The sequence below is a fragment of the Oncorhynchus masou genome, chromosome 6 (genome assembly GCF_036934945.1).
Source record: "Oncorhynchus masou masou isolate Uvic2021 chromosome 6, UVic_Omas_1.1, whole genome shotgun sequence".
Taxonomy (NCBI): domain Eukaryota; kingdom Metazoa; phylum Chordata; class Actinopteri; order Salmoniformes; family Salmonidae; genus Oncorhynchus; species Oncorhynchus masou.
In genome coordinates, this window is record NC_088217.1 from 27,824,156 (window position 1) to 27,968,334 (window position 144,179).

The 144,179-nt window shown below is 42.5% G+C and overlaps 5 protein-coding genes across 12 annotated transcripts; 1 reads left to right on the plus strand and 4 right to left on the minus strand.

The window, feature by feature from the left end:
- Positions 1-10,923: 10,923 nt before the first annotated feature.
- LOC135541804 (E3 ubiquitin-protein ligase NRDP1-like) lies at positions 10,924-33,166 on the minus strand. Of its 4 annotated transcripts, none has more exons than XM_064968201.1 (8): positions 33,068-33,166; positions 32,516-32,646; positions 30,153-30,375; positions 16,839-16,954; positions 12,727-12,998; positions 12,271-12,406; positions 12,003-12,106; positions 10,924-11,466 (listed from the first exon to the last, which is right to left on the minus strand). In XM_064968201.1, exons 3-8 carry the CDS (start codon positions 30,241-30,243, stop codon positions 11,112-11,114), a joined length of 1,074 nt encoding a protein of 357 aa, XP_064824273.1. In that variant the 5' UTR covers positions 30,244-30,375; positions 32,516-32,646; positions 33,068-33,166; the 3' UTR covers positions 10,924-11,111. The 4 variants fall into 4 exon arrangements, with proteins under 4 accessions (XP_064824273.1, XP_064824272.1, XP_064824271.1 ...); XM_064968200.1 differs by having other exon boundaries at positions 33,025-33,166; XM_064968199.1 differs by having other exon boundaries at positions 32,914-33,166.
- Positions 33,167-33,353: 187 nt separating this feature from the next.
- Positions 33,354-38,734, plus strand: LOC135541807 (SOSS complex subunit B1-like). Of its 2 annotated transcripts, none has more exons than XM_064968203.1 (7): positions 33,354-33,514; positions 33,752-33,897; positions 34,272-34,410; positions 34,617-34,688; positions 34,788-34,872; positions 34,994-35,036; positions 35,361-38,734. In XM_064968203.1, exons 2-7 carry the CDS (start codon positions 33,813-33,815, stop codon positions 35,522-35,524), a joined length of 588 nt encoding a protein of 195 aa, XP_064824275.1. In that variant the 5' UTR covers positions 33,354-33,514; positions 33,752-33,812; the 3' UTR covers positions 35,525-38,734. The 2 variants fall into 2 exon arrangements, with proteins under 2 accessions (XP_064824275.1, XP_064824276.1); XM_064968204.1 differs by having other exon boundaries at positions 33,752-33,891.
- A 9,755-nt stretch (positions 38,735-48,489) lies between these two features.
- On the minus strand, positions 48,490-90,631 carry LOC135541808 (serine/threonine-protein phosphatase 6 regulatory ankyrin repeat subunit C-like). Of its 3 annotated transcripts, none has more exons than XM_064968206.1 (28): positions 90,446-90,631; positions 89,320-89,403; positions 87,217-87,295; positions 86,877-86,947; positions 86,467-86,667; positions 86,163-86,250; positions 83,483-83,625; positions 83,084-83,296; positions 70,020-70,098; positions 69,612-69,726; positions 67,208-67,290; positions 66,855-66,972; positions 66,681-66,749; positions 66,410-66,550; positions 66,268-66,327; positions 65,737-65,848; positions 65,143-65,214; positions 64,614-64,815; positions 64,355-64,442; positions 64,071-64,188; positions 63,617-63,836; positions 63,388-63,475; positions 60,555-60,638; positions 60,272-60,417; positions 59,951-60,033; positions 55,641-55,723; positions 55,319-55,410; positions 48,490-50,969 (listed from the first exon to the last, which is right to left on the minus strand). In XM_064968206.1, the coding sequence occupies exons 1-28, from the start codon at positions 90,470-90,472 to the stop codon at positions 50,728-50,730; spliced, it is 3,201 nt and encodes a 1,066-aa protein (XP_064824278.1). In that variant the 5' UTR covers positions 90,473-90,631; the 3' UTR covers positions 48,490-50,727. The 3 variants fall into 3 exon arrangements, with proteins under 3 accessions (XP_064824278.1, XP_064824280.1, XP_064824279.1); XM_064968208.1 differs by having other exon boundaries at positions 50,814-50,969; positions 55,302-55,410; XM_064968207.1 differs by having other exon boundaries at positions 50,814-50,969; positions 55,263-55,410.
- Positions 90,632-105,975: 15,344 nt separating this feature from the next.
- LOC135541809 (citrate synthase, mitochondrial) lies at positions 105,976-123,294 on the minus strand. Of its 2 annotated transcripts, XM_064968209.1 has the most exons (12): positions 123,199-123,294; positions 123,085-123,115; positions 121,503-121,550; positions 121,240-121,347; positions 121,052-121,117; positions 117,731-117,862; positions 117,227-117,415; positions 116,757-116,956; positions 116,444-116,573; positions 108,338-108,439; positions 107,910-108,119; positions 105,976-107,574 (listed from the first exon to the last, which is right to left on the minus strand). In XM_064968209.1, the coding sequence occupies exons 1-12, from the start codon at positions 123,285-123,287 to the stop codon at positions 107,401-107,403; spliced, it is 1,479 nt and encodes a 492-aa protein (XP_064824281.1). In that variant the 5' UTR covers positions 123,288-123,294; the 3' UTR covers positions 105,976-107,400. The 2 variants fall into 2 exon arrangements, with proteins under 2 accessions (XP_064824281.1, XP_064824282.1); XM_064968210.1 differs by lacking the exon at positions 123,085-123,115 and having other exon boundaries at positions 123,199-123,250.
- Positions 123,295-123,823: 529 nt separating this feature from the next.
- On the minus strand, positions 123,824-127,872 carry LOC135541810 (protein canopy homolog 2-like). The gene is made up of 6 exons (XM_064968211.1): positions 127,763-127,872; positions 127,356-127,461; positions 127,091-127,206; positions 125,149-125,346; positions 124,764-124,860; positions 123,824-124,581 (listed from the first exon to the last, which is right to left on the minus strand). The coding sequence occupies exons 2-6, from the start codon at positions 127,459-127,461 to the stop codon at positions 124,538-124,540; spliced, it is 561 nt and encodes a 186-aa protein (XP_064824283.1). The 5' UTR covers positions 127,763-127,872; the 3' UTR covers positions 123,824-124,537.
- Between the last annotated feature and the right edge of the window lie 16,307 nt (positions 127,873-144,179).

Here is a 144,179-nt window from a genome sequence, read left to right on the forward strand (position 1 = left end):
CTGCCTGGCGCCCGAACAAAATCTTTATAGTTACCCCTCTCTAATAAATACCGCTACAAGTGCATTCTACACAAGTGTATACTGCTTTATGTAAACATTAGCTGTATCCATAATGAAAGTAGAGATAGGCAGGTAGCCTAGTGGTTAAGAGCGTTGGGCCAGTAACTGAACATTTTGCTGTTTGAAATCCCTGAGCAGACTAGGTAAAAAAAATTGATATACCCTTGAGGAAGGCACTTAACCCTAATTGCTCCTGTAAGTCACTCTGGATAAGAGTGTTGGCTAAATTACTAAAATGCTTTGTAATATACCCGTCAGGTGACATGTGTTGATTTAATACCCAGTGAGTATTCCCATAAGGATAATTGAAGGTATGCAAGTGGATGTTTAACCGGTCTGAGATCTGTCATGTCACAACCCAGGTTGTCTGCCGCACACATCATCTGGGCGATGATTTGATCCACTTCCTGATTGAGTAAAAACACATTATCATGGAGGTGCGGTCTCTCCTTCACTGCAGCCGAGGTGAGTAAAACATTTAAACGTGTTAACCCTCGCAAGTCTGCAGGCCCAGACGGCATCCCCAGCCGCGCCCTCAGAGCATGCGCAGACCAGCTGGCTGGTGTGTTTTACGGACATATTCAATCAATCCCTATACCAGTCTGCTGTTCCCACATGCTTCAAGAGGGCCACCATTGTTCATGTTCCCAAGAAAGCTAAGGTAACTGAGCTAAACGACTACCGCCCCGTAGCACTCACTTCCGTCATCATGAAGTGCTTTGAGAGACTAGTCAAGGACCATATCACCTCCACCCTACCTGACACCCTAGACCCACTCCAATTTGCTTACCGCCCAAATAGGTTCACAGACAACGCAATCTCAACCACACTGCACACTGCCCTAACCCATCTGGACAAGAGGAATACCTATGTGAGAATGCTGTTCATCGACTACAGCTCGGCATTTAACACCATAGTACCCTCCAAGCTCGTCATCAAGCTCGAGACCCTGGGTCTCGACCCCCCCTGTGCAACTGGGTACTGGACTTCCTGACGGGCCGCCCCCAGGTGGTGAGGGTAGGTAACAACATCTCCACCCCGCTGATCCTCAACACTGGGGCCCCACAAGGGTGCGCTCTGAGCCCTCTCCTGTACTCCCTGTTCACCCACGACTGCGTGGCAACGCACGCCTCCAACTCAATCATCAAGTTTGCGGATGACACAACAGTGGTAGGCTTGATTACCAACAACGACGAGACGGCCTACAGGGAGGAGGTGAGGGCCCTCGGAGTGTGGTGTCAGGACAATAACCTCACACTCAACGTCAACAAAACTAAGGAGATGATTGTGGACTTCAGGAAACAGCAGAGGGAACACCCCTCTATCCACATCGATGGAACAGTAGTAGAGAGGGTAGTAAGTTTTAAGTTCCTCGGCATACACATCACAGACAAACTGAATTGGTCCACTCACACAGACAGCATCGTGAAGAAGGCGCAGCAGCGCCTCTTCAACCTCAGGAGGCTGAAAAAATGTGGCTTGTCACCAGAAGCACTCACAAACCTCTACAGATGCACAATCAAGAGCATCCTGGCGGGCTGTATCACTGCCTGGTACGGCAACTGCTCCGCCCACAACCGTAAGGCTCTCCAGAGGGTAGTGAGGTCTGCACAACGTATCACCGGGGGCAAACTACCTGCCCTCCAGGACACCTACACCACCCGATGTTACAGGAAGGCCACAAAGATCATCAAGGACAACACCCACCCGAGCCACTGCCTGTTCACCCCGCTATCATCCAGAAGGCGAGGTCAGTACAGGTGCATCAAAGCTGGGACCGAGAGACTGAAAAACAGCTTCTATCTCAAGGCCATCAGACTGTTAAACAGCAACCACTAACATTGAGTGGCAGCTGCCAACACACTGACTCAACTCCAGCCACTTCAATAATGGGAATTGATGGGAAAGGATGTAAAATATATCACTAGCCACTTTAAACAATGCTACCTAATATAATGTTTACATACCCTACATTATTCATCTCAAATGTATATGTAAATACTGTACTCTATATCATCTACTGCATCTTTATGTAATACATGTATCACTAGCCACTTTAACTATGCCACTTTGTTTACATACTCATCTCATATGTATATACTATACTCGATACCATCCACTGTATCTTGCCTATGCTGCTCTGCACCATCACTCATTCATATCTTTATGTACATATTCTAATAAGAAATTAGTTTTGGAATTGTTAGTTAGATTACTTGTTGGTTATTACTGCATTGTCGGAACTGGAAGCACAAGCATTTCGCTACACTCGCATTAACATCTGCTAACCATGTGTATGTGAAAAATAACATTTGATTTGAGGTGTGTATTCTTTCACAACTCCTACTGTTCACTGTACAGTGTACACAACATCCCTCTAATTTGATGTGAGAGTAGAATGTATTCATAATAAACTGCTAAAAAAAATAAAGGCAACACTTAAACAACACAATGTAACTCCAAGTCAATCACACTTCTGTGAAATCAAACTGTCGACTTAGGAAGCAACACTGATTGACAAATTTCACATGCTGTTGTGCAAATGGAATAAGCAACAGGTGGAAATTATAGGCAAGTAGCAAGACACCCCCAATAATGGAGTGGTTCTGCAGGTGGTGAGCACAGACCACTTCTCAGTTCCTATGCTTTCTGGCTGATGTTTTGGTCACTTTTGAATGCTGGCGGTGCTTTCACTCTAGTGGTAGCATAAGACGGAGTATACAAACCACACAAGTGGCTCAGGTAGTGCAGCTCATCCAGGATGACACATCAATGCGAGCTGTGGCAAGAAGGTTTGCTGTGTCTGTCAGCGTAGTGTCCAGAGCATGGAGGCACTACCAGGAGACAGGCCACTACATCAGGAGACGTGGAGGAGGCCGTAGAAGGGCAACAACCCAGCAGCAGGACCGCTACCTCCGCCTTTGTGCAAGGAGGATCAGGAGGAGCACTGCCAGAGCCCTGCAAAATGACCTCAGGCAGGCCACAATGTGCGTGTGCCTGCTCAAATGGTCAGAAACAGACTCCATGAGGGTGGTATGAGGGCCCGATGTCCACAGGTGGGGGTTGTGCTTACAGCCCAACACCGTGCAGGACGTTTGGCATTTGCCAGAGAACACCAAGATTGGCAAATTCGCCACCGGTGCCCTGTGCTCTTCACAGATGAAAGCAGGTTCACACTGAGCACGTGACAGATGTGACAGTCTGGAGACGCCATGGAGAACGTTCTGCTGCCTGCAACATCCTCCAGCATGACCGGTTTGGTGGTGGGTCAGTCATGGTGTGGGGTGGCATTTCTTTGGGGGGCCGCACAGCCCTCCATGTGCTCGCTAGAGGTAGCCTGACTGCCATTAGGTACCGAGATGAGATCCTCAGACCCCTTGTGAGACCATATGCTGGTGCGGTTGGCCCTGGGTTCCTCCTAATGCAAGACAATGCTAGACCTCATGTGGCTGGAGTGTGTCAGCAGTTCCTGCAAGAGGAAGGCATTGATGCTATGGACTGGCCCGCCCGTGCCCCAGACCTGAATCCAATTGAGCACTTCTAGGACATCATATCTCGCTCCATCCACCAACGCCACGTTGCACCACAGATTGTCCAGGAGTTGGCGGATGCTTTAGTCCAGGTCTGGGAGGAGATCCCTCAGGAGACCATCCGCCACCTCATCAGGAGCATGCCCAGGCATTGTAGGCAGGTCATACAGGCATGTGGAGGCCACACACACTACTGAGCCTCATTTTGACTTGTTTAAAGGACATTACATCAAAGTTGGACCAGCCTGTAGTGTGGTTTTCCACTTTAAGTTTGAGTGTGACTCCAAATCCAGACCTCCATGGGTTGATAAATTTGATTTCCATTGATAATTTTTGTGATTTTGTTGTCAGCACATTCAACTATGTAAAGAAAAGTATTTAATAAAAATATTTTATTAATTCAGATCTAGGATGTGTTATTTTAGTGTTCCCTTTATTTTTTTGAGCAGTGTACATCATATAGAAAGTACATTTCAGTCAAGTTGAAGTCATTTACTGAGCTTTCCAGGAGTCCGTTGCCATCTGTCGTAAAGTTTGAAAGTAACTGAAAGCACAATGTTATGAAATGAGTAAATCGATAACAAATCCTTTGTTTCCACTCTCTGCTCCCTGTCTCTCGTCACTAGTGAATTGAAAGCAGCTAAAATATAAACTTATCAGGGAATACAAACTATCACACAGAATTACATTGGTGAAAAGACAGTAGGCTACTCAGTACTCATGTTCCAGTTTGTCTGGCGTCTCTTCCTCCTCCATCACAGAGAAGTAACATGACATCTTTGAGGTAGACTTGACCTGAAAGACAAAGCCAGGAGTTTATTCAGATGTTTAGCAATTGGAATTTGATCCACTTCCTGCCCATATCAATTAAGGAGCCATTTACAATACGCATCAAAGTATAACATATTGTTGGGCTATCGTAAACTCATGAATGTTCACATCAATGCTGTCACTTTTTAAGAGCAATTGATGGGCATTGAGGGTATACGTAAGATACAGTGCCTAGTGAAGGCAGGCAGGGGTCAATAATCCAGAGTAGTGGGGCAAAGACACAGGACGGCAGGCAGGCTCAGGGTCAATTCAGGCAGAGGTCGGTAATTCAGAGGTGGGGCAAAGGTGCAGGCAGGGTCAGGGGCAGGCAGTGGTCAGGCGGGCGGGGACAGGACAGGCAAGGGTCAAAAAGGGGGAGAGGGGTGGGCCTGGAAACAGTAGACAAAGGGCTGTGAGACATAGGTTTAACTCGGGACACATGAAAGGTGGGGTGTATACAAAGGGTATGGGGAAACAGAAGATGAACAGCAGAGGGACTAATCGTTTTGAGATGGGAAACGGGCCAAAAAAAACAGGGGGAGAGATTGCGGGATTCCACCCGGAGGGGCAGATCCCGGGTGGATAGCCATACCTTCTGCCCGAGACGATGCCGGAGTCTGATGGCGATCCGCTTGTCGTTGATACCTGGAGGTGGTCTTGAGGAGGGCCGACCTGGCTCTCCTCCGGGTACGACGACAGTGGTGGACAAACATCTGGGCAGAAGGTACGCCGACCTCTACCTCCTGCTCGGCTGTTTGTGGTTGGTCCATACGATGAATGCATGTTCTGCCCCTTCCAGCCAGTGTCTCCATTCCTCCAAAGCTATCTTCACTGCGAGAAGCTCACGATTTCCCACATCGTAGTTTATCTGCATGATGTTGAGGCGATGGGAGAAGGCGCAGGGATGTGGCTTCAGGTCCAGGGCAGAACGCTGTGACAGGACCTTCCCCACTCCTACATTCGACACATCGGCCTCCATCATGAACTGATGGGAAGAGTCAGCATGAACCAGGATGGGAGCAGTGGTGAAGCGGTGTTTGAGGTCCCGGAACACCCGGTCAGCAGCCTTGGGAGAAGTGAGTGTTGACGGGGGAAGCCAGTGTGCTGTAACCCCGGATGAAGCGGCAATAGAAGTTGGCGAACCCCAGGAAAAGTTGCAGCTGCACCCTGGACGAAAGGCTGGGGCCAATCCACCACCGCTCTCACCTTCCCGGGATCCCTCTGGACACTCCCAGCGGAGATGATGTACCCCAGAAAGGGGATGGTGGAGCGATGGAACTCACACTTCTCTGCCATAACAAACAGCTGGTTCTCCAGGAGGCGTTGAAGAACCTGTTGGACGTGGGGCATGTTCTTGGGGGGAGCCGGAGAAGACGAGGATGTAATCGATGTAGATGAAGATGAACCGGTTAAATATGTCGCGGGGAACATAATTTACCAGAGTCTGGAACACAGCAGGGGTGTTGGTGAAGCCAAATGGCATGCCCAAATACTCGTAATGGCTGCTGGCCATGTTGAAGGCGGTCTTCCACTCATCCCCCACCCGTATTCGCACAGTTCTTCACCGTTATGTCATTGAGTCCCCGGTAGTCGATGCACGGGTACAGGGTCTTGTCCTTCTTCTTCACAAATAAGAACCCTGTGCCGGCGGGAAAGGACAAAGGACATATAAATCCTACAGTACAGTTGTCACCGGGGCGGAGTGGAGCTAGGGAGAAGGTCAATCCAGCAGTCATATGGTCGGTGCGGCGGAAGCGAACTGGGCCGGGCGTTGTTGAACACCTCCCAAAGGTCCTGATACTCCGCGGGAATAGTGGAGAGGTCTGGGGAACCTTCTGAGCGAGCCCCCAGGATGATGTCCAGGGGCAGGTTGCGCTGACTTCAGACACTGAGCGTGGCAAAACAGACTCCAGCCCATGATGGCACCAGTTGATGAGGGGATTGTGTCACTGAAGCAAGGAGAATCCCAATACCAAAAGTTGTGCTATAAATTCAGACAACCCAAAGATTCCTAGATGCCCTTGGCCTACCCAAGCACGTAATAGTACAAAAATAAGTTAACCACCTAACTGAGAAACTCAATTTAACCTTGCGTAATACCCTAGATGCTGTTGCACCCCTAAAACAAAAAAACATTTGTCATAAGAAACTAGCTCCCTGGTATACAGAAAATACACGAGCTCTGAAGCACTCTTCTAGAAAATTGGAACGGAAATGGTGCTACACCAAACTGGAAGTCTTCCGACTAGCTTGGAAAGACGGTACCGTGCAGTATCGACGAGCCCTTACTGCTGCTCGATCATTATATTTTTCCAACTTAATTGAGGAAAATAAGAACAATCCAAAATGTAATTGTTGATACTGCCGCAAAGCAGCATTCCCCAAGAGAGGATGGCTTTCACTTCAGTGATAAATTCATGAACTTCTTTGAGGAAAAGATCATGATCATTAGAAAGCAAATTATACTTCTTTAAATCTGCGTACTCCTCCAAAGCTCAGTTGTACTGAGTCTGCACAACTCTGCCAGGACCTAAGATCAAGGGAGACAAGTGTTTTAGTACTATATCTCTTGACACATTGATGAAAATAATCATGGACTCTAAACCTTCAAGCTGCATACTGGACCCTATTCCAACTAAACTACTGAAAGAGCTGCTTCCTGTGCTTGGCCCTCCTATGTTGAACATAATAAACGTATCCACCAGATGTGTACCAAACTCACTAAAAGTGGCAGTAACATAGCCTCAGTTGACAAAGCCAAACCTTGACCCAGAAAATATAAAAACCTCTCGGCCTATATCGAATCTCCCATTCCTCTCAATAATTTTAGAAAAAGCTGTTGCACAACAACTCGCAGCCTTCCTGAAGATGCACAATGCATACGAAACGCTTCAGTCTGGTTTTAGACCCCATCATAGCACTGAGACTGCACTTGTGAAGGTGGTAAATTACCTTTTAATGGCGTCAGACCGAGGCTCTGCATCGTTCTTCGTGCTCCTAGACCTTAGTGCTGCTTTTGACACCACCGATCACTACATTCTTTTGGAGAGATTGGAAACCCAAGTAATGTCCGTGTACTGACAACTACTGATCACAACTACTGGCCAAAATGACTGACCACAACGACTAACCACAACCACTGACCACAAACAAAAACTACAAAACTACTGACCACAGCTACAGACCAGAATATCTGACCACAATCACAATTTCTGATCAAAACTACTGACCATAACCACAAATACTGACCACATAACTACTGACCACAACCACAAAACTTCTGACCACAGCTACTGGCAACATCCACACAACTTCTGACTACAACCACACAACTTCTGACCAAAACCTCAACTACTGAACACAACCACAGAACTACTGCCCACAACCATACAACAGCTGACCACAATTACTGATCACAACCATACAACTTCTGATCACAATCACACAAGGTGGCTTATGGTTGAGAAATTAACAATCAATTCTCTGGCAACAGCTCTGGTGGACATTCTTGCAGTCAGAATGCCAATTACATGCTCCCTCAAAACTTGAGACATCTGAGGCATTGTATTGTGTAATGAAACTGCACAATTTAGAGAGTGGTCCTTTATAGTCCCCAAGCACAAGGTGCACCTGTGTCATAATCATGCTGTTTAATCAGCTTCTTGATTAAACAGGTTAGAAAGGATACAATGTAGCTTCTCAGGGCACAGCAGGTAGAATATTTCCTCATCAATACATGAACAAGTTGAGACATGGTTTAGGCCATTACAATGTAATGTTTTTCATTGGGGAAGATTTCCCCTTGTACTTGGAAATAAAGTGTGTTTTTGTTATAAAACAAATTAAACACAATACAACAATCCAAACCACCAGGAATTCTTATCTGCTTTTAATGAAAACATATCTCACAAAATAAAACTATGGATAGATACTGAAATGGAAGTGCATCAGTATGTGAATATTGATATATGATGAACTATTTACAACAAATGTGTAATTCTAACCCAGTTGTGTGTATTATTATCAAGTCAGTATGGCATCATCACAGTAACACACTAGTTCACATGAATAAGCAAAAAAGGTAAAGACAGGTGCAGCCCAAAACCAATGTAAAATATCAGGGGTACTTTCAGTTGAATTAAACGTTTGCTACAGTGTGTGACGGTTTGTCCTGAACGACACAGATCCGAAAACCTTCTACTTTCTTGAGCCAACTTTGATGTACGTTTGCTCTGATTGGTAGGGTGTGACTTTATTATTTTATTTAACTAGGCAAGTCAGTTAAGAACAAATTCTTATTTTCAATGACGGCCTAGGAACAGTGGGTTAACTGCCTTGTTTAGGGGCAGAATGACAGATTTGTACCTTGTCAGCTCGGGAATTCGATCTTGCAACCATTCGGTTACTAGTCCAACGCTCTAACCACTAGGCTCCCCTGCCACCCCATGAAGCAATGAGTGACGTATTTAAAAAGGGCAGAGGCCATGCTGACTGAGTTCCCCAACCCAATCGCTTCCCGTTTTTTCAACTGGTCGTTGAAAAAAACAGCACCGTTTCCATTTAATTGAATGTTACCCACCACTTCCCCCCATATTGAATGCAGCCCAGTTCCTGAGTACAGGGGTGTATTAGTCCACACCATCAAACTGTAGCAAAACATTTTGCAACAAACACCAGCATTTCTTACTGGATAACTTCAGGTTCGTCCCTTCCGTTTTGTTCCTAGTGAATACATCCTAGATTTCAGTTTAACATCAAAATAAATATTTGTCCTGTCTCTCACTGCCTTCCACATTTCTGAAAAGTAAAATGGAGGGTCTAGCCACTAATCCTTCATCAATTATTTGGAAGTTTCAACATTCTGACCTTTTTGTTTCAAGTACAGTATTGTAAATCATCCATCCTCTAGGAAAGACACAACAGAACCCTTCTATTCAAACTGAAGCTGCACAGATGCAAGTCACAACACTATAAAGAATAAAAGCAAGAATCTGAAACGCAGGTCTTGGAGTACTGTGTTTGTACCTCTGCTCTAGACAAGCTACTTAGTGATCTTATCTCACTAACCCATTGCGTCAAATCACTTCACTAGCCCTTGATTTAGGGATCCAAAAGAAGAGTTCAATATCTGTCTTAACCAATGAAGGAAATGGTTTGAGATTTATACTTGGTGCGACACAACCTTTCAGGAAGTGAGTTTGAATCCTATACATGGAAGTATATCAAGGCACATAACTGACAGAGCAAAGAGAGACAGCCATATAGAGAGAGGAAGCAGATTAAGACTAGGTTCCAGTTTCAACGCAGATCTTAAGAAGATTGTAGAGGGCAGTCTAGATATTGGTTAGCTTCAACCGCTTCCTCCGAGTTCAATACAAGTGTACTCATGTTTGTGTCCATTTTTATTCAGTCACCCCAGGAATTTAATTTAGACTAATGTAAATAATCAGCAGAGGTAAAGTGTGTGAACTTGTTCATTATTTGGTGGATGGAAGTAAAACCAAATAGTTTTGTTCTCAAACTCACAAGTTACACAATCAAATTAAAAAATGCCACAAAAGGCTATCACTATACAGAAAATCTAAACCAGAATAGTCCAAACTGTTAGGAGTAAAAGCTTTGCTAATTGTGGTGATGGATTCAGGGTCACAAATCACCTAACCTCATCTGGTAAAAATATTACAAATCAGCAAAGCCACAGGGAAGTAGTTCATGTATGACTGAACACAATATTAGGATAAGATACATGATATACAGTGATGTGTTAGTGACATGCTATTTGACAACGATTAAAATAAACAAAACCTAAATAATAAAAACAAAAAAGACTTTTGGCTGATGTTATTTTGTACATAAATGCTTTGGTAGCCTAAGTCTTTATTTTCATACAAATTGGACCCACTTCAAACCAACTACATAAATATCATTAAAAAAAAACAGTTCAAACACAGGACTCTAACTCAGATAAATCATATACAACAATAACATCAAAAAACACACAAGGTGTGAAACTCAAACCAAAAGAAAGTTCCAAGTCTTCACTGTCCATCTTCTACTCCTACCAGAAGTGACATTCCTGATTAGCTCCGCATCCCGAGGATGAACAAGGGCATTCCTGATTAGCTCCGCATCGCGAGGATGAACATGGGCATTCCTGATTAGCTCCGCATCCCGAGGATGAACATGGGCATTCCTGATTAGCTCCGCATCGCGAGGATGAACATGGGCATTCCTGATTAGCTCCGCATCCCGAGGATGAACATGGGCATTCCTGATTAGCTCTGCATCCCGAGGATGAACATGGGCATTCCTGATTAGCTCCGCATCCCGAGGATGAACAAGGGCATTCCTGATTAGCTCCGCATCGCGAGGATGAACAAGGTCTGTTGTCGACAAAGGGGAAGGTGATACCATATTAAATGTGATACTGTAATGATGGAAAATGTAAATGGGTCCTTCCCCCCAAAATGTGATAAAACACACTGCATTTACATTCAGCACCGTACCCCCCCCCCATTGGCTCTTCCCCTCCTCTTACTATCTTATAGGCACCCTATTCCCTTTATAGTGCACTACTTTTGAACAGGGCCCATAAGGAACAGGGTACCATTTGGGATGCAACCGTAGTGTTACAGCATCCCCTGCTCCCTCCTCTACTCAGTTCAGGTCAGTCAGAAGTCTCCCCTCTGCTCTCCACCACCCTCAGCCGGGTCATAGTATCTCCTCCACCCCGTGGGCGAAGATCATGACCAGGCCTGGCTCCAGGATCATGTCCTCACCCATATGCTGGTTCTCACAGGCCATCACCACCACTGCTTGTTTCCCGGGGACACGCTTGGCCACGTAATTCTCATAGTAGCGCCGGTTCATCTGCCGCGTCTCCAGCGTGGCCAGGCCGGCGGGCCAGTTCCTCTCATGGGCGTTCTCGATCAGGTCGTTGACGATGGAAGGCGGGCAGCCACTGTCAATGAGTGAGCGCTTGATGACCGCCTGGAGGACAGCGTCCGGTGTCGAGATCATGCCGCCCCAGCGGGTGACGCGCGCTGGCTGGAGGGAGTTCACCCACCTAGGAGGGGAAGTTGAGGAGAGGATGAGAGGTGGGACTGGGATATTATGATGGCTATTTCAATCATGTAATAACAACTAGATGTGTCCTAATACATAGTTATTATAATCATATAGAAATGGGACGATAAACCGGAAGTGATCAACACCGACCATACAGAACACTTATCACAGGCCTTTTGCTGATATTGTTCATTACAATAAGTATCCTATACTTGATAAATGTGAAGTTTGAAATGAAATAAGTTGATGGATACCACAACCATCAAACTAATAGCTAGAAATAATTTAAAGGGAAGAAAAACTAAAACTGGTGCACATTAATGTTATAAACTTATTGTTCCATTTATCGTTATCGCATCAATTCAAACAAATTATTACGATAAGGATTTGTCTATATCGCCCAGCTCTATAATTATCACTTTAATTATGCCTAAAAAAGGTGGAAAATGATGCAGCGTAGTAAGTTAAACTGTCTGATTGTAAAGTGTTCTGTGCAATTGAGTATTGCACCACAGTGCTTAATAATCCACTCACTCCAGGATCTCATTGTACTCAATGGTCTCTTCGAGGTTCTGCAGGTTGGGGTTGGCACTGCGGATGGCTCTCATGTATGCCTTCAACAGCTGGATGTCCCGTTTCTGGAGGCAGGGAGGAGACATCACACTGGGCTTGCAGACCACGCTGCCGCAACATCACACAAACACTCGGATGTACAAGCACTGACACACACACGCGTGAAAACACACATACACAAATACACCCTGACGCACACACACGTATAACTGCAGACACACACGCAGACCTGCTCTGCTAGCTGGTGCTTGTGTTCAGCAGCAGTCTTGTCCAGGTCGGTGACCTTGCCCTGCTGTTGCTGCACCACGCTGCGCAGGTGTTTGATGCAGTTGTGGCTGGACACCTCGTCTTTAGGCATCTCCAGTCTGAAGGGACGTAGGGAGGACATAACAGCTGCTCAGCCGACTCACCTACAGCCCCAGTAAACTACAACCTTTAGTCAATACCCTACCCCCACAGCCCTGTTGACCCACTAACCCAGAGCTACTGTCGTAGCACCACTCGCCTACAGCAGACTTTCCCAATCCGATTCTTGCGCCACTCTTGGGGTTGTGCTCATACTCCCTCATATAGATGAAGTTTACAGTTAAACAGCTTTGCCTACATAATATATATAAAGGATTAGCAAAACATGCTCTAAAATAGAGCCTTGAGAAACCCCTTTGTTGGAGCCAACCCCACTCACCCGCAGCCCTGCTCGCACTGGAAGGGCCTTTTGGGGTTGTGCTGGCAGTCCCTGAGGTGCGACTGCAGCTGGTCAAGGCGCAGCACGGCGGTGCAACCGAAGCCAGCGTTGTCGCAGTTGATCTGCAGCTTGGACAGCATGTTGCGCATGATGCGGGGCACGGGGCGCAGGTGGGCCAGCGTCACCACGCTGCGGTCCACGGGGCATATCTGCTGCTGGGAGAACCACTGGGTGATGCAGGCATTGCAGAAGGCGTGCTCGCAGTGAGGGGCCTAAGGATGGAAGGAGTGTCACACACGTAGGAAGAAAGGGACAGCAAACAAAGACCCACTCCGGTGAAAAAGCACTGTGTTGTTAAAAATAGATTTTCAGTTGATAAAATAAAATGTATAATATGACAATTTTTCTGTTAAAACATGTTGTAACGACGTTCTTCTTTTGTTGAAAGAGAGTCGGACCGAAATGCAGCGTGTAAGTTACTCATGTTTAATAGTGAAACAAACAAAACAACTATACATGAAATAACAAAATAAATACAAAACAACGGAACGTGAAACCTATTACAGCCTGACTGGTGAAACTAACACAGAGACAGGAACAATCACCCACGAAATGTAAAGCGAAACCCAGGCTACCTAAATACGGTTCCCAATCAGAGACAACGAGAATCACCTGACTCCGATTGAGAACCGCCTCAGGCAGCCAAACCTATTAAACACACACACCCCTAATCAGCTACAATCCCAAATACTACAAACCCCAATACGAAACTACAATACATAATAAACCCATGTCACACCCTGGACTGACTAACTAATAAACTAAAACACAAAATACTAAGACCAAGGCGTGACACATGTTTTGACAGAGAGAGACATTCCGATTAAAATGTCAAATTATTGGAATGACTAGAGGCAGGGTTGGGCGATATTGCCGAAAAATCATCTCAATTTTTTCAAACTTATGGGCGATTCACGGAATACACTGGGTGTACAAAAAAAATAACCTGTCCTTTCCATGACATAGCTTTCACCTTGATTCACCTGGTCAGTCTATGATCCCTTATTGATTTCACTTAAAAATCCACCAATCAGTGTAGTTGAAGGAGAGGAGACGTAAAAGATGGATTTTTAAGCCTTGAGACAATTGAGAAAGAAATTACAACACAAAAGATTTAAGTGCCATTGAAAGGGGTATAGTAATAGGTGCCAGGCGCTCCGGTTTGAGTGTGTCAAGAACTGCAACACCGCTAGGTTTTTCACGCTCAACAGTTTTCCGTGTGGACTAAGAATGGTCTACCACCCAAAGGACACCCCGCCAACTTTACACAACTGTGGGAAGCTTTGGAGTCAACATGGGCCAGCATTCCTGGGGAATGCTTGACACCTTGTAGAGTCCACGGCCGATGAATTGTGACTTTTCTGTGGGCAAAAAGGGGTGCAATTCAATATTAGGAAGATGTTCCTAATGTCTTGTACACTCAGAGCAAGCTTTGTTGTACAATTAAAAGGTAAAATACACTGCATTTAAAACAGTCAACAATAATGAATGAAGGCAGGGCGTGTGAAATAATTTCTAGACTAAATGTAAGCCTTCCACAACTGTAAGACCTACTAATAATTACATTATTTTATCAGAATAATTAAGAAGAAAAAATGAAAAGAAGCTTTTTTGCAATAATCACTGATTTGAAAATATCTTTTTGTTACAAATTTAACCAGAACCATGAATTATGCGCATTCACCAATAATGACTAACTTCTTGTAGCGGGCATTATAGAAAATTAAAACAGGTCTCATAAACAATCTCAAGCCCACATGCTAGTGAGTTGCCAGGTAATCTTTATGTTAAGTCTAGCCAACCTGGATCTATTTGCTAGCTAACAAGGTAGGACAGTTCAATTGTTATGAATGCAACCTTCTGTCTGTCTCTAACTGTTTAAACAGTATGCTAGCCTCTTCACTTTGTTCAGATGCTGAAATCAAGTGGCCGACCTTATTTCTCAGAATGAGAACGAGTTAATGGTAGTGGTACAGCAATGCACGCGCAACAAACTAAGTGTTCATTGATACTCCTGTTATAAACATAAAAAGGATATCTTTAGAAATGTTCACTTCTTTCTTACAGTTAAATAATGTCTCCATATGTTTCGGTGTCCATTCTGTTAGACCAAATCTCAAATAGCGAGCTGAAACTGCTGGTCACAGAGGAAGAAGCGATCGCTCCTCTTTGTTATTGTTGTAAGTGGCAGAGGGAGGGGCTTGTTGTGTTTGGGAGGGGCGTGTGTGTGTGTGTGTGTGTGTGTGTGTGTGTGTGTGTGTGTGTGTAAGTAAATGGGAAGGTGCACACAGCACAGAAAGAGTGGAGGAGACGAGACCAAAAAGAAAACATGAGAACAAACTGACATTTTCATAAATAAAAACACAATTCTTGCAATACAGGCCTTTGGAATACTGTGCAAAACCATACATTTGAATGAATATATTGCCCAGCCCTAACCAGAGGCAGAGAGCATGAAGTATAGCAGTTCTGCTGTGGGTGAAGTGCTCATCAACGCAGGGGTGACGGTACTGATGACATCAGTGCATGATGCTAAACTAGCGACGTGCCGACTAGTTTCTGCTAGATACAATTGCCATTCCCATTGCAGTTCCTGGGTGTGTCAGGAAGAAAGCTACTGGTAGCAATGAATCCCCAAGATCCTGAACCTTCTTGCCCTCTGTTCCTCATGCAGTCCCTGGGTAAGTTGCAAATGGCATCCTATTCCCTATACAGTGCACAAGTTTTGACCGAGGCCCTGGTCAAAAGTAGTGCATTATAGGGAATAGGGTGCCATTACAGACACAGTCCTAGTTCTGGTTCTTCCCATCTCAGTGGGGTTCTGTGCTGCAAAGCTGCTGATTCACACTGGGGCCCCAGAGGGAGTATAAATTATCATCACACAGCTGAGTGCAGATGCTAGGCAAACTGAATTCCAATTCTTCCCTCTCTCTCTCAGTATACTATGTCCACATAGTACTGTCCACATTCCTGTACCAGCATTCTGCACAAAGTCCAAGGACAGCTCTGAATGCATAGGCTACATTGACTGGAAGTGACGCTGAACAGTCACACTAGCTCCTTGCTGAATTAACCTACCAACACATTTGCCCACAGACACAGATGCAATCACTCACTCCTAAAAACAGTGCAAAACAAAGAACACTAATAACACCAATTGACCAATCCCTAGGCTGGAAAAAGTGTTTTGTACTATAAAAAGCACAATCCAGCAACCATTTGCTCCAAGGGCAGACATGTAGGAAAACAATGCCATCCTCTTCAAGTGTGTCTATTTAAAGCTACTCACCTCATGGTTGGTCTCGATTTGGGAGATCGTTATGTTAGCAACCCTATGCTTTATTTACATTAACAGGACAAAGCATCGCCACTCACTTCTTCTATCCTGATTACCTACACCATCTTTACACACCATTACAAACATAAGGCTCTTCTCATTCATCTAGAACAAGAATGGACAAACCTTCCTTCAGAGCTTATCTCTCCATATTTCCTTCTTCCCTCTATCTTCTGTCCTCTCCCATTGCTGTCACTGCATCCCTCTAAAAGTTGATTATCCTGTAAGCTCTCCTCCCTCTGCCCATACCCTTCCTGGCCAAGACGCGATTTAGCCCATTCTCAGATGTCTGTTATGTCTGTTATTGCTCCCACCCCCCCCATACAAGCATTGGATCTTCATCAATGGAGCGTCATCATATATAATTAAATTACAAGTCTAGTGATATAATGTATATAGAAATGCAAGAACAGCTTATCACGAGCACTTCGGACAAGATGATAACCATCTTTTTAGCATCACAAAATAAATGGCCTGCGCACGGCCAACAGGATTGAAATGTCCTTTTTCTCCTTTCTCTACGACAAATCGAACAGCATGTGTGTGGTCAACGTGTTGAGAAGAACTGGATCCTATTTGACTGAAATGGAACTGAAGTCACAACACGCTGACAATTCCTTATTTGTCAGTGACTGAGGCAGCACTGATTTTTAAAAACATTGAAATGCACTGCTTCTCCAATGGCTGAAATGGTACAGATGTGCATGTCACTGACCTGCACGGGCTCCTCCAGGACTCCACTGCAGATGGGGCACAGCAGGTCCTCATCCACTTCCCCCTGGAACCGGGTAACGTCGTAGCCCATGGCACATCTCCAGATCCAACTACAACCTGCAACACCGGTGAGGAAATGGTAAGCCTACAGAGTACAAACCAACATGCCAACCTACATGCCAACCCACGTGCAGGATTATAAAACGACATGTAACACCCTCAAAGAAAAAAGTATAGAATTCAATTTGCCAGAACATATCTTCCCTACCGTTACCCTTGTTTACATGAAGCTGCACTGGGGTCGAAACGCAATAAAGGTTACATTAAGACACTGTGGAGCCGGCGTGAGATATTGATTGGAAAACGTACGTCGGTGCAGGGATGGGATATGCCACTGTTGTTATCCAAATTGTACCTTTATCCACACTGCTCCATCGAGAAGGTGTCTTTATGTACCCATGATTGCCTTCCGACTTCAGTGCAGCTCAGTGTAAACAAGCGTAACAGTAGGGTCGATATCTTATTGCTTAGTTCTCAATCATGTTCAAAATAAACAACCTGTATATACAGTGCATTGACTTATTCCACATTTTGCTGTTACAGCCTGAATTCAAAATAGATTAAATAGGCTTTTGTTTCCTGGTGTTATTGTGATGGTAGAGTGTGCAAAACAAATACCCACTGGATTGATGAAAATAGTCATGATATCATTCTGCCAGGTATGCATAGTCTACTTAGTAGTTAACATTTAATTGAGGAAGTCTCCATCTACCAGACAACCGTTTTCATTAGCATCATCCTTAACGACTACACAATGTGGTAGACGTGCATCACACACACAGACAGGGGTATTCTTGTTGCCTCTTCAGAAAGTTGCAGGAAATAAGAAATCACTGATGCATTCTGTTGATGTCTTATGATACATTTGGACAGATTAAATCATTTTCAATAAATGTAGTTTATTAATATCAATACATTGTTGAATATTGTTGAATTCCGTTTTAATGCCTGGATTCCGTGAGGGCCCTAATTATCATATTTACACCAGAATTAGGCTCTCCACTACCTATTGTTCCTGCTGTGATGATTCACAATCGTCATCTAATGTTTTCATAATTTATCTGCAGATAATCGACCCCCAAATCCTAGGCCTACCAGTAGCCTATACAAATTAGGAAGCCAAATGAACAGCTCTCACCAATGCGATTCGGTAGGCTACACTGACTGACAAGAGATTGCCGCAGCGCGTTCCTAGGAAACGATGCAGTTTGTTTTTTTACGTGTTATTTCTTACATTGGTACCCCAGGTAATCTTAGGTTTCATTACATACAGTCGGGAAGAACTACTGAATATAAGAGCAACGTCAACACACCATCAGTACGACAAGGAATATGACTTTCCCGAAGCGGATCCTGTGTTCTGCCTTTCACCCAGGACAACAGAATGGATCCCAGCCTGCGACCCAAAACAAAGACGTCGTAAAAGAGGGAAACGAAGCGGTCTTCTGGTCAGGCTCCGGAGACGGGCACGTCGCACACCACTCCCTAGCATACTTCTCGCCAATGTCCAGTCTCTTGACAACAAGGTTGATGAAATCCGAGCAAGGGTAGCATTCCAGAGGGACATCAGAGACTGTAACGTTCTTCGCTTCACGGAAACATGGCTCACTCGAGAGATGCTAACGGAATCGGTGCAGCCAGCTGGTTTCTTCACGCATCGCGCCGACAGAAACAAACATATTTCTGGTAAGAAGAGGGGTGGGGGCGTATCAAGTCCTTCTGTTCACCTGATTTAGAATTCCTCACAATCAAATGTCGACCGCATTATCTACCAAGGGAATACTCTTCGATGATAATCACAGCTGTATATGTTCCCCCCAAGCAGACACATCGATGGCTCTGAAAAACTTCATTTGACTCTTTGCAAACTGGAACCCACATATCCTGAGGCTGCATTCATTGAAGCTGGGGATTTTAACTTCTTGGATATAGGGGGCGCCATTTTAATTTTTGGATGAAAAACATTCCCGTTTTAAACAAGATATTTTGTCATGAAAAGATGCTTGACTATGCATATAATTGACAGCTTTGGAAAGAAAACACTGACGTTTCCAAAACTGCAAAGATATTGTCTGTGAGTGCCACAGAACTGATGTTACAGGCGAAACCCAGATAAAAATTCAATCAGGAAGTGCCGCATTTTTTGAAACCGCCTCATGCCAATGACTCCTTTTATGGCTGTGAAGGAGCTAGGAGTCAGCTTACATTTTCCACGTTTTCCCCAAGGTGTCTGCAGCATTGTGATGTCGTTTTAGGCATTTCCATTGGAGGATGGCTGTAAGAGACCATATAGGGCGAGTGGACGCATGGTGCATGGTGTCTTCCTGTTCCGGTTGGAGCGAGCGGTCGCATCTACACTTCGGTCCGCAGGTAGTATAACTTTTCATTACATTTCGTTATAGTACAACGGTTTGATTTGTCTAATCTTAGCAATTTCTTCTTAGCCAGCTACATAGCCGTCTTTGTATCAACGACAATTGCATAATTATCGTATTTCGTCGTCCTAACGTATCTGCCCAGCAGCTAGCCAAGCAGCTAGCTAACATCCACTGTCCACTAGCACTGTAGAAACTATTACACTCAACTGAACGACTCGATTAGCGTAGTGTCAGCTAGCTACATAGTTGTCTTCGCTGTCTTCGTATCCAAGATAATTGTGCAGTTTAGAGTGTGTAGACTTAGAGTGATTATCTTAATTTACCGAGGTTAGCTAGCCAGCTATTTGTCGTCCTTAACGTAGGAAATGCTGCTAGCTAGCTAGCCAACAGCTAGCCAACCTCTACCGAATTGAACTCCAACTACCCGGTCAACATTCCGCGTCGCTCCACAGGTAGTATCACATTTTCATTTCACTTCATTACAGTACAACGGTTTGATTTGTTTGATCGTAGCTAGCCAGCTACATAGCCGTCTTTGTATCTAAGACAATTGTGTAGTCTAGAGCGATTTTCTAGGTTAGCTGGCCAGCTATTGTCGTTCTTCTAACGTAGCTAGCCAGCTAGCCCCTGAATAGCAGCACTGTAGTAACTATTACAGTACAACGGTTTGTTTTGTTTGATCGTAGCTAGCTAGCTACATAGCCGTCTTTTTTGTATCTAAGACAATTGTGTAGCCTAGAGCGATTTTCTAGGTTAGCTAGCCAGCTATTGTCGTTCTTTTAAAGTAACGTAACGCAATTAACCTGCTAGCTAGCCAGCTAGCCCCCGAATAGCAGCACTGTAGAAACTATTACACTCGACGGAACGACTTGATTAGTGTAGTGTCAACATCGCAGCCACTACCAGCTAGCCTACTCCAGCAGTACTGTATCATTTCAATCATTTTAGTCAATAAGATTCTTGCTACGTAAGCTTAACTTTCTGAACATTCGAGACGTGTAGTCCACTTGTCATTCCAATCTCCTTTGCATTAGCGTAGCCTCTTCTGTACCCTGTTAACTATGTGTCTATCCATCCCTGTTCTCTCCTCTCTGCACAGACCATACAAACGCTCCACACCATGGCCGCGGCCACCCTAATCTGGTGGTCCCAGCGCGCACGACCCACGTGGAGTTCCTGGTCTCCGGTAGCCTCTGGAACTGCCGATCTGCGGCCAACAAGGCAGAGTTCATCTCAGCCTATGCCTCCCTCCAGTCCCTCGACTTCCTGGCACTGACGGAAACATGGATCACCACAGATAACACTGCTACTCCTACTGCTCTCTCTTCGTCCGCCCACGTGTTCTCGCACACCCCGAGAGCTTCTGGTCAGCGGGGTGGTGGCACCGGGATCCTCATCTCTCCCAAGTGGTCATTCTCTCTCCCCCCTTACCCATCTATCTATCTCCTCCTATGAATTCCATGCTGTCACAGTTACCAGCCCTTTCAAGCTTAACATCCTTATCATTTATCGCCCTCCAGGTTCCCTCGGAGAGTTCATCAATGAGCTTGATGCCTTGATAAGCTCCTTTCCTGAGGACGGCTCACCTCTCACAGTCCTGGGCGAATTTTACCTCCCCACGTCTACCTTTGACTCATTCCTCTCTGCCTCCTTCTTTCCACTCCTCTCCTCTTTTGACCTCACCCTCTCACCTTCCCCCCCTACTCACAAGGCAGGCAATACGCTCGACCTCATCTTTACTAGATGCTGTTCTTCCACTAACCTCACTGCAACTCCCCTCCAAGTCTCCGACCACTACCTTGTATCCTTTTCCCTCTCGCTCTCATCCAACACTTCCCACACTGCCCCTACTCGGATGGTATCGCGCCGTCCCAACCTTCGCTCTCTCTCCCCCGCTACTCTTTCCTCTTCCATCCTATCATCTCTTCCCTCTGCTCATACCTTCTCCAACCTTTCTCCTGATTCTGCCTCCTCAACCCTCCTCTCTTCCCTTTCTGCATCCTTTGACTCTCTATGTCCCCTATCCTCCAGGCCGGCTCGGTCCTCCCCTCCCGCTCCGTGGCTCGATGACTCATTGCGAGCTCACAGAACAGAGCTCTGGGCAGCCGAGCGGAAATGGAGGAAAACTCGCCTCCCTGCGGACCTGGCATCCTTTCACTCCCTCCTCTCTACATTTTCCTCCTCTGTCTCTGCTGCTAAAGCCACTTTCTACCACTCTAAATTCCAAGCATCTGCCTCTAACCCTAGGAAGCTCTTTGCCTCCTCCCCCTCCCCCCCCCCTCCTCCCTCTCTGCAGATGACTTCGTCAACCATTTTGAAAAGAAGGTCGACGACATCCGATCCTCGTTTGCTAAGTCAAACGACACCGCTGGTTCTGCTCACACTGCCCTACCCTGTGCTCTGACCTCTTTCTCCCCTCTCTCTCCAGATGAAATCTCGCTTCTTGTGACGGCCGGCCGCCCAACAACCTGCCCGCTCGACCCTATCCCCTCCTCTCTTCTCCAGACCATTTCCGGGGACCTTCTCCCTTACCTCACCTCGCTCATCAACTCATCCCTGACCGCTGGCTACGTCCCTTCCGTCTTCAAGAGAGCGAGAGTTGCACCCCTTCTGAAAAAACCTACACTCGATCCCTCCGATGTCAACAACTACAGACCAGTATCCCTTCTTTCTTTTCTCTCCAAAACTCTTGAACGTGCCGTCCTTGGCCAGCTCTCCCGCTATCTCTCTCAGAATGACCTTCTTGATCCAAATCAGTCAGGTTTCAAGACTAGTCATTCAACTGAGACTGCTCTTCTCTGCATCACGGAGGCGCTCCGCACTGCTAAAGCTAACTCTCTCTCCTCTGCTCTCATCCTTCTAGACCTATCGGCTGCCTTCGATACTGTGAACCATCAGATCCTCCTCTCCACCCTCTCCGAGTTGGGCATCTCCGGCGCGGCGGTGGCGTGGCGAGAATCTGTCTCCTCGCCACGCGCTCTCACCACTGGTGTCCCCCAGGGCTCTGTTCTAGGCCCTCTCCTATTCTCGCTATACACCAAGTCACTTGGCTCTGTCATAACCTCACATGGTCTCTCCTATCATTGCTATGCAGACGACACACAATTAATCTTCTCCTTTCCCCCTTCTGATGACCAGGTGGCGAATCGCATCTCTGCATGTCTGGCAGACATATCAGTGTGGATGACGGATCACCACCTCAAGCTGAACCTCGGCAAGACGGAGCTGCTCTTCCTCCCGGGGAAGGACTGCCCGTTCCATGATCTCGCCATCACGGTTGACAACTCCATTGTGTCCTCCTCCCAGAGCGCTAAGAACCTTGGCGTGATCCTGGACAAAACACCCTGTCGTTCTCAACCAACATCATGGCGGTGGCCCGTTCCTGTAGGTTCATGCTCTACAACATCCGCAGAGTACGACCCTGCCTCACACAGGAAGCGGCGCAGGTCCTAATCCAGGCACTTGTCATCTCCCGTCTGGATTACTGCAACTCGCTGTTGGCTGGGCTCCCTGCCTGTGCCATTAAACCCCTACAACTCATCCAGAACGCCGCAGCCCGTCTGGTGTTCAACCTTCCCAAGTTCTCTCACGTCACCCCGCTCCTCCGCTCTCTCCACTGGCTTCCAGTTGAAGCTCGCATCCGCTACAAGACCATGGTGCTTGCCTACGGAGCTGTGAGGGGAACGGCACCGCAGTACCTCCAGGCTCTGATCAGGCCCTACACCCAAGCAAGGGCACTGCGTTCATCCACCTCTGGCCTGCTCGCCTCCCTACCATTGAGGAAGTACAGTTCCCGCTCAGCCCAGTCAAAACTGTTCGCTGCTCTGGCCCCCCAATGGTGGAACAAACTCCCTCACGACGCCAGGACAGCGGAGTCAATCACCACCTTCCGGAGACACCTGAAACCCCACCTCTTCAAGGAATACCTAGGATAGGATAAGTAATCCTTCTCACCCCCCCCCTTAATGATTTAGATGCACTATTGTAAAGTGGCTGTTCCACTGGATGTCAGAAGGTGAATTCACCAATTTGTAAGTCGCTCTGGATAAGAGCGTCTGCTAAATGACTTAAATGTAAATGTATGTAAATGTGTCTCCCGCAGAAAACCTTGCGTAAAAATACTGAGGTAGCCATTTTTCCAATCGTTTCTTATGAGAAATCAACAGCCTCCACGGATATTTTATCGAATACATGTTAAAAACACCTTGAGGATGGATCCTAAACAACATTTGCCGTGTTTCTGTCGATAATATGGAGCAAATTTTGAAAAAAGTTCAACGATAACGCCAAAGTATTTTCGGTCGATTTCTCAGCCAAGCAGGGTGAACAGACATTACGTTTTTCGCCTACAGAAATATTATTTTGGAAAAAAGGAACATTTGCTATCTAACTGGGAGTCTCCTGAGTGAAAGCATCTGAAGTTCTTCAAAGTTAAATGATTTAATTTGGTTGCTTTTCTTATTTTTGTGAAAATGTTGCCTGCTGCCAGCACAGCCTAGCAAAGCATTATGCCATGCTAATCTTACACAAATGCTTGTCTAGCGTTGGCTGTAACGCATATTTTGAAAATCTGAGATGACAGTGTTGTTAACAAAAAAGGCTAAGCTTGCGTTTCAATATATTTATTTCATTTCATTTGCGATTTTCATGAATAGGAAACGTTGCGTTATGGTAATGCACTTGAGGCTATGATTACGCTCCCGGGTACGGGATTGCTCGTCGCTAGAGGTTAACTAGGCTAATCTGAAAACAAGATTCCCTAAATTATATCAGCATATAGATTGCGCAACCAGGGCTGGTAAAAATTTGGATCATTGCTATTCTAACTTCCGCAACGCATATAAGGCCCTCCCCCGCCCTCCTTTCGGAAAAGCTGACCACGACTCCATTTTGTTGCTTCTTTCCTTATAGACAGAGACTAAAACAATAAGCTCCCGCACTAAGGTCTGTTCTACGCTGGTCCGACCAATCTGATTCCACGCTCCATGACTGCTTCCATCACGTGGACTGGGATGTTCCACACTGCGTCCAACAACAACATTGACGAATACGCTGATTCGGTGAGCGAGTTCATTAGAAAGTGTATTGAAGATGTCGTTCCCATAGCAACAATTAAAACATTTCCAAATCAGAAACCGTGGATTGATGGCAGCATTCGCATGAAACTGAAAGTGCGAATCACTGCTTTTAACCAGGGCAAGGTGACCGGAAACATGACCGAATACAGTGTAGCTATTCCCTCCGCAAGGCAATCAAACAAGCTAAGCGTCAGTATAGAGACAAAGTAGAGTCACAATTCAACAGCTCAGACAAGAGGTATGTGGCAGGGTCTACAGTCAATCACGGATTACAAAAAGAAAACCAGCCCCGTCACGGACCAGGATGTTTTGCTCCCAGGTAGACTAAATAACCTTTTTGCCAGCTTTGAGAACAATACAGTGCCACTGACACGGCCCGCTACCAAAACATGCGGACTCACCTTCACTGCAGGCGATGTGAGTAAAACATTTAAACGTGTTAACCCTCGCAAGGCTGCAGGCCCAGACGGCATCCCCAGCCGCGTCCTCAGAGCATGCGCTGACCAGCTGGCTGGTGTGTTTACGGACATATTCAATCAATCCTTATCCCAGTCTGCTGTTCCCACATGCTTCAAGAGGGCCACCATTGTCCCTGTTCCCAAGAAAGCTAAGGTAATTGAGCTAAACGACTACTGTCCCGAAGCCCTCACTTCCGTCATCATGAAGTGCTTTGAGAGTCAAGGACCATATCACCTCCACCCTACCTGACTGACACCCTAGACCCACCGCAATTTGCTTACCGCCCAAATAGGTCCACAGACGATGCAATCTCAACCACACTGAACACTGCCATAACCCATCTGGACAAGATGAATACCTATGTGAGAATGCTGTTCATCGACAACAACTCAGCATTTAACCTGTTGAAACTCTGGGGGCGCTATATCATTTTTGGATAAAAAGACGTGCCCGTTTTAAGCGCAATATTTTGTCACAAAAAGATGCTCGACTATGCATATAATTGGTAGCTGTGGAAAGAAAACACTCTGACGTTTCCAGAACTGCAAAGATATTTTCTGTGCGTGCCCTAGAACGTGAGCTACAGGCAAAACCAAGAGACCACATTTACCAGGTGTCCGCCCGGTGTCCTGCGCCGAAATTGGTGCGCAAAAGTCAGCTGCAAGTATTTTTCCACAGAATTCAGAGAAGAATGCAGGCTTCCACGAACGATATATCAATGAAGAGATATGTGAAAAAACACCTTGAGGATTGATTCCAAACAACGTTTGCCATGTTTCGGTCGATATTATGGAGTTAATTCGGAAAAAGTTTGACGTTGTAGGTGACTGAATTTTCGGTTTGTTTCGGTAGCCAAATGTGATGTACAAAACGGAGCGATTTCTCCTACACAAAAGCGCGTTCAGGAAAAACTGCTCATTTGGTATGTAACTGAGAGTCTCCTCATTGAAAACATCCAAAGCTCTTCAAAGGTAAATGATTTTATTTATTTGGTTATCTGGTTTTTGTGAAAATGTTGCGTGCTAAATGCTACTCAAAATGCTAAGCTAGCTTAGCATACTCTTACACAAATTAGTGAATTGCTATGGTTCAAAAGCATATTTTGAAAATCTGAGATGACAGTGTTGTTAAGAAAAGGCTAAGCTTGAGAGTAGGCGCATTATTTTCATTTTATTTGCGATTTTCAGAAATCATTAACGTTGCGTTATGCTAATGAGCCTGAGGCTTTAGTCACGATCCCGGATCCGGGATGGGGAGTTTCAAGAAATTAACACCATAGTACCCTCCAAACTCGTCATCAAGCTCGAGACCCTGGGTCTCGATCCCGCCCTGTGCAACTGGGTACTGGACTTCCTGACGGGCCGCCCCCAGGTGGTGAGGGTAGGTAACAACATCTCCACCCCGCTGATCCTCAACACTGGGGCCCCACAAGGGTGCGTTCTCAGCCCTCTCCTGTACTCCCTGTTCACCCACGACTGCATGGCCATGCACGCCTCCAACTCAATCATCAAGTTTGCGGACGACACTACAGTGTTAGGCTTGATTACCAACAACGACGAGACTGCCTACAGGGAGGAGGGGAGGGCCCTCGGAGTGTGGTGTCAGGAAAATAACCTCATACTCAACGTCAACAAAACTAAGGAGATGATTGTGGACTTCAGGAAACAGCAGAGGGAGTACCCCCCTATCCACATCGATGGGACAGTAGTGGAGAGGGTAGTGAGTTAAGTTCCTCGGCGTACACATCACAGACAAACTGAATTGGTCCACTCACACAGTCAGCGTTGTGAAGAAGGTGCAGCAGCGCCTCTTCAACCTCAGGAGGCTGAAGAAATTCAGCTTGTCACCAAAAGCACTCCCAAACTTTTACAGATGCACAATCGAGAGCATCCTGTCGGGCTGTATCACCGCCTGGTACTGCAACTGCTCCGCCCACAACCGCAAGGCTCTCCAGAGGGTAGTGAGGTCTGCACAACGCATCACCGGGGGCAAACTACCTGCCCTACAGGACACCTACACCCCCTGATGTCACAGGAAGGCCACAAAGATCATCAAGGACAACAACCTTGATTTAATAATGGGAATTGATGTAAAATACACTGCTCAAAATAAAGGGAACACTTAAACAACACACTGCCTGTTCACCCCGCTATCACCTAGAAGGCGAGGTCAGTACAGCTGCATCAAAGCAGGGACCGAGAGACTGAAAAACAGTTTCTTTCTCAAGGCCATCAGACTGTTAAACAGCCACCACTAACATTGAGTGGCTGCTGCCAACACACTGACTCAACTTCAGCCACTTTAATAATGGGAATTGATGTAAAATACACTGCTCAAAATAAAAGGAACACTTAAACAACACAATGTAACTCCAAGTCAATCACACTTCTGTGAAATCAAACTGTCCACTAGGGAGCAACACTGATTGACAATAAATTTCACATGCTGTTGTGCAAATGGAATAGACAACAGGTGGAAATTATAGGCAATTAGCAAGACACCCCAAATAAAGGAGTGGTTCTGCAGGTGGTGACCACAGACCACTTCTCAGTTCCTATGCTTCCTAGCTGATGTTTTGGTCACTTTTGAATGCTGGCGGTGCTTTCACTCTAGTGGTAGCATAAGACGGAGTCTACAACCCACACGTGGCTCAGGTAGTGCAGCTCATCCAGGATGGCACATCAATGCAAGCTGTGGCAAGAAGGTTTGCTGTGTCTGTCAGTGTAGTGTCTAGAGCATGGAGGCGCTACCAGGAGACAGGCCAGTACATCAGGAGACGTGGAGGAGGACAACAACCCAGCAGCAGGACCGCTACCTTCGCCTTTGTGCGAGGAGCAGGAAGAGCACTGCCAGAGCCCTGCAAAATGACCTCCAGCAGGTCACAAATGTGTATGTGTCTGCTCAAACGGTCAGAAACAGACTCCATGAGGGTGGTATGAGGGCCCGACATCCACAGGTGGGGGTTGTGCTTACAGCCCAACACCGTGCAGGACGTTTGGCATTTGCCAGAGAACAGATTGGCAAATTCGCCACTGGCGCCCTGTGCTCTTCACAAATGAAAGCAGGTTCACACGGAGCACATGTAACAGACGAGTCTGGAGACGCAGTGGAGAACATTCTGCTGCCTGCAACATCCTCCAGCTTGACCGGTTTGGCGGTGAGTCAGTCATGGTGTGGGGTGGCATTTCTTTGGGGGGCTGCACAGCCCTCCATGTGCTCGCTAGAGGTAGCCTGACTGCCATTAAGTACCGAGATGAGATCCTCAGACCCCTTGTGAGACCATATGCTGGTGCGGTTGGCCCTGGGTTCCTCCTAATGCAAGACAATGCTAGACCTCATGTGGCTGGAGTGTGTCAGCAGTTCCTGCAAGAGGAAGGCATTGATGCTATGGACTGGCCCGCCCGTTCCCCAGACCTGAATCCAATTGAGCACATCTGGGACATCATGTCTCGCTCCATCCACCAACGCCACACCACAGACTGTCAAGGAGTTGGCGGATGCTTTAGTACAGGTCTGGGAGGAGATCCCTCAGGAGACCATCCGCCACCTCATCAGGAGCATGCCCAGGCGTTGTAGGGAGGTCATACAGGCACGTGGAGGCCACACACACTACTGAGCCTCATTTTGACTTGCTTTAAGGACATTACATCAAAAGTTGGATAAGCCTGTAGTGTTGTTTTCCACTTTAATTTTGAGTGTGACTCCAAATCCAGACCTCCATGGGTTGATAAATTTTATTTCCATTGATAATTTGTGTGTGATTTTGTTGTCAGCACATTCACTATGTAAAGAAAAAAGTATTTAATAAGAATTTTTCATTCATTCAGATCTAAGATGTGTTATTTTAGTGTTCTCTTTTTTTGAGCAGTGTATATCACTAGCCACTTTAAACAATGCTACTTAATATAATGTTTACATACATATGAGATGAATAATGTAGGATATATGTATATACTGTACTCTATATAATCTACTGCATCATTATGTAATACATGTATGGATGTATGGACTGGACTCTTTTCTCTCTATATATCAATGATGTTGCTCTTGCTGCAGGCGATTCCCTGATCCACCTCTACGCAGACGACACCATTCTATATACTTCCGGCCCGTCCTTGGACACTGTGCTATCTAACCTCCAAACAAGCTTCAATGCCATACAAAACTCCTTCCGTGGCCTCCAACTGCTCTTAAAACGCTAGTAAAACCAAATGCATGCTTTTCAACCGTTCGCTGCCTGCACCCGCACACCTGACTAGTATCACCACCCTGGAGGGTTCTGACCTTGAATATGTGGACATCCATAAGTAACTAGGTGTCTGGCTAGACTGTACACTCTCCTTCCAGACTCATATCAAATATATCCAATCGAAAATCAAATCTAGAGTCGGCTTTCTATTCCGCAACAAAGCCTCCTTCACTCACGCCGCCAAACTTACCCTAGTAAAACTGACTATCCTACCGATCCTCGACTTCGGCGACGTCATCTACAAAATAGCTTCCAACACTCCACTCAGCAAACTGGATGCAGTTTATCACAGTGCCATCCGTTTTGTCACTAAAGAACCTTATACCACCCACCACTGCGACTTGTATGCTCTTGTCGGCTGGCCCTCGCTACATATTCGTCGCCAGACCCACTGGTTCCAGGTCATCTACAAGTCCATGCTAGGTAAAGCTCCGCCTTATCTCAGCTCACTGGTCACGATGGCAACACCCACCCGTAGCACGCGCTCCAGCAGGTGTATCTCACTGATCATCCCTAAAGCCAACACCTCATTTGGCCGCCTTTCATTACAGTTCTCTGCTGCCTGTGACTGGAACGAATTGCAAAAATCGCTGAAGTTGGAGACTTATCTCCCTCACCAACTTCGAACATCTGCTATCTGAGCAGCTAACCGATCGCTGCAGCTGTACATAGTCCATCGGTAAATAGCCCACCCAATTTTACCTACCTCATCCCCATACTGTTTTTATTTATTTGCTCTTTTGCACACCAATATCTCTACCTGTACATGACCATCTGATCATTTATCACTCCAGTGTTTATCTGCAAAATTGTAATTATTTGCCTACCTCCGCATGCCTTTTGCACACAATATACATAGACTTTTTTTTCTACTGTGTTATTGACTTGTTTATTGTTTACTCCATGTGTAACTCTGTTGTCTGTTCACACTGCTATGCTTTATCTTGGCCAGGTCGCAGTTGCAAATGAGAACTTGTTCTCAACTAGCCTACCTGGTTAAATAAAGGTGAAATAAAAAAATGTGTTGTGGTCCCAGCTCTCTTCAGGTCATTGACCAGGTCCTGCCGTGTAGTTCTGGGCTGATCCCTCACCTTCCTCATGATCATTGATGCCCCACGAGGTGAGATCTTGCATGGTGCCCCAGACAGAGGGTGATTGACCGTCATCTTGAACTTCTTCCATTTTCTAATACTTGCACCAATAGTTGTTGCCTTCTCACCAAGCTGCTTGCCTATTGTCCTGTAGCCCGTCCCAGCCTTGTGCAGGTCTACAATTTTATCCCTGATGTCCTTACACCCTCTCTGATCTTGGCCACTGTGGAGAGTTTGGAGACTGTTTGATTGAATGTGTGGACAGGTGTCTTTTATACAGATAACAAGTTCAAACAGGTGCAGTTAATACAGGTAATGAGTGGAGAACAGGAGTGGTCCTTAAAGAAAAACTAACTAGGTCTGTGAGAGCCCGAATTCTTACTGGTTGGTCGGTGATCAAATACTTATGTCATGCAATAAAATGCAAATTAATTATTTAAAAATCATAGGTGATTTTCTGGATTTTTGTTTTAGATTCCATCTCTCACAGTTGAAGTGTACCTAATAAAAAAGACAGACCTCTGCATGCTTTGTAAGTAGGAAAACCTGCATAATCGGCAATGTGTCAAATACTTGTTCTCCCCACTGTATATACTTGACTCGATACCATCTACTGCATCTTGCCTATGCCGTTCTGTACCATCACTCGTTCATATATCTTTATGTACATATTCTTTACCCCTTTCCACTTGTGTGTATAAGGTAGTAGTTTTGGAATTGTTAGGTTAGATTACTCGTTGGTTATTACTGCATTGTCGGAACTAGAAGCACAAGCATTTCGCTACACTCGCATTAACATCTGCTAACCATGTGTATGTGACAAATAAATTTGATTTGAGAGTCAGTGACTAACGTAATGTCTGGCAAGACCGACAGACTAGGAAAGGAAATCTTGGAAATCCTTTGGTTTAGATATCATGGACATACAGTATAACCAGGTTGCATGATTTAGGAATGGCAAAGGGATTAGGGCAAATTCTTATTTTCAATGACGGCCTAGGAACAGTGGGTTAACTGCCTGTTCAGGGGCAGAACGACAGATTTTGTACCTTGTCAGCTCGGGGATTTGAACTTGCAACCTTTCGGTTACTAGTCCAATGCTCTAACCACTAGGCTACACTGCCGCCGCATTAAGCTCCTGATGTTGCCAGTAAAAGGCTACACCAACGGTCGGCAATCTATTCCATTTGGAGTGCCAGGTTGCCGTACCATTTTTACCGATCTGTGTGCCAGTTATGAGTTTTATATCCACATTCTCATGGAACAGTTTAATTTATAATAAAGTCTTCATCTCAAAAATCAATGTCATGTGGTTAATCAACATTCTATCTAAATTAAAATTATACAAACCTAAAAGGAACTTCTATCGCCATTGTTAATATGTAAAAATAGCTTACATTAAGCCAACAAATAAAAACACTGCAGCTCTCAGGTAGAAAATAGCCTGATAATTAAAAAATATATATATAAATCACATTGGCTACACATGGCCTGTCTGCAAGGAACTTGAAACATCATATCAACTATTAACTCTGTCTGGCCTGAAACTCTAGCTAACAAACTTGCAACATTGTATAAAATATTCTGGGCCCTCAGAGTTTCCTGCCTCAGTGAGCTCCTGACAGACAGACACATTCCTTCTTGGACACTGCTCGGCGATGCAAATGACGACTTCCAAATCAGAAAAGTCTATCGATTACAGATATAGGCTTGGATGTGGGAAAAGTTCCACTAGGATCTAGAAACTCTGGGCTAGACACTGAGATGAGAAGTTTTTCAGAATTGAAAGCAAAGGGCTTGTCATTAATAAACAGAATCTACTGCACACCATTTCTCTGATGCCATCTCAAAATATAATCACCACTGTTTATGAAGAGTCAAGACTAACTATAAAGACACTTACCCACTATAGTCCAAGTGGGTTTTATTTTTGACTAAGACTAGCAGTAGTATGAACATTTATGGTGTGGATACTTCTTGGGTATCAGTGCACTTTGAAATAACTACCTGGATCTATCAAATGGTACTCCAATGAGTTGGAGCATGGATTAAATCAACAAGTAAAAGCAAAAACATTCTCAATGAATATGGACAATACAACTAAAACACCGACTTTATAGTAATCAATGATCAAAAGGTCAAATTACAGGGTATTTATGGTCACAACTAGGAATCAGCCATTATTGACAGTAACCCTGGAGCAATCAGGATTAAGTAGCTTGCTCAAGGGCAGATCAACAGATTTTACACCTAGACTGCTCGGGGATTTGAACTAGGAATCTTTCAATTATGGGCCCACGCTCTAAACGCTAGGCTACCAGCCACCCCCAGTACCTGTACATGTGTGTTCAATGTCCACTTACCGGTGTCTTTTCTTCCTTGGGCCAGAATCCACAGCCCTCCTACTCATTGAAATTAAGGACCACTGGGGCAGAATTATGGGAAGGAGAGGAGCAACCTGGGGCCTAGGTAATGATGTCCTGGGAAAATTAGTCTGGGGAAAAATAGTAACGTTATGCAACGTTGTTGGGATGAATAAAGTTACTGTCCCGTTAATTTACTTTATAACCAGTTTACGATATGACTGACGTTAGCGCTGTTTGCTACTCAAATACGTAACTCATCATTACTGTTCCAAATGGAATACCGTAACGTTAGCTATGTGGCTAGCTGCAAACAGATGAAAGATACATATTGGATACTAATTAGAAAATCTGACGAGCCAGTGTGCACGCAAGTTAGCCACAGCTGACTAACTTACGTGAACAAACGTTAGCTTGCTAATGTACAGCTTAGCTGGCTGGAACAAGGTGGAATCACACAGGAAAACAGAGCGCAAAGCTAGTGATTTCGTCGAATTGAGAAACGTTACCTCTTGATATAACAATCAATGGTTAAATGGTATTTTAAATTACGTTTGCGTCAGTATTTGGGTTAGCATGCCAGCACGATATCCATTTTTTTCTTGATTCCCGTGACCACATTTCCACGTCCAGCCCTCACTCCTGCAGCTAAGCAACCAAATTGTCAAATCGTTGATTGACAGTTGACTCCACCTATCTTCGGTACGTTCAATGTCCCTTCTCAGATAAAGGGCCTATCATATGATTATCTCTAAAGCACATCCTATATAGTCCATTTCCATTGGACACAATTTTGATTGACATTAAATTTGACCAACAATGCAGCAGGGGACAAGTCTTCACTACTGTAGTGAAATACTGATGCTCACGAAAAACAACTAGCAAGCCAGCCCTTTTACAAACAGGAAAACAATACTTATATTTAAACTGACTTGTCCCATGGCTTAAACTCCCTTATATCGGACAACGCAGCTGTGAACGACAATACACACCGTTGAGGTAAAGTTAATGTCATTTGTAGCTAACAACCTGGCACCCAGTTAGCTAGCTATAACTAACGTTAGCTAGATTGCTGCCATAATGCTCATAGGTCATGGTAGTGAGTGGCGTTACTGCAGCTTGGTAAGCTAACCACACCAGTTGCCAGATTGGTCCTTCAAACTACTTTACAAGTCACTAGTCAACCTGGGTTGCATACTTTCTAATCGTGTATTCATACTCACGTCAACATTTCAGTGCTGCTTTGGTCTAAAGTTGACTTAGCTACAGTTGTGGATGCATGACGAGAATCTGAAAGATGACGACTGAGACCCACGTCAAGGACATCAAGCCAGGACTCAAGAATCTCAACGTTATCTTCATCGTACTGGAAACCGGTGAGGGTGGGCTGTTTCAATTACTAACTAACTCATAACAGTATTATTAGGAATCAAATGTTAATGATCTTGTAATACACAGGGCTGGGAAAAAAAGTATTGTAAATTCTTACACACAATATAAATGGTTCAACAGTGAGTAACATCCTTCTTGTATGCCACTATATACTCTAATGAGAACTGTTCATGTTGGTTTATTTGAATCATGCCAAGGCATCGATTAACTTACCTGTGTTGAACCTTCCCTCTTTTTTTCCACAAGTGGATGTTTACGCTCCTCACAATGAGATGACACTTTCCTTGTACAACTAGCTTGGTCCCGTCTTTGTAAAAAAATCAAAAGCCACGGATTTATTTGTCCCTCATAACCCCTCACACAGGACGAGTGACAAAAACAAAGGATGGGCATGAGGTGCGGACCTGTAAGGTGGCCGACAAGACAGGCAGCATCAGCATCTCTGTTTGGGATGAGGTGGGGGGACTGATCCAAACTGGTGACATAATCAGACTCACTAAGGGGTGAGTTATTGAGTCACATCCCAGTCAACATCTCCACTGCATGGACAAAGCTCCAAACCTACTGCTGAGTATAAAATTAATACAGAAATAAGACCACCCTGTCATCATGTCAGCTTTACCTAACCGCATGAAGTTATTCAGATGAATGTGCCATACGTTATTAGTAGTCTGCAATCTTGTATTGAAATTGCTGCCTTTTTCTCCAGATATGCGTCTGTGTTCAAAGGTTGCCTGACTCTGTACACAGGCAGAGGTGGAGAGCTGTTGAAGATTGGAGAGTAAGTCCTGTAGTTGCAGCCATGTAACTGTTGCTGAGAGATGCATGTAATGTCATAAGTTACTGGTCTAAACTAATGCCCACTTAATGTTTTGTTCAGGTTCTGCATGGTGTACTCCGAGGTACCAAATTTCAGTGAGCCTAACCCCGAGTATTCGAACATGGACCAGATGAAAAACAAGACGGTAAGGGGTGTTCTGAACTTAAGGATGTCTTACTACAGGATCCTTTACAGAAGGATAGGGGGGAAATATTGTTAAGTACCTTTTTCTTGTACTGTTTGTGAACAGATTATTTCATTCCCAGGTACTCAGTGACCAAGGAAACATACTGAACAATAATTCAGCTGGTAAGTCCACTATCAGAGACCAACAAAAGTAGTGACATTAAATGGAAGCGTTTTGGCAACTACTTTTGTTCGTGTTTCTCAACAAAAGTAATTTTGACCTCTGCGGCTTAAAGGTGCTATATGCAACAATTCCACCTGCATGTCTGTAGCAGTAAACTAACTTGCTGCTTGAAGCTGTAAAGTTGCTTATTTTACCTGTGAGTGGCTGGTTCAGCCACCTTCAGTGTATAAGCAGAAGTCTTCATTTTAATTGTAAAACACTAACAACTTTTCCTTTTATCACTTTATGAACATTCATTTGTACCTTACAATTTCTTATTCTAGGAAATGACACTACCAATGGGAACGGTGTGAATTCACAAGGTTCCGGGAGCTCAATTACCCCTCCGCAGGGAGGGCGGGCTGGCAGTGGTGTCGGCAGCAGGGCAAACAATCCAGGAGGGACCACTGTCAATGGAAAGGAGACCAGACGTTCTACCAAAAGATGATTAGAGAAGAGAGAAGCAAAGTCCATCACGTGCCAGAAATTTCAAATGAGAGACTCTACCACTGAAGACTCATGTTTCTTTTACAAACTGTGTAATCAGTCTTTATATATTTGTATTATTTAGTTTTGTTGAAATTACCATGACCATTTTATTTACTTGTCTTTGTAAAGTGGGTTAAAAATTAGTATCTTAATTAGGTTTGTTTAAGGAACACGGTTCACAAAAGCTGCAACAAGTTTCCCTTACTTTTTTTTTTTTTTTTTACAATTAAGGTGTTTAATGGGAAGTCATGCGTTTTTCAAAGGAAGTCAGGCAGGGATGTTACCATCCCTTTGTTTAAAATGTGATACTTTTTTTTAAACAATGTTTTTCTTTAATTTTCTGCACTCAATGTTAAAAGTTTTCCCATGAGATGTCTAAAATATAAAATGACTCTTAGTTAATGTGCTGTGTAGGCTCTGTGTTCAAAAAGTAACCTAAGGCTGACAGATGGGTGTGTAGTTGGATTTTGGCAATCAGCAACAAGCATATACAGTTGAAGTCGGAAGTTTAAATTACACTTATGTTGGAGTCATTAAAACATGATTTTCCACAATTTTCTTGTTAACAAACTATAGTCTTGGCAAGTTGGTTAGGACATCTACTTTGTGCATGACAAGTACTTTTCCCAACAATTGTTTACAGATTTCACTTATACTTCACTGTATCACAATTCCAGTAGGTCAGAAGTTTATACACTAAGTTGACTATGCCTTTTAACAGCTCCAGAAAATGAGGTCATGGCTTTAGAAACTTCTGATGGGCTAATTGACATCATTTGAGTCAATTGGAGGTGTACCTGTGGATGTATTTCAAGGCCTACCTTCAAACTCAGTGCCTCTTTGCTTGACATCAAAAGAAATCAGCCAAGATTTCAGAAAAAAAACTGTAGACCTCCAAGTCTGGTTCATCCTTGGGAGTAATTACCAAACGCCTGAAGGTAACATGTTCATCTGTACAAACAATAGTATGCAAAAATAAACACCATGAGACGACGCAGCCGTCGTACCGTCTCCTAGAGATGAACGTACTTTGGTGCGAAAAGTGCAAATCAATCTCAGAACAGCAGCAAAGGACCTTGAAGATGCTGGAGGAAACCGGTACAAAAGTATCTATATCCACAGTGAAATGAGTCATATATCAACATAGGAAGAAAGGAAGAAGCCATTGCTCCAAAACCACCATAAAAAAATTCAGATTACGGTTTGCCACTGCACATCGGAACAAAGATCATACTTTTTGGAGAAATGTCCTCTGGTCTGATGACATTTACATTTAAGTCATTTAGCAGACGCTCTTATCCAGAGCGACTTACAAGTTAATTTTTTTTACCTTTATTTAACCAGGCAAGTCAGTTAAGAACACATTCTTATTCTTCAATGACGGCCTGGGAACAGTGGGTTAACTGCCTGTTCAGGGGCAGAACGACAGATTTGTACCTTGTCGGCTCGGGGGTTTGAACTCACAACCTTCCGGTTACTAGTCCAACGCTCTAACCACTAGGCTACCCTGCCGCCCCAAAAATAGAACTGTTTGGCCATAATGACCATCGTTATGTTTGGTGGAAAAAGAGGCTTGCAAGCCGAAGAACACCTTCCCAACCGTGAAGCACGGTGGTGGCAGCATCATGTTGTAGGGGTGCTTTGCTGCAGGAGGGACTGGTGCACTTCACAAAATAGATGGCTTCATGAGGAAAGGAAAATGATGTGGATATATTGAAGCAACATCTCAAGACATCAGTCAGGAAGTTCAAGCTTGGTCGCAAATGGGTCTTCCAAATGGACAATGACCCCAGCATACATCCAAAGTTGTGGCAAAATGGCTTAAGGATGACAAAGTCAAGGTATTGGAGTGGCCATCACAAAGCCCTGACTTCAAGCCTATAGAAAATTTGTGGGCAGAACTGCAAAAGCGTGTGCAAGCAAGGAGGCCTACAAACCTGACTCAGTTACACCAGCTCTGTCAGAAGGAATGGGCCAAAATTCACCCAACTTATTGTGGGAAGCATGCGGAAGGCTATCCAAAACGTTTGACCCAAGTAAAACAATTTAAAAGGCAACCAACTACTAACCCACTGGGAATGTGATGAAAGAAAATAAAGCTGAAAAAAAATCACTACTATTATTCTGACATTTCACATTAAAATAAAGTGGTGATCCTAATTGACCTAAGACAGGGAATTTTTACTAGGATTAAATGTCAGGAATTGAGTTTAAATGTATTTGTCTAAGGTGTATGTAAACTTCCGACTTCAGCTGTATAAAAGTGAACAAAAAACAAAGTAGATATTAAGCAATAGCACTTTATTTAAACAACCAATCCTAAGCCACAACACTGAATGACAAGACTCATAGGCTGCGGCATACATTGTATAAAATTGATAAGGTTTCAATGCCTTGGTTTGTTAAGTTTCTCCTGTAATGTCAAAGGTCAATGCAGATTACGTTGTTTGATTCACTCAAATCATTATGCATGTAAAATTTTTGTAACAAATAACCATTCACTAGCACACTTAATGATATACCAAGGCAAAGTGCTTTCAAGGATTGCATTATCATGACAGTTGGATATTTGTTCAGGAGTGGGAGGGAGGGGGGGTTGTATGTATGTAAACTTCTCTGAACCCCTAATGCTGCATCGCACATTCCTCTGCTTCAGTCAAAATCTCAAAGGTCTAGGGGGAGGGGGTAGTATGACAAATGATTCATTTATTTTATTTTGAATGCTTAAGGCTGGATACGATAACATTTACCTTCACACGTAAACACCACATTCATAATCAGACTTCAGTAAGAGCCTTAGTTATTTGTTGCTTTTGTAATGAAGTTAGATAAACACACATTCTCCCAATCTCTCGTAGTTTCACACTGTTACAACTGTAAACTTGATGTTTAGACATATGGCTCAACTTACAAACGTACAGTAAAAACCTGGATGATTACTGGTGGTTAAAGGATACTTTCAGGGGGTTAAATAAAAGCAATCATAAAGTACCTTGTTGCGACAAGTATCTGAAGAATAGCAAACATGTACCACAGACGAGGTTCACGTGTATGCTACAACAGACCTTAGAGATTTCATTCGGATCATAATACAGTTTGGCTTCACATTCCAGTGGCTGTTGTGATATATTATTTTTCCTTTCATTTTACATGCTCACACACACACACACACACACACAAAAAAAAATCACATTTGATTTGTCTTTTAGATAAAAAGTGATTAATATGCGTTCATATTTTTGAGACACAAGTATAGGTGGTTGAGCTAAGAAGACAAAGATGAGTTGTGCATCAAGGAGGTAGGCAAAACATGATCATAGCAATTACATTAGTAGCAAAAGTAATCTTTACTTTCAGAATAGAATGGACTTTGTATCTTGCCAATGAAATTCCATTTTGGATGAGAGACCGTTTTTCCCCATTTCAATTCCTTAATTGTAATTGATATATTTTCTGAGGTAATATGATTTTAATATCGCACAATGTCATGCTAGTAAAACCTATATAAGATTTTTTGTTGTTGTTGCTGTAAGCAACTGAAGGCTCTAGAAAATACACAATACTGAATGCAGGCATGCTCAAACTCCCCACCAGGCAGCAGTAGCCGTAACCTACTTCAAAACAGAGCCTAAGGTGCAAGAGAAAAGAGTGAAAAGTTGATAAAAGGCCTGAAAAAGCATTTTATGCATTTTCACTTGCTCACATTGCACCACCTGAATTTATAATTAGGCCTAAATGAAGCACAATAAACACTTTCATGATCACCTACAGTTCACACTGAAGTCACACGAGAGGTTAACATGCTGTCCCAAACATTGGCTTGGCATATCCTATCCATTCTAAGGACCACAACCAGATATGCATTTTTTTTAACCACTTGTCCCTGACATGAAATTCTTGACCAATTCATAACTTTAACCCGCAACTTCCGAGATGGTGAAAAGAATTGCAGCGAAACAAGGAGCCAATGAAATTCTAGCAGAAGCAATATGGACAGGACACTGCTAGCCAATCAAAGCACATAATAATTCAAGGTCATAGCCCGTAGACATGGCCTGTTATATTTTGCCTGGCTGGTCTATGGAGTAAACAAATCCCTGCATCATACAAAGCAATGTCCAATGCCTGAATCAAAACAAGATGCCTCTGCACTCCTGAATAAGAGCTTAATATATCCAGAACCAAAATAAAAAAGGAGGGCTGTTAAGGCAAAGGACACGGCCAACCACCAACCACCAACTTCAAGCTTTCAATTACACTAGAGTTTTACATTTTATTCAAAGGGTCAGTTAATGCATATTAGGCTACCACACATACTACGTAGGATACTGTACCAGAAACCAGTAGGCCTAACTTTACATATTATAATCTTCAAATATGCTCAAATTAAAATAATAAAATTTATGGACTCAAACCAAAAACTATTACAGACCATAGCACCAGAATCTTACAAACATCACTTGTGTTTCAAAGGGAATGTACTTCGTGTTACCAATTAGAAACAAAATAACAATATTCTTTACGGTATTTGTAAACCAGGAAAGTGTGTAAAGTAGTACAATAGCCATCAACGAAGACACACTTTTTCCTTCGCCCTTTTGCTGATTGCAGTTCATATTGCCATCTGACACTCACATTCTTGACATCATACTTACTAATGAAGGCATGACATCTCACTGCCCAAATCATCACACAAACACAGAACTCTATGCCTACTCACTGTACTATAAAAGTAATCACAACATCCTTAAGTTCTATGGCATAGCAATCCATTGTCTTTCTTGTCCACAAAATACAATCTTCTACCACCACCTCAACCGAACCCAGTGCCTTGATGTTACCTTGAAGATTACATATATTATACTTAGAAGATATCGCAATACAGAGAACAATTTATATAAAACACAAACATATATGCCCAAATAAAGGGATTGCATACAAACTAGCTATTAAAATGTTTAAGCTACAACTTTTAAGTATTGATTATCTTAAGTGTGTTCTTTTTTGCCTTCAAATACTTGAAATACAGTTAGAAGGGGTTGTACAGACACCAACTAAAACTACATCCCGATCAAATCAACGTATACCCTGCTAAAATGGTACTAAAATGTCAAATTTTAAATCTCTCAGCTTTATAATAATTCACCATGTTGATTTCAATACCATTTAGTTGAGTAAGTAAATCAACAATCTCTACACACCATTGTCTGCAGTGCATTTTTAGTGATGTGCTTGAAACATCCAAAAAAGTGCACTTGCCAATATTGCTTTTGTTATGAATTGACACTAAAACTTCTGTATTATCACTACAGTGATCCAAAACTATTTCACTGTGTGGTTTTTCAGGTCCCTTAAGAAAGGCTTTTCATTGAAAAATATGGCAAGCCAAGCAAGACTAAGGCAAGAATCAAACAAGGGCTAAATAAACTAGTCAAGTTGTACATCCAGGTGTTTGGATTTATGACAAAAGCACGAGTGTTTCTTTGGATTTGTGCTTTGAAAAATGTATCCAGCCAATAAACAATTTCTCCAGGATTCAAACCACAGTGGACCACATGGATGATGAGAATGGGAAGCACTATAGCATAGCATCATGTTTTGTATTATGAATGAACAATGGCTCACTGACTTCACCCCGTCTGTGATTGTGAGTAGTTGTGCGACCTCAACTTTTATCAACAATAAGGCTTTCAGTTGGCATGAATGGAAGACCAATTTCGTGATGCATAAAATATAAAAATATCAGACTTCACTATTTGCTCAATTGTTTTCTAATGACACAGTTTAGTATACCTGTTTGTATCAGGACAAAGTGTCAGTCAGGATTGTATTGACAGTAATAGAGGATGAGTTTCCGTTTACAAGTTATTCTTTAACCATCTTCAATTTTCTACAAGATCAAAATAGATTCCAACCCCATACTTTTGAGCAGCCATGTGACATACAGTATAACAATGCACACAACTCTCATAAATAAGGTACTTTATGATGGATCTAAAACCAGTTCCGTTCTGAGACATCTCTTTTTGCCTACTAAGGTATTTCTTTAATGGAAATATCATGATTTAATATCCTTATTCACCTATTTGCATTGTCCATCCTATGAGTAGTTGTCAAGAAGCAGTCAAGTCATGAAGGAACCAAATCAAAGAGAAAAAAGTTAAATGTTTTCATGTTGCATAATATGTATCAGATAACATTTACTCTCCAATGAGGTTCAATACATTAACAAAATGCACTGGCTTGGATAAAAATCATTGCGAGATATAACATCTTGAGGTAAGCTGTTCGATGTCTGATTATGGCTAATCAAGTAATACATGAAGTCACACAATAAAAAGTGTCGACATTACTCTCCACTAAGACAAAAACATTGCATCCCTTTAAAGAGTAACGTGACTCTTAGATAGTATGTTTGGATTGAGAGGTCAACTCAGTAACTGCCCTCAAAGAGGAAGAGAAAACGGACAAAATAAAAGCAATTGGTGTGTCGACATTTTGTCCCTGAAGTTTTTCAAAGCAGCCAACTACTGGGTTGAATAAAGTGAATCCAAGGATCAGTATGCTTTGTTTTGATCATAGGTATATGTTGCTAAGCCTTAACTACAGACGCACAACAGAGACAAACGTATTCAACCAGTTCCCTCTAGTTAATTCAGGACCAAACAAACTTTGGACAGTACAACAGGCCACACCACCTATGAGGACTATAATGCAGAAAAGAGCACTAGCTACATGCGTGCCAACAAAAAAATTACAGTCTCTGTAAAAAGAAAAGGCCAGAAGTCTGGAGTCAATATATAATTGTTAAATTCTATAACCAGTTTATTGTGTTTGTTTTTATTTATTTTCTCCATGACCTAAAGTATATGTGCCGCGATATACAGGGGCATGGGCAATCCCACATGAAAATGGAACAAATGTCAATTGTTTCTCAATAATAATAATAATGTTAGACACGTGCCAAATACTGCAAAATTACACTTCTTACTGCTACATTTCAAGACCTTGTTTTTAAAGTGGGACCAACAGTTTTGTTCCATTTTAACAAGCATTTGGAAGTTATGATTGAATAAGCATGGAAATCTTTTCCGCCGAGTGTAGTTGTACAACAATGACAAATTAACAATGAAAGCATAAACATAATATACAATTAAAGAATCTGAACATCTCAAATAAATATGTTGTGTACATAGACATAGGACAGACATGCAGCAGTTAGAATCATGGAAGAACTTAAAGGGATACTTCGGAATTTGAGGCCCTTTATCTACTTCTCCAGTCAGATGAACTCGTGGATACCATTTTTATGTGTCTGCGTAGTTTGAAGGAAGTTGCTAACTAACGTTAGCGCAATGACTGGAAATCTATGGGTCTCATTGGGCCTCATTGCCAAAACCCCGAAGTATCCCTTTAATATTGAGCTTCACTCATGGAACTATACTTAAATACATAATTCCATCCATATCAAGAGGTGTTTGTTTTGGTGATCAAATGTAAATTTATGCCGGACTATAACATGAGATTCATTACTTTTAACTTCTTGTTAAATCCACTTAAATATAACTTACCGCATCTTACATGTTAATTTATTCATTTTTTTGTGAATTGAAGCCATTTTGAAGAATTCTTTGATAACAGTACACCGATGGCAAATAAAGATCTAATTCAGCAGTTTAATTATGCTTGGATGAGAGAAAATGTTTGTGTACTCTTGATTCGAAATAATACTTTAAATGGAAATAAAAGAAAAACACAATGGTAACTGCCTAGCTATTGCCTTCATCCAATGAGTTTTCAAGTAATGAAGGACACCTATGTCCTCGAGGTACAGTCATTGGCAGACATCCCAGAGGAATACGCTATGGACAGCATCACCATGGGGATCACTGGCATAACCAAAAGAAACCAACAGCCTCTTTGTTTCTAACTTTATCCCTTCCACACCTAATTTAGGAGGTTATTTAAAATCAGCATGACATAAGTGTTTGTTCTCAGATGAATGCTTTCTCACTTGAAGGACAATAGTGTCAAAAGTAATAAAGTTATTCTCCAATTTCAACATGACCCTACTTAGTCTTTCTTTCCACTCACATATCTGATGGCAACATTTTACAAGTTGCCCAAAATCAATAAGTACCCTGAATTTTTCTCAAAAGAAAAATGGAAGGAAACAAAGATGTTGAATATGCTTCCTTTCAATAGTTATTCCCCCAACTTAACATGTAACTCAGTTTACAGTATTCTGACTCAACTACTTTTGTGCAATTTTACCGTCTTCTACCCTACTAGCCACCCTGCCATATTGTGTTTTCGATCACGCTCCCAAATAAAATTGACTTGATTAGTCTTGCATCATGCAAATTACAATTACCTAATGCTATGCATTTCACTCCTCCCCTTTGCCCAAAGCTCCCATACCACTTATTCCTACAATCTGAAGCATTTTGAGAAAGTTATCAATTTTTGCAATTTCAGCCATTGTAAGGTATTATTGTCATTTGTCAAAGTTGACCTTTACTTTTTTTAATCTCCATAGACACTTCCTTTTTACATAGGCAGACAAACAGGGATTTCTACGGCACTTGTGGGTCTAGGTAACAGCATGGGGTGTTTTTAAGGACAACTGTTTTGATATGGTATTGATGCAAGACAAAAAGGGACACATTCCCAAATGCAAATCAGGAAAAAAAATGGAGTAACAAAACAACGATTCATAATTTGAGAGGTATTGTAAGGCAATCTTGATATAAAAAATGGCGAGTACATGATTAACAGGAGGGATAGCTCCTGTGCCAACTGTTGACAAAATAAAACTTGAGGAAATAAAATAATCCCGTGATTACAAGAGTCACATTGATTATATTGGAGTGAGGTTTGTACTGATAGACATAAGGCAGTGCCTTCAGAAAGCAAAAAAATAATAATCACATTTTGTCCTGAATACAAAGTGCTATGTTTGGGGCAAATCTAACACAACACATTACTGAATTCCACTCTCCATATTTCCAAGCATAGTGGTGGCTGCATCATGTTATGGGTATGGTTGTAAGCCAGCAGCATACCACCCTGCATCTCACTGCTGGCTTGCTTCTGAAGCTAAGCAGGGTTGGTCCTGGTAGAGATACCAGATGCTGCTGGAAATGGTGTTGGAAGGCCAGTAGGAGGCACCCTTTCCTCTGATCTAAATAAAATATCCCAATGCCCCAGGGCAGTGATTGGGGACATTGCGCTGTGTAGGGTGCCGTATTTCGGATGGGACGTGACTCTCTGTTGTCACTAAAGATCCCATGGCACTTATCGTAAGAGTAGGGGTATTAATCCTGGTGTCCTGGCTAAATTCCCAATCTGGCCTTCATACCATCATGGCCCTCTAATCAGCCACAGCTTATAATTGGCTCATTCCTCTCCCCTGTAACTATTCCCCAGGTCATTGCTGTAAATGAGAATGTGTTCTCAGTCAACTTACCTAATAAAATATGGGTTTTAAAAAAAGGACTGGAGAGTTTCAGGATAAACACAATATATGGATTGGAGTAAAGCACAGACAAAATCCTAGAGCAAAGCCTGGTTTCATCTGCTTTCCACCAGACACTGGGAGATTAATTCACTTTTCAGCAGGACAATTACTTAAAACACAAGGCCAAATCCACACTGGAGTTGTTTTCCAGGAATACAGTGAGTGTTCCTGAGTGTTACAGTTGACTTGATTCGGCTTGAAAATCTATGGCAAGACGTGAAAATTGTTGTCTAGCAATGATCAACAACCAATTTGAAAGAGCTTTAAGAGGTTTAGAAAATATTAAATGGGCAAATTTTGCACAATCGAGGTGTGCAAAGCTCTTCGAGACTCACAGCTGTAATCGCTGCCAAAGGTGCTTCAAACAAAGTATTGAGTCAGGTATGTGAATACTTAAGCAAATTAGGTATTTCCGCATTTTATTTTCAATACATTTGCAAAAATGTCAATAAAAATGTTTTTACTTTGTCATTATGGGGCATTGTGTGTAGATTGGTGAGAAAAAGTAATATTTAATACAGCCGGAATTCAAAATGTAACACCAAAATGTGGAATAAGTCAAGGGTATAAATACTTTCTGAAGGCACTGTATGCACCACATTGTTGGGGAATAGACTAACCCATCCACTGAATGCAATAATACCCTTCAATGGCTCAAGATAAAACACAATCCTTCTGCATCGATGCACGAGGAGAAGGCAGAGGTAAAGATGTTGCTTTAGTTCATTTTTCATTATTGTCCCCATCATTTCTATTACCTTTTTCTTAGTTAAACAGTGCAGCAAAAATGTCAGTTATTCAACAACCAAAACCCCTGCTTTAATTTAGACATACATAAAAAAAATCAGCAATTGACTAATATGGCTCAGTGGAGACGTCTGCAAATGTACGTAATATCTTACATTTCTGCACTTAATCAAACATGTTCTTGAGTTTCATCCCCTGTTTTTTTGGGTTTTTTTGAAAGGCAGTGCAAGTATACTTTCCGTTTGAAATTTATTTTGGGCTGCGTACGTGTGCACACCAAGGGGTGACCCTCAACTCTTCACTGCTCCCTTATGCTGATCCCAAAGAGAACCATGACCCTCCAATTAAACAGTGTCTCTCATACAAGCACCCACACATCACACATGATCGTGAAGATCAGTCACCAGTTCATCTACTCTTATCTCTCCATTGAAGGTATTGTCTTCCCTAAATATAAGTTAATATCTACATAGGTAACCTATGTAAACACACATACATATAGAGATATTAAATATACAAAAGTGCTTATTCTTGAAATAAGTGCTTTGGGTCAGGACTGAGTGAAAATAGAGTTGTTTGTTGTTGCATTACTGAAAATCGAAAAATGCTTTCCATTGTTCTATTGCACTAGAAAGCACAATACTAGGGTAATCCTTGTCCACAGTGTAAACGGAATGGTTAAATAGGGAGAGGGAGGAAATAAAAACATAAAAAAGGGTCTTGGCGGTATATCATGAATGTAATCCTTTTTAGGCTTCTAAACCTCCACAAACTCGACTTATGCTTTCTTGACTTATGCTTTCTTGAACCCCTAATTGAACAATTAGGGGTTCAGTCCCACATGAAACTTGTTCCAAAAGGGGATTTTTGTTTTCAATGTCGTATTTAACCAGCCTAACAAAACCATAGGCTAAACCAAATCCATGGTCAATGAAATGTCACACAATATAAGATAAACAATGGATGGGACCTAGTTGTGAGAAGTTCATATTTAAACCAACCCAAAAGAATCTAACATAGCAAGTCACCCTTGAACATAATAAGAACATTATTTAATGGCTTACTATTTGATGTGATCTCACGTCATTGAACTAAACCTTCTCTGACATCATATAAAAAGGCTTATGTAAAATGCCACAAAAAGTTCAGGTAGCTTAATACAATCATTTTTTTTCAGCATATTAGTATAAATGTGAGGAACAACGACGACACTGGTTTTGGCATTTGCTATTCCTACATGTAAGGGACAGACTTGGTCATCTTGTGTAAGGGACAGACTTGGTCATCTTGTGTAAGGGACAGACTTGGTCATCTTGTGTAAGGGACAGACTTGGTCATCTTGTGTAAGGGACAGACTTGGTCATCTTGTGTAAGGGACAGACTTGGTCATCTTGTGTAAGGGACATCTTGACTTGGTCATCTTGTGTAAGGGACAGACTTGGTCATCTTGTGTAAGGGACAGACTTGGTCATCTTGTGTAAGGGACAGACTTGGTCATCTTGTGTAAGGGACAGACTTGGTCATCTTGTGTAAGGGACAGACTTGGTCATCTTGTGTAAGGGACAGACTTGGTCATCTTGTGTAAGGGACAGACTTGGTCATCTTGTGTAAGGGACAGACTTGGTCATCTTGTGTAAGGGACAGACTTGGTCATCTTGTGTAAGGGACAGACTTGGTCATCTTGTGTAAGGGACAGACTTGGTCATCTTGTGTAAGGGACAGACTTGGTCATCTTGTGTAAGGGACAGACTTGGTCATCTTGTGTAAGGGACAGACTTGGTCATCTTGTGTAAGGGACAGACTTGGTCATCTTGTGTAAGGGACAGACTTGGTCATCTTGTGTAAGGGACAGACTTGGTCATCTTGTGTAAGGGACATCTTGACAGACTTGGTCATCTTGTGTAAGGGACAGACTTGGTCATCTTGTGTAAGGGACAGACTTGGTCATCTTGTGTAAGGGACAGACTTGGTCATCTTGTGTAAGGGACAGACTTGGTCATCTTGTGTAAGGGACAGACTTGGTCATCTTGTGTAAGGGACAGACTTGGTCATCTTGTGTAACAGGGACAGACAGACTTGGTCATCTTGTGTAAGGGACAGACTTGGTCATCTTGTGTAAGGGACAGACTTGGTCATCTTGTGTAAGGGACAGACTTGGTCATCTTGTGTAAGGGACAGACTTGGTCATCTTGTGTAAGGGACAGACTTGGTCATCTTGTGTAAGGGACAGACTTGGTCATCTTGTGTAAGGGACAGACTTGGTCATCTTGTGTAAGGGACAGACTTGGTCATCTTGTGTTTTTCTTAAACGCTTTGACATGAAATACCTTGTAGAATACCAGTACTGGCCACGGAACAGATAAGCTGTTTTTTCTCTCTGTTTATCTATTTTTTTCCTACATTCTTTTTTGAAACAGTTCCTTCCCAGCCATATGGTTGAATGCACCAGGAACTGACAATGAATCTCAGTCTGCAAAATGATTCAGAAATTGATGCAATGTTTTTTTCTTATATAAATAATAGTATGTACATCTAAAGAGATGTGCTAAATGGTTTCGATATTCCATTCAAAGAGAACAATTCTAGGGGTAACATTAGGCTACACAAGTGATGATAGGACTGAGGCATGTCGAGAAAAAAACAACAATTCAACTGAGAAAGGTGGATGAGGTTGTCAGTGTATCACACGATAGAGGTATTGGTACCAGACATGCCTACATGGTGTTCTTGTTGACGCAAAAGAGAAACGGGAGCACACATACTTGAAAATGGGTGTAAAAGAAATCAATCACTTTTGGTATTCTTTGAAATTCAAATAAATAAAATACTCTAAGTCACTTCTTAAACCACTTCCGAGATGCAGTTACTTATATATAAAAGCCATTGTGATGCTGATAATCATACATTTAAAAAAGCTAAATAAAAGTAGCTGTCCATACATAACCATAGCAACGTAATGTAGATATTTTAGTTTTCAGTGTTAGCCATATGTTGTGAAGAGTAAAGATACCGGTACATTACCACTACTTTCACAATTTCACTATCTAAGCCAAACTACATTTATGTAATATTGAAAATACATTAACAAAATAGGATAATGCTTAATATTACAGTACACCATGGATTTGAAATGTTCCTGAATTACAAATAGTTTATGGAAGTGTGAGTAAGGTCAAATACTGATAGATTTTGTAATCTGAATTTTTTCATATCGCTACAACCACATGAAAACAATTACAAGAGTGAACATAATTTGAATTATGTTCTAATTAACATAACTAACAATCTTCATAAATAGCTTAATCAAGTGAAACACAAAAAACTAAATTGATTCAACTAATGTGCAAAAGAAGACAGAAGAAAACAAGTATGGCTGTTTGGCATGAAACGATAAATAGGTTAAAAAAAGGGAAAATTACATGAACCTCTCCACTATAGCAAACAGCAGGGAAATAAAAATGCTATTATAGTTTGAAGGCTGTCTGTGACTGAATATTGCTTCCAATTCCAAATAACGTAAAGAGTCAAAATAAACATTACATGTAGATCCGCATTGACGGAAACCGTGAATACAATCCATGGAAAAGGCAGCAATATTTTAGCAGCTATATTAAAAACACGTATTTTCTCATGGCTCTGTTGTGCAAACATATTTGACTGACAATTCACAAGTAAATGCGACGTCGGTTTACATTGTGTAAACAAGTGTTTATACAACAATAGCTTATACCGCAATCAGTATGTGTGCTAAACCCATCTTTCTTTAAAAAAACAAACAGAATTTCACCCTTTAAAAATGTCCCACTAGAATTGTTCTCTTTTTAAGTCTCAAATAATCAGGGATAAGGTGGGAGATCAGAGGGCATAAACTAGTTGGGGATGAGGGGGTGGGGTCATCTCTCAGTTGTTCTCAGTGTTCCATAGGCACAACATTGTTTAAATATCCAGAAACGCCTACGACAGTGACAAGCGGTAGTGGGGTTCAGGCAAGAACCACAACTTCTTCCTTTAGTATGGACTCCTTGAGAGGTGGGCTAATGCAGAAACCCCCAGTGTCTGGACCCGTTGGATGGTGTCACTCAGATGGCCTTAGCCATTAGCAAGTGCTTGTTGTCGGATGTCTAGGGGAGTAGACACCAGCTTGTAACCGCTTATTTTAAAATCTATGTGGTTTCTGTGCAGAGCTTTCAACTCTCTCTCTCTCTCTCTCAGAGACGCACAGCACGGGAAATACCCACACATGCTGCATATTGCACCAGTTTAAGTCAGAGGAGAAGTTGGAGGCACCGTTCTCCTTCTACTAGGTCATCGCTTTCACTGGGATTTGCGAGGTTAGTTTATTCGTTGTTGAAGTGCAATATCAAAAATTCACCAAAAATTGAAATTTAATTTAGAACTAAAATGATACTATCTGTAACTTGTCACACATGCTTGTGAATCTGTTAATTCAACAAAAACATCCATGATAATATCGTAAGGGGTAAAAATCATCACTGCTGGTAGGATTTAGAGGGACTCTGTGACGAGCTCTGTCCTGGACACTGGACAGAGGGTGTCTTACCTAAGCCCAGGCTAGTGACGACAGACAAATAAACAATGAAAATGATGCCAGAGGAGAGAGGCAAATAATTGCATATAGGTTTGACAACACCCATTAGGGATTTCGTTTTTCTTCAAACAGACAGACACACGCACACACATCCAAACACACACACACGTGAAACTAAGTATATTCCTGCTCTTGTTGTGTGTTAGAAAGGGGGGGGGGGGTTGTAACCCGGATCATAGTGGATTAAAGAGGGGCGATCCGGCTAGTTAGAGATACAACGGGACAGGGGCACCTAGGGTATGGCGGTCTGAGGGGGAGCAGGTTTGGTGGGGGGGGGGGTTTCATCTCACTCGGTGAAGCAGCCGTCCAGGCCGATGGTGCCATGACGGTCCTTGGCGTAGGTGTGGCGCAGGTTGCCGTTGGGCAGGGGCCCGCAGGCGGCGATGCCACAGTGCTTCAGCAGGTTGAGGCCAAAGGAGGAGGCGGCGCTGGCGTCTTTGGGAGGGAAAGGCTTCATGGTGGAGAGGATCAGGGCCAGGCAGTCCGCCACATCCTTGTTAGGGGCACAGGCCAGGGCCGGGGTGTGGCCTGATGAGAGGAGAAAGAAACAAAAGCACACAATTGATTAAAAGACCATTCACATTTAGGAAGAACAAATTCTCTTTTATAAAATTCTCAATAACAACCTGGTTAGTCAAGAGGGCTAAGCACTTTTACTCAGACACATATACACACCAAAACGAGATAATGGCCACTTCAATTTCTGCCTATGCCACTGGGGTGATGTGTGGCTGGGCCTGAGTAAGTGACTGGGCCATTTTCCAGAAAAAAAACACGGCAAAAATACCCCGTCATGTTTAAGTGAAAATTTGTTCAATCGTATTGTATAATTGAAAACACAAAAAATGGTACATTTGACAAAGAAACACAACAAACTAGGGATGTGCACAGTTATTTGAATATCTGAATGGACGTTAGTAGTCGAATAATGGTGAGTATTCATTTTTGGGACCAAAAAAATGTATAGGCCAAATTGAACATTTCTACTTCTCTAAATGACATCAAATCAAATGTTATTGATCACATACACATGGTTAGCAGATGTTAATGCGAGAATAGCGAAATGCTTGTGATTCAGGTTCTGACAGTACAGTAATATCTAACAATTCCACAACAACTGCCTAATACACAAATGTAAAGGGATGGAATAAGAATATATACATTTAAATATATGGATGAGTGATGGCCGAGTGGCATAGGCAAGATGCAAGATGGTATATACACACATATGAGATGAGTAATGTAAGATATGTAAACATTATTAAAGTGGCATTATTTAAAGTGACTAGTGATCCATTTATTAAAGTGGTCAATGATTTGAGTCTGTATGTAGGCAGCAGCCTCTCTGTGTTAGTGGTGGCTGTTTAACAGTCTGATGGCCTTGAGATAGAAGCTGTTTTTCAGTCTCTCGGTCCTAGCTTTGATGCACCTGTACTGACCTCGCCTTCTGGATGGTAGCGGGGTGAACAGGCAGTGGCTCGGGTAGTTGTAGTCCTTGATGATCTTTTTGGCCTTCCTGTGTGACATCGGGTGCTGTAGGTGTCCTGGAGGACAGGTAGTTTACCCCCGGTGATGCATTGTACAGATCGCACTACCCTCTGGAGAGCCCTGCGGTTGAGGGCGGTGCTGTTGCCATACCAGGCAGCGATACAGCCCGACAGGATGCTCTCAATTTTGTGCATTTGTAAAAGTTTGTTTGAGTATTTGGTGACAAGCCAAATTTCTTCAGCCTCCTGAGGTGCGCCTTCTTCACCACACTGTCTGTGTGGGTGGACAATTTCAGTTGGTCCGTGGTGTGTACACCGAGGAACTTGAAGCTTTCCACCTTCTCCACTACTGTCCCGTCAATGGGGGGGGGGGGGGGGGTGCCCTTACCCCCTCCCTGTAGGCATCTCGTCGTTGTTGGCAATCAAGCCCACTACTGTTGTGCCGTCTGCAAACTTGATGATTGAGTTGGAGGTGTGCATGGCCAAGCAGTCATGGGTGAACAGGTAGTACAGGAGGGGGCTGAGCACGCACCCTTGTCGGGCCCCAGTATTGAGGATCAGCGAAGAGGAGATGTTTCCTACCTTACCACTTGGGGGCAGCCCGTCATAAAGTCCAGGACCCAATTGCACAGGGTGGGGTTGAGACCCAGGGCCTCAAGCGTAATGAGCTTGGAGGGTACTATGGTGTTCAATGCTGAGATGTAGTCGATGAACAGCATTCTTACATAGGTATTCCTCTTGTCCATATGGGATAGGGCAGTGTGCGGTGTGATGGCGATTGCATAGTTTGTGGACCTGTTGGGGCGGTATGCAAACTGAAGTGGGTCTAGGGTGACAGGTAAGGTGATATGATCCTTGACTAGTCTCTCAAAGCACTTCATGATGACAGAAGTGAGTGCTTCGAGGCAATAGTCATTTAATTTCAGTTATCTTTGCCTTCTTGGGTACAGGAACTATGGTGGCCATCTTGAAGCATGTGGGGACAGCAGACTGGGATAGGGAGCGATTGAATACGTCCGTAAACACACCAGCCAGCTGGTCTGTACATGCGGCTTGGGATGCTGTCTGGGCCGGCAGCCTTACGGTGGTTAAAACGTTTAAATGTCTTACTCACGTCGGCCACGGAGAAGGAGAGGGGGAGCCTGCAATCCTTGTGTCATTGTTCCATACAAGTATATACCGTGACGTTCTAAATTATTAAATTGAATAAAACAAACTTTGCAATGTCGTTTTTATGACGTGTGCCCCATGAAAAGACAGGTAGTCTTCACTATTTTTTGTTGGTCAAACAAAAAGGCTCAATTTGTAGCAAATGGAATTAGAGTTCACTAAATGCAATGCAAAGTTAGTTTAATGAGAAATAGGCTACAAAGAGCAACCAAAAGGTAGGCTGTTTTATTTGAATGGGGTTGGGGAGAAAGTACATCACGTGTCCTCAAGAATTAGCCTAGCTAGCTAGCTTCTCTAGGCTACTCCAGTCAAGACAGGCACTGTTATATGTGATGATAAATAATATTGTGTCTGCTAAAAGTTGGCTGCAGCCAAGTTGCCTTGGGTACGGCATCTCTCCTACGCAGTCTGCTCGCTGCCATCTGACCGGCCACTCAGCAGCTGCAGCAATAGAGCAGTGCTCAGGTTAAAAAACACATATTTGAGATATCTAACGTACTTTTTAAAAACACATTTCATGCAATTCTACAACACTATACATGTCTGGAGACATTATGAGAATCTATAATAGGCTATTACAAAAAAGACAGGGTAGACTATTCTGTTGACACTGACAAACTTTCAACAATAAAAACTAGAGGAAATGATTGTCCTAAACTTTCCAGTGGCACTGTCTCACCCAATGATAAAGTCAGTGAATATACACACTTATCGGGGATATGGCTGACATGCTCCACTAGTGTAAAGACATTAGTCCCTGGTGTAGCTTACTAATACGAATAAACTACACTACATGCTGAAATAATTTGAAAGGATCAATTCGGAATATATGTGACTTTTGTGTTTAACCAGTGATTGAATTTTGAAATATTGTGATGGGCTACTTCAGAAGATTCTCACCCAGAATGACTCAAAGCTGTAATCGCTGCCAAAAGTGATTATAACTGTATTGACTCAAGGGTGTGAATACTTAAATAAACAAGATTACTTTTATTTTCAATACATTTTCCAAAAAAATCTAAAAACATATTTTCACTATGTCATTATGGGGCATTGAGTGTTGCTGGTTGAGAAAGAAAATACATTTCATGAATGTTGAATTCAGGCTGTAACACAACAAATGTAGAATAAGTCAAGGGGTATGAATTCTTTCTGAAGACACTGTATAAATTTTAAGCCAGCCTGATTGAATACTGGCCCAACCAATCTGGCAGAGCATCAACCCAGCCAGGCCCTGCAGTGGCTTTGACTATGCCTCACCCAGAGGGGTATACTACAATTGAAGCAAGGGTTTTCTAAAGCCAGCCAGCTTCAGTTAGCTTCACATTCCAGCTCAGGCGGGCAGGCAGCCTAGTGGATAGAGCGTTGGACTTGCAAGCGAAAGGTTGCAAGATTGAATCCCCGAGCTGAAAAGGTACAAATCTGTCGTCCTGCCCCTGACAAAGACAGTTAACTCACTGGCCCTAGGTCGCCATTGAAAATAAGAATCTGTTTGTAACTGACTTGCCTAGTTAAATAAATGGAAAATAAAAAATATAAATAAAATTCATACTTCAACGGTAAATATTGCTCCTCCGCCTGCCGCTAATCTAGCAGGCTTGTAGGTGCTCATGCATGTGGCTATTCGAATGCCAAACTCTTCATTGAGACAATGCTGAAACATCAATCCATGGGCGAGTCAGTGCCACATTGTCATTTGTGCCGAAATCAAAATGAAAGAAAAGTTATCTTGCAAATTTAGCAGCTATGGTGTGAAATAAGCTTGAAATGACTTATCATTAATGATGTGCTCATCAATCCACGTGCACCTTTTTTTTACCCAAATAATTGTATTAAGTCATACACAAGTTTTACTGTGTGAAGTTTCAAATGCATTCGTTATTATTAAATGTGCTAGGTATTTTAACAATTTTTTTAGCACACAAACCATTTGATTAACAAAATATTGAAATCCGTAGTCTTCCTCAAATGAAGGGCATGATGACAGTCCTCAACTCGCGGCTCGGACACTTCATTCAGGGAAAATTGAGTTAGTCATGAGTTAGCCTGCCCTGGAGCAGGTTAGTTCTGAAGGATTCATTGCCATAGAAATGCACCTGGCTAAAAGGTGAGCCACTTTCGTGGTACCGGTTATCCCGAGTTAAACTCAGTTAACGAAAGTTACCTCGTACGTAGGATAGGGCTCTGGTCTTTTTTCACTAACCGACACTGGTGACTCACCCTCCTCATCAACTGCCATCACGGCTGCCCCCCGGCTGAGCAGCACCTGCACCACCGTAGCCAGACCATTCCTCGCAGCGATATGAAGGGGCCTGAGGAGGAAGAGGGAAGAGATAAGGGATAGACACCTGGGTAAACAAATCGCTAGGTTATTACGGTGTTAAACAGCCCCAGCTTCAACTCTAACTTGTCCCAACTCCTGGAGTTAGGAGTCACACCATTTGAGAGTTGGAAAGAGCTGAGTGAGAGCTGAAGCTGGGGTTTTCTACAGTGTTGAACAGTGTCATTAATGAAAGGCTGAGTAGCTGAGATGATGGCTCACATTTGCAGTGCACCGTTTGTTGCATTGATGAGGGAGGGGTCACTGATCTCTCCCAGGATTAACAGGGCACACATCTCATGAGCCTGCCGGAGGAAACACATTAAGTAAGTAAGCCTTGTCCAAACCAGAAAGGCTCCTGCTCTATGGGCCAATCTTCTGTCCCTGTAGCGTGAGACAGATTGATGTACCAGTTCCCCCTGGACACTACGCCAGTCTGTCGCCAGGAAACACTAGGATTGGAACATCTCGTACTCTGATGGTTAAACTCAGATGGAAACACACATGCCATTTCCCTGCCACCTAATTTGTGCATTGGTATCAACAGAAATAAGAATGGGCAATCTAATGGATAAAGCACTTTTTCCAATGATATGTGGATCTATCATGACTTTGACTGATGGTTTCCTGTAGAGTTGTTGGGGCCAGTTTTTAGATAACTTGTTGTGCATTTGGCTACAGTGGGTCAGAATTCTAAATAACAGAGGGTCGTGTGTCAGCTAGATATATGATGGAGTGTCTTGCCTTGCTGCGGGACTTGAGTGACCGAGTGAGTGAGTAGGGATGGGCATTTTAAATGTTTTTATTATTCGAGTACTTGCACAATTTTTTTTGAGCACCCAATTGAGTATTATTTTTAGAACACAAGACCCGCACCGGAAAACAATGTGTGCATTTATCTACAGGTAACTGACAAATAATGGAAACACTTGAGTAAATGAGGGATACAAAGTATACTGAGAGCAGGTGCTTCCACACAGGTGTGGTTCTTGAGTTAATTAAGCAATTAACATCTCATAATTCTTAGGGTCATCACAGATTATCCATTATATTGACTAGATATTCAAGTGGCCACTCTAACAATGAAAAGAAATGTCTTCAAAAATGTAAGGGAATCGGGAGGATGTAAGATCAGGTGGGACCACTCAAGCCATCTTGTGATGGGAAACAAAATTGATATTTACATATCTGGATATATTTTTTTTTACAAAATATTGTATCGTTTTGACAATATCACAATATTATTTTTTACACTAGTTGACTGTACCTCCACCCAAACGTCAAAGTGTGTTCTCTATCTTCTTTTTAAATAGGGAGCCAATTGTTTTCAGCACTTTTATTTCCATGACTGATCAAAACTCTTTATCATGGCTCTCTCTTGTCCCTCTGTAGCAGAGCAATGTTTAGAACATCAAATCGCAATAAAATCACAGTATCGAATCACAATACATATCGTAATGTGACGTCCTTGGCAATTCCAAGCCCAAGTCTCTTCCTTCCAATAGTTACAGACATATGTAGAATCTATGCCAAGGCGCATTGAGGCCGTTCTGGCTTGTGGTGGCCTACCGCCCTATTAAGACACTCTGTTGGTGTTCCTTTATATTTGACCTGTATATGCTAACAACGCTACTGGGTTTTTCACGCTCTATAGTTTTCCGTTTGTAAAGAAGGATCCACCACCCAAAGAACATCAGGCCAACTTGACAACTGTGGGAGGCATTGGAGTCAACATGGGCCAGCATCCCTGTGGAACGCTTTCCACACCTTGTAGTCCATGCCCTGACGAATTGAGGCTATTCTGAGGGAAAAGGGTGGGGGGGGTTTGGTATACTCAGTGTAAATTCGTCAATTAAAACTACAAGTGCCATTTAAGATTCATTATTTAACCCTTAAGTTTAAGATGGGGGATGGGGGTACTACTAAGCCATATGGTTGAGTTTAGCCCATACAAAGGCATTGAATAACAGATTCACTCCATGGAGCAACAGATAGAGCCCCCCCCCCAAAAAAAAAAACAAATCTAAAGGAAGTTTGTTTTTAAGTGTCTATCCTATATCTGAGGTATATATATATATCTGAGGTATATATATATATATAAAAAAAAATCAGGAGATATGAATATATATATATTTTTTTACATGTATTTAACCCCTTATTTTTGTTAATAAACAGTCTCCATATATACAGTACTTCCATAAATGTTTGACTGGTACCGGGGGACCTCCAGACGAGTCTTGCGAGGATTGTGGCTGTCCAAGAGCAAAACAACCGACATGTACAGTACATGTTCACCTTTACACAGATGGGTCATATCAGTGTGAAGGCTAAACTGTTCGGACGCTACAGACAATTTTGTGAGAAGACCGATTTTCTCATGGTCTGACAAACACCGTTCCAGCTCTGTCACCTTTCACCGCAGAGGTAGAAGTATTGCATAGGTGGCGGATTCACACCTATCCAATGCAAAAAAAACTGATATCTCTAGCTTAAACTGACAGATTTAATGGGGATATTTGTATTATGTTAATTCCATTTCTGCAGGGGCAGAAAACAAGTCAGTATCTGGTGTGACCAACACTTGCCTCAAGCAGCGCGACACATCTCCTTCGCATTGAGTTGATCAGGCTGTTGATTGTGGCCTGTGGAATGCGGTCTCCCTCCTCTTCAATGGCCTACTGGTTTGAGCGTTGGGCCAGTAACCAGAAGGTTGCTGGATCGAATCCCCAAGATGACAAGGTAAAAATATGTCATTCTGCCCCTGAATAAGGCAGTTAACCCATTGTTCCCTGATAGGCCGTCGTTGGAATTAAGCATTTTTTCTGAACTGACTTGCCTAGTTAAATAAAATAAAAAATAGCTGTGAAGTTGTTGGATCTTGGCGGGAACTGGAACACGCTGTCATACATATCAATCCAGAGCATCCCAAACATGCTCAACAGGTGACATGTCTGGTGAGCATGCAGGCTATGGAAATACTGGGACATTTTCAGCTCCCAGGAATTGTGTACAGATCCTTGCGACATGGGGTAGTGCATTATCATGCTGAAATATGTGATGGCAGCAGGTGAATGGTACAACATTGGGCCTCAGGATCTCATCATGTATCTTTGTGCAATCAAATTGCCATCAGTGTTTGTTGTCCAATGTTGACATCAGCAAACCGCTCACCCACACAACGCCATACACGTGGGTATGCAGTTAGACTTAATGCCAAATTCTATAAAACGAAGATGAAGGCAGCTTATGGTCGAGAAATGAACATTAAATTCTCTGGCAACAGCTCTGGTGGGCATTACTGCAGTCAGCATGCCAATTGTACACTCCCTCATAACATGAGGCATCTGTGACATTGTGTTTGCGTGACAAAACTGAACATTGTAGTGGCCTTTCAAGTAACATGCCGTTTAATCAGCTTCTTGATATCTCACACTTGTCAGGTGGATGGATTATCTTGGCAAAGGAGAAATGCTCGTTAACATGGATGTAATCAGATTTGTGGCCAAAATTGTGATGTAAACTTTTTGTGTGTATGGAACATTTCTGGGATCTTTTATTTCAGCTCATGAAACATGGGACCAACACTTTACACTTTATATTTTTGTTCAGTGTATAAAGTTAGTGAAAACCATTTCTAAGATGCATAGTAAGTTTTTCCAAACGCACTTCACTCGTGCATAAGAGAGGGAGGCTTGTGCTACCAGTGCTGGCACATGCGCAGATCAAATACACCGCTGAGATGCGATTAAGCTGTTTACATGTCCTAATCATTTGAAAGTTTGCTCAGAAAATCAGGTTTTGTTATTGGCGTATGCTTACTTCCTTTATTACCTTACGTCGATTCAGATAAGCAGAGTAAGGTGCTTATATTCAAAGACTCAATCATGGACAAGGAGAGTTGAGGAGGCTGCTTCGCGTGATGTGTTGTGGTCTTCCTTCTTGGCTGTGTGCGGTTGTCTGTGCCTCCCCGGAGGCCTTTTTCTAGGCCGTCATTGTAAATAATAATAACTTGCCTAGTTAATTAAAGGTAAAACAATGAATAATGCCATACTTGGCTTTCTGCCATAATCAGTTTAATATTGAATAATTAGTGTGCATACTCAATTATTTCAAAATGGCAGCTCGTTGTTGGAACACATATTTCCCTACTTCAATCAACCAGAGAATGTAGCTTGAGTATGTATCCCATAGATACATTTTTAATAGGCATTTATTTCTGAGCGCAAGTGAGAGAGACACGGAGGGGAAAGGGAATTTATGGTTAAGAACTGTGTGACGCTTGGCTTGGTTTCCTTTTTGTTGTGCCCCGGAAATGCACTTGTAAAAATGAAAACACCAGGGTCAAAGCAAATGAACGTTGTCTTAAAGACCAAAAAATAAATACATTCGGGTTAAAATGTCATTTGCACATTACACCAAATTGTAAAAATAATAAGAAATATAATCTCTGGTTAAAGATTGAGTTTTGACATGCGTTTGAGTACTCATGCCTATGAGTGAGTGAGTGAGCGATCAAGCATGCGTGCTCCCACCTTGCTGCAGGCCAGGTGAAGGGCGGTGTTGTCGTTGACATCCAGCAGGGTCAGGTCTGCCTTGGCCTGGTGCAGCAGGACCTCTGTTGGGTTAACACATCTCTAACAATTACACAATCATCAGTATCATCATCATCGTTAAGCTGCAGAACAGTCCACAACAAGCTTCCTCCAGTTGCTATAGTCACTATCATTTCATAAATACATGTAATAAATTAATATAAAATAAAAACAAATGACATATCAAACTAATAAGACTAAATGTTCAGTTTTCATATTTACTGGATCAATGATCACATTTCCTCATCTCTGGTCACTCACCGACGGCTGCAGTCTGTCCGTTGTTGGCGGCAACCATCAATGCGGAGTGTCCGGTGGTGTCCACCGCATTGACCTCTGCCCCCTGAACCAGGGCCAGCTGCAGCCCGGCCACACTCTCTGAATAGGCAGCTGCGTGCAACGGGGTCCTTCAGGCACAGCCCAGGTCAGCCACAAACAGGCAGACAGACAGGTAAGCAACAGTGGCAAGCTGCAATACACTAGACTAGAAAGATCACTGTACGAAAATGCATAGGAAGAAACTCAACATAGACATGACACGCACCTTCCTTTGGCATCTCTGATGTTCACCATCTGAGTTCCAACGGTCTCTACCAGTAGTTCAGCAGCACCATCATGGCCATTTATTCTGGAAAGGAGCAAGAAAACATCCTCCAGCTCTCTTATCAAAAAGGAGAGCAACATTCTGATGGATTCAATGCCAGAGCTGATCAACTGATAGAAGAATACAGACACCAGAAGTAGTGCTGTTTGATTATAAATGCACAATGCATTATGTGGGTTGAATTTTGTAACACAGAATAAAAGTCTTATGATGGTAGTAACTGCCCATTACTACTGATCACTTATTTACCATAATTTATTCACATGACTTTAATAAAATATTTCAGTTGTGTATATTACATTTATTTTACAAGATGATTATTATTTAATTCCATGTCATCATCTCATCTCTATAGAGCTGCAGTATATGCTGTCTGACAAAATCTTAGAGTAGTTCTTCAAAGTAAATAAGGCATACTTTTGAGACTGCTGAATACCAACTATCAATCACTTACAGTTTCCCAACTCCGGTCCTCCAGTACCCCCAAAAGTACACATCCAAATCTCGAGCTTTGATAACAAAATAGATCAGTTGGTGAAGCACTTGCGAGGCACAGCTGAGCATAAATTAAAATAATGAGCTTTTTTATTTGACTGGACTGATGGTACCTGCATCTGTTGTGGAATAATCAGAATTGGTGGATAAACATAGGTAAGATGTTTTATATTCATCATATGATTATAAGTTACTTCTCATCAAGAATGTTATTTTTGTATAATACTGTGGCAGGGTTGCAGTATCTGTTCTATGTCAAGACTAAGTTGCATGGGCCGCAGAGAGGGGAGAGGTCAAGGGATCATCAAGCGTGTATCTCTTGGCTCCACAATGTCTGTGTGCCAGTCAGTGTGTCTCTGTGATCTTGTCAAGATAGGATGGATTTGATATATGCCTGTTGATATGGAGGATTGGTTTATGGTTCTGAGTTTGAGGAAGGAGACAAAGCTGAACAATGAATTATGCCGATGCTGTCTTATCCTGTGTATCTTTGCTATAAAGGATACCATTTGCCATTATGTTGGGACTCTCAACTTTTCATTAGAGATACTGAACTGTTGAAAGTCAAAATGCTATTGCAATGTGGAAGGGGCTCTCAGAGAATTCATTGAGAGACACTGAATTACCTGAGAGTCACATGATTGTGATAGAGCTCATATAATTAAAGACGGACTTTGATAACTAACTCTGACTTGTGTGTGGGTTTGCGCTCATGATTTGGTAAATAGAGGAAATTTCCACGACACATCTCATGGTCATGATGCATTCAAAACAACTGGGAACTCTGAAAAAAGGAGGCCAAATCAAGATGTCTGTGAACTTCAGGTCAGAAAGTCAGAGTTCTAGAAAGATGAGTTTCTGAGTTGGATGACCATTCAAACCAATTTTTCCCAGTGGGATTTCGTTTTCCCCCCTATAGTTCCCAGTTGTCTTTAATGCACTTAAGTCGGAAATGTCAGAATTCACAGTTTTTTTGAACAGGCATTAGTCTCAGTGGAGTGAGGGAGAGAACAGCAGAGGGTCCACCTCTTTCTTCCTTTCCTCTGGGTGAGACTGATCAGAGAGAGGGGACACCGTCTACCACCTGATGTTCAAACTGAAGCCGCAATGCATCTGCCTCATGCACAAATTCATATTATTCCTATGACCAGGGAAAGTGGAATTCTCCTCCATATTAAAATAGCTGCTAATAATAATAAAAATGCAGGGCTATCGATAGACTTGGCTACTCATTCATTGCAGTGCGAGTGGCAGTAGAGAGAGAAGTGCGCTGTGTTTGTAATAGTGTTGAATACAAAGTGCTGACAGTGATGAATACAAACTTAAACATGAACTCACACATAAAAACAGAGGCTCTTTGCTGTAATGTTTGACAGTCTTTCTGTGGTCATGGTTTTAAAAGTTATTAAATCTTACGTAGGCTAGTATCAAACTTTGCTGTGGCCGTGGAAGCTGCAGGTAGCTCAAATCACTATGCCTGTCCGATTGAGTAGGTGCACTCAATCCAGTCACAGATCTCCCGGTCATCCAGGTAGGTGGAGTTTGTCTTTTCAGACAAATCAAATAGTTCAAAATGGGAACACTTTGCCGGTGCACAGGGCTTCTGATTGAAATACACCTCCAGCCAACATCGCAACACGGAAAAGAGAAAGGGAAAAAAGAGCTGATGGCTTTATCGTCGGCTTTTCTACACAAATGTTTGCTGATTGACTAGGAATGCCTTGAAGATCGACCAGTCTATCGTGATTGACTAGGAATGCCTTGAAGATCGACCAGTCTATCGTGATTGACTAGGATTGCCTTGAAGATCGACCAGTCTATCGTGATTGACTAGGAATGCCTTGAAGATCGACCAGTCTATCGTGATCGACTAGGAATGCCTTGAAGATCGACCAGTCTATCGTGATCGACTAGGAATGCCTTGAAGATCGACCAGTCTATCGTGATCGACTAGGAATGCCTGGAAGATCGACCAGTCTATCGTGATCGACTAGGAATGCCTTGAAGATCGACCAGTCTATCGTGATTGACCGGTTGGTGACCACTAATGTTGAATACTGGCCTGCTGGAAACTACAACTCCCTACTACTGTGCACAGTCTAGGTTTGATCTGATTTCTAAAAGAGAAACTGCAGTGAGAAAATGCGTGTTGAGCTCACAGAAAAAGACTAAATGGAATTAAAATAATTGAACAGATGTTGGTCGATAAAGTAGCAACATTTCAGTTAATCAATCAGCACTACCTAGAAAGGCAGGGGGAACCTGTCGTGGTACTCACAGAGCACAGTGCAATGGGGTGAAGGGGTTTCCTTCCTGTATGCTAAAAGGTTTGTGGTCAAGAAAAACATCCAAACAGTCCTCGTGCCCTGAAAGAGAAAAAAGATGAGTCAGACAACGGTTCACAGTTTAGGAGCAACGAGTTCTCTCCATGCCAGAAAGCCAAATCCTATACTTTGTGAGTTATTCACCAGGGTTATTTGTAGCCCCTCCATGAAGGCGTGTCTCACCGTGGTAGGCTGCCCAGTGGGCGGGGGTGTATCCGCTGTAGTCCAGCAAGGAGTCCAGGGGGTCGGTGCTTGTGGCACCCTGCAGCAGGCTGCGCAGGAGCTCCATGTGGCCGCAGGAGGAGGCCAGGTGCAGGGGTGTACGTCCCCGGGACTCCCTGCACAGAGCAGAGGCCCCGTGCTCGAGCAGGGCCGACACACAGTCCTCACAGCCCATCGCCGCCTGGAGGAAGAGACAAAACAGTTACAGAGGATGAACCCATCACTGCCAAGAGGAAGGAAGGACAGAAGGAGAAAAGAGAAAGGAAAGAGAAGAGAGAGAGCGCCGCGAGACGGAGAGAGCGCCGCGAGACGGAGAGAGCGAAAGAGAAGAACAGATGAAAGGCATAAGTGTTTCGAACCACCACAGTAGGTTGGGCAAGGTAAGACATTATATACACATGGTGGAGAAACTCACAGCTCTGTGTAGAGCAGTGCGGCCTCTCTTGTCAGCGGTGTCAGCCCCGGCTCCTTTCTCCAGCAAGATGTGGACACAGTCAGTGTGACTACCCAGAGCTGCCAGCATCAGAGCCGTCCTGCACACGCGCACACACACAAGGTTAAACAGGGAACACTCTACTAGAGCATTGTTGTAAAGAAAAAAAAAAAAAGAAAAGCTGACATTGCAGGAAACTAGAAAATCCTCTGTCCTTCCATTCTTGTGGGTGCACATAATGTTCAATAAATTAATGAGTCACTCACTGTCCCTGTATGTCAACAATATCGATGACGTCAGCCTTCTCTCCTCGGTTGACCAGCATGAGCAGACAGTCTGTTTGGCCGTTGGAAGCTGAATGAGGTGACGGAGACGGTCAAATTTTGAGACAAGCACATACAATTAAGAGCAGAGAGAACGCAACACAGAGAGGAGTGAAAATATGAACATGTGCTCAAACATATACAAACACCAAGAGGATCAGAATCTAACAACCACCCAATAGAGTGCAACATAGACACACACCTGCGACATGAAGCGGGGTCCACTTGCGGCGGCGCTCCTTGAGGTGGCAGGAGGCCCCGTGGGACAGCAGTACCTCCACGCACTGAGCATGTCCCCGCTGCGCTGCCAGGTAGAGGGCGGTGTGCCCCCCCGCATCCCGAACATCCAGACTCACCAGCGTCTCAGACAACACCCCCAAAGCCTCACAGTGACCATTATACGCCTGTATGAGGGAAAAGGGCAGGGAATACAAGACTGTGAGAATGGCAGTGGGTCACTGTGTTAATGGGATATTTATTTCACTCTAACTTCAAAACCAGCACCTCATAACAGTGTGAGAATGGGGGTCATGCGGATAAATGTGTCAATGAATTGGGTGACTGTGGTAAATGGATAGTTCACTCAAACTTTGAACTGGCACTGTAGAACAAAGAGAGGGCCGAAATAAAACTAATTTAACAGGCTAATCAGAAGTTAAACCAATAGACAGTACAATGAAACGGAACGTCGGGCCAGAGGAAACGAGGCTAAGCGGGTGTACTGTACTCACGGCTAAGTGCAAAGGGCTAACTGGAACACTGCTCTCCACGTCTCCCAGACAGTTGAAAGACATCTCCAAGAGCTGGGGAACAGAGGGACAAAGGGAGGAGTTTGCAACCTGTACATACCATTTACTAAGATCCCTGCACTTCCCAAGGGAAGCCAGAAAACAGTACACATTCATCTGAGTTTATCCCTGTGAAGAGGAAGCAACAGTAAATGATGTACCGACACTTTACCAACAGCCAATCTCAACTCTTCAAAAGGGGTGGCTGAAAAGACAACTTAATTACAAAGGCCATTACCAGTTCCAAAGCCTTACATTTCAGAACCATTTTCATGTACAACTTTGGATGCATCTCAATACTCTAAATGTATGTATTTTCCTCTTCTTTATCTGCACTGATCTGAAATCAACAGCCTAGTGAAGGCAATATGGTTGGATGTCTACTAGGACTTTGCAGTCACTTGTCCTGTTGTTTCATAGTGCAGACGAAGACGAGGAGGGTAAGCCCCTATTGAAAAGACACCATGATTCGGTCTCATCTTTCCCGGTATGTCTGTGGCACGCACACACTGGTAGTCCCTCCTCCTACTGACTCACCAGCTCCAGGTTCTGCTTGTTTCCGTGGGCTGCTGCATAGTGGACTGCGCTGTAACCCTTGGTGTTCCTCAGAGATGGGTCAGCCCCATTATCCAGCAGATACTCTAAACAACTACACATACAAAGGGGGAGAGGACAGACATGTTGGTTATGTCAACCAACAAACTGTTGGATACACAACTACATTAACACAGAGAATAACAGTGAAAGGTCAATCAACAAGCCGCCAAATACATGGGCAGGTTAACCTTAACTGCAAACCATTGCCAAAAATAACACATTTCTAAATGGTTCCCATCTTCTGAGAAAGCAAAATGTTAGGGCTTGGTTAGATTGTTTTTATCAAACATAAGACATGCAGACTATTTTTTTAAATTTTTTTGCCTTTATTTAACTAGGCAAGTCAGTTAAAAACAAATTCTTATTTTCAATGACAGCCTGTTCAGGGGCAGAACGACAGATTTGAACCTTGTCCGCTTACTAGTCCAACACTCTAACCACTAGGCTACCCTGTCATGGTATGTGACTTACAAAAAGGCCTCCTTGGCCCTCTCCTCACTATGGTGTCCAACTGAGTAATGTCTGTCCACTCTGAAACAAAAACAAAATGTCTATCAAATTTTGCTCTAGTATCGTTTAGCCCCCCCCTGTGTGTGTTATCTGTGTGTCTCACCGGCGGAAGGTCTGCGAGGCAGCGGCATAGTGCAGGGGGCTGCAGCCCTTCTGGTCCAGCTCGTTCACCTCGGCACCAGCACTCACCAGGGAAACCGTGCACTGGTAGCTCCCATTCGCCGCAGCGTAGTGCAAAGGAGCTCTGCCATGGGAGACGGGAGAGAGAGAGGAGAAGTCACACTCACAGGAGAAGAGAATTAAATAGAATTCACTGAATGACAAAAACATTACGGGGAAAAACACATTTGTTGAATTCTAGAATGAGACCACACCTTCCCAATGTGTCCTTGTTACTCAAGTCGGCACCACTGCTCAACAGCAAGTTAAGACATTCAACGTTTCTGCCATCAAAGAGAGAATAGAAATACAAATGAAACGATTTTACAACCACTACCAAAAAGCTAACTCTTCATTGAAAATGTGTGTGCGCGGGTACGCGCGCTCACCCTCCAGAGGCAGCGGCGTGCAGGCAGGTCCTCCCCGAGCTGTCTGGGGTGTTTATGTCAAACCCGGCTGACAGCACGTGCTCGTTGCTCAGAGATGATACAATGCTGTACAGCTGACCTGCAGAAAGCACAACACAAAACAGGAAGTGATGTCATACGTGGTGACCACATTGGTCTGTTTCCTTACATGACACTGAATGAGGAAAAGCAAGAAGTTAAAGAATGTGTTGTATGTAAATGCCCTCTCACATTCGATCTGATAGAGCACTACTTAGGTCAATTTGAATGTACACCTCCATGAAACTTGATTAGTTTCAATCATACAGTTTCCATGGCTGTGTCTAAAGGCTTACCTGAGGAGAGTAACTTGCGACAACAGTCTGAAAACCCGTAGAGCACAGCCAAATGCAATGGAAACATCCCATTAATCCCTTGCCTAGAGAGAGCAAGGAGAGCGATAGAGGAATATATGAGACCATGAAGGAGATAGTGCTAACAGCAGCTTCTCAAATATGTAACACACAATGAACAAAAACACAGTTCCTTTGGAAAGTATTCAGACCCCTTGACTTTTTCCACATTTTGTTTGGTTACCTTACAGCCTTATTCAAAAATGTATTAAATACAACCATTTCCTCAGCAATCTACACACAATACTCCATAATGTGAAAACAGGTATAGAAATGTTAGCATACATGTAAACAAAAAACAGAAATACCTTATTTACATAAGTATTCAGACCCTTTGCTATGAGATTCGAAACTGAGCTCGGGTGGATCCGGTTTCAAGTGATCATCCTTGAGATGCTTCTACAACTTGATTGGAGTTCATCTGTGGTAAATTCAAATGATTGGACATGATTTGGAAAGGCACACACCTGTCTATATAAGGTCTCACAGTTGACAATCCATGTCAGAGCAAAAAACAAGCCATGAGGTTGAAGGAATTGTCTGTAGAGCTCCGAGACAGGTTTGAACCAATCAGGCCTTTATGGAAGAGTGGCCAGACGAAAGCCACTCCTCAGCACATGATAGCCCGCTTGTTTGCCAAAAGGACACAGAACATGAGAAACAAGATTCTCTGGTCTGATGAAACCAAGATTGAACTCCTTGGTCTGAATGCGAAGCGTCACGTCTGGAGGAAACCTGGCACAATCCCTACAGTTAAGCATGGTGGTGGCAGCCTCATGCTGTGGGGATGTGTTTCAGAGACTGGGAGACTAGTCAGGATCAAGTACAGAGAGATCCTTGATGAAAACCTGCACCAGAGCACTCCAGACCTCAGACTGGGGGCGAAGGTTCACCTTCCAAAAGGACAACAACCCTAAGCTCACAGCCAAGACAACGCAGGAGTGGCTTCGGGACAAGTCTCTGAATCTCCTGGAGTGGCCAGAGCCCAGACTTGAACCCGATCTAACAACGAGAGACCTGAAAATAGATGTGCAGTAACGCTCCCCATCCAACCTGACAGAGCTTGAGAGAATCTTCAGAGAAGAATGGGAGAAACTCCCCAAATACACGTGTGCCAAGCTTGTAGTATCGTCATACCCAAGAAGACTCGAGGCTGTAATTGCTGTCAAAGGTGCTTCAAGAAAGTTCTCAGTAAAGGGTTTGAATACTTATGTAAATGTGAAATTATTATTTTGTATTTTATATATTAGCAAGAAAAATATAAAGAACAGTTTTGCTTTGTAATGATGGGCTATTTTATGTAGCTTGAGATAAAAAAAATGATTTAATCAATTTTAGAATAAGGCTGTAACCTAACAAAATATGGAAAAAGTCAAGGGGTCTGAATACTTTCCAGATGCGCTGTATAAACGAAACATGCAATAATTACAAAGATTTTACTGCGTTTAAGTTCATATGAGGAAATCAGTCAATAGAAATCAATTCATTCGGCCCGAATCTATGGATTTCACGACTGGGAATACAGATATGCTCCTGTTGGACACAGAAACCTTAAAAGAAATGGACCTCACAATGGATGGGCCTTAGGATCTCGTCACAATATTTCTGTGCATTCAAATTGCCATCGATAAAATGTAATTGTGTTTGTTGTCAGTAGCTTATGCCTGCCCATACCATAACCCCACCAGTGGGCACTCTTGACAACGTGGACATCAGTAAACCACTTGCCCACATGCCGTCATACACTTGGTCTGCGGTTGTGAGGCTGGTTGGACGTGCTGCCATAGTCTCTAAAATCATGTTGGTGGCAACTTACGGTAGAGAAATTAACATTCAATTTTCTGGCAACAGGTCTGATGGACATTCCTGCTGTCAGCATGCCAACTGCATGCTCCCTCCAAACTTGAGACATCTATGGCATTGTGTTGTGTGACAAAACGGCACATTATAGAGTGACCTTTAATCATGTTGTTTAATCAGCTTCTTGATATTTCACACCTGTCAGGTGGATGGATTCGCTTGGCAAAGGAGAAATGTTCACCAACATGTATGTAAACAAAAGTTGTGCACAACATTTTTGAGAAAAACTCAGCTCAGCTCATGAAAAGTGGGGCCAACAATTTACATGCGTTTACATGCGTTTATATTTTTGTTCAGTGTAGGAGAGATTTGAGTTTTGCTGCTAGTTTTGTTGAGAGGTTCATTATGTTGCATAAGTAATGTGAGAGCTGATCCTCTGACATTGAGAAGAGACATTCTGCTTTTGCCATAAAGAACGTCTACAGTGGAGTTCTGTGTCTGTTCCGTCACTCACCTGATTGTGTGTGTGCGTGTGATTGTCTCTCACCTGGCCGTGTCAGCACCATTAGTCATCAGGGTGCTGATCAGCAGCTCGTGGCCGTGCTTAGCAGCAACGTGAAGAGGAGTATTGCCATATTTATCTACACAGTCGATCTCCCCACCTGCACAGAGAGGAGAGAGGGGATGTGGTCGGGACAGAGAGGAGAATTGCACAATACTGTTTTTGACACAGCTATGAGAAGCTATGTGGCTGTTGGAGTTGGTGGTTGCTATGGGCTGGTGGGGATGAGTGTTGGGTATGTTTGGGTGGTGCACTTATATAGAAGTTTGTTACCCAAAATACTGCAGGCACTTTTCACAAACACCCTATCACTGTGTAGTGCGTGATAATGTTGTATTCATTTTTATAATATTACAAATATTACTATTATTTTGGATGTGTGTGTGTGGTTACCGTTTTGGATAAGGATTTGGGAGCGAGTGAAGCGCCCGTGAATAGCGGCCATGTGCAAAGGACTCTTCCCTTCTTTACTCTGTGAGAGAAAAAGAGAACACACAAACACAGTTCATTGTTAGGTAAATAATTAAGTTATCTTAAACCTCTGTTGACTAAGACCGCGTCCCAAACGGCATTCCATATACACACATATAATGTACTAATATTGAGTTGCACCCCCTTTTGCTCTCAGAAGAGCCTCATTTTGTTGGGGCATGGATTCAATAAGGTGTCAAGTGTTCCACAGGGATGCTGGCCCATGTTGATTCCAATGCTTCCCACAATTGTGTCAAGTAGGCTGGAGGACATTTGGGACGGTGGACCATTCTTGATACACATGGGAAACTGTTGAGCGTGAAAAAAAAACCTTGTGCCTTGCTGACACCTACTACCCTACAAAGTTCTAAGGCACTTAAATATTATGTCTTGCCCATTTATCCTCTTAATGGCACTCATACGTCTCATGGCTTAAAAATATATTTTTTAACTTGTCTCCCCATCATCTACATTGATTGAAGAGGATTTAACAAGTGACATCAATAAGGGATCTTAGCTTTCAAATGGTTAGTCCATGTCATAGTAAGAGCAGGTGTTCCTAATGTTTTGTACACATTGTGCTTGTGCATATACACTACCGGCGTACAGAGACCCATTATCAGCAAACATTACTCCGGTGTTCCAATGGTACGTTGTCTTAGCTAATCCAAGATTATCATTTTAAAAAGGCTAATTGAAAGCCCTTTTGCAATTATGTTAGCATAGCTGACAACTGTTGTGCTAATTAAAGAAGCAATAAAAACTGGCCTTCTTTAGACTAGTTGAGTATCTGGAGCGTCAGCATTTGTGGGTTCGAGTAAAGGCTCAAAATGGCCAGAAACAAAGACCTTTCTTCTTAAACTCGTCAGTCTATTCTTGTTCTGAGAAATGAAGACTACTCCATGTTAGAAATTGCCAAGAAACTGAAGATCTCGTACAACGCCGTGTACTACTCCCTTCACAGAACAGCGCAAACTGTCTCTAACCAGAATAGAAAGGAGTGGGAGACCCTGGTTCACAACTGAGCAAGAGAACAAGTACATTAGAGTGTCTAGTTTGAGAAACAGATGCCTCACAAGTCCTCAACTAGCAGCTTCATTAAATTGTACTCGCAAAACACCCGTCTCAACGTCAACGGCGAAGAGGTGACTCCGGGATGCTGGCCTTCTAGGCAGAGTTGCAAAGAAAAAGCCATTTCTCAGACTGGCTAATAAAAAGAAAAGATTAAGATGGGCAAAAGACCACAGACACTGGACAGAGGAAGATTGGAAAAAAGGTGTTTTGGACAGACTAATCTAAGTTTGAGGTGTTCGGATCACAAAGAAAAACATTTGTGAGACACAGAAAAAATGAAAAGAAGCTGGAGGAGTGCTTGACATCATCTGTCAAGCATGGTGGAGGCAATGTGATGGTCTGGGGGTGCTTTGGTGGTCATACAGTGGGAGATTTGAACAGTGTAAAAGGGATCTTGAAGAAGAAATTCTATCACTCAATTTTGGAGTCCAATTCCATACCCCGTGGACAGCGCTTAATTGGAGACAATTTCCTCCGACAACAGGACAATGTCCCAAAGCACAGCTCCCAACTACGCAATAACTATTTAGGGATTCTTTCTGGTATTCTTTCTATAATTTCTGGTATTCTTTCTATAATGGAGTGGCCAGCACAGTCACCGGATCTCTTGAGCTGTTGTGGGAGCAGCTTGACTGTATGGTGCGTGAGAAGTGCACATCAAGCCAATCCAACTTGTGGGAGGTGCTTCAGGAAGCATGGGGTTAAATCTGGTTAAATCTCTTCAGATGACCTCAACAAATTGATAACTAGAATGCCAAAGGTCTGCAAGGCTGTAATGACTGCAAATGGAGGATTCTTTGACAAAAGCTAAGTTTGAAGGACACAATTATTTCAAATTTTAAAAATCATTATTTATAACCATTTCAACGACTTGACTATATTTCCTATTCATTTTGCAACTCCTTTCATGGAAAACAAGGACATTTCTAAGTGACCCCAAACTTCTGAACGCTAGTGTATATACAGTGGGCTCCAAAATTACTGGCACTGGCAATGCACAAACGATGCTTAAACAAATATAAACAATATAATTATTGGGATAAAAATCAAAATACCAACATGTGAGAAATACTGTACTTTATTAATGTTTCAATGGAACCAAACAAAATTATTTATTGATTTAATTAAAAATCTGTCTTCCAAATCATGGTTTCACAATTAATGGCACCCTTAAAGATTAATGTAAATAACATCTACCAAAATTAAACCACAAATTAAATTCCATGTATTTAAGTTTATCTAAGTCTTAACCTCTTGGAACTCTAGGGGCAGTATTTCATTTTTGGATAAAAAAACGTTCCCGTTTTAAACAAGATATTTTGTCACGAAAAGATGCTTGACTATGCATATAATTGACAGCTTTGGAAAGAAAACTGCAAAGATATTATCCGTGAGTGCCACAGAACTGATGCTACAGGCGAAACCAAGATGAAACTTCAAACAGGAAATGAGCAAAGTTTTTGAAGCGCTGTTTTCCAATGTCTCCTTATATGGCTGTGAATGCACCCTGAACGAGCCTACAATATCTGCCGTTTCCCCAAGGTGTCTGCAGCATTGTGACTTATTTGTAGGCATATCATTGGAAGATTGACCATAAGAGACCACATTTACCAGGTGTCTGCCCGGTGTCCTCGAAATTGGTGCGTAAACTTCAGCTGCAAGTATTTTTCCATGTGATTGAGAGGAGAAAGCAGACTTCCACGAACGATATGTCAATGAAGAGATATGTGGAAAAACACCTTGAGGATTGATTCTAAACAACGTTTGCCATGTTTCAGTCGATATTATGTAGTTAATTTGGGAAAAAGTTCGGCGTTTTGGTGACTGAATTTTTGGGGTTTTTTTGGTAGCCAAACGTGATGTACAAAACGGAGCGATTTCTCCTACACAAAGAATCTTTAGGGAAAAACTGAACATTTGCTGAGAGTCTCCTCATTGAAAACATCTGAAGTTCTTCAAAGGTAAATGATTTTATTTGAATGCTTTTCTGGTTTTTGTGAAAATGTTGCCCGCTAAATGCTACGCTAAATGCTACGCTAGCTATCAATACTCTTACACAAATGCTTGTTTTGCTATGGTTGAAAAGCATATTTTGAAAATCTGAGATGACAGTGTTGCTAAGTGACACATTTGGAGGGATTTTGGACCATTCCTCTATGCAGATCCTTTCAAGATCCTTCACATTCTTGGGTTTGCTTTTATCAACTGCCCTCTTCCACTCAGCCCACAGGTATTCGATTGGATTGAGGTCTGGCGACTGAGATGGCCATGGCAGAACATTGATTTTGTTTTCACAGAAACATTTTTGTGTGGATCTTGAGGTATGTTTCGGGTCATTGTCTTGTTGGAAAGTCCACCTACGGCCAAGTCCCAGCCTTCTGCCAGAGGGAACCAGATTGTCAGCCAAAATTGCCTGATACTTGGTAGAGTCCATTATGCCATCAATCTTAACCAGTGCCCCTGGACCTCTGGAATTGAAACAGCCCCAAAACATCACTGCCCCCCCCCATATTTCACTGTCGGTATGAGGTGCCTCTCCTTGTATGCATCTCTGTTGACACCAAACATGCAAATCTGAATCTGACAAAAACGTTCAATTTTGGTCTCATCTGACCCGAGCACCTTCTTCCAGTCATAATTTAAACAATGTTTGGCAAACTCCAAGCGCTTGCGTCTGTGTCTTGGGGTCATTAAGGGCTTTCTTCTGGCAACCCTTCCAAAAGCCTGTGGATGTGGAGGTAGCGTCTGATGGTGCTTTTTGAAACCTGGTGACCCAAAGACTCCACCAAGGCCTGCAATTCTTTCACAGTGATTCTTTGGGATTTTGTTCCTTCTCTCACCGTCCTCCACCCCATCCTGGGGGGCAAAATGCATGTGTCCTCTACCCGTGAGGTTTTCAACTGTTCCATATCTTTTGATTTTTCTAATAATTGCCCTGACAGTTCTCAGTGGTATAGTCAATCGTTTGTGGATCTTCTTGTAGCCATTTCTAGATTTATGAAGTCTACGACCATCTGTCTCTTTTGAACTGACAGTTCTATTGTTTTCTTCATAGTGTTGGATGACAAAGGGATATTGCATGGCTGTTACCTCATTTTGATGCCCTAGTGAAACAGGAAGTGATGTAATGGCTCAATATAGTTCCTTAACCTCTTGAAACTCTAGGGGCGCTATATCATTTTTGGATAAAAAAATTTAATCGCAATATTTTGTCACAAAAAGATGCTCGACTATGCATTTAATTGATAGCTTTGGAAAGAAAACACTGACGTTTCCAGAACTGCAAAGATATTCTCTGTGCGTGTCCTAGAACGTGAGCTACAGGCAAAACCAAGATGAAACGGCATCCAGGAAATCAGCAGGATTTTTGAGGCTCCGTTTTCCATTGTCTCCTTATATGGCTGTGAATGCGAGAGGAATGTGCCTGCCCTTTCTGTCGTTTCCCCAAGGTGTCTGCAGCATTGTGACGTATTTGTAGGCATTTCATTGGAAGATTGACCATAAGAGACCACATTTACCAGGTGTCCGCCCGGTGTCCTGCGCCGAAATTGGTGCGCAAACCTCAGCTGCAAGTATTTTTCCATGGAATTCAGAGAAGAAAGCAGGCTTCCACGAACGATATATCAATGAAGAGGTATGTGAAAAAACACCTTGAGGATTGATTCCAAACAACGTTTGCCATGTTTCGGTCGATATTATGGCGTTAATTCGGAAAAAGTTTGACGTTGTTGGTGACTGAATTTTCGGTTCGTTTTGGTAGCCAAATGTGATGTACAAAACGGAGCGATTTCTCCTACACAAAGATTCTTTCAGGAAAAACTGAACATTTGCTATGTAACTGAGAGTCTCCTCATTGAAAACATCCGAAGCTCTTCAAAGGTAAATTATTTTATTTATTTGGTTATCTGGTTTTTGTGAAAATGTTGCATGCTAAATGCTACTCAAAATGCTAAGCTAGCTTAGCATACTCTTACACAAATTAGTGAATTGCTATGGTTGAAAAGCATATTTTGAAAATCTGAGATGACAGTGTTGTTAACAAAAGGCTAAGCTTGTGAGCCAATATATTTATTTCATTTCATTTGCGATTTTCATGAATAGTTAACTTTGCGTTATGCTAATGAGCTTGAGGCTATAAATAGAATCCCGGATCCGGGATTGCGCGACGCAACAGGTTAAGAAAAGGCTAAGCTTGAGAGCTAGCATATTTATTTCATTTCATTTGCGATTTTTATGAATAGTTAACGTTACGCTAATGAGCTTGAGGCTATAACTGGATACAGGTTTTTTTCGTAGCCAAATGTGAACAAAACGGAGCGATTTGTCCTACACAAATAATATTCTTTGAAAAACTGAACATTTGCTATCTAACAGAGTCTCCTCATTGAAAACATCTGAAGTTCTTCAAAGGTAAATGATTTTATTTGAATGCTTTTCTTGTTTTTGTGAAAATGCTGCTGGCTGAATTCTAGGCTTATAGCTATGCTAGCGATCAATACTCTTACACAAATGCTTGTTTAGCTATAGTTCAATAGCATATTTTGAAAATCTGAGATGACAGTGTTGTTAACAAAAGTCTAAGCTTGAGAGCAAATATATTTATTAAATTTCATTTGCGATTTTCATGAATAGTTAACGTTGCGTTATGCTAATGAGCTTGAGGCTATAACTAGGATCTCGGATACGGGATTGCTCGTCGCATGAAGTGAACCTTGTCAAACATTACAGGAAAAGACTCCATGCTGTTATCCTTGCCAGAGGTGGTTGCACTAAGTACTTCCGGCGCCGGCAGAGATGGCCGCCTCGCTTCGCGTTCCTAAGAAACTATGCAGTTTTTTGTTTTTTTACGTGTTATTTCTTACATTGGTACCCCAGGTCATCTTAGGTTTCATTACATACAGTCGAGAAGAACTACTGAATATAAGAGCAGTCTCAACTTACCATCAGTACGACCAAGAATATGACTTTCCCGGAGCGGCTCCTGTGTTCTGCCTTTCACCCAGGACAACAGAATGGATCCCAGCCTGCGACCCAAAACAACGACGTCGTAAAAGAGGCAAACGAAACGGTCTTCTGGTCAGGCTCCAAAGACGGGCACATTGCGCGCCACTCCCTAGCATACTACTCGCCAATGTCCAGTCTCTTGACAACAAGGTTGATGAAATCCGAGCAAGGGAAGCATCCCAGAGGGACATCAGGGACTGTAACGTTCTTTGCTTCACGGAAACATGGCTCACTGGAGAGACGCTATCGGAGTCGATGCAGCAAGCTGGTTTCTCCACGCATCGCACCGACAGAAACAAACATCTTTCTGGTAAGAAGAGGGGCGGGGGCGTATTTCTTATGGTTAACGAGACATGGTGTGGTCACAACAACATACAAGAACTCAAGTCCTTCTGTGCACCTGATTTAGAATTCCTCACAATCAAATGTCGACCGCATTATCTACCAAGGGAATTCTCTTCGATTATAATCACAGCCGTATACATTCCCCCCAAGCAGACACATCGATGGCTCTGAACGAACTTTATCTGACTCTTTGCAAACTGGAATCCATATATCCTGAGGCTGCATTCATCGTAGCTGGGGATTTTAACAAGGCTAATCTGAAAACAAGACTCCCTAAATTGTATCAGCACATCAATTGCACAACCAGGGCTGGTAAAACCTTGGATCATTGCTATTCTAACTTCCGCGATGTATATAAGGCCCTGCCCCGCCCTCCTTTCGGAAAAGCTGACCATGACTCCATCTTGTTGCTTCCTGCCTACAGACAGAAGCTAAAACAAGAAGCTCCCACGCTGAGGTCTGTTCAACGCTGGTCCGACCAATCTGATTCCACGCTCCAAGACTGCTTCCATCACGTGGACTGGGATATGTTCCGCACTGCGTCCAACAACAACATTGACGAATACGCTGATTCGGTGAGCGAGTTCATTAGAAAGTGTATTGAAGATGTCATTCCCATAGCAACGAATAAAACATTCCCAAATCCGTGGATTGATGGCAGCATTCGCATGAAACTGAAAGCGCGAACCACTGCTTTTAAATCAGGGCAAGGTGACCGGAAAGATGACCGAATACAAACAGTGTAGCTATTCCCTCCGCAAGGCAATCAAACAAGCTAAGCGTCAGTATAGAGACAAAGTAGAATCGCAATTCAACGGCTCAGACACCAGAGGTACGTGGCAGGGTCTACAGTCAATCACGGATTACAAAAAGAAAACCAGCCCAGTCACGGACCAGGATGCCTTGCTCCCAGGCAGACTACATAACTTTTTTGCCCGCTTTGAGGACAATACAGTGCCACTGACACGGCCCGCAACCAAAACATGCGGACTCTCCTTCACTGCAGCCGAGGTGAGTAAAACATTTAAACGTGTTAACCCTCAAGGCTGCAGGCCCAGACGGCATCCCCAGCCGCGCCCTCAGAGCATGCGCAGACCAGCTGGCTGGTGTGTTTACGGACATATTCAATCAATCCTTATCCCAGTCTACTGTTCCCACATGCTTCAAGAGGGCCACCATTGTCCATGTTCCCAAGAAAGCTAAGGTAATTGAGCTAAACGACTACCGCCCCATAGCACTCACCTCCGTCATCATGAAGTGCATTGAGAGACTAGTGAAGGACCATATCACCTCCACCTTACCTGACACCCTAGACCCACTCCAATTTGCTTCCCGCCCAAATAGGTGCACAGACGATGCAATCTCAACCACACTGCCCAAACCCATCTGGACAAGAGGAATACCTATGTGAGAATGCTGTTCATCGACTACAGCTCAGCATTTAACACCATAGTACCCTCCAAACTCGTCATAAAGCTCGAGACCCTGGGTCTCGACCCCGCCCTGTGCAACTGGGTACTGGACTTCCTGACGGGCCGCCCCCAGGTGGTGAGGGTAGGTAACAACATCTCCACCCCGCTGATCCTCAACACTGGGGCCCCACAAGGGTGTGTTCTGAGCCCTCTCCTGTACTCCCTGTTCACCCACGACTGCATGGCCACGCACGCCTCCAACTCAATCATCAAGTTTGCGGACGACACAACAGTGGTAGGCTTAATTAACAACAACGACGAGATGGCCTACAGGGAGGAGGTGAGGGCCCTCGGAGTGGTGTCAGGAAAATAACCTCACACTCAACGTCAACAAAACTAAGGAGATGATTGTAGAGGGAACACCCCCCTATCCACATCGATGGAACAGTAGTGGAGAGGGTAGTAAGTTTTAAGTTCCTCTGCGTACACATCACAGACAAACTGAATTGGTCCACCCACACAGACAGCATCGTGAAGAAGGCGCAGCAGTGCCTCTTCAACCTCAGGAGGCTGAAGAAATTTGGCTTGTCACCAAAAGCACTCACAAACTTCTACAGATGCACAATCGAGAGCATCCTGGCGGGCTGTATCACCGCCTGGTACGGCAACTGCTCCGCCCACAACCGTAAGGCTCTCCAGAGGGTAGTGAGGTCTGCACAACGCATCACCGGGGGCAAACTACCTGCCCTCCAGGACACCTACACCATCCGATGTCACAGGAAGGCCATAAAGATCATCAAGGACAACAACCACCCGAGCCACTGCCTGTTCACCCCGCTATCATCCAGAAGGCAAGGTCAGTACAGGTGCATCAAAGCTAGGACCGAGAGACTGAAACACAGTTTCTATCTCAAGGCCATCAGACTGTTAAACAGCCACCACTAACATTGAGTGGCTGCTGCCAACACACTGACTCAACTCCAGCCACTTTAATAATGGAAACTGATGTAAAATATATCACTAGCCACTTTAAACAATGCTACTTAATATAGCAATATAATGTTTACATACCCTACATTATTCATCTCATATGTATACGTATATACTGTACTCTATATCATCTACTGCATCTTTATGTAATACATGTATCACTAGCCACTTTGAACTATGCCACTTTGTTTACATACTCATCTCATATGTATATACTGTACTCGATACCATCTACTGCATCTTGCCTATGCCGCTCTGTACCATCACTCATTCATATATCTTTATGTACATATTCTCTATCCCTTTACACTTGTGTTTATAAGGTAGTCGTTTTGTTAGCTAGATTACTCGTTGGTTATTACTGCATTGTCGGAACTCGAAGCACAAGCATTTCGCTACACTCGCATTAACATCTGCTAACCATGTGACGAATAACATTTTATTTGATTTAATACTAAATGAAAAGCGCCAATAATTATGAAACCTTGATTTTGGTTAAATTTATTTTGTATTAAATAATTGAATGATTTTGGTTGTTTCCATTGAAACATTAATAAAGTACAGTATTTCTCACGTAGGTATTTTGAGTTTCTCTATAATTATATTGTTCTTGTTTTTTTAAGTATTGTTTGTGCATTGCCAGTCAGGGGTGCCAGTAATTTTGGAGGCCACTGTACATACACACACACACACACACACACACACAGTGCATTTAGAAAGTATTCAGACCCTTGACTAACATTTTGTTTCGTTACAGCCTTATTCGGAAATTCATTAAAACGACAAAGCAGAAACAGGTTTAGACATTTTTGCAAATGTAAAAAAAACACAACAGGAAATACTACATTTACATAAGTAATCAGACTTTTTACTCAGTACTTTGTTTAAGCACCTTTGGCTGCGATTACAGCTGAGTCTTCTTGGGTATGACGCTACAAGCTTGGCACACCTGTATATGGGGAGTTTCTCTCATTTATCTCTGCAGATCCCCTCAAGCTCTGTCAGGTTGGATAAGGAGCGTTGCTGCACAGCTATTTTCAGGTCTCTCCAGAGATGTTACATCGGGTTCAAGTCCGGGCCACTCAAGGACATTCAGAGACTTGCCCCAAAGCCACTCCTGCATTGTCTTAGCTGTGTGCTTAGGGTCGTTGTCCTGTTGGAAGATGAACCTTAGCCCCAGTCGGAGGTCCTGAGTGCCCTGGAGCAGGTTTTCATCAAGGATCTTTCTGTATTGCACACTGTTCATCTTTTCCTCATTCCTGACGAGTCTCCCAGTCCCTGCCACTGAAAAACAACCTCACAGCATGATGCTGCCAACACCATGCTTCACCATAGGGATGGTGCCAGGTTTCCTCCTGGTGACACTTGACATTCAGGCCACAGACTTCAATCTTGGTTTCATCAAACTAGAGAATTTTGTTTCTTATCGTCTGAGTCTTTAGGTGCCTTTTGGATAACTCCAAGATGGTTGTCCTTCTGGAAGGTTCTCTAATCTCCACAGAGGAACTCCGGAGCTCTGTCAGAATGACCATTGGGTTCTTGGTCACCTCCCTGACAAGGTGTCTTCTCCCTGATTGCTCAGTTTGGCCGGGAAGCCAACTCTTGGAAGAGTCTTGGTGGTTTCAAACTTCTTCCATTTGAGAATGATGGAGGCCACTGTGTTCATGGGGATCTTCAATGCTGCAGAAATGTTTTGGTACCTTTCCCCAGATCTGTGCGTCGACACAATCCTGTCTCGGAGCTCTACGGACAATTCCTTTGACCTCATGGCTTGGTTTTTGCTCTGACATAAACTGTCAACAGTGGGACCTTACAAAGACAGGTGTGTGCCATTCCAAATCATGTCCAATCAATTGAATTTACCACAGGTCAAATCCAATCAAGCTGTCGAAACATCAAGGATGATCAATGGAAACAGGATGCACCTGAGCTCAATTTCAAGTCTCATAATAAAGGGTCTGAATACTTAAAAATACAGTTAATTTGTAATATTTTTGCTCAAATTAACAAAACCCTTTTTTCGCAATGTCTTTATTATAGTATTGTGTAGATTGGTAAGAATTAAAAAAAATACATTTTAGAACAAGGCTGTAACATAACAAAATGTGGAAAAGGGGAATGGGTCTGAATACTTTCCCGAATGCACTGTATATACAGTACCAGTCAAAAGTATGGACACACACCTACTCATTCAAGGGTTTTTCTTTATTTTTTACTATTGTCTACATTGTAGAATAACAGTAAAGACATCAAAACTTTGAAATAACACGAAATTAAGAGGTAACCAAAAACGTGCTACATATCTAAATATATGTTATATTTGAAATTATTCAAAGTAGCCTCCCTTTGCCTTGATGACAGCTTTGCACACCGTGGCATTCTCTCAGCCAGCTTCATGAGGTAGTCACCTGGAATGCATTTCAATTAACAGGTGTGCCTTGTTAAAGTTCCATTTGTGGAATTTCTTAATGCGCTTGTGCCAATCAATTGTGTTGTGCCAAGATAGGGAGGGGTGGTATACAGAAGACAGCCCTATTTAGTAAAATACCAAGTCCATATCATGGCAACTCTAATAAGCAAAGAGAAATGACAGTCCATCATTACTTTAAGACATGAAGGTCAGTAAATCTGGAAAATTTCAAGAACTTTGAAAGTTTCTTCAAAAGCAGTCGCAAAAACCATCAAGCGTTATGATGAAACTGGCTCTCATGAGTACTGACACAGGAAAGGAAGCCTCTGCTGCAGGGGTTAAGTTCATTAGAGTTAACATCACTTCAGATTGCAGCTCAAATAAATGCTTCACAGTTCAAGTAACAGACACATTTCTACATCAACTGCGTTTGTGGTCAAATTGATGCAAAGAAATCGCTACCAAAGAACTCCAATAAGAAGAGACTTGCTTGGGCCAAGAAACACGAGCAATGGCCATTAGACTGGTGGAACTCTGTCCGTTGGTCTGATGAGTTCGAATTTGAGATTTTTAGTTTCAACTGCTGTCTTTGTGAGACGCAGAGTTGGTGAACGGATGATCTCGGCATGTGTGGTTCCCAACGTGAAGCATGGAGGAGATGTGATGGTGCATTGCTGGTGACACTGCCAGTGATTTATTTAGATTTCAAGGCACACTTAACCAGCATGGCTACCACAGCATTCTGCAGCTATAAGTCATCCCACCTGGTTTACGCTTAGTGGAACTATTATTTGGTTTTCAACAGGGCAATGACTCAACACACCTACAGGCAAAGATTTCACCAAAGAGAGTCATACAACAGATTCTCAATTGGATTGAGGTCTGGGCTTCGACGAGGCCATTCCAAGACATTTAAATGTTTCCCCTTAAACCACTCGAGTGTTGCTTTAGCAGTATGCTTAGGGTCATTGTCCTGCTGGAAGGTGAACCTCCGTCACAGTCTAAAATTTCAGATAGACTGAAACAGGTTTCCCTCAAGAATTTCCCTGTATTTAGCGCCATCCATCATTCCTTCAATTCTGACCAGTTTCCCAGTCCCTGCAGATGAAAAACATCCTCACAGCATGATGCTGCCACCACCATGTTTCACTGTGGGGATGCTGTTCCTGGGTTGATGAGAGGTGTTGTGTTTGCGCCAGACATAGCGTTTTCCTTGATGGCCAAAAAGCTACATTTTAGTCTCATCTAACTAGAGTACCTTCTTCCATATGTTTAGGGAGTCTCCAAAAGGCCTTTTTGCAAACACCAAATGTGTTTGCTTATTTTTTCTTTAAGCAATGGCTTTTTTCTGGCCACTCTTCCGTAAAGCCCAGCTCTATGGCATGTACAGCTTAAAGTGGTCCTATGAACAGATATGTAATTGGTTGCACCAGATCTTATTTAGAGGCTTCATAGCAAAGGGGGTGAATGCAAGCACCACTTTTCCATTTAAAATTTTAGGATTTTTTTAAAACAACTTATTTTTTCCATTTCACTTCACCAATTTGGACTATTTTGTATATGTCCATTACATGAAAACCAAATAAAAATATATTTAAATGACAGGTTGTAATGCAACAAAATAGAAAAAAAGCCAAGGGGGGTGAATACTTTTGCAAGGCACTGTGTGTACACATTTGTGCACTATATAAGGAATAGGGTGCCATTTGTGGTGCAACCAATCCCTTTTTTCCCAGCCTACTCGAACTGACCTGCATGTTGACATCAGCACCGTTGTTAACTAGCAGCTCGAGGCAAAGCGCCCCGTTGGTGGAGACAGCGGCCAGGTGCAGCGGCGTGCAGCCTCGCATGTTTGGCTGGTTGACGTTGGCTCCTCGGTTCACCAGCTCGTTGGCAACCGCCTCCTGGCCTGTGTAGCACGCCATGTGGAGCGCTGTGTTCCCAAAAGTGTTGGGCTCGTCAATCTGACGCAGAGATAAAGAGAAGGTAGAAATTACACAACAACTAGAGATGATGGTGGGGTTTGGGGATGTTATATGGTCTGGAGATAAAAAACAACAAGCACATTTCAACAATAGTAGGAAACCACCTGACACATGGAGCGACCATATGATGGTGACCTGATGGAGCCTCACTCCCTGACTCCTCACCTCTGACCCCAGCCGCAGCAGGTACTTGACCACCTCGATCTGGCCGCTGGCAGCTGCGGCATGGAGCGGGGTATAACCTCGCTTGTCCCTGCACATGGCGTCCGCACTCCGCGAAACCAGTAGCTTCACGATCTCCAGATGCCCTGAGGGAAGAGAAGACAACCATACAATCATGGAACATATACAGACACACACGGATAGGTTAATGAAATCCAAGTCAATCTTCTGCTTGTGCGTGAGGATATGTGATTCGGCAAAGATTCTCTTATCTTTGTACAGTGTATTTGGAAAGTATTCAGACCCCTCGACTTTTTCCACATTTGGTTACGTTACAGCCTTATTCTAAAATTGATTAAATAACAAAAAAATCCCCTCAATCTACCCACAATACCCCATTATGACAAACCGAAAACAGGTTTTCGTACATTTTTGCAAATGTATTCAAAATAAACAGAAATACCTTATTTACATAAGTATTCAGACACTTTGCTATGAGACTTGAAATTGAGCTCAGGTGCATCCCGTTTCCATTGATCATCCTTGAGAAGTTTCTACAACTTGATTGGAGTCCACCTGTGGTAAATTCAATTGATTGGACATGATTTGGAAAGGCACACACATGTTGATATAAGGTCCCACAGTTGACAGTGCATGTTAGAGCCATGAGGTCAAAGAAATTGTCCGTAGAGCTCCGAGACAAGATTGTGTCGAGGCACAGATCAGGGGAAGGGTACCAAAAAATGTCTGAAGCATTGAAGGTCCCCAAGAACACAGGGGCCTCCATAATTCTTAAAAAGGAAGAATTGTGGAACCACCAAGACTATTCCTAGAGCGAGCAGCCAAAAGGCACCTAAAGGACACAGACCATGAGAACCAAGATTCTCTGGTCTGATGATTCAACTCTTTGGCCTGAATGCCAAGACTAACATCAGGAAGAAGCCTGGCACCATCCCTATGGTGAAGGATGGAGATGGCAGCATCATGCTGTGGGGATGTTTTTCAGCGGCAGGGACTGGGAGACTAGTCAGGATCAAGGGAAAAATTAACGGAGCAAAGTACAGAGAGATCCTTGAAGAAAACCTGCTCCAGGGTGCTCAGGACCTCAGACTGGGGCGAATGTTCTCCTTCCAACAGGACAACAACCGTAAGCACACAGCCAAGACAGACCAAGAGTGGCTTCGGGACAAGTCTCTGAATGTCCTTGAGTGGCCCAGCCAGAGCCTGGACTTGAATCCGATCTAACATCTCTGGAGAGACCTGAAAATAGCTGTGCAGCGACGCTCCCCATCCAACCTGACAGAGCTTGAGAGGATCTGCAGAGAGGAATGGGAGAAACTCCCCAAATACAGGTGTGCAAAGCTAGTATCGTCATACCCAAGACTCGAGACTGTAATCGCTACCAAATGTGCTTCAACCAAGTACGGAGTAAAAGGTCTGAATACTTATTTCATTCATTTATATAAAAACAAAATAGCAAACATTTCTAAAAACATGTCTTCTCTTTATCATTATGGGTTATTGTGTGTAGATTTATGGGGAAATGTGTTTTATTTAAATAATTTTAGAATAAGGCTGTAACATAACAAAATGTGGAAAAAGTCAAAGGATCCGAATACTTTCCCAAATGCACTGTATATGAAGATGCCTTGATGGGAAGTCTAGAATGCAAGTTGATTTGTAGATCAGGGTGTCTGCTCAGTGCACAGTGCCTTTGCTCAGACCAATGAGAGAAGTGTCAGTAACCTTGTTTCATGCGGCTGAATTACCTGACGCATGAAAAAAGTGAAGACCGGACTTATGGAAACATGAAATGCCGGTACAATTTTTTGTATCTGTGAAATTAATTATGTTAGTAATTGTGGTGGAAATGCCTTTATGCACAAATACTAATATAATAACCATCATAATGAAGTAAACTTGGGAGTCACGCAATATGTTCTGTGGTCCTCCCACTACGACTCGGGAAAGCAGGCAGTTTATTAGGCTACAGATTAAATAAGTTATGATGAACTTCACAGGAGGTGAAAGTGCAAGGTGATGAGCTTGATGCTCCTTTCCAAAAAATATTGAGGGTCTTATTCTGGTGACATGATGATCGATGCTTGGCTGTCATTTGACAAATAAAAATAATATTGCTCTTATCCATAAGAATATGCGAACTGTTGGGTAGAGTGCATGTGCCAAGACCAGAGTGGGTACATTTGCTACAGTTCTTGAGAAAATGCGATGGAAATCCATTTAACTTGTATTTTTCCATTTGGTGCATGGGAATTTAACAGCAAAAGTTATTTTTATATGCACAATTGAATTTTTTATTTATTTTACCTTTATTTTACTAGGCAAGTCAGTTAAGAACAAATTCTTATTTTCAATGACGGCCTAGGAACAGTGCCTGTACAGGGGCAGAACGACAGATTTTGTACCTTGTCAGCTCGGGGATTTGAACTTGCAACCTTTCGGTTACTAGTCCAATGCTCTAACCACTAGGCTACACTGCCGCACAATGTCATCACGTACAGCCTTTAATCTGCAAAAAGTCTGTTTGATGGAAACATCTCTGGAGGGAAAATGCCCATATTTTTCTATGCAGATTTCAGAATATTCGCATTCAAATCTGTCGCAAATTGGATGGAAACCAAGCTACTTTCAGGAAATGTGTTCGTTCTAAGGTCCCACCCACCGAGGTATGCGGCCCAGTGGATTGGCTGCCTCTCCTTCTTATCGCTGGCACTCAAGTTTGCCCCTTTGTTAAGGAGCAAATTCACCATCTGGAAACAGACAGGAGGTAGTGAGTTAAAACCAGCACACTCAAGACACCTTTCTGAGTAGAGGATGAACAGTTAATCACCTAGGCTACGTCTGAATTGGCACCAATCCCCTATATAGTGGACCCTATGCGGGCCCTGGTCAAAAGTAGTGCACTATATAGGGGATTGGGTGCCATTTCATTGTTAATCATAACCCTCCACCCTATGACCCCTAACCTCTACGTGGCCACTGTGTGCTGCATGGTGCAGAGCTGTCCTGCCAGAGCGGTCTGCTACGTTCAGGCTGCTCAGCTTGGGGATTAGGGCCTCAGCGCAGCGTGTGGCCCGGTTCGCCGCCGCCACGTGCAACGGCGTCTGCCAAAACTTATCTCGCAGATTGACCTCCGCATCCTGCTTCAGAAGCAGCCCCACAGCCTTCTGGGAAAGACAGAAGGAGAATAAATAAAAAAGGATGAGGAGTGTGTATCGCTGACGTTCATATAGATACTCATTCAAGAAAGGAGGTGATGGGTTATAAGTATGCAAATTAATTTCAAATGCTGAGCAATGCTATTAAGACTGATGAGGAATTCAAGTGAAATGACTGTAGAAGGATTTACATATAGTACTTGGCATCATGGTCTTACTTCATTCCGTGAGGCAGCTGCCCGATGCAGGGGTGTCAGCCAGCCTTGATCCTTAGCATTAACACTAGCACCTGAGAGAGAGCGAGAGAAAACTCAGTCAACCATTCTGTAGCTTTCAGCTCAACTGCACATTCAGCTAATCACAATGCTCCTCAGATCTCAGATGGTTAGTGACATTTGCATCGGCTTATCAACCTCTGACTATAGGGAAGGGTTTCAATGCTGATTGATATTCTAACAGATAATGAGATTAACCTTTATTCCATAATATGATAGGGATAATTGAGTGAATAATGCAAATCACTCTGAAAAGTGTCTGTCTCATGCTGGAGAACGTTACCTGAATTAATGAGGAGGTCCATAATGTGAACGTCGCCCAAACACGCAGCAGCATGTAAGGGGGTACGGCGTTCTTGGTCCTGAGGAGAGAGAGCGCAGACAGAGAAAGAGTCAGCAAGAACCCAGATTAAAGCCCACAGTTGGTTTTGATCACATCATTGTATTAAAAACAAACAGCAAGTTGAACGATACACCTTAAAGGCCGAGAATATAAAACGCAATGCCGCTGCTAATAGGTTTGAACTTGAAACCAACTACATAAAATAGCTTTTAATTACAGGATATTGAAAATACAGAAAGAAATAGCCATCCTGCAAAAAACTCAAGTAAAAAGGTATGTCATACATGTTGGCCTGTAGCCCGTCTCATCAGAATATTCCGTATTAACTTTTTTTCACAGAAAATGATTAGTTGTGATTAGGTATGCTGTATATGCAAATGTGGCAGGGAGCAAGATCAGATTTGATTTTTTTCATTCTGTAAACCGAAAAGGCTTGATATCCACCTCAGTGAGTAAAATTGCTCAGGCATCTATAGCCTGTTAATGGACCCTGTCCTCCATACTGGAATGTGTGTGTGCAGTGTAAACCCACCAGTGAATGACTCATGACAGTGAAAGGAAGGAAGGGAGGCGTGTGGGGAATGAGGGCTCAGGCCCGGTCTCAACCTCGCAGCCCTAGTAAGGAAATGACTGTCTTATTCTCCATACGCATCATTCATTCACTGACTGACTGACTGACTGAGGAGGAAGCCGTTTGAGGATTTTGGGCCTCCGGGACAAGAGGCTGTTTAAGGACAAGTATCCCTGTGGGTTTTGGGCGTACAAGTCAAAAATGTTATCTTGCACAGCAAGAATTAATGTTTGGATGCATGTAGGAATCAAAACAATGTTAACCATGTGAAAGTGAAGCAACTGCATATTACTTTTGCTGTGGTAGAACAGAATGTCTTCTTTGACTTGAAGCAGTGATTAAATAGCCCCAGGCCTTGTGGCTTCAACTAAGTATTGACAGTGATATAATATTTGACCTCTGCCAAAAATTGACTCCATTGTAAATGCAAAATATTTTAATATACAATAGAAACTGATTTAGGTTGTTGTGACATTTAACAAATTGCAGCTACTGATTTTACATATTGGCACCAAGCCATATTTGAACCAATGCTGATTGAAAGCATGCACTCAGCAATTTGCGACCCCTTCCTCTCCACTGTAGAAGTTCCTTTCCACTTTCTACACACCCCTCTTCACATTAGGTGGCCTCACCTTGCCCTGTTTCAGCACCTGTGAAAAATGTTAAGACTGGCTGTGGGTAGCCTAGTGGTTAGAGCGTTGGACTAGTAACCGGAAGGTTGCGAGTTCAAACTCCCGAGCTGACAAGGTACAAATCTGTCGTTCTGCCCCTGAACAGGCAGTTAACCCACTGTTCCCAGGCCGTCATTGAAAATAAGAATTTGTTCTTAACTGACTTGCCTGGTTAAATAAAGGTAAAATTAACAAAAATTAAAATTAAATAAGTGTACCTAGAGAATGGTGTCAGGGCTCTAACCTGACAGCCAGCTGGTCTGATTACCAGAGGGATGGACTGAACGAGTGAGGAATCTAGACTAATCGGCCACACACTTGGATGGAAGAAGATACTTTCAATCTCTCAATGCTAAGCTTTTCCTCCCATCGATCCCTTAACCGTAAGCTAATCTTTTCCTTGTCTTCAAATACATGGGGCATATGCACTTGTGTGCAACGCAACCACACACACAAAATACAGCTTACACTCAAGATGGTTCTTGAAGAGAACATGCACAGATACTGTTGAAATCTGCGACCAAGAATCTGAAGTGTGAAATACTGTGGGTATAACATTACTGCTCCACATATAATTATTTATTTACCCTGTGGAGTTGACTATATCTGATTCACAGTTGACAGGAAGGTCAAATCAAATCAACGTTTTAGGTCACATGCACAGAAGGTCAAAGCCTGGTAATCCCTTGCTGTTTAACTGGCTGGCACATTAAGAAAGTGTCTAGTATGGGTACCATAGGAGGTGTGGAGTAAATTGATTCACACAGGGTCATGTTAATGTGTAGAGAGTCATCTTACCAGTGCATTGACTTCTTCATTCTTGTGCAACAAAAACTTCACTTCCTCTGCATTTCGGCTAAATATAGCCTGGACCAGCAAAGTCTGGAAGAGAATAAAGACACATTAAATACTTTCAGATTGATATAGAATGGACCTGCGTTATCTGGTCCAATTTCTTGCAAACTTCTTTGCATTGTGCTGCTACATCATGCAAGTTGATATAAGAGGTCATTGTCATAGACAGGTGTGGGATCTGGGCATTACGCTATAAAATGTGTGACGCTTCCCTGATAACACGGGGTCGATGAATGACATTAGCAAGTTATCCACTTGAATGGGAATTGACAGACAGACAGACACTACTTGTCATATGTGGCAACGTTAGCTGCGTGCCCCCAACACAACATACTTCGCTTGGAATTGGAAAACGCCTCACGCACGCAGTAATTCAATCGTAACAGCTGATTGCATTTCTGTACCACATGCAACTATAAAAAGTTAGCGGAATACACAATTATGTCCAGTTAGCTCGAGACTTTACCAACACAGTAGTGACAGCCCAGTCCATAGCTAACTAATGCCGACTGCAGCGACGACGTATCGACTTAGACAGCTAGTTTCCTAGCTGTCAGCTAGTTGGCTAAGAATGTGACCGTCATTACTCCTATTTGTTGGTTATTGACGTCGAAACAAGTTGTTGTCATACTGAACATCATAAAATCCCAAATGCTTAGCCAGGTAGATATCTGGCTACTATTCTGAATGTCATCGTCCATACCGATACCAGCTAACTACGTTAGCTATGGGATGATAGCCTGGTTAGGAAAGCTGGTGTACATTATATTGCCACATTTAGTAGTTAGGCATTAGCAAGCGAACAAATCAGCGGATATACTTTTAGCAAACAATACAGTCCCACGTTATACTTCATTTTATTGGAGCATGTAAAATGTGATTACACTGTATCGTTAAAATGGCCATAAACGAGCTTAGGCCAAGCACCATACGTAGTTAGCGAGACCTAGCAAGCTAACGTTAGCTAGCTATCTATCAAACCCGCCCTCATAAGGAAACAGTGATAAAGAAAACAACGGTTTCCAAAAGGAATACCGACCGTAAACTAGCTTTAATTCGCGTTACCTACCTGGTCTATTATGTTAAGTATTCCCATCTCCTAGTCAGTCAGGCCGGAGATCCTTCATTAGGATCGGGTGGAGATGTAGCTAATTGCGATATTTTTGTTTTATTGTGGTAATTGTTCGGGGAGGGTTTGTTCTGCGTCCGTGTGTGCTAGCCGTTGTTTATTGCACTGATAGACAGAAGTGGTGCGTACTTGAACGGCGGCCGTCGGTAAAAGCTAGTATGTGCAGTAACTACAAGCAGCGACATACAGTGGTCACTTTGAATATTTCACCACAATCTATCCATAAAATGTGTAAATGTAATAGTTTTAGTAACGTCGTAACTATATCAGAAACAAAACATCTGTCTGCAATGGATATTATACCCTCTAACGTTATCTGCCTTATTCAAGAAAACTAGCTGGACTATTTTTTTTGTGTTAGGTAGATATTTCAACTTCTTTTTTGGGGGGGTTGAGATAATTCATCTTCTGTAGCAAGATTTACAAAGTGATGAACATATGGCTGAGGGACAGCTATTGGGGAACGGTGGAGGGATCTTGGAGGGTTCGGGTTCACGTTTTTTGGCCTGGTGGGAGATCTGTCAACGTGCCATTGAGCAGGGCATTGACACAGGATGCTTCTGTGTGTCGCTCTGAAGGGGAGTATGTTGGATGACTGGTATGATGTAGCTGTTGAGCGGCTTCACTGCAAGTATACTGTATGTTTCGGATATTCAAAAATAAATATATATATATATATATACACACACACACAGTGAGGGTGTATATATAGGGGGTGAATGCGGGGGTGAATGCGTTCATTGACAACAAAAAAACGAATGAATAAGTCAGATGGTTTGCTTCTTACACAATTTAAGTGGGAGTGGCCGGACCTAGGACATGTTTCAGTAGAATTTTCTCCAACTCGACAGAAGTGAAGAAGGCAGTTTATTGCCTGTGACTGTCAGTGGATCTGACCGGGCAAAATAATAAGAAGGTAAGAAGTTGGCAGACGAAACTGTTTAATACGTAACCAGCTAAAGAGTTATGGCATTTCATTCGATTTTGGCAAGGAGTCGAGCAATGTTAGTTTGCAAGCTGATTATCCTGTTACTAAAATGACATTAATTTTAATTCTGATGGAATTAGGCAGTTAAGTAGCACATGCTTTTCAGAACGTGTGTGTGTGTGTGTGTTGTGAGCAACATTAGCTGAGCAACAATAGTGGAATCGGCGATTCGCCTTGATTTTGGCTCAATAGGCCTGGTATATTCCCATGTTCAGGGAGCTTTACATGTTTATGGGGTTATTTAGCCTAAAAACATGTATGCCTACCTATAAGCTTAGCCTAGCAAGAGTGGCCAAAAGGGTGTTTAGCATCCCCAGCTCTGCAAGTGTGGAGAGCATATTCGCCGCTGGCCTGCTCTTCTGACACCAACGCATGAGCTTGAAGCCACAGACTGTCCAAAGTCCTGTTTCTAAAATGTATTAAAAGGCACTAAAGTCATTTTTCGTTTAGTTTGTATTTAATTCTAAGTAAGTCACAGCCTATAATGGAATGGCCCATGCCATAACCCCACCGCCACCATGGGGCACTCAGTTCTCAACGTTGACATCAGCAAACCGCCCCATACTCGCTATCTGCCCCAGTTGAAGCCAGGATTCATCCGTGAAAAGCACACTTCTCCAGCGCGACGCCGAACTGCAATCAGGTCAAGACCCTGGTGAGGATAACGAGTTGAGCTTCCCTCATATGGTTTCTGACAGTTTGTGAATAAATTCTTAGGTTTTACAAAACCCCCAGTTTCATCAGCTGTCCAGGTGGCTGGTCTCAGTCTATCCTGCAGGTGAAGAAGCCTGATGTGGAGGTCCTAGGCTGGTGTTACACGGTCTGCGGTTGTGAGGCCAGTTGGACATACTACCAGATTCTCGAAAATTATGTTGGTGGTGGTTTATGGTAGAGAAATTAATATGAAATTATCTTGCAAACAGCTCTGGTGGACATTTCTGCAGTCAGCATGCCAATTGCACACTCCATTGAAAATTGAGACATCTGTGGCATTGTGTTGTCACAAAACTGCACGTTTTAGTGGCCTTTTATTGTCCCCAGCACAAGGTGCACATGTGTAATGATCATGCTGTTGAATCAGTTTCTTGATATGACACGTCTGTCAGGTGGATGGATTGTCTTGGCAATGGAGAAATGCTCACTAACAGTGATGTAAACTAATTTGTGCACAAAATTGGAGAGAAATAAGCTTTTTGTGCATATGATAATTTTCTGGGATCTTTTATTTCAACTCATGAAATGTGGGACCAACACTTTACATGTTGCATTTATATTTTTGTTCAGTATATTTGGCATTGGACAAATGGGCAGGTATGTAGGCATGTTCCTCAATCAGTTGTCAAAATGTGGGTTGAGACGAGCATGCATTGGTAGGCAAGCTGGAGAAGGGTGAGCAGGCCTGTGTATCAGTGTAATTTTGATGGCCAACTACAAGCTGAAAGTTTGAGTGTTATTTACTATTCCCTCATTAGATTTGAGATCATCTCACTCTGGCTAACAGTTGTTGATGTGCATAGGCAACTGAGTGAGAGAGAGTATACCTTTTAATGGTTGTTTGATCAATTGGACTGTGAAGTTCCCAAATATAAGAGGACTCCCGTGGTAGTTACCTATTTGCAGAAATCATTGTGGTGTATTGTGGCTTTTGGCGAATGCTTTCTAATGATCTAAAGTCACGCTGTTGCCACTGCCTGTAAACAGTCTAGATTAGAGGTCGACCGATTATTGGAGGACCAAAAAAGCCGATACCGATTAATCAGCCAATTTCTTTACTTTTTTTGTTGTAATAATGATAATTACACCAATACTGAATGAACACTTATTTTAACTTAATATAATACATCAATACAATCAATTAAGCCTCAAATAAAATGAAACATGTTACATTTGGTTTAAATCATGCAAAAACAAAGTGTTGGAGAAGAAAGTAAAAGTGCAATATGTGCCATGTAAGAAAGCTAACGTTTAAGTTCCTTGCTCAGAACATGAGAACATATGAAAGCTGGTGGTTCCTTTTAACATGAGTCTTCAATATTCCCAGGTAAGAAGTTTTAGGTTGTAGTTATAGGAATTATAGGACTATTTCTCTCTCTACCATTTGTATTTCATTAACCTTTGACTATTGGATGTCCTTATAGGAACTTTAGTATTGCCAGTGTAACAGTATAGCTTCCATCCCTCTCCTCACTCCTACCTGGGCTCAAACCAGGAACACATCGACAACAGCCACCCTCGAAGCAGCGTTACCCATGCAGAGCAAGGGGAACAACCCCTCCAAGTCTGAGCGAGTGACGTTTGAAAAGCTATTAGCGCGCACCCCGCTAACTAGCTAGCCATTTCACATCAGTTACACCAGCCTAATCTCGGGAGTTGATAGGCTTGAAGTCATAAACAGCGCAATGCTCGAAGCATTGCGAAGAGCTGCTGGCAAAATGCACTAAAGTGCTGTTTGAATGAATGCTTACGAGCCTACTGGTGCCTACCATCGCTCAGTCCGACTGCTCTATCAAATCAGACTTAGTTATAACATAATAACACACAGAAATACCAGCCGTAGGTCATTAATATGGTCGAATCCGGAAACTATCATCTCGAAAACAAGACCTATATTCTTTCAGTGAAATACGGAACCGTTCTGTATTTTATCTAAGGGGTGGCAATCATTAGTCTAAATATTCCTGTTACATTGCACAACCTTCAATGTTATGTCATAATTAAGTAAAATTCTGGCAAATTAGGCAATCCAAACTGTTGCATATATACTGACTCTGCGTGCAATGAACGCAAGAGAAGTGACACAATTTAACCTGGTTAATATGGCCTGCTAACCTGGATTTCTTTTAGCTTTTCTTTTAGGGGCGGAAGTGTAGCCTAGTGGTTAGAGCATTGGACTAGTAACCGAAAGGTTGCAAGTTCAAATCCCCGAGCTGACAAGGTACAAAATCTGTCGTTCTGCCCCTGAACAGGCAGTTAACCCACTGTTCCTAGGCCGTCATTGAAAATAAGAATTTGTTCTTAACTGACTTGCCTAGTGAAATAAAGGTAAAAAAAAAAAAAAATTTAAATGCAGTTTTAAAAATATATACTTCTGTGTATTGATTTTAAGAAAGGCATTGATGTTTATGGTTAGGTACACATTGGAGCAGCAGTCCTTTTTCACGAATACGCACCGCATCGATTATATGCAACGCAGGACACGCTAGATAAACTAGTAATATCAACCACGTGTAGTTAACTAGTGATTATGATTGATTGATTTTTATAAGATAAGTTTAATGCTAGCGAGCAACTTACCTTGGCTTACTGCATTCCCGTAACAGACAGGCTCCTCGTGGAGTGCAATGAGGCAGGTGGTTAGCGCGTTGTACTCTTCTTCCGTGGCTTAACCCAACCAGAGGTTGTCACAAGCGTTTCCCTAAAAGCTGTCTGTGTTTAAACATCTTTTATTGTACAGAAAGTGAATTGCTTAATCAATTGATAGTGACAGAATTTGATTACTTCCCAAGCAAAGTCAGCCTCTGAATGTCAAAGAAACAAAATAATGATATCCCCATGTGCATCGGAGTTACGTCTTTCCTGGGTATTTTACAGCTTGTTTCTTGCTTAAAGCGTCACAGACCAAAACTGTTAGAGTACTTTATATATTCTGATCTGTTTTTATTTTCAAGATCTTTAACTAACAAGGGGTAGGCCAGTGCTTTTTGACATTTTCTTTAATTAAAGGTAAGCCTATTGCATACCCTCTCAATTCGAGTCTTGTTTTTAACTTGACAGCCCTTAACTGACACATAGGTACGCTATTTAAATTGTGCATGGTGGGTATATACTGACAAATCAATGGATATAGCAGTTTATAGCCTAATTTAGTCTGTCAAACTGGTAGGCCTACCTCTTTCTTAAACAAATAGGCTCCAACAAAATTCCCTCTTCTTGTTAGTAAAGTCTAATTAAAATGGAGACGTTGAAATGAATGTCTACTCTGTCTACTTTCAGCACGAGCTGTCCATTTCCGATTGATTGTGCCGGCTGCTGCTTTCAGTTTCAGCACCACAATGTAAGTTTCTCCAATCTGGCTTATTGTGAGGTCATTAACTCTAATAAATACATCATGGGCAACAAAAATATTGTTTTTATTAAAATCAATTATAGTAGTAGCAAGCTATCAAAGTTTACCTCTGGTCCTCATCTTCACACTCTCCTTCTCAAACTAAAAATAACATAGGCTAGTCTGCGTGCAAGACCAAGACTAATCAAACTTTGATTTTCCTCCTGAACTGCCATCGTAGCCCTACACAGTACAGCCATTGGTTAAGCAGCATACAAAAAAGTATTTGATCAGCAGAGCAGGCCGGGACTCAGGGTTGGCAGATTCACTGCAGTGTGTAATGCAGCCTAGTTTAATTTATACCATTCCAGCAGCTATCTTAGAAATATTAAACTTGGCTCTGTGCTTCTTCAAGAATGCATTTCGTAGCCTATAGATCATTTGATTGAGACCACACTAAATAGCCTATTTGGCCAATTGATATTGCGTGCCCAGCAAAGATCAGAGATGAGGGGTGGCATTGGGCACACCGATATATAGCCTAATAAGCAACTCGTTCTAAAACACTGAGAAATGTTGAAATGTAATCAATTTCATGATCCACCTGGACTATGTTAAAAAATAAAAATAATTAAATACTAAACCCTCCCCCTTGACTGAAATATTAAAAGCATGACCCTCCCCCATTTTCCTCTTTCCCTAACTGACACAAACACGGATACATTTTTGCTCATTTTATAATAGCTGTGGGTGGCGCTTAAAATATAATCTTGGGGTGGCACTGTGGAGGATAATCATACTGCCATGGGACTGCACCAGCTGGAAATAAGTATTTGGTCCCTTTCTAATTTTCTCTACTTTTGCAAAAAAAAATATACTGAATTATCAGATCTTCAACCAAAACCTTCTTCTAGAACCATCTTCCAAAAGTCTTGATGATCATCCAGGTGCTTCTTGACAAACTTGAGTCAACTTTTTAGACAACGGGTCCCATTATGCCTGGCGAAAGCCAAACACTGCATTACAAAGTAATAACCTCCTCAATCTAAGCCTACTAGAAAGTGTGTGCCCTCAGGCCTGGAGGGAAGCAAGTCATTCCTCTACCCAAGAATATTAAAACCCCCATTACTGACTCAAATAGCCAAACAATAAGCCTGTTACCAACCCTTAGCAAACTAATGGATTTTTTTGGTGACCAGATACAATGCTATTTCACAGTAAACAAATTGACAATAGACTTTCAGCACGCTTATAGGGAAGGACACTCCACAAGCACAGCACTTACACAAATGACTGATGATTGGCTGAGAGAAATGTATGATAAAATGATTGTGGGGGCTGTTTTGTTAGACTTCAGTGCAGCTTTTGACCTTTACCGATCATAGTCTACTGCTGGAAAAACGTACACTACTGTTCAAAAGTATGGGGTTGCTTAGAAATATCCTTGTTTTCCATGAAAACATACATGAAATGAGTTGCAAAATGAATAGGAAATATATTCAATATGTTGACATGGTTAGAAATATTTTTTTAAATTGAAATAATCGTGTCCTTAACTTTGCTTTCATCAAAGAATCCTCCATTTGCAGCAATTACAGCATTGCAGACCTTTGGCATTCTAGTTGTCAATTTGTTGATGTTTTCTGAAGAGATTTAACCATGCTTCCTGAAGCACCTCCCACAAGTTGGATTGGCTTCATGTGCACTTCTTACGTACCATATGGTCAAGCTGCTCCATCAATAGGGTTGAGATCTGGTGACTGTGCTGGCCACTCCTTTATACCCAATTTGTAAGTCGCTCTGGATAAGAGCGTCTGCTAAATGACTTAAATGTAAATGTAGACAGAATACCAGCTGACTGCTTCTTCCCTAAATAGTTATAACAGTTTGGAGCAGTGCTTTGGGTCATTATCCTGTTGTATGAGGAAATTGGCTCCAATTAAGGGCTGTCCACAGGGTATGGCATGGCGACGCTAAATGGAGTGATGGCCTTCCTCCTTCAAGATCTTTTACCCTGTACAAATGTCCCACTTTACCACCACCAAAGCACCCCCAGACCATCACATTGCCTTCACCATGCTTGACAGATGGCATCAAGCACTCCTCCAGCTACTTTTCATTTTTTCTGTCTCGCGAATGTTCTTCTTTGTGATCCGAACACCTCAAACTTAGATTCGTCTGTCCAAAACATTTTTCCAATCTTCCTCTGTCCAGTGTCTGTGGTCTTTTGCCCATATTAATCTTTTTTTATTAGCCAGTCTGATATGGCTTTTTCTTTGCAACTCTGCCTAGAAGGCCAGCATCCCGGGGTCACCTCTTCACCGTTGACGTTGAGACTGGTGTTTTGAGTGTACAATTTAATGAAGCTGCGAGTTGAGGACTTGTGAGGCATCTGTTTCTCAAACTAGACACTAATGTACTTGTTCTCTTGCTCAGTTGTGAACCAGGGTCTCCCACTCATTTCTATTCTGGTTAGAGCCAGCCTTTGCAGCAGCTAATGGGGATCCCTAATAAATACAAATACCAATGGTCAAGCATAGTGATGGAAGTGTGATGGTTTGGGGATGCTCTGCTGCCTCAGGACCTGGATGACTTTCCTTAATAGAAGGAACCATGAACTGTATCAGAGAATTCTACAGGAGAATGTCAGCCCATCTGTCTGTGAGCTGTAGTGCAGCTGGGTCATGCAACAAGACAATGATCCAAAACACAATCAAGTGTACATGAAAAGGGCTAAAAAGCAATACGTACTTTTTGGAATGGCCTAGCCAAAGTCCAGAATTAATCCCAATTGAGATGTGGCAGGACTTTGTTTGAAAACCCACAAAGGTTGCTGAGTTAAAGTGGCATGCAAGAGTGGGCCAAAATTCCTCCACAGCGACGTGAGAGACTGACCAACTACAGGAAGCATTTGGTTGCAGTCATTGCACCTAAAAGGTGGCACAACCAGTTAAGTGTATATAATTGTGTAGTTAAATAAAGGTTAAAGAAAATACAAGTCAGTTAATTAAGAACTAATTATTTACAATGACGGCCTGGCAAAAGGCCTCCTGCGGGAAGGGGGCTGGGATTAAAAATAAAAAATACAATATAATTATAGGACAACACACATCGACAAGAGAGAACAACACCACAGAGTGTAAGGAGGCAATTACTTTTTCACACAGGAGAATTGGGTTTAACTTTGTTAAATAAACAAATAAAATAAGTATACAGTGCATTTGGAAAGTGTAAACCCCTTGACTTATTCCACATTGTTTTTCGTTACAGCCTTATTCTAAAAAAATTTGAATTACATTTTTTCCAATCTACACACAATGCCCCATAATGACAAAGCAAAAACAGGTTGACTTTTTATTTAACCTTTTATATTGAGGAAAGTCAGTTAAGAACAAATCCTTATTTACAATGACTGCCTACCAGTGGGTTAACTGCCTTGTTCAGGGGCAGAGTGACTGATTTTTACCTAGTCAGCTCAGGGATTTGATCCAGCAACCTTTCGGTTACTGGCCCAACACTCTACCCACTAGGCTACCTGCCACCCCTCAATTTACTCAATTTATAATTGATCATGTATAAGAAATTTTAAAAAACATACCTTATGTAAATAAGTATTCAGACCCTTTGCTATGAGATTGGTAATTGAGTTCAGGTGCATCCTGTTTCTATTGATCATCCTTGAGATATTTCTACAACTTGATTGACCTGTGGTAAATTCAATTGATTGGACATGATTTGGAAAGGCACACCTGTCTATATAAGGTCCCACAGTTGACAGTGTATGTCAGTTCAAAAACCAAGAAATTACTTATGCAACACTTTTCCGTACATTTTTGGAATATCTATTCACCCCCTTTGCTATTCAGAAGTCAAATAATTTGTTAAATAAAGTCCACCTGTGTGCAATCTAAGTGTCACATTATCTGAGTGTATACACCAGTTCTGAAAGGCCCCAGAGTCTGCAACACCACTAAGCAAGGGGCACCATGAAGACGGTCTCCAAACAGGTCAAGGACAAAGTTGTGGAGAAGTACAGATCAGGGTTGGGTTATAAAAAAATCTGAAACTTTGAACATCCCACAGAGCACCATTTAAATCCATTATTTAAAACATGGAAAGACTATGGCACCACAACAAATCTGCCAAGAGGGCCGCACACCAAAACTCATGGACCAGGCAAGGAGGGCATTCAAAGGCGCCACAAAGGGAACCCTGAAGGAGCTGCAATGCTCCACAGAGGAGATTGGAGTATCTGTCCATAGGACCACTTTAAGCCTTACACGCCATAGAGCTGGGCTTTACGGAAGAGTGGCCAGAAAAAACCATTGCTTAAAGACAAAAATAAGCCAACACATTTGGTGTTTGCCAAAAGGCATGTGGGAGACTCCCCAAACATATGGAAGAAGGTACTCTGGTTAGATGAGACTAAAATGTAGCTTTTTGGCCATCGAGGAAAACGCTATGTCTGGCGCAAACCCAACACCTCCCATCACCCCGAGAACAGCATCCCCACAGTGAAGCATGGTGGTGGCAGCATCATGCTGTGAGGATGTTTTTCATCTACAGAGACTGGGAAACTGGTCAGAATTGAAGGAATGATGGATGGCGCTAAATACATGGAAATTCTTGAGGGATACCTGTTTCAGTGTTCCAGAGATTTGAGACTGTGATGGAGGTTCACCTTCCAGCAGGACAATGACCCTAAGCATAATACTGCTAAAGCAACACTTGAGTGGTTTAAGGGGAAACATTTAAATGTCTTGGAATGGCCTCGTCAAAGCCCATACCTCAATCCAATTGAGAATCTATGGTATGACTTAAAACCTCTTTGGACTGAGATCCCGCTAAAGGGATCAATATGACAACAGCCAGTGAAAGTGCAGAGCGCCAAATTCAAAACAGAAATCCCATAATTAAAATTCCTCAAACATACAAGTATTTTACACCATTTTAAACCTCTTAGAGATCGGGCTACTTTTTTCAACATTCTGTTAAAAATCGTGCAACATTTTAACGTCCTGCTACTCATGCCAGGAATATAGTATATGCATATGATTAGTATGTGTGCATAGAAAACACTCTGACGTTTCTAGAACTGGTTCAATGGTGTCTGTGACTATAACAGAACGAGTTCCGTGGTCAAAATCGCCAGAAAACCTGGTCACTAAATCGACGAAGAAAAAGTCAATCCGCCAGCCCATGTATTGTCTATTGGAAGGAAAAATAATTAAGAGTGAGATTACAGTTCCTACAGCTTCCACACAATGTCGCCAGTGTTGTGATTTCGATTCAACTAAATCCTTGGTCATCTGAGTAATAGCCACATCCGGTTGTCAAGTCCACAGATGTAAACAATGGAACCGGAAGAGTTAGTTACGTTACCCAAACTCGTGCTTATTGAATACAGATCGCTCCGTGATCAATTTGATCGTTTATTAACGTTTAGTAATACCTAAAGTTGGATTACAGAAGTAGTTTGAAGTGTTTTGTCAAAGTTTATAGGCAACTTTTTTAATTTAAAAAAAATAACGTCGCGTTAAATGTGTTTTTACTGGATCTGACGGTGTTCATAAATTGACATTTTGGGTACACAAGGACCGATTTTAATAAACAAAACGACCCAATTGTGATGTTTATGGGACATATAGGAGTGCCAACAAAGAATCCCGTCAAAGGTAATGAATGTTTTATATTTTATTTCTGCGTTTTGTGTAGCGCCGGCTATGCTAATTCCTTTGTTTACGTCCCCTTCTGGTATTTCGGCGTGTTGCCTGCTATCAGATAATAGCTACTCATGCTTTCGCCGAAAAGTATTTTACAAATCTGACTCATTGGCTAGATTCACAACGAGTGTAGCTTGAATTGAGTACCCTGTATGTGAATTTTAATGAACGTTTGAGTTTTAACGAGTGCTATTAGCATTTGGCGTAGCGCATTTGCATTTATTGTTGGAAGGGGGTGCGGTTGCGTCCCGGGTGGGCCAGAGAGGTTAAAGATTCATTTGTTAATCCCACCACAGTGTCCGATTTTCAAAAAGGCTTTACAGCGAAAGCAAACCAAATGATTGTTAGGTCAGAGCCAAGTCACAGAAAAACAGCCATTTTTCCAGCCAAAAGAGAAGTCACAAAAAGCAGAAATGCAGAGAAATTAATCACTAACCTTCGACCTTCATCAGATGACACTCAGGACTTCATGTTACACAATACTTGTATGTTTTGTAAGATAAAGTTCATATTTATATAAAATCTGTTTACATTCAGTAGTTCCAAAACATCCGGTGATTTTGCAGAGAGCCACATCAATTTACAGAAATACTCATAAAACATTGATAAGATTATGCACAGAATTAGATACACTTCTCCTTAATGCAACCGCTGTACGGAAAAAGCACACCATGCTATAATGAGTACGGCGCTCAGAGACCAAAACAGATATCCACCATGTTGTGTAGTCAACAGAAGTCAGAAATAGCATTATAAATATTCACTTACCTTAGATCTTCATCAGAATGCACTCCCAGGAATCACAGTTCCACAATAAATGTTTGTTTTGTTCGATTATGTTCAAATACCTCCTTTTTATTCAAGCATTTAGTACAGTAATCCAAATTCATGACCCGCAATCACTAGGAGCAGACAGTCAAAAAGTTCCGTTACAGTCCGTTAGAAACATTGTCAAACGATGTACAGAATCAATCTTCAGGATGTTTAACATAAATCTTCAATAATGTTCCATACCCCCAAGAGACATACCCCAAGAGACTTGCAGCTGTAATTGCTGCAAAAGGTGGCTCTACAAAGTATTGACTTTGGGGGAGGGGTGAATAATTATGCACGCTCAAGTTGTTTTTGTCTTATTTCTTGTTTGTTTCACAATAAAAAATATTTTGCAACGTCAAAGTGGTAGGCATGTTGTGGAAATCAAATGTTACAAACCCCCAAAAATGTAAAATACTGAATAAGTCATGCGCTGTTTCCCGCTATTCATTGATTTCGATAGCGCATCCCCATATCTAATTGATCAGCTGTTGTCAAAGCCTAAATGAGTATGACATCCTGACATTTAAAGTATACTAGATTTTTGAAATGTCACATGCTATTAAACCAACAAATTCTGCATACTCCCAACGGCCTATATATGGCCACAGAAAATCTTAAATATAATACAATAATCATGGTAAACATTATTGATGGCAGAATTTAACTAGGATTGTCAAATAATGAAATATGAAATATCTTATGGCTATTTCTCATGGAAGTTGATTTAATAACATCCAGGGACATGGCAAAAATGCTGAAAGTGTTCAAAATATATACAATTCCTTTTAAGATCCATATTTGTTTTTAAGGTAAAGGACATCTGACCTTATATTTAAAGCCTTTTGGAATCCACATGACATTATTTTACACTAAATAAGAAGTGATATTTCCTGGGGACAGAAATTGCACCGCATAGGAATGACACAGCTAGCACATCCAGTCATAAAATCTGATTTTAAATCTATCCCCAATTTTAACCACACTGCTAACCCTAATCTTAAATGAAGACAAACGTTTATGAATTTTTAGGATATAGACAATTTAGACTTTGCAGCTGGCCCATTAGCGGTAATCACTCTGCCGCCAGGGCAAAATTCATGACAAATGTCAACCTGCTTGTTGGACACGGTTGGAGTTTAGTGAATGAATCTCCATCTTGACTGCTCAAATGCCACCGGCACTATTTGCATGTGTAAAGAGCAGTATTTCAGACTGGGACCATCCTTCGCATGTACTGGATTCTTTGGGAATTGTCCCACATTGTCAATTTGATGCAGAGCCTGATATTTCATTTAGCAGACACACTTATCCAGAGTGACTTGCAGTTAATGCATTCCATCTTAAGTAGCTAGGTGGGACAACCACATATCAGTCATAGTACATTTTTCCTCAAAGTAGCTAGCTTTTTTTGGGGACCGGAGGCTATGTGATAATTTAAGATTCTCTCTGAAGAGGTCGGTGTTTCAGAGGTTTTGGTAGATGGGCAGGAACTCTGCTGTCCTCGCTTCAGGGGGAAGCTAGTTCCACCATTGGGGTGCCAGGACAGAGAAGACCTTGGACTGTGCTGAGCGGGAGCTGCCCTCCAGTAGGTGTGGGAGAGCCAAGAGACCAGAGGTGGCAGAACAGAGTACTCAGGTTGGGGTGTAAGGTTTGAGCAGAGCCTGAAGGTAGGGAGGGGTAGTTCCTCTTGCTGTCCTCTAGGCAAGTACCATGGTCTCGTCGTGGATGTGAGATTCGACTGGAAGCCAGGAGTGTGCGGAGGAGCAGGGTGCCAAGGGAGAATATGGGAAGGTTGAACACCAGGCGGGCTGCAGTGTTCTGGATAAATACCAAAGCAAATTCCACATTTACACTGAACAAAAATATAAATGCAACAAGTGTATGTCCCAAGATCACATGTTCCAATTTGTTTACGTCCCTGTTAGTGAACATTTCTCCTTTGCCAAGATAATCCATTCACCTGACAGGTATGGCATATCAAGAAGCTGATAAAACATTTATTACACAGGTGCACTTTTCTGGGGAAAATAAAAAGTCACTGAAAATCACAACACATTGCCACAGATTTGAGGGATCATGCAATTGGCATGCTGACTTCAGGAATGTCCACCAGAGCTCTTGCCAGATATTTTAATATTCATTTCTATACCAGAAACCACCTCCAACATCATTTTAGAGAATTTGGCAGCACGTCCAACCAGCCTCATAACCGCAGACCGCGTGTAACCACATCAGCCCAGGACTACCACATCCGGCTTCTTCACCTGTGGAATTGTTTGAGACCAGCCAGCTGATGAAACTGTGGGTTTGCACAACTGAAGAATTTCTGCACAAACTGTCAAACCATATCAGGGAAGCTCATCTACCTGCTCGTCGTCCTCACCAAGGGTCTTGATCTGACTGCAGTTCGGAGTTGTAACCGACTTAATGGGCAAATGCTCAACTTATATGCAATTGGCATGCTGGCGACGTGTGCTTTTTATGGATGAATCCCGGGTTCAACTGTACCGGGCAGACTGCTTGTCGTGTGGGTGAGCGGTTTGCTGATGTCAACATTGTAAACGGAGTGCCCCATTATGGCGGTGGGGTTATGGTACGGGCAGACAGGCATAAGCTACAGACAACAAACACAATTGCATTTTATCAATGGCAATTTGAATGCACAGAGAGACCTTGAGATCCTGAGGCCCATTGTCTTGCCAATCATCTGCCGCCATCACCTGATGTTTGGGATGGACGTGTACAGCAGCCTGTTCCAGTTCCCGCCAATATCCAGCAACTTCGCACAGCCATTGGAAGAGTGGGACAACATTCCACAGCCTGATCAACCCTATGGGAAGGAGATGTGACTCGTGCTGCACGAGGAAAAAATTGAGGTCACACCAGATATTGACTGGTTTTCTGATCCACGCCACTACTTGTTTTTTTAAGGCATCTGAACAGATGCATATCTGTATTCCCAGTCATGTGAGATCCATAGTTTAGGGCCTAATTTATTAATTTCAATTGATTTCCTTATATGAACTGTAACTCAGTAAAATCTTGTTGCTTTTTTATTTTTGTTCAGTGTAGTATTTGATATTTGTTTACATGTAAAATTCTTATTACCTCACATTTAAAAGATTTGCAGGGGAGATTTCTTTATTACGGTCCTATAACATTTCCCTGATTTGCATTAAATGTTAATTTTGGTGGCTAACGTTAAGGGTTAATATAGGTGGCGACTTGGTGGGAATCAGCGCTCCTAAGGTCGTGTCAGCCATTACAACTAGTCAGTGCTTCCCTTTTTATGTGTTTTAGGCTCTTTAAAACCAAAGTCAATATACTACTATTGTACAACTGTTGCTGTATTTTTGTGAATATCAGGGTTGTATGTCAGTGGTAATTGTTATTTCTCCTAATTTGCCATCGATATAGTCAGCCTTCGTGAGGGCACCTTGTGAGCCCATTTGTACCCACAGTTGCTACACATAGCAATTTTGTATTTCCTTAAAACACATTGATCTGTTTGTTTATTTGAACTTCAGAAGAATCCAGTCTCTGTACTACAGGTGCATGAAATCTTGATTAGGCCAAAGGGAAGCAGAAACTTGAGTGCTGTGGAGAAATGTCTGGAACACTATTAATAACTGAGACGCCTTCAGAATAGAGTATGTACTATACACAGCCTGCACTGAATAACATCAGGCTCTGCGGTACCCCATTATGACCACACATTACTGTGTAGTCTTTTAGCTGACACTTATCCAATGCACCTAATAGAAATGCATTCAGCTAAGGAATGTGAAACAACCACATCCCCATAAATGTTGTGATAGAAATCCACAATGAACTGCCTATTGTAGGAAAGAATGAGTTGTTGCAGTTACATAAACACCACAATTGGAGTATTCGAAAGTAATTGCTAATTAAAACATTTATTGGACTTTTTTGTTTTCCATTTTCTCTCCCACATCCACTGTACAATCCCACTCTGCTACATTATAGTTCAAATCCCGTCTTCACTTTACAATGATCTCACATCAGATGTATTTCTCGTTAAACCAGAATAACCTGAGGTTTGATTAAAACAGGATCAGAACAAACTTGTAAAACCTAAAATACATGTATACTATGTGGGAAGGTATCAGCTGGGAAAAGACAGTGTAGGGGGCTGTTGAAAACAAATTAAATTAATACCCAGGGGGTGGTGTTGGGCCCTCTGTGCCCAATTGGGGGTGGTGTTGGGCCCTCTGTGCCCAATTGGAGTGTATTGGATAAGGTCTGCATTGAAACAGACAATTACAAACACATAAGGCTCCCCACCACTAGACCGGAGGGCAACCTTAAGACTAAACCAAGCAAATATGCATCTTAACAATCCAGTTTAACACAACCATTAGATAATTTCATATGGTGTTTCAGATGTGTGCTTGCCTCATGAGCAACATGAGACATTTCAGTTGGACATAGTAAAACCAGCAAACATTTACAAAACATTCTAAAAGTACATTGATTTAACGGGTCAAGTGTGCCATTAGTCAATGCTAGCCATCTCTTCAATTACATTCATTTTGCTGATAAGAGAAAATTGAGTTCAACTGATGTTTTAAGGTTGCCCTCAGGTCTTGAAGAAAGTCTAAAAGATGAATTCACACTCCGCCCCCCGATTCTGAAAATATTTAAAAACAGTCAGTCCTTTCAGCTTGGGAAACAGTGCCGTCTTACCCTGTCTATCACTCTTCAAAACAACCTCCACCCCCAAGAGAACAGAAAGCGCCATTTGTGAAGCACTGTACAACCTGCAGAGTATTCTGATTTCCAAAGGTGCCATGGGGTTGGTGAATACTGCCAGAAAGAGGTGGTGTAATAAGTGAACTCTGCCTTAATTGATAGCGGTGTGTCGTCAGTCAGTGATGAAAGGGGCTGCAGTACCCTATTACTAATCTACCGACCCTGGTCATTTGCATACTGTACATATTCTAACCTGCAAGGCCAGATTAGAGTGGTTACATTACAGAAGGACCTTGCTTGCCATGGAGTGTTGTCTTTTGTTTTGGTATTTTGGATAATTCCGTCAGACAATGCGAGTGCCCCACATTTTAGAACAAAAAAATGGACATGATCTCTTTACAAAACCAAGTCATCTTCAATATCTCAAGACAACTACCATGGCTCAACAAAACGAAAAAAATAACCTTGGTGTCACTGACTTGAACCGGCTAAATCCAGCAAAGGCCCTTTAATGTTTTCATAAGTGTACTATATATTTTGCATCCAACTCCCCTATTCCGCCCCCCTTTTGTTATTCTTTGTCCTCATCCTACTCCTTCCCTCTTCATCTTTACCCGGATTTGTTGGCCCCCACCAGGTTCATGAGTCCGTCTGTGCTCATGGACTTGGGGCGCTCCAGGGGGAAGCCCAGGGCTCGGCTCCAGATCAGCTGGGCCAGCACCCCCAGTGCTCGGGACACGCCGAACAGCACCGTGTAGTAGTTCATCTCTGTCATCCCATAGTACTGTTAGGACAGGAGAGAGGGGGGGGTGGAGGGTTAATTACACAGAACAAGGTATTTCATTATTGCGCTCCCAATTGTATGTGATACATAGTGGCCTTACAGGAAGATGAGGGACAGCTCAAGTAGAGGAAGAGAGCGCCCAGACTTTTTTTCTGTCTGACAGTTCACTAAGATGGAACAAACTATGAAAAGAAGCTCAAATTAGACCTTTACATTTTCCTTCATCCCGTCAAGAGATGGAGGCCTTTCTTGTAACCTTCATGCAGTGTCCCTCCCAATCAGTTGAAAGTGTACTGCAATAGTTGGCTCCATCCTTCTGTAACCCCACCACTCACCTGCAGCAACACTCCACTGTGGGCGTCCACATTGGGCCAGGGGTTCTTGGCCTTGCCCTGCTCCAGCAGCACGTTGGGCACGATCTTGTAGAGTTGGTGCACCAGTTTGAACATGGGGTCATCGGGCAGGTGCTTGAAGGCAAACTCCTGCTGGCAGGTGTACCTGGGGTCTGTCTTCCTCAGGACGGCATGGCCGTAACCTGGAACCACCTGAGAGAACGCAAACAGAAGGTCAAAAAGGTAGGATTACTATCTTTGAGGTTACAAATCATTCCTCTTGTAGCTTATTCCTCAAATGAAAACGTAAATGCATCCTCTTTTGTACACCTGTTCACTACACTTTTAGGTAGATGGAAAAGTTTCCTTTGGGTTTCCTGACCTTGACTCATTGACCCAACTTAGCATGCCCTCCAGTCCAGACCACTTACCCTTCCAGACTTGAGGGTGTTCCAGATGTAGTCTCTCATGGCCTCGTCAGACACCTCTCCTCCCATCTCCTTCTGCAGGGCCGTCAGCCATACCAGCACCTCCTACAAGGGGCATAGGTCAGAGGTAAGGCAGGGGCTCACTCCAACCAAAACAAAATCACTGCTTTCATTCTCCATTTTCACTACTGAGCTTATTATAGTTCCAGTCATCCTCTCTCTCCATTATGTTTGAATGAAAAGATACCTTTGGATAAAGGTGTCTGCTAAATAGCACACATACATATAAATACACACTACCATTCAAACATGGAGTCACTTAGAAATGTTTTTGTTTAAAAAAAAAACATTTCAATTTTTTTTTAAATAACATCTAATTGATCAGAAATACAGTGTAGACGTTGTAAATGACAATTGTATGGCTGATTTAATGGAATATCTACATAGGAGTACAGAGGCTACTTATCAGCAACCATCACTCCTGTGTTCCAATTGGCACGTTGTTAGCTAATCCAAGTTTATCGTTTTAAAAAAGCTAAGTGATCATTAGAAAACCCTTTTACAATTATGTTAGCATAGCTGAAAACTTCTGATGAAAGAAGCAATAAAACCTGCCGCCTTTAGACTAGTTCAGTATCTGGAGCATCAGCATTTGTGGGTTTGATTACAAAATGGCCAGAAACAGAACTTTCTTCTGAAACTCGTCACGCTATCCTTGTTCTGAGAAATTAAGGCTATTCCATGTGAGAAATTGGCAGCTTCATTAAATAGTACCCGTCTCAACGTCAACAGTGAAGAGGCGAATCTGGGATGCTGGCCTTTTAGGCAGAGTTGCAAAGAAAAAGCCATATCTCAGACTGGCCAATACAAATAAATGATTAAGATGGGCAAAAGACACTGGACAGAGGAAGATTGGGGAAAAGTGTTATGGACAGACAAATCTAAATTTGAGGTGATCAAAGAACATTCGTGAGACACAGAAAAAATGAAAAGCTGGAGGAGTGCTTGATGCCATCTGTCAAGCATAGTGGAGGCAATGTGATGTTCTGGGGGTGCTTTGGTGGTGGTAAAGTGGGATAGTTGTACAGGGTAAAGGAGATCTTGAAGAAGGAAGGCTATCACTCCATTTTGTAAAGGCATGCCATACCCTGTAGACGGCGCTTAATCTTCAGGCTAGGGTCTATTTTTCTCCACTTCCTGTCTGACTGACGCGCCCCAAGTAAACTGCCTGTTACTTAGACCCAGAAGCCAGGATATGGATATAATTGGTACCACTGGATAGAAAACACTTAGAAGTTTGTAGAAATGTTAAAATAATGTATATCACAATAACACAATTGATATGGTGGGAGAAAATCCAAAGAAAATTGAGCCCATGCTGTTATAATGGAAAGCTATGGGTCATTGCAATTCCAGACCCCAGATTGCAATTCATAAGGCTTCCACAACACGTCAGTGTTCAAGGTTTCAGCCTAGTTTCTTCCCAAACATGGAAGAATTTTGAGTTTTGGTACTGGGAGTTGGAAATCAGTCTGTGTGTGCGACGATGCGCACCTGCTTATTTTGCTTTTCTATTCTATTGAACATAACCATAGCCCCCCGGGGCGGCAGGGTAGCCTAGTGGTTAGAGCGTTGGACTAGTAACCGGAATCCCCAAGCTGACAAGGTACAAATCTGTCCTTCTGCCCCTGAACAGGCAGTTAACCCACTGTTCCTAAGCCGTCATTGAAAATAAGAATTTGTTCTTAACTGACTTGCCTAGTTAAATAAAGGTCAAATTAAAAATACTTCTTTCCGTATGAAATAGTATAGTTTGATTACATTTTTGACTTGTTTTAACAAAGTTTGGCGGTAGCTTTTTGGATTCCTTTCTCTGCATGTTGAACGAGTGGATTACTGAAATCAATGGTGCCAACTAAACTGACTTTTTGGGATATAAAGAAGGATTTTATCTAACAAAATGACCATGCATGTTGTAGCTGGGACCCATTGGATTGCAAATCAGAGGAAGATTATCAAAAAGTGAATATTTTAAATCACCATTTGTGATTTTATGAAGCCTGTGCTGGTTGAAAAATATTTTGAGGGGCGCTGTCCTCAAATAATCATATGGCATGCTTTCCCTGTAAAGCTTTCCCTATTGTAAATTGGACAATTCAGTTAGATGAACAAGACTAAGCTTTTAACCGATATAAGACACTTGTATGTACCTAAATGTTTAATATCCATAATTTTAATGATTATTTATTTGAATTGCGCCCCCTACGATTTCACCGGAAGTTGTCAACGGGTGTCCCGCTGACGGGACGCCTAGCCCTCAGAAGCCAATTTCCTCCTACAACAGGACAATGACCCAAAGCACAACTCCAAACTATGCAATAACTATTTAGCGAAGAAGCAGTCAGCTGGCATTCTGTCTATAATGGAGTGGCCAGCGGTCACTGGATCTCAACCCTATTGAGCTGTTGTGGGAGCAGCTTGACCGTATAGTACGTAAGAAGTGCCCATCAAGCCAACCAGGAAGCATGGTTAAATCTCTTCAGAAAACATCAACAAATTGACACCTAGTGCCAAAGGTCTGCAAGGCTGTAATTGCTGCAAATGGATTCTTTGACGAACATAATTTAAAAATCATTTATAACCATGTCAACATTTTGAATATATTCCTATTCATTTTGCAACTCCTTTCATGTATGTTTTCATGGAAAACAAGGACATTTAAGTGACCCCAAACTTTAACAGTAGTGTATACACACACTACCAGTATATTTATAGAGTATATTTTATATTCTTCATAGTAGCCACCCTTTGCCTTGATGAAAGCTTTGCGCGCACACACAATCAGCTTCACCTGGAATGGTTTTCCAACAGTCTTGAAGGAGTTCCCACATTTGCTGGGGAGAGGTTGGGTGATTGTGGTGGCCAGGTCATCTGATGCAGCACTCCATCACTCTTTTTTGGTCAAATAGCCCTTACAGAGCCTGGAGGTGTGTTGGGTCATTGCACTGTTGAAAAACAAACGAAAGTCCCACTAGGCGCAAACCAGATGGGATGGCATATCGCTGCAGAAAGCGGTGGTAGCCATGCAGCTTAAGTGTGCCTTGAATTCCAAATAAATCACTGACAGTGTCACCAGCAAAGCACCCCCACACCACCACCTCCATGCTTCCAGGTGGGAACAAAATGCGGAGATCATCCGTTCACCTACTCTGTTTCTCAAAGACATGGCGGTTGGAACCAAAAATCTCAAATTTGGACTCATCAGACCAAAGGACAGATTTCCACCGGTCTTATGCCCATTGCTTACATTTCTTGGCCCAAGTAAGTTTCTTCTTGGTGTCCTTTTAGCAGTGGTTTCTTTGCAGCAATTCGACCATGAAGGCATGATTCACGCATTTTCCTCTGTTGTTTTCCCCCCTTTTTCTACCCGATTTCATGGTATCCAATTGTTAGTAGCTACTATCTTGTCTCATCGCTACAACTCCCGTATGGGCTCGGGAGAGACGAAGGTTGAAAGTCATGCGTCCTCCGATACACAACCCAACCAGCCGCACTGCTTCTTAACACAGCGCGCATCCAACCCGGAAGCCAGCCACACCAATGTGTCGGAGGAAACACCGTGCACTTGGCAACCTTGGTTAGCGCACACTGCTCCTGGCCCGCCACAGGAGTCGCTGGTGCGCGATGAGACAAGGACCGGCCTAACCCGGATGACGCTAGGCCAATTGTGCGACGCCCCACAGACCTCCCCGTCGCGGCAGAGCCTGGGCGCGAACCCAGAGTCTCTGCACTGCACTGCAGCCCTTAACCACCCGGGAGGCCGCATTTTTCTCTTAACAATTTATGTTTATCTTGTTTGGGATGCAATTTCTGAGGCTGCAGCAGAGGTAACTGTGGGCCTTCCTTTTCTGTGGCAGTCCTCATGAGAGCCAATTTCTTCATAGCGCTTGATGGTTTTTGTGACTGCAACTGAAGAAACTTAAATTTCCGCATTAACCTCTTGAAACTCTGGGGGCGCTATTTCATTTTTGGATGAAAAACGTTCCCGTTTTAAACAAGATATTTTGTCACAAAAAGATGCTCGACTATGCATATAATTGATAGCTTTGGAAAGAAACCACTCTGAATTTTCCAGAACTGCAAAGATATTGTCTGTGGGTGCCCTAGAACGGGAGCTACAGGCAAAACCAAGATGAAACGGCTACCAGGAAACCAGCAGGATTTTTGAGGCTCCGTTTTCCATTGTCTCCTTATATGGCTGTGAATGCGAGAGGAATGAGCCTGCCCTTTCTGTCGTTTCCCCAAGGTGTCTGCAGCATTGTGACGTATTTGTAGGCATATCATTGGAAGATTGACCATAAGAGACTACATTTTCCAGGTGTCCGCCCGTTGTCCTCCGTCAAAATTGGTGCGTCTTTTTCAGCTGCTGGTATTTTTCCATGCGATTCTGAGGGGAAAGCAGGCATCCACGAACTGCATATCAATGAAGAGATATGTGCAAAAACACCTTGAAGATTGATTCTAAACAAAGTTTGCCATGTTTCGGTCGATATTATGGAGTTAATTCGGAAAAAGTTTGACGTTTTGGTGACTGAATTTTCGGTTTGTTTCGGTAGCCAAATGTGATGTACAAAACGGAGCGATTTCTCCTACACAAAGATTCTTTCAGGAAAAACTGAACATTTGCTATGTAACAGAGTCTCCTCATTGAAAACATCCGAAGCTCTTCAAAGGTAAATTATTTTATTTATTTGGTTATCTGGTTTTTGTGAAAATGTTGCGTGCTAAATGCTACTCAAAATGCTAAGCTAGCTTGCAATACTCTTACACAAATTAGTGATTTGCTAAAGTTTAAAAGCATATTTTGAAAATCTGAGATGACAGTGTTGTTAAGAAAAGGCTAAGCTTGAGAGCAGGCGCATTATTTATTTTATTTGCGATTTTCAGAAATCGTTAATGTTGCGTTATGCTAATGAGCCTGAGGCTTTATTCACGATCCCGGATGGGGGGGAGTATCAAGAGGTAGTAATAGACTGTCATTTCTCTTTGCTTATTTGAGCTTTTCTTGCCAAAATATGGACTTCGTATTTTACCAAACAGGGCCATGTTCTGTATACCAGCCCTACCTTTTCACAACACAACTGATTGGCTCAAATGCATTAAGGAAATTCCACAAATTAACTTAACAAGGCACACCTGTTAATTTAAATGCATTTGTTATGGATACAGTTATCCTGTGTGTGTGTGTATATCCTGTGTGTGTTGTGTATCCTGTGTGTGTGTTTCTTTTCTCTTCTTCTCCCCTCACAGGTGAAAATCATCACTCCCCAATCAGTCAACAATCAATCATCAATCAGAAGACACACCTCCTCCTATTTCCTAACCTATCACAGTTCCTTCTCCATGGTTTAAAAACCCTATCATTTGTTTGTTCTAGAGCTCAATCTCTCTGTAAATGCCATGTCTGTAGGTCTCTGTGTTTCACTCTCGCTTTGTCTTAACCTCTCTTTTGTTTAAGCACCTCATAGCACTTTCATCACCTGTGAGTATTGTTTTTGGTTATGGTGTTTGTTTGTTGCTGGTGGGAAAAGGGGGAAACCAAGACAAGTCGCCCATGGGCATACACTACCCGTAGGTGAACTGTGTTAAATACACTAGTTAGAACTGGGCGGACCACCCACTGTATTTTTGGTTAGTTAGTTAGCTGTTGTTAAAGTAGGCTAGTCTAGCTTAGGGGTGTTTTTGAATACTTATTGTTTCTTTCCTTGGGTCCAGCTCAGCCCCTTTTCCTGCTCCCCCCATTACCGTGTGTTTATAAATAAACCTGTAGTTTGACGGTAGATTTCAGTTGTCGTGGTTATTTCGTTCACACTTTTACTTTGTCACAATAATAATTTGCATGAGTTATGTTACGGGTCTCATTACCATCCCCCCTAGACTGTCGGGCCAAAAGGGATTCGTAACAGCATTACAACCTTATGAAGCTGAGAGTTGAGAGAATGCCAAGAGTGCACAATGCTGTCATCAAGGCAAAGGTTCTACTTTGAAGAACCTCAAATATAAAATATATTTTGATTTGTTTAACTTCTCTAGGGTAGGGGGCAGCATTGGGGATTTTGGATGAAAAGCGTGCCCAAATGAAACTACCTGCTACTCATCCATAAAAGCTAGAATATGCATATAATTTGTATATTTGGAAATCTGTTTGAATGATGTATGTGAGTATAACAGAACTCATATGGCAGGCAAAAACCTGAGAAAAAATCCAACCAGGAAGTGGAAAATCTGAGGTTTGTAGATTTAACTCTTGGCCTATCGAATGCAGTGTCTATGGGGTCATATTGCACTTCCTAAGGCTTCCACTAGATGTCAAGTCTTTAGAACCTTGTTTGATGCTTCTACTGTGAAGTGGGGGGAATGAGTCAGAGGTCTGCCAGAGAGCCACGAGCTGTCTCACGCGTTCACATGAGAGCGAGCTCCGTTCCATTACATATCTACAGACAAAGGAATTCTCCTGTTGGATCATTATTGAAGATTTATGTTTATGTAACATTATTAAAGATTGATTCTATACTTCGTTTGACATGTTTCTACGGACTGTAATAACTTTTTGGACTTTTCGTCCATATTTTCCGCTGGACTTGTACGCGCGTCGTGAGTTTGGATTGTGTACTGAACGCGCAAACAACAAGAAGGTATTTTGGACAAATGGACATTATCAAACAAACATTTGTTGAACTGGGATTCCTAGGAGTGCATTCTGATGTAGATCATCAAAGGTAAGTGAATATTGTTATTTCTAACTACTGTTGACTCCAACATGGCATGGTGTGCTTTTTCCGTAAAGTTTTTTTGAAATCTGACACAGCGGTTGCATTAAGGAGAAGTGTATCTATAATTCCATGCATAAGTTGTATCTTTTAGCAATGTTTATTATGAGTATTTCTGTAAATTGGTGTGGCTCTCTGCAAAATCACTGGATGTTTTGGAACTACTGAACGTAACCCGCCAATGTAAACTCAGATTTTTGGATATAAACATGAGCTTTACCGAACAAAACATACATGTATTGTGTAACAATGTCCTATGAGTGTCATATGTTGAAGATCATCAAGGTTAGTGATTCATTTTATCTATATTTCTGCTTTTTGTGACTCCTCTCTTTGGCTGGAAAAATGGCTGTGTTTTTCTGTGACTTGGCTCTGACTTAACATAATCATTTGGTTTGCTTTTGTCAGAAAGCCTTTTTGAAATCGGACACTGTGGCTGTATTTGCAACAAGTATCTTTAAAATGGTGTAAAATACATGTATGTTTGAGGAATTTTAATTATGGGATTTCTGTTTTGAATTTGGTGCCCTGCAGTTTCACTGGCTGTTGGCGAGGTGGGACGCTACCATCCCACATACCCTAGAGGTTAACACCGTTTTGGTTACTACATGATTCCATATGTTATTTCATAGTTTTGATGTCTTCACTATTATTATACAATGTAGAAAATAGTCAAAATAAAGAAACCCTGGAATGAGTAGGTGTTTCCAAACTTTTGACTGGTACTGTGTGTGCCAAGTGTACAACACATTAGGAACACCTGCTCTTTCCATGAGTGACCAGGTGAACGCTATGATCCCTTAATTATTAAATCCACTTCAATCAGTGTAGATGGAGAGGAGACAGGTTAAATTAGGATTTTTAAGCATTCAGACAATTGAGACATGGATTGTGTGTGTGCCATTCCGAGGGTGAATGGGCAAGACAAAAAAACTTAAGTGCCTTTGAACGGGGTATGGTAATAATAAGTGCCAGGCACTCCAGTTTGAGTGTATCAAGATCTGCAACACTGCTGGGTTTTTCGCGCTCAATAGTTTTCCGTGTGCATGAAGAATCTAGACAATTTGACAACTGTGGGAAGCATTGGAGTCAACATGGGCCAGCATCCCTGTGGAATACTTTCAACGCCTTATAGAGTCCATTCACTGACAAATTCAGGCCGTTCTGAGGGCAAAAGGGGGTGCAATTCAATATCAGGAAGGTTTTCCTGATGTTTTGTACACTCAGTTTTCAGAATATTTACACACATGTTAACTTTGACATTAGCATCCATACACACCTGGTTAGCCAGTCCATGAAGAGGTCCGGCCAAGCCGTTCATAGCTGCGCTGAAGGACAGGTAGGGATCAGACAGGGCACTGCCCACTAAGTGGCTGGTGTGGGCACTCACATTACCACCCTCATGGTCACTATAGCAAAGGAGAAAAGGGGAGTGAATGAAAGAATAAGTGATGCAGCCACATAACTGCATTGTGCAATGACAGAGCAGGAGCTGAATATGCACACCCTAAAGTTACCAAGGTAGAGACTAATGGATGATAAACTTTTAAAAAATTATGAATGAAGTAGCACTCTATAAAATAAAAACTGACCTGTGAATGGTGAGGTACAGTCGCATGAGCTCAGTGAACGTGGCATCGCTGTAGCCCAGCATGTTGGTGAAGTTGTGGGACCAGTCCAGACTGGAGTCGATGGCGCCGATGCTGCTGCCCTCACGGTAAAGGTTGCGGTAAATCTTGGCCGCAACGCATGGCAGTTTAGCGATCAGATCCATGGAGTCTTCATAGACAAACTGAGAAGAGAATAATTTATGTCAATAGTGTAATCGGAAAGGCGGCACTCAACAGATTTAACACATTTGTTCAGATTCCACCATATTGAATTCTTATAACTGTGGCGCATTGACATTTTGCTACATTTCACAACGGTTTGTCCTATTGAACAACATTGTTTCCCACAATGGTTTGTCCTATTGAACAACATGGTTTCCCATTGAACAACATGGTTTCCCACAACAGTGTACACTGTTCAACATTCTTTAGGGTATGTTTCCTGAGCTCACCTCCCAGTACGTGGCCTTGTTGACTCCCTCGGAGTAGGCTCGGGCAAAGCTACTCTCACTGTTCAGAGCTGTGATGGCGGAGCTGAACTGAGACATGGGGTGGAGGTTGGTGGGGAAGTTATCCAGCATGGTGACCACGTGGGAGGGAAGAGCTGCACGCTTGGCCCACTCCTTGGACAGCCAGTTCACCTGGGGACAGACAATAGGTTAATTGGTTCATTGGTCAAGCTATGCACACCAAACATAATGTAGTTTTGTATGCAAAATATAGTCCGTCACTAAACCAACATGGAAGCAAACCTTCTCCCAGAGGTCTCAGAGATAAGATCAAGAGCTATTGTCTGTGGTTAAGCTTTATGTTGTGGTTAACGGTATACGAGTCAACCTCTTATTGAATATATACATAATGTGATCTGTACCATTATGCAAAGGGTTGTTGTAACAACATGTTAAGCTGATGTGCCATACTCTCTCTCCATAATGAGTTACCTAGCTAACACTCACCTGTTCCTCTGTGGGCACCTGGCCTGTCACCAGCAGCCAGAACAGACCTTCGGGCAGTGGCTCGGCACCTCCTGGAGCCTTGGGCAACAGCTGCTGGCACTCTGGAATGCTGTAACCACGGAAACGAATTCCCTAAAAAAAAAGGTTGAAAAAATGATATCTACACTCCCCTCCGTGTGTGTGTGTGTGTGTGGGGGGGGGGTCTATACCCATCATGAGGCAACAGTACAGAAAGTACCGTTTAGGAATGACAGCACTCATGTATCAAAGTAGTCCAAATATTAGTATTTGGTCCCATTTCCTCTTTGCATGCATTGACTAAATCAAGATTGTGAGACTCTACAAACTCATTGGATGCATTTGCATTTTGTTTTGTAATTTAATGATAACTGAAGCAAACTTCCTTATAAGTGAGTAGATAAGATGTTTCTAAATACTTCTAAATTATTCCTGATAATGCCAAGATTAAGAAAAATCATGAACAATGATGAGTAGGAAAGTTAGAGGCTACAACAAAACATGCTTACCTCTCACCATTACCAATAACAGGGGAGGTATGATCTTTATGCCTCTATTCTTCACTCATTATCCATAATCCTGGTAGCATCCACATGAATGTAGAAGTCTACAGAAACATCTATTCTTACTTACAATAAAAGTGACACCAAAAATACAGAACTCAGTTCCTATTGGGGAAAAAAATAATCCAAAACAAACCGCAAATGCAGCCAACAAGTTTTTTTTTCAATGTTTGCATCTTTTTAATAATGCACTTACAGTTGAAGTCGGGAGTTTACATACTCTGAGGTTGGAGTCATTAAAACTCGTTTTCAACCACTCCACAAATTTCTTGTAAGCAAATTATAGTTTTGGCAAGTCGGTAAGAACATCTACTTTGTGCAAGACAAGTCATTTTTCCAAGACTTTTTTACAGACAGATTATTTCACTGTATCACAATTCCAGTGGGTCAGAAGTTTACATACACTAAGTTGACTGTGCCTTTCAACAGCTTGAAAAATTCCAGAAAATTATGTCATGGCTTTAGAAACTTCATGGCTTTAGAAACAACAGGCTAATTGACATAACCTTCAATTGACTCAAATTTTCCTGTGGATGTATTTCAAGGCCTACCTTCAAACCCTGTGCCTCTGCTTGACATCATGGGAAAATCAAAAGAAAATCAGCCAAGACCTCAGAAAAAAAATTGTAGACCTCCACAAGTCAGGATCTTCCTTGGGAGCAATTTCCAAATGCCTGAAGGTACCACGTTCATCTGTACAAACAATAGTACACAAGTATAAATACCATAGGCCCACGTAGCCGTCATACCGCTCAGGAAGGAGACGCGTTCCGTCTCCTAGAGATGAACGTACTTTGGTGAGAGAAGCGCAACTCAATCCCAGAACAGCAGCAAAGGACCTTGTGAAGATGCTGGAGTAAACAGGTACAAAAGTATCTATATCCACAGTAAAACGAGTCCTATATCAACATAACCTGAAAGGCCGCTCAGCAAGGAAGAAGCCACTGCTCCAAAACCACCATAAAAAAGCCAGACTACGGTTTGCAACTGCACATGGGTACAAAGACCGTACTTTTTGGAGAAATTTCCTCTGGTCTGATGAAACAAAAATAGAACTGTTTGGCCATAATGACTATCGTTATGTTTGGAGGAAAAAGGGTGAGGCTTGCAAGCCGAAGAACACCATCCCAACCGTGAAGTACGGGGGTGACAGCATCATGTTGTGGGGGTGCTTTGTTGCAGGAGGGTCTGGTGCACTTCACAAAATAGATGGCATCATGAGGAAAGGAAAATTGTGGATATATTGAAGCAACATCTCAAGACATCAGTCAGGAAGTAAAAGCTTGGTCGCAAATGGGTCTTCCAAATGGACAATGACCCTAAGCATACTTCCAAAGTTTTGGCAAAATGGCTTAAGGACAACAAAGTCAAGGTATTGGAGTGGCCATCATAGCCCTGACCTCAGTCCTATAGAAAATTTGTGGGCAGAACTGAAAAAGCGTGTGCGAGCAAGGAGGCCAACAAACCTGACTCAGTTACACCAGCTGTGTCAGGAGGAACGGGCCAAAATTCACCCAACTTATTGTGGGAAGCATCTGGAAGGCTACCCGGAACGTTTGACCCAAGTTAAACAATTTAAAAGGCAATGCTACCAAATACTAATTAAGTGTATGTAAACTTCTGACCCACTGGGAATGTGATGAAAGAAATAAAAGCTTAAATAAATTTACTAGGATTAAATGTCAGGGATTGTGCAAAACTAAGTTTAAATGTATTTGGCATATACATACATACATACATACATACATACATACATAAGCCAAATACATTTAAACTTAGTATATATATATTACTATCAGATTAAAACATATAAACTTGTGACAAAATAATAAATGTTATGTGCCTCATTTGCATATATACACTGGGTGCATTTGCATGCATTAATATACAGGGGTGGACCAGGGATGCAACCACCAAAAACCTCCCTCAGTCTGTTTTATTCAAATACCTTTGACCCCACATTGACATTACATAACCCATAGGCCCTATGTCACATGACTTATGACTTTTAAGCCAATATCCGGAAGTGGTGCTGAAAAGGCTGCAAAATATCACCTTCCTTATTCTCAGCTAATGTAAGCTGATGAGTATGGTGGGACTTAAGGTCAAGTCACTGTTTAAGTAGCTAGTTGTCTAGCTTCAAGCATCAGACACAGGATGGTTTTTATTTAGTTCCATTTCATTTAGTACTATCCAATTCATTTGCATTCTGCCATCTCCCTCAGGGGAGTACTAAGCAAGTGTGGAAATCATTCTCTTTCAAAACAATTCTCTTCAGCTCAGCCATGGGAAATGAATCACTAAAGGGCATGCCTAAATGTTGTCATCTAGGCAATTCTTTTGTTAGTTTTTGGTTTAAAAAAATCCCAATATCACTAAGAATTCAGCAAAAAATGTGTTTAAGATGGGAATAGATTTCCAAGTTTCCCACAAATTCAAAAATAAAAAGTTACTTATGTGTTCGTGTCTCAATGTAATCAAGGAATGAAATCATTATTTGGCTTAGTTGTCACCAATTTGCAGTGTACAAATGATTATAATTGTGTTCCAGCCCACCAACCATCCAATCAAACAAATCAGTCTACAGCTGAATCTAGTTGCCTACCCCTCTAAGTGTAAACAATGTAAGATGCCAACAAGCAACTGAAAATGGCTAAAATGCCCAATCTATCCCCCTACCTGATACTGAGCTTGCATTCAGTTCTCTGTCCAGGGCCTTTCCCTGCACAGACCAACTCACCTCATCTGCATCCAGCACTGAGGTCTCATACACCAGGCCCTTCATACCTCTCATCCCACCGTAGATCTGTAAAGACAAAGGCACACACACTTAACATCAACAGCTACCATATTCACACGACAACTGGCACTGAAAGGGGTACGTCTATAATGTAGAATGTTTACAAATGACAGTTGAACTGAATGTACCATATCCACAGTGATTGAGCCGATGTTGGTCTTGCCATACTGCGTTTTGAAATTCTTAATCCTACTCTGTTCTTTAGGGACGAGATCCAAAAGCACATCTCTCAGGTTCTGCAATGGCACAGAGAAAATACAATACGTCACAGTTAGAAAGACAACTCATTTATGAGGGCCACTCAGTTCAAAACATCACAGCACTGCTAGGTAAAAGGCATATGTGTGTAAATCAAATTGAAAAATGAAGGAGGTCCAATCAGAGTACTTACTGTTGATGTAGTGGCATTTCTGGAAGCGGTGAAGAGACATGCTGTGCTCTGAGAGGCACAAGAAGGTGTCAAGAGAAGGCAATCAGTCAAAACAGGTTGAATCGCCGACATGTATCACAGACAGGCAGTCATCAGAGAAAGGCTTCAAGTGTCAAATCAGAGGGGCGTTAGTCCTCACTTTAAAACATCAGCAAGCCTCAATGCACTGCAAGGTATCCCTAACAATGACCTAGCCTGCGCCCCTAACGATGACCTAGCCTGCGCCCCTAACGATGACCTAGCCTGCGCCCCTAACGATGACCTAGCCTGCGCCCCTAACGATGACCTAGCCTGCGCCCCTAACGATGACCTAGCCTGCGCCCCTAACGATGACCTAGCCTGCGCCCCTAACGATGACCTAGCCTGCGCCCCTAACGATGACCTAGCCTACCTAATCACTGCAGGAGAGAAACTAAAGTGTTAGTTCCATGACAAAGGATAACAAACAGAAAATTGCTGAACGATAGACGTGTGCAGTGGCAAATAGGCCTACATATGCCAATGCATTTATATATTCTAACGCAGAACTGATTCAGTCAAAGCATTGCTCACAGCACTGTATCTAAAGATCATCCATGTTCTAAGTGTTTTAGGGCCATAAGGACACAACCACTTTTTTTCTTTTTTTTACCTCGTCAGAATGTATCTGACATTTGATTGACAGAAAAAAAGCTTTGCCCAACTGGAAACAAGATGCCTTCACACAATCAAGAAATATTGGAAAAGTTAGGTAGCCTGTACAATTCACTCAAATGCAACTATTCTAATGTTTATGTGCTGCTATGTGTTCCAGCTAATCAAACATGGCTGGTCCTCTTTTGCTTTACATGCAAGAGATGCCTTTTCCAGAAGAGTTAAGAGTCAACGAAAGACTGTAATTTGCCTCCTGCTGTGAGTAACATTGTGGGAATGAAGCCGCATTGCAAGATATGGTAACCTACTTTATAGTTGGTTACTAGTACTTGCCTAAAACCTACAGTAGTGTACAAGCAAATGACGTTGGACAGCCGGTATCTGATTGAATCAACTGAGTCCTTGGCACAATATCAAGGCAGTGAAGGCCCACATAAGTACGATTCAGTATCATCTAGCTAATGTCGTTTTTTATAATTATCCCAGATTGTCATTACAAACTAAAACTGGAGCTAGGGGGCGAGCTAGCCAACTAGTGTGCTAGTTCGCTAGGTAGCTACGAAAATCAAGCCTAGACATTTAGCTAATTAGTGTTATCAAAGATGGTAAGTTAGCTTAGCTTCATAGTTTAGTCTATATACTTTAGTCTACGGTACATAGCTTAACGGTCGCTGGCTAACTAGTAAAACATAACGTTATTTAGATTTGGCTACCTGAATGTGAACTTGTTCTAAAGTTAGCTTAGTTAACTACACATCACTTAGCTAAGGCCTAGTCTTAAGTTACCTAGCTACGATAGCTAACTTCGTTTGTTCTTATTGGCAAGTGACTAACCAAAGTTTTAGCATGCTAGCTAACGTTATGGCATGGGGCGGGACAATGCAGCGCCCATATCCTTTATCGTCCTCACCTTCGTTGAATTTAAGAGCTTCGGGGTAAACCTGTAGGCGGACAGTAGGGACATGGTGAATGTGACGAGTTTGTGTTGGTAAATTCTGACTGTGCTGGTAAAAATCCCCAGTACCTCGTTGAAGGTGCCCCTCCTGAGTTTGATGGTAGGTGAAGGTTGAGAGAAGAACAGGCCAACAAATGAGATTGGCTGGGAAAAGGCATGGTTTGGGTGACGTACATACCCATAATCTGCCTGTGGGTGGGTGTCTCTGGCTGAATCTAGCGTCAATGATTTTAAATTAAATTGCCTAAAGTGTGATCTTCAACGACATGAGATTGTAAGTGTAACATTCAAATGTTTTAAAACACAATGGCTTAAAGATACACTTAAGAAATTGCTCCGCCATTTCCCGGTTAGTAAAATTCAAATTGCCTCATTTCAGTTTGTCACAAAACAAACTAAAGGCCCTAAATATAGTGTAGAGAATCATTGCATCATCTGAACAGCTTTAAAATATATTTTCCATAATAAAAAAATATTGTATTTTTCAGCTAGTGTACAAAACCGAGAAGCATGGAAATAGCAGACCAGATTTACTGCTTCTTGGAGACTTGCTTTCGCTTACAATGACAACTCTAAACGTCACATTTATGTGAATTGTCGGGTTGCCCAAAAAGTTTGGCTGATTCGTTATTATTCATGTCTTAATACAAACCCACTTGTGTGTAATGCAACACTAAAACACACTGAAAACAACTCCAGATTGATGGAAATATATTTCTACAACAAAGTATGAAAAACAGATGACCATGACAAAAGATGAATACACAAAATAGAAGAGGAATGGGAGATGCTGGAGAAAGTATAAATCAAACCTTTCCATCATTCACAGGATACAAATAATCAAAGCAACAAGCACAGCAACCATGTTTAACAATTGTACTATCTAACTATTGTTACAGAATTTGATTCACCATCTGCTTCAAGTGTAAGCTTGAACATTTAAACTCCTGAAATCATCCAGAGTGATACCATTTTTCCCCCCATTGCTACAACCGTCTGTTAGAAATACTATAAATAGCACCTGCAATTACATCTTCTAAATATGTGTATGCAACCAATACACTTGATTTGAATTCATTGCAGTAATATACACATTACAAGAGTGTTCTACCCACATCATACACACCTACATAAGGACAATATAGGTTGAGGCACAATAGCACAAATGTGAGAATATAGTTGAGTTTTCTTAACAGTAGTTGCCCAATAAGTTATACCTTGCATCTTGTGATTGATAGAGCAGAACGAGCTAGTGTGTCGAGTTCTACAATCTTCAACTCCCCCCCCATTCCTGTATTACAGACAGTAAGCACCTGGTGCTGGAGCTACTCGGAATAGTCTGCAGCCCCACTAATGCAGTGGAAGGTAGTTGTGTATAAAGCTGAGCTGTGTGAACTGTAGGATGGAATCATAGCTCATCATGAGGGATTTGCAGAGCATGGTCGCAAAGGTCTGCAGAAAAAAACCATCAACGAGTTACATTTTGGTATTGATTTTTCACTTTTCACATTGTATTACAAGTCATTCCAAACACCATTTTGTAAAAAGGTGTATCCCCCCCCCCCCCCAAAAGCAATACATGTAGTCTCTGGTGGTCAATATAATGTATTGGATCAAGTAAGGTGGTGGTATACCTGTTCTCTTGCTGCAGAGTTTGTCTTTCACGTTGTCTGATTCATGGGCAAAGAATTCGATGATCTCGTCTTCATATTGTTCAACGATGGTCTCACACTACGGGTAAGACAGAGAAGATAATGGTTAAATAAGATGTAGTGGGGGACACATTTCAGTGAGATGCAGAAGCTTGGAGCCACTGGCTTCAACCTACAGTACAAACATGGATGTGGAAAGTTTCCACTGCATTGGTCTGCTTGTGTGAAAGTTGCAACAAAGATGCAATCAACTGTAGTCATTATCATTCACTACATTAGAGGTTCTAGAATGTCACACTGATGAGCTATAGCGTGTCATCATCCCTAGTCCCTACCATGTGAAAATGAAAACAAAATGGCTACCCACAGCAAATTTCAGGCTGGATGTGACTCTGGAATCCAGTTTAGCCTCTGAGAGGTCCATGGGTTTTCCGTTCCGAGACGTGACCCTCTCATAGGTCTCCCTGCTGGTGGTGGGTTCCAAGCGTTCCCCGTAATCCTTCATCCTCTCACATACCTCCTCCATTAGCTCCAGGAGGTTACCCTCAGAGCGGGCGAGAGGAACCTGGGGGGGAACACAATTTTGGTGAGCTCAACCAGAGAGAAAGATGATACCCCTTGATGCGGTAGCACAAAAAGGGGCTCTGAGGAAGGACCTCCTTTGCTGGATCAGCACACACAGTCACCACCGGCTCCACCTCTTGAGTGGGGGCCGGATAGCTGGCCCGAGGAGATGGCTTGCATTCGGGCACCGCTCCCAGAAGGGGGAGAGAGCGGGCCATCGACAGAGCGAGGAAGAGCTAGACTAGCAGTAGAATTTGAATGGGTTAAACTGATGCAAGAGTTGGGGATAGAGGATGCATCGGTCATTAGTAATGTTTCACAATAACATGTCAAACTGACCCTTTACAGAAATAGCTCACCACAAGATTAGAATATGACTCAGTGCTAAAGCCAGCCTGGTCCCGAAAAGAGTATATAAGGAGAGTGCCTTCCTTAAGAGGGCATGATAGTGCTACTTGACTTATCACCGAGGGACAGCTCGTGATACTTCAACTATCATCAACCTAAATGGTAATATCTGACTTTCATACTCTAGAACAATTGTATCTCTTGACTTCTGATTTCTGAACAAGACATACTGAGACAACTACCCTCCACACTCCTCGTGCTGAATAAATCCACCTCCTAACTGAGGTGGGTGAATAGCAACAGTGGTGTTATAAGGGGGTTTTGTCTCGAACCGTTCTCTTCACTAATCAGTAAATCATAGTACAAACTTCTAGTAGGAGAAACAGATACTGAGTGATTGGATAAGCCTCTATCTAGAGCAATTGTAAGTGGAAGAACATACTCTTTGGGGACCAACCAGGTCATTCTACACTAAGGTAATTAACTGCTTGTTGTAGTACATATATAAGGCATTAATAGTAGTAAGTGTTTTGATGATTGTTGATGTTATATATTAAGGACAAAAAGGAAACTGTAATAACGTGTACAACTGTGTGACTTGCAAACATTGAATAAAAAGTAGAAACTTGACCCAAAACCCTATGGGAGAGAACGCCTCTGACACTCCCGTTCTTGGGGAACAAGTCTATTTTCTACACAAAAGACAATTTAAAGGATTGGACAGCCAACTCATTTATATTGTAAAAAGCAAAGTTACTCTGTATTAATATTCAAGCAGTATTAACCGACGGGTGTAGGCATTAAATCGTAAATCGTTTGTCTAGATACTAAAAGTGATTGGGAACCCTATAAGAGCAATGGCGAGTTGAAGAGTCTACTCTATAAAAGGTAAATAGGCATTAAATCATAAATCGGCTGGCCACCGATTTTATGGTTTATGTCTAGATACAAGAGTCTTTGGGAATCCTATAGAGCAATGGAGAGTTGAAGAGTTACTCTTTGGGAACTAAAGATGCATGGTAAAGGTACCACAAGGGAGAGGTACTCTAAGTCTGATTGATATTATCTAAGATCCCGAAACACGCCTAACGGCACCACAAAGGCTAATCACCGAATAAAAGGGCAGGATACATAACCAGGCCAGTCCGGCGGGCCTGTGAGTCACCTGTTAGCCAGGTGACATAAGAACTTGAGTGAGACGACTTGTATCACTCTCAACGGGGGAACCTTAACGGGGGTAGCTTATAGCAAAATCCCCTACCGCGACACCCTATAATAGGAAACACTGTGAAAACACTATGTTTTAAAAACAACGCTGTAGAATCCCAGCCTACAAATAACATTGAATGTGTAAAATAAGGCCAATGAAGGAGCCAGTAGCCATCAGGTACACCTACCTCTCTAATAGACTGGCTACCATCTGGGTTGATTCTAAAGGACCCGGTCTGGATCATTTTGTTAGGATCCACCTGAGATATTGCCCACTCCATCTCATCCACCATGGCCCTACACGCTGATGGACAATAGAGAAATGTTAGGTAGTTTAACGAAGGTATGTGGACCAAAAGTGGACGCACAATGTAGAAAACAAGGGGTTTGGGATGAAATTATGAGATTAAACAGGATCTAGTGTAGTAAAATGGTAGAAATCCAAAGACTTACCTCCACATTTGAGATCCTGGCCCTGCCTGACTCCTTGGCAGTGGTTTACAAAGAGAGCAAGTAGCACACACAGAGCGAGTGATTGCAAGGGATGCCACATCTTCATCTAAGCAAAATTAGAGAGTTGGGGAGGGGGGGGGGGGGGGGGGGGCAGCAAATATACAGAAACAGACAATTTTATCAATATTATGGAGACATGCAAGTCATTTCTCAATCGGTTGTTATTGCACTCAGGGGAATTGTTCGGGAACAGTTTTTTATTTCAAGTTCAGGAACTAGCTAGCTAATGTAAATCAAAATAAATTAATGGTAAACCACACTCACTGACCATTCGTGCATGCTACTGTGCTGAACCGTCTCTGACGTGTAGTAAAGACAAAATTTAACATTTAATGATCAGTAATTACCTGTTGTTTGTTAACTTCAGCCACCGCTACAACGATTTGGAAATGTTAATTCCACGCTGTTCCATCGCATTCGGTAAAAACTGGTGACGTAGGCAACGGCAGGGACGCTACCAAGAGGTGTCCAAGTTTATGCCAGAGACACTTAGGACCCAAACCAAATTTCATCAGAAACCCGAAAACATAATTCGATTTCATGGCAAATATCCACCGGTCTTTAATGTAAAAAAGTCATACGCGTCACAGTCAAGGAAACGTACTTTTTATTTAGAATATTAAGTGTATTGCATTCTAATCGCTAATGTGCAATGGCCCACGGCTGTCTTTCGTTTCGCCAGTTTGCATTTAGAACGCCAAACTGGTCATGTTTGACGGGATACAGATTTTGTGAAATTGTTAAAAGTATATATTTTTTTTGCTAAACCTAACCCTTCTCCTAACCAGTTACGTGAATTAGCTTAACCTGCTGAGCAAGGAATTAATCAACATTTACATAATGGGTCCCTGGAAGAAAATGGGAGCGGTTAATTATTTTTCAATTTCAGTCAAGGGGAAGGTTTAGTATTTTTTAAATCAAGTCCAGAGGAGATTTCATATCGTTTGTAATTGATGAAATGTCTATACTTATCAGTATTTTAGAATTAAGTTGCTTATCGTGCTATATATCGATGTGTGCCTTTGAAATATAGTCCAGGGGAGGGTATAGCATTTGTAATTGATGAAATGTCTATATTTATCTGTGTTTTAGAATAAGTTGCTTATTATGCTATATATCGATGTGTGCCTGATGCCGGCCCTATCGATTCTTCTTTGGGGGTGCAATATCAAGTGCGCCTATAGGCTATTTGAGTGTGGTCTCAATCAAAAGAACCATAGCCTAGCCTATAGGCTGTGAAGTGCATGATAGAAATATAACTTTGCTCTGTGATTCTCCTAAGTCAGTTGCTGGAATGGTGTAAATAAAACAAGACTGCATTACACACTGCAATGGATATTCCAACCCTGAGCCCGACCTGCACTGCTCCTGCTGATCAAAAACAATTTCGTGTGCTGCATAACCAATCGCTGTGCTGTGTAAGTAAACAGGTGGCAGTCCGGGAGGAGAGGCAAAAAAATGCGCGCAGACTAGCCTATAGCCTATGTTCTGTTCAGTTTGATGAGGAGGGCCTGAGGTCAAATTTGACTTTACTACTATAATTGATTTTTTATTAAAAACAATATGTTTCTTGGCCATTGTGTATTTATCAGAGTTATTGACCTCACAATAAACCCGATTCCAGTCATTTACATTGTGGTGTTGAAACTTGAAACAGCAGCAATGAAGCAATCAGAAATGGAAAGCACATGGTGCTGAAATTAGGCAAATTCGAGTAGGCATAATTCATTTAATTAGACTTTACTAACAAGGATAGCTTTGTTTGGGGGCCTATTTCTTCCTATTTCTATAGCCATAGATCAATTCCTCCACCGTGCACTCTTCAAATAGCCTACCTCTGTGTTAAGTTAAAACCAAGACTACAATTGATGGGTTATGAGAGGGTATGCCATATGCCTACGTTTTTATTCAAGAAAATGGCAAAAATCACAGGCCTACCCCTTGTTATTTTAAAATCTGATTATATAAAGTTATCTATAACGCTTTGGTCCGCGATGCTTTATGCTAGAAACAAGCTGTAAAATACCCAGAAAGTACGTGACTCATATGGGGATATCATTGTTTCGTTTCTTTGACATTCAGAGGCTGAGCAATAACCTTCTATAGCCGAGGATACAAAAATAGACTTTGCTTGGGAAGTAATCTAATTCTGTCACTAGAAATTGATTAAGCTATTCACCTTCTGTACAATAGATTTTAGGGAAACACTTATGACTTTCTCTTGTTGGGTAAAGCCACAGAAGAAGAGTAGCCAGCAGTTAATGCTTACATTTGTCTGCTTTGGTAGGCCTACTCTGTCTGGGGTGGAAAGGTAGACCTAACTTTTGAAGATACCATGCTCAGATTCATAATGGCGTCTCAGATTTAATTATTTGCAAACAGGAACAGTTTCGTTGCAAAGACACTGATTTGGCATTGGAGAAATATAAGATGAACACAGACATATCTATCTGTCCATTCTTAACCTGTCATTTCAGTAATTTGTGTGGTCTAAAAAAAATCTACTAATTTGTAAAATAACATGGAATTAATGATTTTACTATACAGGAGCTCTTTCCACCCCTATGGTGGACTGCGAACCCACAACCACAACCTTCTGGCCCGCAGCCCTGTGCACTATAAACATTTCTACTTTGGCATTATATGCTTGCAAAATGAAGAACATTTACTAAAACTGCATATCTAAGGCTCTGGTCTGTCCTAAGAGTGAGGGTAGACGTTCTCTGCTATCGACTTTCTTTATTTTGAATATAGGGGAGGGTAACTTGCAGTTTTTCAAGCATTCAGGGAGGGTTTAGGTAAAATATATTTTGCTGCAGGGAGAGCCATCCATTTTAATTTCAGATGTCCGATTTTCTCCACATAACCCTTATTATAAATAACGTTCACTACCTTAAGTTCTCCTAACCTGCTATGAAAAGTCCATTTTGAAAACGGCTGTATCCCATCTAGACAAAACCCTCCAAACTGAACCGAGTATACATTGGCCACCGAGGTAAAACCAGATTCAGGTTGGATATTCTCCTGTAGTTTTTCTTACGTCCACCAACAGCTGTTAAGGACCGTCAACATAATGACAAATCAAATGTTTCAAAAATCAATAGCTCTTTAACCATTACCTAACTTTCAAAACGGGTTCCAGCTAACATACACACATTGCACACACTTTTTTTTGTCGATTTACATCTCGCAATATTTTAAATAATTTATTTACTTAAAAAAAAAAAAATAGCTCCTTGGTCATGTGACCTACTGACCTCAAACAAGGTTCAAAATGTCCACTGAATACACTTCTATATTGCACAACCTTTAGTTTGTCCATTTTGATCTCACACGATTTTACATTAATTTGGTAAACATTCTAATTTCAATAGCTTTTGGTCATGTGAGCTGCTGACTTCAAACAAGGTTCAGAATGTCCACTGACAACCCTTCTATACTGCATACTCACTAGTTTGTCCATTTTCATCTCACATGTTTTTACATTAATTTTGTAAACTTTAGAATTTCAACAGCTCCTTGGTCTGACTTCAAACAGGGTTCAGAATGTCCACTGTACCCTTGTGTATTGTGTAACGGTTTAACTTTCGTCTGTCCCCTCGCCCGACCCGGGCTCCTCTGCACACACCGACAACAGTCACCCACGAAGCATCGTTACCCATCGTGCGACAATAGCTACGGCTCTTGCAAGGGGAACAACAACTTCAGGTCTCAGAGCGAGTGACGTCACCCGATTGAAACGCTATTAGCGCGCACCACTGCTAACTAGCTAGCCATTTCACATCGGTTACACTCACCCCCCTTTTGACCTCCTCCTATTTCGCAGCAACCAGTGTTCCGGGTCAACAGCATCAATGTATAGCTTTCGTCTGTCCCCTCGACCCTCTGCAAACACAGACAACTGACACCCATGAAGCATCGTTACCCATCGCGCCACAAAAGCCGCGGCCCATGCAGAGCAAGGGGAACTACTTCAAGGCCTCAGAGCGAGTGACGTCACCGATTTAAATGTTATTATCGCGCACCACCACAAACTAGCTAGCCATTTCACATCGGTTACAATTGCACACCCTTTAGTTTGTCCATTTTCATCTCACGCAATTTTACATAAGTTTTCAAATGGATGCGCCGCGCGGCATCCATTTGCAGTAACGTGCCGATCCCGGGGAAGCTGGCGGGAGCCCCGAGGAAAGTTCTCTTTTCTTTGTGAAGGGCAGGGTGCCCTGGAATGGGTTCACCCGAGAGAGGGGCCCATGCCATGGAAAGAGTTGCGGTTTTGGCGGCATCCGGTGAGCTCTCCCTGGCACTTGAAAATCCGGGGGAGAGGGTGTAAATATCACGCTGGGCCATACCCATACCCATATCCATACCCATATCCACCGCAGGTCTCCAAGGTAAACAGCCTCTGGCATGTTAGAACAACGTAGGTAAGGAAAGTTGCCAAAAATTACCTGTATTTTTGGGATAAGGATTGGCTCTAAGGTCTGGGTCGGTAAGGCTGGGGTGCGAAGCAGGGCTGGGCTCGAGCCGCGGCTGTGGGAACAGTCGCTCCATCGCCCTCCTCTCGCCACCACTGGAAGTTTGTTGTGCGGCCCATCTCGCAGTCTCTCATACCTGGTTTCGCAAGGGGCTGCGTGCGGTGGTTTGTCAGGGTGGTGTCTGTCGGTGGGCCGAAGGCGGACCGGTGGGGGGTTGGGTCCGGCGGTTCGCGGCGGAAACTCTGTATGCGCGCCGGGCTCTTTTCGCTGATCTCCCCAGTTACGGCACTCGCCGGCCCCACACATTGTAGGTGGGGAGGTCTCGTCTACGCTTACGAGACTTGAGGCGGAGAATAAACCCATTGGCCCCGCAGTAACAGGGCATTACATGGATCGTACGGCACCATGCCCTACGAAGTGGGGAGAGGTATCTCCAGCTCCTCTGGGGAGGGAGGCCTACATCTGATGTGGGTAGTACCATCCACACCCAATGATTAGCTGCGGAACCATAAAATGGACGGAAGAATCCTAGGTTCCCACTGGGCACGGATCACTGAATGTCAACTTGATGAAATTTAAACGAGTGTACCCACCTGTCATGGTCGCACTCAAATTACCCTTGGGGTGACTGTGACCCCCTCATGTCAAAGTGAGGAATATCGATGAAGCGCTGGTAAAGGTGGTTCCCACGGTTCTGTCTGTTCTCAAGTCTATAAGTATTGCGCTGGCACTTGATGTTGATTGGATGTAAAAACCCAGTTAATGTACACTGAAGGTTAGTAGTGGCAACTGATGTCCAGCTTGTAAGACAGAAAAGCCTCTGATGGTATCTGACCTTAGCATGCTACCCAGGCCCCCAGGTCAATGGGGGTCTGCCTGGAAGCCAGGTGTGTGAGTGACACGGTCCTTCAGGGGGGCAGAGCAGGCAAATTAATATAAAGTAATGTGAGATGAAAATGGACAAACTAAAGGGTGTGGAATATAGAAGGGTAATCAGTGTACATTCTGAACCTTGTTTGAAGTCAGTAGGTCACATGACCAAGGAGCTAATGAAATTCAAATGTAAAAAAAAAGGTTGTACTTTGTTTACGCTCCCTAACTAATTCAACAAGGAATACAAAATGCTGCTCACATTTCCACGTTTATTAGCAAAGCGAATTAATGTCCATATCGTGAAAGTATTTGGAGTCTGTAGCTCAAGTGATTTGAAAGCTATTGAGGTTTGAAAGCACAAATATCCGTCAAATATCCAACCTGAAACTGTCTTTAGCTCGGTACATTGGCCGTGTTTGAGAGCACCAAAACGACTGCAGGCGACAGTGTACTGACTGATTTACAAATCACCTTGCATCATAAATAACGACTCATTATTATTTGTAGATCAGTCAGTCAGTCACAATTTAACCGTGAAACATTACGGTTTTGATCCTCTCGGACAGGGCCACTGCTGAAGGGGCTCCTTGGTGAGTACTCTGTAATCAACAGTAAACAAACAAATAAATATGTAATTCAATATCAAATTCACTTCAGAAATAAGAAAACATTCTTAAGAATCTTTGAAATGATCAGGTTCTGCAATATCCATCATTTAAATATAAGTATGCAAACTACTCAAAAAGAGACATTTCAGAGCATACTTTCCCTCCCCACTACATGCCTTTTCAAATTTTCCTCATGCAAAATTCTCACACCTGCAAAGAGTAGTTTGCCTTGGCTGCCACCAGACAATCTATTAGCTCTGCAGTGTGCTGGATGTGGACATGTGCTGAAAGACAAAATAAATTAAAACAGAGTATTGCAAGATGGAAGTGTTACTTTACAAATATGTGCAAATAGATCAATCCAATATCTCATAAGGGGTATACCTTTATGTTTGTAGCACTTCTGAAATAATTCCCCTAAATCTCGTAATAGTTTAATAGATCATAATGGTTCTCACCATCTGCAGTTCCATGTAAAAATTGGAAGTTCTTGTCCCTCAGATTGACCACATCATGCAACAAAGATGCAGCCTGAAAATACATGTTTAATTAAGACTCATGTTTTTGGTTCAAAGGAAGACTAAAGGGACAATTTTAGTACATTTGAGAGGCTGCTGCCAACATCTTCAGTGTCAGAAGTCCACCAAATGTCTGGGGTACTCACATGCAGTAGTGACTATAGACAGAATACTGTTTTATCTAACATGGATGATCAACTTTATTTCGAGAATCAATGCAGCAATATAGCAGGAAATACGACCATATACCTTTCCATACAAAGCAATCCTTCTGTTGTCAATGTGGGGCAACTCTAACAACTACTTGTAACAAAGAAGAGTCAGGGGCTCCATCCCTAAGACACACAGACAGAGAAGGGAAGAAAGGAAGTGGAATCAGGTTAGGTGGAGGAGAAGTAAGTACACTGAGGAAGACATTTAGGGAGTTATGGAGCTTTTGTGTTATGATTTGTACAACACCTGTGATATCGATCTCATTGTTGTAAAATATTAGCTTGTCAACTTAGGTCTATGGTACCATGCCAATTTCTTATCTCAGTACAGAACCCTTAAAGGAATATTTCACCCATATTTCAAAATTACAAATTAGTTTCCTTACCCTGTAAGCAGTCCATGGACAAGGTCTGAAAGCAATCCATTTTTATTTTATTTTCACCTTTATTTAACCAGGTAGGCCTGTTGAGAACAAGTTCTCATTTACAACAGCGACTTGGCCAAGATAAAGCAAAGCAGTGCGACAAAAACAACAACACACAGTTACACATGGGATAAACAAACGTACAGTCAATAACAATAAAAAAATCTATATACAGTCTGTCCAAATGTATTAAGATTAGGGAGGTAAGGCAATAAATAGGCCATAGTGGCGACATAATTGCAATTTAGCATTAACACTGGAGTGATAGATGTGCAGAAGATGGTGTGCAAGTAGAGATGCTGGGGTGAAAAATAGCAAAAATAAATAACAATATGGGGATGAGGTAATTGGGTGGGATATTTACAGATGGGCTGTGTACAGGTGCAGTGATCAGTAAGCTGCTCTGGCAGCTGAAGCTTAAAGTTAGTGAGGGAGATATGTCTCCAGCTGATTTTTTTCCCCCTTTTCCACCAGCAATCAAACAAACACCATAACCAAAAACAATACTCACAGGTGATGACAAAGTTTGGTCAGTGAGATAATTCTGTGCCAGCTCATTCGAAGAGAGTGGTCAGAACAGGAAGGAAAAGCGGCCAAAGGAGGAGTTGGCTGTGGGGATGAGCAGTGAAATATACCTGCTGGAGCGCGTGCTATGGGTGGGTGTTGCTATGGTGACCAGTGAGCTGAGATAAGGCTGGGCTTTACCTAGCAAAGACGTATAGATTACCTGGAGCCAATGGGTTTGGTGACGAATATGAAGCAAGGGCCAGCCAACGAGAGCATACAGGTCGCAGTAGTGGGTAGAATACGGGGCTTTGGTGACAAAACAGATGGCACTGTCATAGACTACATCCAATTTGCTGAGTAGAGTGTTGGAGGCTATTTTGTAAATGACATCGCAGAAGTCAAGGATCGGTAGGATAGTCAGTTTTACGAGGGTATGTTTAGCAGCATGAGTGAAGGAGGCTTTGTTGTGAAATAGGACACAGATTATAGATTTAATTTTAGATTGGAGATAGATTGAAAGTATTTGTAGTTGTCCACATATTCTAAGTCAGAACCATCCAGAATAGTGATGCTAGTCCGGCGGGCAGGTGCGATCGGTTGAAGAGCATGCATTTAGTTTTACTAGCATTTAAGAGCAGTTGGAGGCCACGGAAGGAGTGTTGTATGGCATTGAAGCTCGTCTGGAGGTTAGTTAACACAGTGTCCAAAGAAGGGCTAGAAGTATACAGAATGGTGTTGTCTGCGTAGAGGTGGATCAGAGAATCACCAGCAGCAAGAGCGACATCATTGATATATACAGAGAAAAGAGTCGACACGAGAATTGAACCCTGTGGCACCCCCATAGAGACTGCCAGAGGTCCGGACAACAGGCCCTCCGATTTGACACACTGAACTCTATCTGAGAAGTAGTTGGTGAACCAGGTGAGGCAGTCATTTGGGAAACCAAGGCTGTTGAGCCTGCCGATAAGAATGCAGTGATTGACTGTCAAAAGCCATGGCCAGGTCGATGAAGACAGCTGCACAGTACTGTCTTTTATCTATGGCGGTTATAATATTGTTTAGGACCTGAAGTGCACCCATGACCCGCTCGGAAACCAGATTGCATAGCGGGGAAGGTACGGTGGGATTCTAAATGGTCAGTGATCTGTTTGTTAACTTGGTTTTTGAAGACTTTAGAAAGGCAGAGATGGATATAGGTCTATAACAGTTTGGGTCTAGAGTGTCTCCCATTTGAAGAGGGGGATGACCACGGCAGCTTTCCAATCTTTAGGGATCTCAGACGATACGAAAGAGAGGTTGAATAGGCTAGTGATAGGGATTGCAACGATTGCGGAAGATAAGTTTAGAAAATGCTGGTCAAGGGCAGTCAAGTCTGGAGTTCTACATTTTTTGAATGGGTTATGCAGGACGCAGGCAATGAGGCAGTGATTGCTGAGATCCTTTTTGAAGACAGCAGAGGTGTATTTAGAGGGCAGGTTGGTCAGGATGATATCTATGAGGGTGCCCGTGTTTACGGATTTGGTGTTGTGCCTGGTAGGTTCCTTGATAATTTGTGTGAGATTGAGGGCATCCAGCTTAGATTGTAGGACGGCCGGGGTGTTAAGTATATACCAGTTTAGGTCACCTAACAGTACGAACTCTGAAGATAAATGGGGGGCAATCAATTCGCATATGGAGTCCAGGGTACAACTGGGGGGTGGAAAGGTGGAGTTTTAGAAGTAGAAGCTCGAACTGTTTGGGTACAGAACTCTGCAGACTATCTCTGCAGTAGATTGCGACCATGCCCCCTTTGGTAGTTCTATCTGTGCGGAAAATGTTGTAGTGTTGTTGGTGATGTACATTTCAGACACGGCTAGGACATCAGGATTGGCGGAGTGTGCTAAAGCAGTGAATAAAATAAGCTTAGGGAGGAGGCTTCTGATGTTAACATGCATGAAACCATGGCATTTACGGTTACAGAAGTCAACAAATGATAGCGCCTGGTGAATAGGTGTGTTACTGGGGTCTACAGGGCTTGGGTTAACCTTTACATCACCAGAGGAACAGAGGAGGAGTAGGATAAGGGTACGGCTAAAGACTATAAGAACTTGTCATCTAGTTGGTTTGGAACAGAGAATTAAAGGAGCAGATTTCTGGCCATGGTAGAATAGAGTCAGGGCATAATGTACAGACAATGGTATGATAGAATGTGAGTGCAGTGGAGGTAAACCTTGGCGTTGGGTGACGATGAGAGAGGTTTCATCTCTGGTGGGACCAGTTAAGCCAGGTGAGATCTCCGCATGTGTGGGGGAATGGGCAGAGCAGGTCAGTTAGGTACATACAGGACCAGAGTTCGAGGCTGGGGCCGACAGATAAACAAAATGAGGTACCGTGTTATTGAAACAGTCCAGGGGGCATCAGCTCTGTAGCCGAGTGATCTCAGGGTCCAAAGAACAGCAATAGGTGAGTCAGAGAGCCGTTCAGTAGTCAGTACTACGCTAGGCGAGTGGGAGACACGGCGCTTAAAAAGCTAGCGGGCCGGGGCAAGAAGATGGGTCTTCGGTGACATCACAATGGAAAAGCCCGTTGGGACCACATCGGGCGACCACCAGTTGTGATGGATCTGTGGGGCTCCGCGTCGACAACAAAGGTTCCAGGCCAATTGACAAAAGAGGTATTGTAGCCCTAGAATTAGCTGGTATATGGGGCTAGCTTGTAGCTAGCTCAAGGTTAGCTGGTGCTTGCTTCGGGAAAGAGGCGTTAGCTAACAATAGCCACCCGGTAGCAGCTAGCTTGCTGTGATGATCCGGTGTAATGATCCAGAGCGGCAGGAATCCGGTGATAGGGAGAAGCAGTCTGATATGCTCTGGGTTGATATCAAGCTGTGCAGACTGGCATGCATTGTCCGAGCTAAAAGGTGAAGACCGCTAGCCGTTTGTAGCTAGTTAGCTGGCTAGCTCCTGATGGAGGTTCCAGTTATAAGGAATAAAAATAGCAGATCCATACCACATTTGGATGAGGCGGGTTGCAGGAAAGTATATTTAGTTCATAGATAGAAAGTGAGATTAAAATGTATACGAGAAGAAAAAAAAACGTCTATTTACACGGAATAAGACAAAGACAAACACAACACATGACTGACTGCTACGTCATCTTGGAAAGTCATCTTAGACAGCAATCCATGCTTTGGTTTAGTATCTCTGGTGTAACAGTATAATTTTAAACCGTCCCCTCGCCCATAGAACCAGGGACACTCTCTGCACACATCAACAACAGTCACCCTCGAAGCGTCTTTACCCATCGCTCCACAAAAGCCGCGGCCCTTGCAGAGCAAGGGGAACTACTACTTCAAGGTCTCAGAGCAAGTGACGTCACCGATTGAAACGCTATTTAGCGCACACCGCTAACTAAGCTAGCCGTTTCACATCTGTTACACTGGCACAGTTTTAAAATGTATATTTGTGGCACAAATCCCATTTAGCATTTAGCGTTTGTGGGACAAATCGCATTCAAGTCATGCGACCGATATTAGCATTTTTCGCACATCATGTTCAAATCATAAAACATTAGCATTTGGAAACAGTGGTGAGGAAACAAAACCAAAGCATCAATTGCTGTCATACCTTGTCCATACAGTGCATAAAGGGTAAGGAAACCAATGTGTCATAATTTGAACTATCCCTTTGAAGTTTGCATTAGTGCTTAATGTTTTTACATGATGATGAGGAGAGGATGTAAGCTTTCTTCATACCCCTGTGGTAGACCCAGCTTTAGATGCACATCTGCAACATGGATCCTACAGCTGCTCTCATATTATGGTAAGTCATAATGCGTTTTCTAAGAAAAGGGGTGTTTTCCTCAGTGTTTACAGAACCATAGTGGTCAGCTGTGAGGGTTTTGTAGCATATGATGGGGAGCTGTTTGCCCACCAGGGCCAGAGACAGAGGCCTGTTGTCTTCCAGAGCTGTGTACCCTGAGAGAACAACACTCAGTTTGCATCCCACATGGCACCTTATTCCCTTTACAGTGCATTATATAGGGAAAAGTGTACCGTTTGGGACACATCTTCACAATGACTGAATACTGAACATGAAACATCTGGCTAAACTAACAACCATTCAACTGTTCAAGGGCTACAGCTGCCGACAATGTAAGACATCTTCACATACTCGATTGGGCTCAATCTCAACCTCTTTGCTCAGACAATATATTGTCAAGTAGCTAATTCCCTTTGTACATGGAGTAAAGGACAGTAGGAAGACTAAAGTTAAACAGTATTCAATGTTATCTGCCACAAACACATATACTCCTTCCAAGCTAGACCTGTCCATCCCATTTGTTCAGATGAATTGAGTAAAAATGGAATGTGGGGCCGGACATCTTGGAAGCATGTACATATAGCTCAATGATGACATCTAGTGGAAATATTGAGACATAAAAAAACAACCTGAGCAGTGCTCGCTGAAACGTTCTATGGTGCTGTGGACAGTCACTCTGGATATGCCAGGGCCAACAACAAAGAGACATCAAGATTGACAGAAAAATTAAAGAATGACAAAAAGAGATAAATGGAGAGAAAGAGATTCACCCAAGCAGTGGGGAATAAAGTGCGTGTGGCTGGGGTTGAACTGTGGCCTGTAGAAGCGGTAGGTCTCTGAGAGAGTGCAGGTAAGACAGTGTTTTTGGGAGAATCCCCAGACGTTCACACCGAGGGAAAGGAACAGTGAATAGAAAGCATTTAGACTGAACTATGTAAACATTTCTCATGGACCTGAGTTACTCCCCACCAGTGGCAATTTTAGCATGTAAATCTTGGTGGTGCAAAATAAAAAATGTGGGATGCATGCCAGCAAAGCCACAACACAACACTAAACAATACAAGAATTGCACTATAATGCTGACAAACTGTGCCAACAAACTGTTGGGGCCTACATAAAGCTGTCTCAACAGCACTCCCAAAACCTTGCCAATGTTACAGCTGGCTTTTTTCTTTTTGACGCGTTAATTAAGATTTTAATTTGACACGTCAAATAACACAATTCAATTCTAGAATGTGTGTGCTGAATGTTCACGTGCAAGCCAGGCGCCACCACTACTATCAATAGCACTGTTAAAGATGTACAAATATAGTAAACAAGCACACACCTGCCAGGAACGATGTGTTTACAATACCGCGTTGGTGAAAATAGACCAAGTTATTAGGGTGAGGGACATGGGCTACTAACAGCTTACTACACAACATACACTTAGTATTACTTTTTAGCTATAGGATACATATCTCTCTGGCATCCTACATAATTGATGATCAGCATAAGACATTTTTGGACTGTGATGTGCTTTATTTAACAGGAAAGTGGCCCGGCGGTCCTTCGTGGGCAACATTTGTAATCAAAGAGAAATATGCCGGATTTACAATTCCGAGTTAAATAACCGTTCAAAACATATTTTCCCAGTTAGAACTGTTTATTCCCGAATTCCCAGGTGCAATGCTTGCAGTAAACCACTGTCACCGATTCCTTACAAAACACTCATTGTTGAATTTGCGATCTCCAAATTGTTGTGTAATGTTTATGGCCGATGAGCACCGATACGTTTTATCTATATTTTCTCTTCATATGACAACGATTAAAAAGGATTTGCCAGTAGACTTGTTTCATGATGATGACTGCTCGCTAAAATTGTGAAAGTAAGATGTTGACATGATCAGTCCAATCAAAGCTACTGTACATAGTATAACGTGATTTGACGTAATTTCTGTGGCCAATGACCTTGAGCTTTATTGGAAGGGCTCTTGTAATATAACTCTATGGCAGGATCCAAAGTGCTGAAATGTTGAATGCCTACCCTTTCTAAAGGCTCATGGGGACCTTGGCGATTGCGCAAGGTCCCCATGAGTGACAGAATACTGAGCCAATCCCAGCGCAATGCTCTTATTTTCTGCTGGCCTGCCCCACCACCATAGAAAGCACTGAACTCGGCTGAAAAAACCTGCATTTTGAAGCTGCCTTACTCAAGAAAACAAAAAAGAGACCATGTTTGTATGCAACTTTATTCACTAAATTATCTATATATTTGTTTTTACATTGTTTGCAAACTGATATGTGACAAGTATTAATGCCAAAATAGCACGCAAAACAGGCATGCGCCCCCAACAAAAATACACCAGCCCTGAATGACTGGTTGCCACAGCTCCCGACCAAGAGACTTTACCAGGATACATTCTGGACTTGTGCCTAGAGTTTTCCCTGGTCAGGTCTCATGTTCAGGAAAAACATATGGATAGATTTATGGATTGTGGTATAATTAATTAATTAATGTGCTGTGGATACATAAATGCCAGCTGCAATCTCACCAGCAGATGTTAGTGATTTGCAAAATCCTTTACTCCTCCTACATTTTCTCTGCATCTTTATCCAGTCCACAAAGTGACATCAATCCCAGTGCCCTGATGTCAGGAACGTGGAGATATGGGAGAAGTCAAAGGCTTCAAGAAGACGGAAATTGAGTTAGAGAGAGAGAAGGGGGGACAAGCCAAGGACACAGATACCATGGGAGATAAAGCAGGGTAGATAAGGTTGAAACACAACTCTGACCTGAGCAAGGAGTACAGCTACGTTTTGATACTCTCTGCACCCCCCTTGTACTGCGGCGGAGTGACAGAACACAGAACCAGCTCTAGAGAAGAGAGGCATCTCCTGTTGGCCGGAAAGAGTAACTTTCACAGTTATTGGTTGTCATACACTATCTAGGGCCTAGCGGCTTTCTTGTCAACGTGACCTGACCACACCCAAAGGGGCCCAGAGTTTTTCCTGGTCAAGCCACGTGGTCAGGAGATAAACTGTGGACCCTAATCATCTCGACTCACTCCCATTACTTAACACTACCTATTTTACAAATATATAAACGCAACATACAACAATTTAAACAGTTTTACTGAGTTACAGTTCATATAAGGAAATCAGTCAATTGAAATACATTCATTAGGCGTAATCTATGGATTTCACATGACTGGGCAGGGGCGCAGCCTTGGGTGGGCCTGGGAGGGCATAGGACCACCCACTTGGGAGCCAGGCCCACTCATTGGGTAGCCAGGCCCTGCCAATCAGAATTTGTTTTTCCCTACAAAAGGGCTTTATTACAGACATAAATACTCCTCAGTTTCATCAACTGTCTGGGTGGCTGGTCTCAGATGATACCACAGGTGAAGAAGCCAGATGTGGAGGTCCTGGGCTGGGGTGGTTACATGTGGTCTGCGGTTGTCAGGCCGGTTGAACATAATGCCACATTCTTGAAAACGAAGTTGGAGGCGGCTCATGGTAGAGAAATTAACATACAATTCTCTGGCAACAGCTCTGGTGGACATTCCTGCAGTCAGCATTCCAATTGCAAGCTCCCTCAAAATTGAGACATCTGTGGCATTGTGTTGTGTGACAAAACTGCACATTTAAGAGTGGCCTTTTATTGTCCCCAGCACCTGTGTAATCATGATGCTGGTTAATCAGATTCTTGATATGCCACACCTGTCAGGTGGATGGATTCTCTTGGCAAAGGATAAATGCTCACAAACAGCGATGTAAACAGATTTGTGCACAGCATTTGAGAGAAATAATATTTTTGTGCATATGGGCATTTCTTTTATTTCAGCTCATAAAACATGGAACCAACACTTTTAATGTTGCGTTTATGTCCAATTTGTAAGTCGCTCTGGATAAGAGCGTCTGCTAAATGACTTAAATGTAAATGTAAATGTATATTTTTGTTCAGTATAGTATTCCCCTGTTTCCCTCCAGGTCCAATTGGAATAAATGTATTCAGTTTTCATTCAGCCACATTCATTTAATTGAATATAACCACTTAATGATTAGAATAGGCCATTTCTCCCCCTCAGGGTTCTTACTTGTCCAGCGAAACTAAAACCAGGAGATGAGAATTGGGAAGTGTTCTCAATGCTTTTATACAGACTAAAGTCTCTACATATAATGCAGGTTGCATACTGTGCTGAAACACAGGAAGTTTTCCCATTTCTTATAAAATGTCTGTCAATAAATTCAGCCTTTTGGTTGATCTTGGTTAAAGTAATCAGTAGACTGACTTTACTTTACTTTACCAGACCTCCATGGTCATTTTGCACTTCTGTGGGGGTTGCAACAGAAAAAAGGAATTACATTGCATCTTACAGTCCTCCATGAATAAAACTTAATTCAACATTTTGAGGGAATCGCTGATTTATTCACTCATACACTTTATATCAGTGACAACCAACACAGTCATGCATCCGCATAGAGCTGCTAGAAATTGATGTGGATCTAATCCCTATATAACGGATCAGTGTATCACCTGTGAGCAGACTCCAGTGGTTGCCTCACACACAGAGACAATAGAATAGTTCTGGACCCGGTTTAACCAACACACAGCCAGCCAGGTCCAACTGGCCCACTTCACTATGGAGACGTGATGACCTCTGACAGACAGACAAATACACAGTCAGACAGACAGAAAGACAGACTACGAACAAACAGACAGACTGACAGACAGACAGACAGACAGACAGACAGACAGACAGACAGACAGACAGACAGACAGGGGAGAAGCACAAAGATGTAAGTCTGAAAAAAAAAGATTTATTGAGAGATAAAGCACACATACAGTGCCTTGCGAAAGTATTCGGCCCCCTTGAACTTTGCGACCTTTTGACACATTTCAGGCTTCAAACATAAAGATATAAAACTGTATTTTTTTGTGAAGAATCAACAACAAGTGGGACACAATCATGAAGTGGAAAGACATTTATTGGATATTTCAAACTTTTTTAACAAATCAAAAACTGAAAAATTGGGCGTGCAAAATTATTCAGCCCCTTTACTTTCAGTGCAGCAAACTCTCTCCAGAAGTTCAGTGAGGATCTCTGAATGATCCAATGTTGACCTAAATGACTAATGATGATAAATACAATCCACCTGTGTGTAATCAAGTCTCCGTATAAATGCACCGGCACTGTGATAGTCTCAGAGGTCCGTTAAAAGCGCAGAGAGCATCATGAAGAACAAGGAACACACCAGGCAGGTCCAAGATACTGTTGTGAAGAAGTTAAAAGCCGGATTTGGATACAAAAAGATTTCCCAAGCTTTAAACATCCCAAGGAGCACTGTGAAAGCGATAATATT

Coding starts and splice junctions, on each gene's coding strand:
- LOC135541804 (XM_064968201.1), bottom strand. CDS start 30,243: ATGGAAGAAGTTCAAGATGACGGTCAATCACCCTCTGTCTGGGGCACC. Junction 12,999..16,838: donor TCCTGGAGGAGCCCGTGCAG/GTCAGTGACATG, acceptor TTCCATCCTTAG/GCCCCTCACTGCGAGCACGC. Junction 12,407..12,726: donor CAGTGCGAGCAGGGCTGCGG/GTGAGTGGGGTT, acceptor ACGTCCCTTCAG/ACTGGAGATGCCTAAAGACG.
- LOC135541807 (XM_064968203.1), top strand. CDS start 33,813: ATGACGACTGAGACCCACGTCAAGGACATCAAGCCAGGACTCAAGAAT. Junction 34,411..34,616: donor ATAATCAGACTCACTAAGGG/GTGAGTTATTGA, acceptor CTTTTTCTCCAG/ATATGCGTCTGTGTTCAAAG. Junction 34,873..34,993: donor ACCAGATGAAAAACAAGACG/GTAAGGGGTGTT, acceptor TTTCATTCCCAG/GTACTCAGTGACCAAGGAAA.
- LOC135541808 (XM_064968206.1), bottom strand. CDS start 90,472: ATGGGAATACTTAACATAATAGACCAG. Junction 83,626..86,162: donor CCACTGGGCCGCATACCTCG/GTGGGTGGGACC, acceptor CTCTTCCCTCAG/GGCATCTGGAGATCGTGAAG. Junction 66,551..66,680: donor AACAAGGACACATTGGGAAG/GTGTGGTCTCAT, acceptor CTCCCATGGCAG/AGCTCCTTTGCACTACGCTG.
- LOC135541809 (XM_064968209.1), bottom strand. CDS start 123,287: ATGCCTTTTCCCAGCCAATCTCATTTGTTGGCCTGTTCTTCTCTCAAC. Junction 121,118..121,239: donor GCTCAATCACTGTGGATATG/GTACATTCAGTT, acceptor TTGTCTTTACAG/ATCTACGGTGGGATGAGAGG. Junction 108,440..116,443: donor TTCATGGACTGGCTAACCAG/GTGTGTATGGAT, acceptor TGCCCCTTGTAG/GAGGTGCTGGTATGGCTGAC.
- LOC135541810 (XM_064968211.1), bottom strand. CDS start 127,461: ATGAAGATGTGGCATCCCTTGCAATCACTCGCTCTGTGTGTGCTACTT. Junction 127,207..127,355: donor CCAGGATCTCAAATGTGGAG/GTAAGTCTTTGG, acceptor ATTGTCCATCAG/CGTGTAGGGCCATGGTGGAT. Junction 124,861..125,148: donor CATCCAGCCTGAAATTTGCT/GTGGGTAGCCAT, acceptor TCTTACCCGTAG/TGTGAGACCATCGTTGAACA.